This window comes from Indicator indicator, chromosome 24, assembly GCF_027791375.1.
Source record: "Indicator indicator isolate 239-I01 chromosome 24, UM_Iind_1.1, whole genome shotgun sequence".
Taxonomy (NCBI): Eukaryota; Metazoa; Chordata; class Aves; order Piciformes; family Indicatoridae; genus Indicator; species Indicator indicator.
In genome coordinates this window covers 13232228-13372489 of record NC_072033.1, presented here as the reverse complement: position 1 = coordinate 13372489, position 140262 = coordinate 13232228, and the positions used below count along the sequence as shown (strand labels likewise).

Sequence of the window (140262 nt, the reverse complement as noted above, 5' to 3'; positions counted from 1 at the left end):
AAACCAAACCAAACTAACAACAACCCCCCCAAAACCCTACAAATTTAAAGTCTGCTTCAGCTTATTTGCTAAAATCTCTAATCTTCACACAGAATCATGGAATCACAGAATCAATAAGGTTGGAAAAGACCTCAAGGATCATCAAGTCCAACCTGTAACCCAAGACCTCATGACTACTAAACCATGGCACCAAGTGCCACGTCCAGTCCCCTCTTGAACACCTCCAGGGATGGTGACTCCACTGGAGATGAGGAAGTAACTCTTTCCAGTGAGGGTAGACTGGAACAGGTTGCCCAGGCAAGTTGTGGATGCCCCCTTCCTGGAGGTGTTCAAGGCCAGGCTGCATAAGTCCTAGAGCAACCTGGGCTAGTGGAAGGCAATGGGGTTGGAACAGGGAACCTTTAAAGTCCCTGTGATCTCATGATTCATCAGCAGAAGTTCAGCCTGAGTTCTACTCTGTGGGGTGTTCTGGCTGTCTGCTAGCTTCATCTTCCCTTGATGACTGGAAATGTCTTTCCCTAGAGTGGCAAGTCCTCTACCATTTCCCAGCTCCTGCTGTTCTGCGCCTACCTGTAGAGAATGAAACGGAAACTCAGCGCCAGAAGCTTCCAGTTTGTTCCCTTAGTGCAGCCCTGTGGCTGCCACCTCAGTCATCTGCACACTGAACCCTTCAGTTAATTGGCAACAAATTGGGAGCTATGAGCTGATTGCAATAAATATTTTATTAATTTCAAAAAACAAAGGGTTGCATCCCTTCTAGCATGGTTTGATTGTGCACAGTCACACGTATTAATGTGTAATTGCCACATCAATTGGCAATCGTGGGCTCAGAAGGAGCTCATTATGAGCAACACTTACGCCTGTAGCCTCAGTGGGTGTCAATCAGCAGCGTGCCACTGAGATCAGTGGAGCTCAGCTTATTTATAGAGCTGCAGCTCCAATGATTCACCTGGAAAATAAACTATTTCCTCGTATTTAAGCTGGGCAGAGGAAGAAGAGATTGTCATCTGTGGTTTTTATTTACATAAAAATGTAATTTTATCTGCATCTCACCTACTCTTGGAAGCAAGATTTTTAATTTTTAATTTTTTTTTTTTTTTTTTTTTTTTAGCAAACCCCTCAGCTAAAGTACAAATATAAATATTCAAACCCAATAATGTTACAGTTCTCCACAAATCATGTTTGCCACCTTGGTTTTGGGAGATATGTTTGTCAAAGGTAAGGGCTGGGCCAGTCACTAGATGAGTGGCACAGGCCCTCTGTGAAGCCTCTGCCTTCCCAAAGGGAAGAGAAAGGGAAGAAGGGAGAAAGACTGGTGGGGTGGGAAAGAAGCTAAACCAGCTGGGATAGAAAGAAGAACGATCCAATGAAATAGAGACAAAGAGATACAAACTAATATGGAACCCAACCACTGGTGGCAATGAAATCACCATTGCCACCACTGATGCTGGGGGACAAACAGTGGAGGAATCCCAGACTGGACTTAGTAACAGATGGGAACCATATTCATGAGCTGGGCTCTGGAAATGGATTCAGGAACACATAGATCAGGATTGAAGGCAGAATGGACAGAGTCCACCTTGGCCACTGGCCACTGAAGAAGAAGCTTGACCCTGGGGATCCCTCAGCTTGATCTTGAAGATTCCATCCACAGGATGCAATCTCTTGTTGGTCACTTGAGGGTCACTTGTCCTGTCTGCTTCTCCCCACAGGTGCCACCTCTGACTGACTCCATCCCAAGGTGTGGCACAAGATGTGGCACCAACTGTGGCAGTGTCCTTGGTGTGCCCAGGAGCAAGTCTAAGCCAGAGCCCTTCTGCAGCCCAGCCCTTGGCAAGAACTCTCCCCATCAGCTTCTCCCTGCTAGAATCAGCCCCTGGCTGTGCAAACCTGCCCTAAACTTCAGAAAGTGCCTCCCTGAGCAGAGACTGAGCTGGGGAGTCAAATCCCTGAGCAGAATCAGTTCTGGTCCAGCTCATACCAGGACAATATTGCTGACATGAGCCAGGAGTTGCTGTCATGCTGTTGGTGGTACCTGGCTTATGCCCATCCTGTGCAGGGCTGCACCCCACACCCACAGAGTGTGGGGAATGTCTGGCTGGGGGGTTGGGAACCCACACTGCACTCTTTCCATCTCCGGTTTTAAGGTTTCGATGATAAAATCCAATGCAGCGTGTGACAGAAATGTGTGGCAAAGCAGTGACAAGAAGTGGTTGAATTACTCATGGGGAATGAATTAGTGATGAGCACAGCCCCTTCCCAGCTCAGGAAGGCTCTGAGGCGTCTCTGAGCTTAAGGAGCATTGTGTAGATCAAGAGTAAACTCAACACCCTGTTGCTGAGAGGAGGAAACTGGCATCGTGTTTGGGCCCAACATTTAGAAGCAGGCTCCAGAGCTGTCATTGTGTTTTGTTAGCAAATGTGGGGTTCATTTTTGTTAAATTGTTGCACAGGAAACTGCTGATTTCCACAGCATTTCTGATGGGGAAAAGTCAAAATAAAGTGCTTGTCTCATTCTGATGAGGAAGAAAACATCACATCCTCTCCTTAGCCGACTCAATTCAGTTCTTTGCTTCTCTGTGTGATTTTGATGTTCTTGCACTTTGGAAACAAAGAGCCACAATAATATCAAATATTATATTCTGGTTTAGGGAACATTCTTTAGAAAAGCTAAACAGTTACTTGGGGTGTTTCAGACTAGCACACAACTGCCAGAGGAAAAGCCAAGCTGGTGAAGAGTCTGGAGAACAGGTCTGGTGAGGAGCAGTTGAGGGAACTGGGCTTGTTTAGTCTGGAGGAGGATGAGAGGAGACCTTCTAGCTCTCTCTCCTCTCAGGTAAGGGTCAGTCTCTTCTCCCAGGACACAAGTGATAGGACAAGAGGAAATGGCCTCTTGAGGTTTAGATTGGACATTAGAAGAAACTCCTTCCCTGAAAGGTTTCTCAAACACTGGAACAGGCTGCCCAGGGAGGTGGTTGAATCCCCATCCCTGGAGGTGTTTCAAAGGCTTGGTAGGGTTAGAGAATGGTTGGTCTGGATAATCTTAAAATTCTTTTCTCACCAAAACAATTCTTTGATTCTATAATTTTTCTCCTCTCTGTCTTTTAATTTAAGGGTTTGTGTAGAACAGATATTCCTTTTTCTGACCATTCTGCTGTGTGGATAGGATGAATAATTCTTCAGGCTGTATTTTAATCAGAAGTTGTTTACTTTGACTACTACTTACTAGTCATTCTGTGTATTTGAGCTGTCACTGAAGTCATTGTGGCTTTCCTTCTGCTCCTGGAAGAGAGGACAACGTGTTTAAACAGAAAAAAAAAAATAACAAGTGATGAAGAGCAACTAAAGAAATGTAAATAATTCATAAATACTTGTTTCTGGCCATCCTGGCACTCGTGCATGGCACAGCCCTTCTCAAGCAGCTACACAAACAGATGCTGTGTGTGCAGCAATGCTCACAGCCTCTTTCTTGTCACTATTTGTCAACAGCAGCCTGGAAGAAGAGCAAATAGCTACAACCAGTTGTACTGGGCAAGATAAGACACAGTAAGAAATATTTGCCTGTCACAAATAAGCATGACTAGTCCCATCTCGTTTGTGTTTGATATGATATAGAGTTCAGCATGGTGCAAGGGCTCAGGATTTGCAACGTGGTGATCAGCCTGTTGGTCTCACAGCTTAAGGTAATGTCACAGAGCTAAATTCAATAGATTTGTTAAATGTTTGGAGGCTTTGCAGGAGGAGTGGAGCAGGTGGAGGCCACGGACACTTGTGGCTTCTAGGTGTATCAGGCAGGGGAGGAGCAAGCTGGACTCATTGCAAGGGTTCCTGTAAGACTGGGAGAAGTAGCCAGGTTGTGGAAAGGAAGGAGGAGTCAACCTAATCATCACACTGTCCAACACAAGATCTCTGGGAAATAACTCCATCAACAATGGTAAAGATTTCCCAGGGTTGCATGTCTCCATCTAAGTTTCCAGAAGCACTAAATCTGTCCAAGAAACAGAGCCAGACATTTCTCTTGGCAATTCCTCCACCTTTCCCACGGTGCTTTGGTGGTTCTGAAGCAGAGATAAGTCATTGCACAGCTGATCAGAACAACACTGGCTGCTCCAGGCTCCCAGCTGCTCAGACCCAGTCTCCAGGCACAAGGCAGAATCTTCTAATGGTGGTGGCCAAGGGCCACCCAAGAGATACTCCACACTAGCCCATGCCAGCAGTTGGCTCTGGGAGGTGTGTGCAGAGCACTCAACCTTTCATTTAAAGATATACCTGAGGAAATAAACAATGAAGAATGAAGTATTTTAGATTTTCCAGTCTGACATGGGCACCAAGGGCTTTCCCCATCTTATTGCAATCCTTATGTTGTCAACAGAAAAGAAATAATAGTAGTAGCTAGATTTGAGTGGATAGATTTGAATGACCCCTGGAGCCAGCTCTCCAAGTGAACCATTTACCTCCATGAAAGTACAAGTTTACTATTGGCTGCCTTCCAACTCTTTTCTCCCTTAATTTCTCTTTTCTTCACCAGCACAGTCAGTTACTGAACTTTTCTTCTCCACAGCAAAGAGTCATTATTTATACAAGGTGAAACAAGAAGGGGAAGAGAAATGGGTGGCAGGAGTGCCAGGACTCTCTCATACTGTGAGCCTAGCTCTCCACTGTGGTTTACAGTATGACAAAAAAAAAAAAAAAACAACCCAAACCAAACAAACAAATCATGAGCAAACATCCTTCCCCACCACTCTTCCAGCAGAGAGAACTTCCAGGGTTGGAGCAGAGTGGATGAAGTGGTCCCTGACGTCACCTTGCAGAGAGCTGCCAAGTCCCCTCAATCTTAAACCCCTCTTTGTGTTTTACCCAGCCTAATTAAGTTGCTTAATTCCACTTGGTGGATACATTGTGGGAGCAAAGCTCTGTTCCAACTATGTTAATGAGCCTGGGTTAGAAGTTAAAGCAGCCACTAATGTGTTTAAATGAGTTCTTACTTTAGCTTCACAATCCACTAGAAGAGGCCTGGCTGGTACTTTTGGTGACAGTGGGACTGGGCAGGGTCAGTCTCAGGTTAAGGTCTCTCTTCCCACACCTCAGCTCTCACTCTGAGCTCCTCAGATTAATCACAGCCTGCTGAAACCTCTTGAAAGAGTTGAGAAGTTCCCACGTACATCTTGAGCTTTGCCCTTTGGGATATCTTTGAACCTCAATGATTTGGGTTTTTCCCCAAACAGTTCCTCTTGGGACATGTCTCCATCCCAGGAGGAGAAGGGTTTTTATTGCATATCAGCTGCAATAAATTTCTGCCTCCTCCTGCCAAGAAACCCTCCCAGCGCCCAGCAGCTCCTTCACCCCCCCAGGATCAATTCTGCAGAGATAATTGATGGCTCCTTCATCAAGTCTTTCTTCTCTCAGTAAATGCACTTCCTCATAGCAGGCATTAGCATGGTCAACAGAACTCTTTGCAATCAATGGCTGAGGGTGAGGAAGTTTTGCTGAGCAAAAGATTCTCTTAGCAAACTCAGAGCCTTGCTGCTGGGGCAGAGCAGGAGGCCTGACAGGAGCAGCATTTGGCTGCTCTGGGGCTGGTTTAATCCTATACTTTTTTTGTGTACTTTGCATAATAATGCAATAGAGTTGACAAAAGATTTATTCCCAGTGCCTATAAAATGGCACAATACAATGAGTTTTAAATGGAGAGGAGAGGAGAGGCAAAAAAAAATCAAGAGAAAAGGTAATTATGCAGGCTCTTCTTAAAGCCTGTAAATGTTATGGACAGAAATTCAATTAGTGCAGAGGAAGCTGCAGAAGCATTCATTTTACCTTTCTGTTTGGCTGGAGGTTTTTTCTAAGCCTTTTAATGTCCAGGCAGCAGGGCATATTTAAAAGATGCCAGTTGTGATGTGCACCAGCATGCAGGCACATACAGGCATCATACATCTGCCTGTGTGCCATCATCGCTGTCCTCCTCAGGATCCAGGTGCAGCAGTTCTGTTCAGTGATGGAGCACCCCTTGCTTAAGTAGCAATATTTCTAAAGCTTATTTATAATCCTAAACTGGCAGTGCTCAGCCACGGGCTGGAGCCTGTGCATATAGTTTTTATAAATCAACAGCTCTCACAGAGCGTTTTTGGGGTTGAAGTACATGCTCAGACTGAAAAGGAGATGTTTATACAAGTGTGGGACACCCAAAGCTTTTACAGCATGCCTGGCTTTTTGAGGCCTTGTTGAATTGTCATCCTGAATTGTAACAGCCCCCAGAGAGGACTACACATGGGTCTTTATCGTCTTGGAAAGTATTTCTACATTGAAACACTGGCTCAGGTTGCCCAGAGAAGTGGTATACACCCCATCCCTGGAACCATTTCAGGTCAGGTTGTCTGGGGCTCTGAGCAACCTGCTCTAGTTGCAGATGTCCCCGCTACTGCAGGGGAGTTGGACTACACATTGAAAAGTCCCTTCCAGCCCAACCCAAATCCATGATTCTATGATTCTCCCTGCTGATACATCCTCTCAGGTACAAAGTGTCATCAGCTCCAACGCAGCCTCTCACGGAAGTGAAATCTAAATGTGGAAGCTGTAATTGCTATCATTTAAAATGTGTGGCTGGACAAAGCTGGCTGGTGCAGCAGCCAGAATAGATGGTCAAGCTCCATCTCTGCACCAGCTGCCAGGGCCAAGGCTGTGGTGAAGTAGTGGTGGATGTGTGTCCACCACCATGGCAGTCTTCCCCAGCTCCACACTTCCTACAAAGAGAACACCATGAACCAGAAATCTTGTTTCATCTCTCCTGTCAGAGGTAGGAACTGGGTGGAGCTGAGAAGGGTTTTGCATATCTGTGAACTCTGTGCCAGCTGACCAGAGGAGCTGGAGCTCCTGCAGACCATGCCTTTGCCTGCAGCAGGCTGCAACACTAACCCACAGACACAGTCAAGCCCTGGGAGTGCTTTCTTGAGCCTTCAGCTTCCTTCTGCAGAAGTATGTCTGTGGGAGATTGTTCTTGATAGAGTTGCAAGGAGCCATGGAAGAGCTGACTAGTTGCCTCCCCTTTACAGTGAGGGTGGTGAGACACTGGAATAGGTTGCCCAGGGAGGTTGTGGATGCCCCCTCCCTGGAGGTGTTCAAGACCAGGTTGGATGGTGCCTGGAGCAACCTGGGCTAGTGGGAGGTGTCCCTGCCCATGGTAGAGGGATTAGAACTAGGTGTTTTTTCATGTCCCTTCCAACCCAAACCACTCTGTGATTCTAACCTTGTCTCAAGTCCCACATTTTGAACTCTGAAGATGCTGGAACTGTGATCTGGCATCCCACTGCAGGGCCACAGCTGAACGCATAATGAGCCTCAGCACCTTCTTGAAGGACAGGTCAGTGCACTGTACACATCATGATTTGGAGACTGTTCCTATCAGAAGACTTAGCAAGGCTAATAAAAATGCTTGGGTATTCCCAGTTATGCTTTCTGAAGGACTGTTTCATGAAGGACAGGCTGAAGAATGGACAACCTCTTCCCAGTGTCTGCAGGCAGCTAATGCAAACCAAGAGCACCATCTACTGTCGTGTTCTGCAGCACTATCGACGTGTCTGGGGTTCAGTAAAGGAGCTCTTCTTCCAGCCAGGCTTCCTGCCTGTTGCACTGAAAGTTGCTCAATACCTTATTAGAGTTTACTAATAAGGAAACCTCGTGGAGGAATGGATTTTTCTATTCAGCACCTGGGCTGAAGGAACCTCTTACCCTGGGCTTTGTCAGCTCTGTAGAAGGGAACTTTTCTTAATGCAGTGTATGAGGTGCATGGCCCAGGGCTTGGGTCCATCATCACCAAGCTGTGCAATGGCCTGTCTGCACATCTGTGCTCTAGATGTTCCTCCCCAGGTGTCTTTCCATGATTAACCCAATTTCCTAGGGAAAAAATAAACCAAAACAAAAACCCACACCTTTCTCCAGAGCATGGCAACAGGATGAAGTAAAGGTTGTGAGGCATGGAAGCACAGGATAGCACTTAAGGAAGGCCCATAACAATGCTGGGGACAGACTTTGTAGCAGGGCCTGATGTGACAGGGCAAGGGGTAATGGTGTGAAGCTAAAAGAGAGTGATTCAGACTGGAGAGAAGGAAGGAATTTTTTACACTGAGGGTGGTGAAACCCTGGCCCAAGCTGCCCAGAGATGTGGTAGATGCCCCACCCCTGGAACCATTCCAGGTCAGGGTGTTTAGGGCTCTAGCAACCTGTTCTAGTTGCAGATGTCCCTGCTGGACTGGAGGAGCTTGAAAGGTCCCTTCCAACCCAAACAATTCCATGATTCTATGTCTCTGATAGTGGTCATGAGGATGGGGCAAGATTCTGCTCCCCTTTGCATCATTATTATTGACCTGAACCCCACCTTGACTGGGAGTCCCTGCTGTGGCTGCAAGAACAGAAGCAAACTGGACTTATCCCTTTCTTGGTCATCATGAGACCACATCTGCACCCCATTTGGGCCACCCACTAGAAGATAAACTTCAGTGTGAGCACCGGGGCAGGGCTGAGAGGCTCTCTGCAGCTGGCAGCAAGTGTTGCCATTTTACAGCAGCATTTTACACCCACTTTGATGTTGTGTAACAACCAACCAAGGCACAGATCAACTGCCCTCATTTTCACAGGGTGGCTTTGAAACCCTTCACTGCCAGATCAAGAAATGGATCATTTGCAGTCAGATTTATCCACAATGCATTTCACAGAACCACAGCTGGCAAGGGCTGGAAGGGACCTCTGGAAATCACTGAAGACAACCCCCTTGCCAAGCCACACAGGAACACACCCTGGTGGGTTTTGAATGTCTCGAGAGTCCACCACCTCTCTGGGCAGCCTCCTCCAGTGCTCAGTCACCCTTAAATTAAAGAAGTTGCTGCTCATGTTTAGATGGAATTTCTTATGTTTCTTGTCCTGTCACTGGGCACCACTAAACAAAGCCTGGTCCCATCCTCCTGACACCCACCCTATAAATATTTATAAGCATTTATGGGATCCATCTTAACCTTCTCCTTTCCAGACTGATTTGGTTTGATGCTTGCTGTCAAAATGAAGGTGGAGGTCAAATCCCAAATCTAAAGATGCTTCATTTTCTATTATTTTCCTTTTCTTTTCCACTTTGCACATGTCCTGAGTTCCAGCAGCTCAGAAGAGCTGCTGTAAGTGCTGAGGCCAGGCTGCAACTGCAGGAGTTTTCCTCTCAGTCCTATCAATCTCTCTCGATGGGATCTCATTTTTCTTGCCATTGTTCCCACGTCCCCTGTGGACATGGAGAGGTGGGGTTCATCAAGGAGTTGAACACTGCCAGGGACTGGGTTGGGCTTATCAGCTTGGTGTGATGTGTGACTAGCACCTGCAGCGCAATGAGGCACTCCAGAAAGCGATAGCTTTGCTTTTGATGTGTTCTCAGAAAACAATTAGCAGCAGGAGTGATGAATGCACTTCTAATTATATCCTCCCTGTCTCACCCCCTCCTAATCGTGAACTACTTTAACAGCAAAGGGCATTCAGTAAAACAACTGCCTCATTCAGTGATGATAAACTCAATGGAGGCTTTCCACACCTGCTCTAGTGTCCAGTCCTGGGCTCCCCAGTTCAAGAGAGACAGGGAACTACTGGTGAGAGTCCAGCAGAAGCTACAAAGATCCTGAGGGACCTGGAGGATCTCTGTGAAGAGGAAAGGCTGAGAGCCCTGAGGTTGTTTAGCCTGGAGAAGAGCAGCCTGAGAGGGGATCTGATCAATGCTCAGCAAGAGCTAAAACATGGGGGACAAGAGGATGGGGCCAGACTCATTTCAGTGGTGTCCAGTGACAGGACAAGGGGCAATGGGCACAAACTGGAACCCAGGAGGGTTCCACTCTATGTGTGGGTGGGGCTGGTCTTGGTGACCATCTCCATGATAAAAGAAACATGATAAAAGGAAGAGAGATCTGTCTCTAACTCAGGAAGAGTTAATCCATTAACATCCTTTTAATCCTTTTGTTTAGCCTGGAGAAGAGCAGCCTGAGAGGGGATCTTCTCAATGCTCAGCAACAGCTAAAGGGTGGGGGGGCAAGAGGATGTTCCAGTAAAAGAGTGATCGGCCATTGGAATAGGCTGCCTAGGGAGGTGGTAGAGTCACCATCCCTGGAAGTGTTTAAAATAAGACTGGATGAGGCATTTAGTGCCATGGTTTAGTTGATTAGACGGTGTTGGGTGATAGGTTGGACTAGATGATCTTGAAGCTCTTTTCCAACCTGTTAATTCTGTGATTCTGTGATTCACCACTCTCATTGTGAAGAACTTCCTTCTGATGTCCTACCTAAACCTACCCTGCTCCAGTTTCAAACTATTGTCCCTTATCCTATCACCACAGGGCCTTCCAAATAGTCCTTCCCCACCCTTCCTGCAGGTCCCCTTCAGATATTAAAATTATTATCCAATATCAGATATTACCATTCCATCTCTATTGTTTGCATGTGGCCCCAGTGCTGCACATCTGGGCCTTTGTCTCCAGGCACTGTTCTCCTTCCCTTTCTTAAAAGGCTTTGATAGGCCTATAACACCCTCTTTAAAATGTCTCATCATGCAGATATCGCCTGAGGATCTATTTCTAACTGAGGCTGGCACTGAAGAAGCATTATCCCTGATAGAATTTTTCATGCATGAGGCTGGAAGCAAACATTGATCAATGGGAGTTAACGTAACACTGGGCTACATAAACGTAGTGCTTTACTTTGTAATTATTTGTTATACTCGACTATAGGCTTGAAAATAACGTTTCTTATCTCACCAAGCATGACCTTCTCAGTGTGCTGGGGTTGTTTAACCTGGAGAAGAGCAGACTGAGAGGGGATCACCTGAGAAGCTGAAGGTTTCAGACTTCCCTGTGAGTGAGCAGCCCAGCCATTCTTGGGAGAGGGGCATGGTTTGAGCGCTGGAGAAGAGCCACCATTTCTAGCCTGGGAGTGCAAAGGAAAGGGTAGCTGCAATGATTTGACATGCTACTCTAACCTTGAAAAGATATGAGTCACAAACTACATTTAAAATGGGTTAACACCTAGATTGCCATATGCCAGCAAACAAACTGAGCTTATTCTGAGCTTTGGTAAAGGGCACAGAGCAAGGCAAGGTAGGATGTGATCAGACTGCTGCAGACCATGGCTCCTTGCAGCGTGCTCAGCGATCCCAGCAGTGAACGGGACAGGGATGCCATGATGCTTCCCAGCACTGGGGCAGACTGAGGTTGCCTCAGCAGCAGGCAGCTGTCAGAAAAGCCTCTTCACATCTCTTTCCTGAACTCCTCTGATGACAGCTCTGTGGCGGCTGAGGCTGGGACCACAGCTGGTTTGCCGTCACCGAGGCTGACTCTGTATAATTTTAAATCTATTATCCAAAATACATAGCACCCTGCATTTTACACCATAATTGAGACTTCTTTTTTCCTCTGTGGATTTATTCTTTTCATGAGTTGACTCATGGCAATCAGATAGATCTCTTCATCTACCCCAGGAACACTTCCAGTTCATTAAAACCCTTCTTTCTTTTTACTTCTTTTTGTTGTTTTTTTTTCCCCTCTTTTTTTTTTTTAATTAATGTGAGTCACAGAATATTTTCTATTTGGAATCCTGTTATTTGTAGACAGTAGTCGAACGTGTTTGGCTAGCAGCCAGATGCTAAGCATATGCAGGAGAGGAGAGAGATGAAAGGCTGTAGGTAAACGGGGAAGACACACGCTGATCACCAGACCCACCGACCTCCCCCTGCCAAGCTGCTGCTCCTGCTAAAGGAGATGCCAGTCTGCAAGGCAAAGGAAAGCCAAATTCTGATGGAAACCAGAAGTGATTTGGAGGATAAATTTCTAATTAAAAGAAGGGGAAAAAAAAAAAAAAAAAGCAGTGTGGGATAGCAAGTTTAGAAAGATTGCTCCTAAAAGCTTAAGGTTTTGTTTCTCTGCCCTCTATCTTTAGCCTTTTTTTTTTATTATTGATGAGGAATGAGGAAAGAGCTTTTTCTGGGCACATTGTAGGAAAGCACAATTCCTGCTATAAACATCTTTCTCATTTCCATCCAATATTATTGCTCTGCTCCTTAAAGGCTGCTAAAAAAAAAACCAACCAACCTCCAAGTAAAGAAGGAAGGGGCTATCTGCTTGCCAAATTATATATTTCAAGCAGGGAGCACGTAGGTCCAGAGCTGTAATAGCTTTTAATTATCTTGCAGGGGTAATTTAAATTAGTTCAACTCTTATTTAGAAGGGTGACATTTATTTCTTTGTATTGCAGCCACTCTTAACTGCCTTAACATGGGATCAATATCTCTTTGCACAAAGCCAGACCCGCATGACGTGCTGCTCCCCAGAAAGCATTTGTTTTGCCAGCCAGGGCTTTTGATTAACCACCTGGCAGTGAAGAAGTGAAGAAGAAGGTTCTGCAAGGTGATAGTTTCTTCCTGAGTGCTTGCTTGTGTGTGGTTCCTGGTGTCCAGCCAGGAATTTTGGTGGCAATGCCACTCACTCACCACAATACTTGTGGCCTTTTGCCTGGATAGAGATAAATTTCTCTGTGTGATGTGAGCATTGCCCTTTACTCCCTGCCCTGTCTCTGGGCACCACTGATCAAAGCCTGGTCCCATCCTCCTGACACCCACTCTTTGGTTTGATTCTTGATGTCACAATGAAGGTGGAGGTCAAATCCCAAATCTAAAGAACTTAATTTGCTTCATTTTCTGTTATTTTCCTGTTGATAACCAGACAGATGACATCAGATCTGAAAGCTTCATATTGGAGTAGAGATACAGTTCAGACCAGCCTCAATCCAATTCTGCAGAATTCAGAGACAGGAATGTCCTGACAGCATCCAACTAACCAACTGCATGATGTTCATCTATCAAACCAAAACTAGAGTCTCAAAACCTGGTCTTTGGAAGGTAATTCAGCCTGTACTTCAGGACCCAAAGTGGTGTCAAGGATGCTGTCTTGCTTAGAGTGTATTAGCATGGACAGACACAGATAGCTACCTGTTATCACCATCTCTTCTCCAAAGCAGACAGTTCAGAGGCAGCTCTATCCCAGATAATCCTAACAGTCATATTAGCATGGCACAGAGCCCAAGGTAATATGCCAAACTTCTCAGCTCATTCCTACATTGTTTGTATGTGTTTATAATCTTTGAATCACAGCTCTCTCCCATCTTAAAAGATCCCAAACAGATGCAACAACAAACTGCAATTCAAGACAAACAGATTGTGAGGCAGAGAGAGCAGAAAACAGGACTGGTGAATCATGAGCACTGAAACCAAATAAATGAATCAGTCCTAAATAGTGTAATTAATAAAGGTTAATTTATTTGTCATCCCAGCTAACCTGATATCTCTGAACTCATCTGAATTAATGCAAAATGAACAAAGCACAGAAAGGGCAGCAGTAATTGGAAAGCCTCAGTAGATTCATTTTCCAGAAGCTTCTTTTTCTGCAGTTTAAAAAGCACCACAGGTTCATTACCACATCAGCATGGTCAGGGGCCACAGATCTGCTCACTCACAGTCTGGTTCACAACAACCTAATTAAAAGGATGTTAATGGATTAACTCTTCCTGAGTTAGAGACAGATCTCTCTTCCTTTTGTCATGAAAGGCATTGGAGATGGTCACCAAGATCAGCCCCACTCACACATAAAGTGCAACCCTCCTGGGTTCCAGTTTGTGCCCATTTCCCCTTGTCCTGTCACTGGGCACCACTGAATATATTCTGGCCCCATCCTCTTGCTGCCCACCTTTTAGCTCGTGCTCAGCATTGATCCCCTCTCAGGCTGTTCTTCCCCAGGGCTCTCAGCCTTTCCTCTGCACAGAGATCCTCCAGGTCCCTCAGCATCTTTGTAGCCTCTACTGGACTCTCTCCAGTTGTTCCCTGCTTCTCTTGGATCCAGAGAATAGTGGATCCAGTACTCTGGATATGGCCTCACAAGGGCAGAGTGGGAGGAGAACCTCCTGCTGGTCACACTCTACTTAATGTACCCAAATCTGAGATTACACAGCAGAGTCCAGCTCACAAAGTTAACAATTTTCTTTTCTTTCTTTTCTTTTTTTTTTTTTTTTATAAGAGTCTTTCTGGATTTCTGTACACTGTAGGGGACTGTTTCATTTCTAAAGGCAAAAGTGGCTGTCACTTAACAAGTAGCTACCTGCAGGAGAGCATGTCAGAACCTTCACTTTCAGGTGGACATGTGTATTTTTCATTACTTTCCTTGACAATTCTGCAGATGTTAAGGAATCTTTTTTCCTCTTTCAGAAGTGAAAAAAGAAGACATTTATGACTGTATTTTTCTGGGGTTTAAGAGCTAAGTGGACTTTTTGGAAGTGCAGGTAACTTCCCACTCTCTCCGAGCAGACCTGGGAGAGCTCTGATGTGTCACTGGAGAAAACAGCAGAGCAATTCCGGGAGGTTTTATAAATCATGGCTTAACTGAACTGTAATTGACTTCTACACATTGATCTGTTACGATTACTGTTTGTTTAGAAATCAAAGATTGTTTGATTTGAAGTTATTTTACTGCTTCCAGAGGGCAGAAATCCACAGACTCCTCTAAATTTGTTTATTCTAATAAAACAGAAAAAGAAAAGTGATAAATTTGAATTCCAGCAAGGCCCTCTTCTTCCCTTCATTCCAGACTTAATTTTTTGACACCCAGCTGCCTCTGGAGACTTTGCTTAGCTCTATTTATGTTTGGCTTTGGCTTCTTTATTATTGTGAGTACTACCTTTTAATATCTTCAAGCTTCCAAATGGATATGGTCAGCAAGATTCTACAGAAGTGGCTGCAGAGTGAAAACATCTTCTTCAAACATGGTTACCAGAGGTAAAACAACTCTTTGGTGCTTTCTGCATTGTTACACTGACCCATGCAAGGCAGTTGTGGCTTGTAGCCACCAGAAGGTCCCAGGTTTCCATCAAAAGAGTAGAAACTCTTTCACCTTTCATTTCCACAGGTCCTGGTGGCTTTATTGCTGACATCATGAGAGAGCAGACACACCTCCACAGCCTGAGTGCCCAAGTGGTTTATCGAGAAATCATTTCCAACTGCTTATTCATTGGTTACTGAGGGGAAGAAAGCTGCAGATGTTTCATTTGATGAACATAATCTCATTTGTTTTGGGTTTTTTTCAATTACCAGGTAAATAAGAAAACAGACAGTTTAAAATTTGTGTATAACTCCTTTATGAATTACCAGACCTTGGAATGGAGTTGTGATTATTAATCCAAATTCTCATCTCAGCCCCTACTTGACAAAGTCAATGTCTTCTTAACTTTCACCTTACAAGATCAGTTTGCTGGATCCACTGAGGTTTGAGTCCCTAGAAAGTTAAGTTTCCATAATAAAAATTATGGTGATATAAGCTTCAATTTCCTTTAAAAGCAGTGATTTTCATAAAGGCACATGACGCCACTTGGGACTTAAAATGCTGAGATGATGCAGAGGAAAAGCTGAGCTGTGACGGCTAGAGAAAGTCTCTGAAGCTTCTGGGGTATGACTTCAAAATTACAGCCAGGTATTGAGCATAATTGGTACTAGCATGGATTAATCCCCAGTGCAGCAACTGGTTTTGTTTGGCTAGCAGCTAGCAGAAGAAGATCCTGGGCACAACAGTAGAATAAATAATATAAATAATTTGGGCAGTGACCATATGGGACCAAACCCGAAGCTACAGCAAGATGAACTGATCTCCTGTGGAGGATGGAACCATGCCAAACTATGCTGAGGAAACAGCCCAAGTTCATCATGTTTATGGGAAACAGATGGTGCCTTCTGATTTTTTATTTATTTTTTGATTTAAAATTCCTTAGATTGACAAGGGGGAAAGTGGGACAGGAGTTGTGTGTTGGAGCGGGTTGGTGGGTGATGATGTGGAGAGAGAAGGAAACAGTGGCATTCCCCTAGCTTTGTGGAGTATGACGAGGAATGAACCAGTGTTTGATACTTTTGGATGTATGCATCAGGTTGGAAGGGACCCTCAAAGGTTATCTTGTCCAACTGTCCCACGGTGAGCAGAGACATCTCCAAACAGACCAGGCTACTTGGCTTGCTCAAATCTTATTGGATAGAGGCTTTTCCATCTTCTGTTCCCCTGAAGCCAGTATGGGACCTGGCTGGTTTGCTCCAGCTGTGGGTTTAAGTCTAAGTCTCCTGCACGTTTATCCTCCTCATTGGAGGCTACAAGGAGACTGCTAACAAAAGTGAGCCCATCAGTTCTCCTGCAGGTTTCTCCACTCAAACCTCTACCCACATTTCTCCAATGGAAAGAGTGAGTAAACTGCCACACTACTTTACTCCCATCCTTCTTTTTAAAAAGGAGTTTTACTTAATCTGAAATGTTGAAGAGTGACAACTCCACAAAGCACAATGTGGAGGCCAAGAAGCTATTTAAGACCTTCCCAGTACCTTCACCTTTTGCAGAAAATTAATAATCTGCTAAGCAGGCAGTAGCACATAGTGACTTTTCAAAAGAGAAGAGCTCAGCAGCAGCTCTACCTCACTCTGCCAGGCAGAAGCTCCCCTGGAGAGCTCACCTGACGGATGAATGGCAGAAGCCTTGGTAAAATGGCTGTCAGGTCACTGACAGTCCCAGCATGAGTGCTCATTTGGGCTTCTGCTTTTCTGTCTCCACCTGTGGATGTGCAGCTACAGGTATGTGCCATACACACAGACAGAGCTATAGACCCTCAGTCAGGCTTGTAGAATGTGGGTCCTGAAACGTCATAGTTAACAATTCTGCAATGGCTTAGAAGAGTCATTTGGAGTCAACCCAGCTAAGAATTGTTGAGTGGTTGTCAGCTAAGTGGGTGCCAAGGAGGCACAGGGGTCCCCATGCAGACCCTGTTATTCCTGGCCAACCTTAAACTGGAAAGAGCAGTTCAAGGTGGGCAGAGCAGTCAGAAGTTACACCAAGACATCCCACAGTCAACCAATCAAAACACAGTGGTTGTGATCACCCCCTTGCTGAGAAGGACCAGCTGGGCCTCCAAATCACTTTGTGTTCACTGCTGGGTTGAGGGTATCTCCTGTCATCTCCCCTCCTCTGCAGGATGTAAGGACCAGATCCCATTTCCACATTAGCATCCCCCAGCACCTGCTTCCCACTGCGGAATGGCATCAATAACTCCAGACTGAGCCTATCTGCTCTAGGCGAACACTGCAGAGACAATGATGAAACCACTGATACTGCTTCTAATTGCAGACGTTACCCCTGGGAGCTGTGGTCTTAATTAATGCAATTATGATGTAGCCAAAGGCAGCGAGTGCTTCTGCTGACCTTGGGAGGGGAACAGAGGCATTTAGTCACCAAAGGAAATTGCTTCTTCCCCTGGCAAATAGCACACAACCCAGTATGCTCCCATTCCTGCAGGTGCACCAGCTTGTCATCTGACCAGCGTAAGTAAAATCCTGTTTGGTGCCACCTCCCTTGCTCTTGCAAATCAGCCAACAGTTTTCAAGTCAGTCTTTTGATAAAGGAAAATCAACAATATGTAAAACTTAAAATGGTACTAGAAGTGCACTCTCATGTCTTGATTTACAAAAAAAAAAAAAAGTAGCAATAACAACCCTTAAAGAGTACTAATTACAACTGTTCCGAGCTCTGATTTCATTGTAATTTGATGCTTCACTTCAAGTAGCCTGAAGGCATTCAGCATGGAAACCTGCTTTCAACATAAATGTTTCCAGCAACTGAGATTCTGTATCATGGCAAGAAGCTGCCATTAACAGTAACAATAGGGTGATTGGGAGAACATTCCTTCATCATTAAAGAAGGAGATCAGTGATCACATGCTACAGATTTGTAACCAAAGCAGGTTATAACCTCACAGTATCATCTACTCTTACTCAAAAGAGCATCTGAGAAAGTTTCATATATGCTTTCTAAACACAAATCTGAAAAAGGATTACCAGTTGTGCTTGGACTGTAAAGGATGAAAAAAACTCTTCTCCAGACATTAGTCCCAGAGCTGTATCTCCAGAAGCTCTAAGAGTCCACTAACTACCAACAAGGGTTGAGTTTCCCCATGTAATAGATCAATCACAGAAAGAACTAAAGGACAGGACTGGACACCTCAATTTGAGTACTCAAGGCAGGCAGTAAGTGGAAAAGTAAGAACTGTTACTTTAAATAAAAATATATTGAGACCTGGAGGAGTTGGATGGCTTGCTCAAGGTCACTCAAGAAGCTGCCAACACAATTACAGAATGTCCTGGTGGCATCGTCCCTACCTTTTCTGGTGCTGGCTGTGGTGTGCTGGTGGTGGTCCCAGGATAACCTGTGTGACAGCCACGAGGTCTTTGGTTGAGCTTCACTGCAGAAGGAAAGTAAAGTTGCTGCCTTCAGCACTTTTCACCCATGAAGACCTTGTTGGGGGTCATTTGGGTTTTGTAAGTCAAGGAGACCTGTGAGTACCAGCAAAAAGGACAAGACCTACAAGATCATTTTCTAAAGGAGAGGACTGAGAATGAAGAAAAGTAAATTAAGACATTCAGAGGCTTGAAGGGCAAGTTGGACAGCTTGCCTGCACCTACCCTGAGGACACACTTCTTTGGTGCAACTGGTAAATACAGTGATGAGGCCCTAGGGAACCATAAAGATCCAGAGAACAAAACACCTTCACATATTGTGAAGGAATAAGACATGGACAGATGCTTTTAGTCAGATGATTTATCTTCAAGAAGCCTAAGGGCCAGAGTTTTTAAAGACATTATAATACATTAGTCAACCTTCAAGTAAAGGCTTCTGTGGACCTCAGTATCTTAAAATAATTATGCCTTAGAGTCTTGGCCAGGTTGCACAGAAACTCTGACAGTTCCTTGCAGCCCTAGACCACCCAGCTGCTCCTCCTCAGAACAATCAAAAGCACTCATTAATGAGCAAAGAGGGATTTGCATGACTTTTACTGTGCTGCTCACAGCTCATGAGAGCTTTCCTTTTTGCATGATGCTGTACTTTAGTCTCCTACTGTTAAGCATGAAAAACTGCCATAAAGCAACAGCTGGTGCTAGCAGTATCTGCTCAGTCCCTAACACCACCCAGCATGTACTGGTGCTGAATATTGATGAAACTGAGATCTGATTACCATCTAGCACAATATGTTCCTTGCCTATAGATTCCTTCCAAAAAAATCCTGAGATGCAAAATGAGGATCCAGGTCAAGACGAGCGAGCTCTGGAGCTCGCCAGCTCCTGCCTAGCTTTCTTAACTGAATCATGCACAGAACGGGAGGTGCCAGCTGAGAAGGGGTGGGTGGGACAAGCAGCTGTGACAAACGCTGTCAGTGCCAGGGACACGGTCCCGCACCTGCACCTCCCGGTTGTGTCGGGAGACCCGAGGGCTGCCGGCGCCTGTTCCCGCTTCCAGCTGCAGCAACCGGGAGAAGTTCCACCCCCAACCCGCAGCTCCTGGGGGACGCAACGCCTCCCAGAGCCCGGGGCGGGGCCGGGCCGGGCCGCAGCTGGCGGAGGGCGGAGGGCCGAGGGCCAATCCCGCCCCGCCCCCGGCGCCGCCGCGGGAAGAAGCGGCCGGGGCCGGGGCAGGGGTCGGGAGCGGTGCTACGCAGAGAGGCAAGTCCGCCGAAGAGCTCGGCGTGAGTGCGGGGCCCGGATGCTGCTGCCCGGGCGGGGCCTGCTGAGGAGGGGACGGGCTAGGGCTCTGACCCGGTCCCGGTGTGCTGCTGGCTCTTGACTGTGCACAGCTCCTCCGGTGTGGCTGGGCGCAGGGGCTCTGCTGTGGGGTCTCACTGTCTGGGGCTGGAGCAGGACCGCATCGGTATCGGTGCCGCCGCACCTTGGCCCGGAGTTCTGCTTCCCCCGTTCTGCCCCGCACTCTGTCCCCGCCGGCCGCAGAGCCGGGGCTGCCCCGTCCCTGGATGTGCTTTGCGTGCGCAGTGGGGCTGTGTCACGGCGCTGGTGCGGGGCACCTCCTTGTCCTGCTCTCGGTGGTGGCTTGTCCGTGACTGAGCGTTCAAGGACAGGATGGACAGGGCTGTGAGCAGCCTGCTGTAGTGGGAGATGTCGTTGCCCATGGCAGGGGTTTTGGAACCTGATGATTATTAAGGCCTCTTCCAGCCCAAACCAGTCTGAATTGCTTAATGCACTTTTTGCTGTGTGTGTGATTCAGTGTGCATTTATTTTGGGAATCTACAGAGTATCTTAACAAATGCTTTAGGTCTTTCGAGCATTAAGGTAGGAACCCCAAGAAGGACTTACAAGCTTCTAGTGCAGAAGCTGCGTTTTTTTTTTTTTTCCCCAGGCACTACCTCAGGGATCCCGAGTGGTGATGATCACCTTCATGTACAACTTTTTATCCAGTTAAAAAGAGTGAGAGGCTGAACATCAATTTTCTGTTTTGGAGACCTTGTAAGCAAGCTGAGAAATGTGAAAAGGCTGAATAAAAACTTGTGATGGCCTTGTTAGAGATGGAGATGTTGGATGGGAGCAGTGTGGGCTGCAGGGCTGCTGATGGGAAGCTGCTGTCCTGGCACAGTGGTGCCTGCTGCAAAGCAAACCTGTGTTCCTCCTGTGCTCCTGGGCTTTGCTCCCTCTGGAGGGGAGCCATTAAGGAGGGATTAGAATGAAAGCGTCTGGGGGAGAAAGGCTCTTTCTATCTTCAGTGTCTGTGGTGTGTCCCTCTGTCTGCTCCCCAGGCATGTGCAGGTTGCCTCAGCTCAGCTTTTGCACCAACATTGAAATGTCCCTGAAAATTTTTGGAACTGCAGCATCATTGGAGCTTCCCAGGCTGCTTGCACTGCTGTGGTAGAGCCAGCCCCAGCGCATGGGTCTGTGGTTGCTACATGTGATCTGAAACCTGTACCCTGCAGCCTTGGGTCTGTCTTCCTCCACAGCTGAGCTTTGTGGTTGATAATGAATGCTAGCGGCCCTGGCTATCCGTTAGCCTCTCTTTATGTGGGAGACCTCCACCCAGATGTGACCGAAGCCATGCTCTACGAGAAGTTCTCGCCTGCTGGGCCCATCATGTCCATCCGAGTCTGCCGGGACGTTGCCACGCGCCGGTCACTGGGCTATGCCTACATAAACTTCCAGCAGCCTGTGGATGGTATGTGCCCAGTAACACAGCCCCAAGGAGCTGCCTTGCAGTACGGGCTTGGGATGTGCAGCAGAGGGAAGGGCAGTGGTGGGAAAAGGGAGAGCACTTGTGTGCATGGATGGATCAGCTGTTGGAGCTTGGGTAGAACTGTTAAGTGTTGGTTGTAACTAAACCCTGTCTGCTCTCAGGTGACGACCCATCCCACTCCCATCTCTTCTTAGGGACTGGGAGAGGATACAGCAGCTAGGCTTTGAGCTCGGAGGGGGGGAAGAAGCTTTTCCATAAGCTGATGGAGAAGGTCACCCAAACCCTTTCTGCTCTTCCCTGGGGCAGCCAGCTGCCCAGCGGATCACAGCATGAGGCAAGGCCCCTCTCCTGGCAGGCATTGCAGTGACACTCTGCTGTAACCTAAAGGTGCTTCATGCTGGAGCAAGGTGCATGATAGGAAGGTGTTAGGTTAGTTGACCTGGAGACCTATATCCTTACTGGGTAAATGAGTTTGGCATCTGCCATGCTGTGGGAGTCAGGCATGCTTTGGAGAGGGGAAATAATAAATCAAAAAGGAAGGAGTGGTGTGGCTGGAGGAGAAGAGAGCAGCTCCTGGCTGGCCCTCCTGCCCTGTAAGGCAGAACTGCCAGCCTCATTTAGGCTAATGAGCCCCTGTACCTGTCTCAGCTGCTGTAGGACAGGAAAGGGATCTGTCTTGGTTACCCTCCTTTCTCCTCCTGTCTTTGCTTCTTTGCCAGCTGAGCGAGCCCTGGACACCATGAACTTTGAAGTGATCAAGGGCCGTCCCATCCGCATCATGTGGTCCCAGCGGGACCCTGGGCTCCGAAAGTCGGGGGTTGGAAACATCTTCATCAAGAACCTGGATGACTCCATTGATAACAAAGCCCTGTATGACACGTTCTCTGCCTTTGGAAACATCTTGTCCTGCAAGGTACATGCTCTCCTGAGCCCTGCAGGACAGGGCTTGCTGCAGAGCTGCCCCAGCCAGCTGAAATTCAGTTTTTTATTTCCTTCCCATGAAGTTTCCTCTAAATTCCCACCTGCTTTGAAGCCAAAAGACCCTGCTATGTTTCCCTTGGGAATGTGGCCTTTCCCTTCTTCCCTGCACAGAATTGTTGTGTGTTGTTCTGTCTTAGCTCAGAGAACTGATGGTGCAAGAACTTGGGCATCATATAAAATACTGGGTGCTGGCAGGTAACCACCTTGGCCTTGGTAGGGCATCTGGCCCTGAGCAGGCACAGGGCATAGCTCTCACCTGGCTCCCTGACCTGCTGCCAACACCTCAGTGCAGCACAACTGCAGTGGGAGGAGTGGGATGTCATGGAGGGAAAACTCCCCTGGAAAATGAGGATGGGTTTTCCTGTGACTTGTTTGTGCAAGTGTGGAGAAAAACAGTGTCTGACTCTTCCCTCCTCCTGGCTCTGCATTTGTAGGTGGTTTGTGATGAGAACGGATCTCGTGGCTATGGCTTTGTTCACTTTGAGACTCATGAGGCAGCAGCTCGGGCCATTGAGACCATGAATGGGATGCTGCTCAATGACAGGAAGGTGTAAGTGCTGGAGAGCAGAATGTCTCCTAGCTCTGCCCTTACTTTGGTGCATGCTCAGGAGCAAACCCCTACCCTGCTCAGGCTGCCACCTCCTCCTGCTCTGTTTTCTCCTCTTTTCCAATCCTTTCCTGCTGGGCATGGCTCTGCTGTGCTGTGGAGCATTGAGTCACTCCTGGTTGATGCTGGCGGAAACATGATAGTGGTTTGGAGCCATTCCTGAGGGCAGAGAAGGAGTCCAGCTATGGGGTGTTGCTGAGGCAGTGTAATGAGTGCCTGCAAAGCAGGGCTGGTCCTTGATCCCAGCTGTCAGCATCAGATAGTCTGGGCAGGAAGAGTATTGTTCTTTAGCTCTCTGCTGACATTCTGTCACCTTACTCTCTTCATCCCTCTCTGGTGCAGAGGCAAGCAGCTGCCCAAAAAGGGCTTGGAGATACCTTGGAGTAAGACAGCTGGCACTTGGTGGCATCCTTTTGGTGTCTTTTGGGGTTTCCTGTGGTGACTTCCCCAGGATGTGGCTGTGCCAGTCTCCCCATTTCAGAAGTGCCAAGTAGGATCTTGGGAAGGGAATGGCAGAGTGGATCATGCTGCAGTTGGTGGGTGTGAAACATGGGGTGGGTTTATGGGTGAGCAAAGCATGGCCTGAGGGCTGAGGGAGCTGGGACTGTTTAGCCTGGAGAAGAGGAGGCTCAGGGGTGACCTCATTGCTGTCTACAACTGCCTGAAGGGAAGTTGTAGCCAGGAGGGGGTTTGGTCTCTTCTCCCAGGCAACCAGCACCAGAACAAGAGGACACAGTCTCAAGCTGCACCAGGGGAGGTTTAGGCTGGAGGTGAGGAGAAAGTTCTTCATGGAGAGAGTGGTTGGCCATTGGAATGGGCTGCCCAGGGAGGTGGTGGAGTCACCATCCCTGGAGGTGTTCAAGAGGGGATTGGACGTGGCACTTGGTGCCATGGTTTAGATAGTCATGAGGTTTAGGATGACAGGTTGGACTCAATGATCTTTGAGGTCTCTTCCAGCCTTCTTGATCTCTCTTGGCCTGTACTGATACAGATGTGCCTGTGTCCAGCTTCTCTCTGCAGGGGACACAGGGGTTCAGGTCCCTTTCCTTGCTGCCCACAGGTTTGTTGGCCATTTCAAATCCCGCAAGGAGCGCGAGGCCGAGTTTGGGGCTCGGGCAATGGAGTTCACCAATGTCTACATCAAAAACTTTGGGGATGACATGGATGACGAGAGGCTGCGGGCAATCTTCTCCCAGTTTGGTGAGTGCAGCTGCTGAAGGCAAACCTCCTCTTCTGAAAACAGGGGCTTGGGGCAATGGTAAGGAAAGTCATGGAGAGTGCTTGACTGAAATACTGAGCCCTTCCTCTTGGTGGGACTTGACTTGCTTAAACACCACCTCTCTCTGAAGGGCCTGAGTGGCTTAAATTATCAGGACATTGTGTGCTTTCCTGCCATGATGGAGGATGATTTGTTTTGGATGCTGTCCTGGGGGGAAAAAGTCTTTTATTTTCCTGTGCTACAAAAGTGGAGATTTTTGGTTTGAGTTTTTAGTTGTTTTGGGTTTGATTTTTTTTTTTTTTTTTTTTTCAGTTGTCTCAGACCCAGTGTGCTGTCTGGGTATAGGAGCCCTGGGAACAAGAGATATTAAGTCTGAACTGAAAGCACAAAGGGCTTTTTAGTTTAGTCCATAACTGGAGGATGCCTCTTTCGGCAGCGTTTAGGTGTGGTGTCAACCCATGGACCATACTGTCCATGCTTGGCCGGTGTTAGCTTGGGTGATTTGTGAGTACCCCTCCATACAAACCCAGTACCTGTGTTCATGTGTAATGGAGATGAAAACTTCCAACCACAGGAACTTGCTGTGCTGCCGGGAGAAGCCAAAAACGCTAAGAGCAGTCCAGGGTGGGAGGAGTTGCCTTGACCCTGCACACAGACTCCCAGTCCTGCCTCATGGTAGTGATTCCACTGTGTGTCCTCCTGTTTGGATCTTCCGTACTGCTGTGTCCATCCAATCTCCTCGTTGGACTGGAATTTGGTAGTGGCTCCTAAGCATGGTGCTGTATGCCAGCAGCACTCCCTTGGTGGGCAACTTTCTTTAGATGATACTTCCCTTTTGCAGGAAAGACTCTAAGTGTCAAAGTCATGATGGACAACACTGGCCGCTCGAAGGGCTTTGGGTTTGTCAACTTTGAGAAGCACGAAGAAGCCCAGAAGGCAAGAATTTCCTTGCTGCCCATCTGCTGTCTCAGCCCTGAGCTTGCACCCTCCTCATCTTCTCACCTCTCCTCTGGGGGAACTTCACCACCTTCATGATTGCCTGTGGTGTCTGGGTGGGCAGGACCTGGGAAAGGGGAGCAGAGCTGCTTCCCTGCCCCTGTGGTGGGGCTGGAATGGGGTGGTTGGTGAAGAGCAGGGCTGTGGCTGTCAGCTTCTCTCTGCTGAGAGCCCTTCCTTCCTCTGGCAGGCGGTGGCTGACATGAATGGGAAGGAGATCAATGGGCGTGTGGTGTATGTGGGCCGGGCCCAGAAGCGGCTGGAGCGCCAGAGTGAGCTGAAGAGGAAGTTTGAGCAGCTCAAGCAGGAACGAGTGAGCAAGTACCAGGTAAAGGGAGAGCAGGATGCCTCATCTGGGAGGTCTGCACTAGGGACATGCCCTGGGCATCCAGGGACATCTCAGCTTGGGGAGAGCACAGATCAGATCTGTGTGCCGGATCCCTTCTGCAATGGAAGACCTGCGCAGGGGTCTAGTCACTGCCTGGTAATGTCCTGGGAAGCAGTATGGGGGGAGAGGAGAGAAATCTAAACCTCGGGTGATGTTGGCAGGTGAGCAAGCAGATCTGCTCCTTTCCAAGAATTTAAATATTAGCCTGGAAATGAAGGGGCTTCCTGAGGTCTTGGAGCAGCTTCATAACAATGGTCTGGGTACCCTCTTCACTAAGTGTCTTGCCTATGAGTGGAGCTCATGTGTGGTCCTGGCTCTTCTCCATGTCCCTGGTCCTGTGGCAGCTCTGGAGAGGATGTCTGGAATGTCGCAACCTCCATCTGAGCTGCTGGTGAAGGACATGTCCAGCTTGAAAATCTGTTGTAAACTTTGGGAGCCCAGAAGCCAAACTGCTTTTTTGCCTGTTTGCAGGGGGTCAACCTGTATGTGAAGAACCTGGATGATGGGATAGATGATGAAAGGCTGAGGAAGGAGTTTTCTCCTTATGGCACCATCACTAGTGCCAAGGTGAGGGACCAGGCCTGTCACTGGGGCTCTAGGGTCAGCCAGCTGGTGTACTCAGTGCTAGGAAATGGATCAGGATTATCATGCTGTTGAGTCATGGTTCCCTGATGATGGCTTGTATCTCAAGCCAAGTCTGAAGGACATGCCTTGTTGTACCCAGTGCTGTCCTGAGGAGCTGAGCCCTGGTGAGGTGCAGGGTATGGGACCTTAAAGCCATATCATTGAGTATTGCACAGCTGCTCTGCAGTTATAGAACCAAAGTAACACTGATACAAGTGGAAATGACCCACCAGTCACCTTGCTCTGGGGAAAGCAGGATGACAAGCTGGCATTTGGCCTTTTGGAAAACCATAAACATGTCAGTCTTGCTACCCAGATGGTGTCAGCCTTCTCAAAGGCTGTGTGCCTGGGTGCAGAAGGATGGTTTGGCTTTAAAGTCAGCTGCCTGTAACCTGATAGATGTAGGGGACAGATACTCCCTGGCCCTCAGGCAGGGCATGGTGTCCTGCTGATCCCCAGTGGCATTAAGCACTGGAGCATTGCTGTCCCATGGGTCCTGTGGGCTGGGGCACAAGTTCCCTGGAAGGTCACAGGCTGCAGACCTTGGGCTGGCACAGACTCTGCCATTTCATTTCCCAAACCTACTGGTTTTATCTCAGCAAAACCTCCCTGAAGAAAACTCTCCATGGTGCCCCAGGGGTGCAGCCCCATCTGTCGCTCCCTGGAGGGGAGCTCAAGGGGGCTGCCATGGGCTGCTGGGTGCCACAGTGAGGTGCCTGAGGGTGGTGGGTCCCAGGTACCCTCCCCACTATGCCACACTTTGTGAGTACTGTGGTGATCTGTGGACTTAGCTGTCTTGTTCTAATCCAATTTTAGGTGATGACAGAGGGTGGCCACAGCAAAGGGTTTGGCTTTGTATGTTTTTCCTCTCCAGAAGAGGCCACCAAGGCTGTGACAGAAATGAACGGGCGGATCGTCAGCACTAAGCCTCTCTACGTTGCGCTCGCTCAAAGGAAAGAGGAGCGGAAAGCCATCCTCACCAACCAGTACATGCAGAGATTAGCCACCATGAGGGCCCTGCCTGGCCCTCTGCTGGGCTCCTTCCAGCCCCCCCCGGGGTACTTTCTGCCCCCAATCCCCCAGGTGAGTCTCTGCTCCCAAACTTCTTGCGCTGGGACCTCAGTTTATGGTGGCTGCTAGAGCAGGGTGGCAGTAGGGCTGGGAAGCACATCTTGAGTTGTGCAGACCACACGTGTGCTGGGGTGGGATCAGTGGGACTGGTGGGATCAGCTCTGGGCTTCTTTGTAAGCAGCAGGGCTTGCCAAAAGTGGTGGAGTGGGGACGTTCCAGCCAGTGGGCTGGGGATTTAGTAGCTGCTGACTGCTCCTCAGAGGGGGGAACTGAGGAGGAATTTGAGAGGGTGTGAGCATAGAGTACAAGTCTGATGAACCAGGGGAAGGAGAAGGGTGACAGAGGTGCAGAAGCTTGTGAGGAGGAGATAAGTGGAGCTGAAGGAGGATGCCCAGGCAGCAGGGCTGGAGGCTGATCTTTCTGGCATGCTGCAGGGGTTGGTTTTAGCTTGTCTGTCCATATGCAGCAACCATTGAGTTAGACTGGCTCTCTTCAGCTCCCGAGACACCTTTAGATAACGTGTTCTTTCCTAGCCACAAACCAGGGCGACCTTCTACAGCCCCAGCCCAGTGGTCCCGGTCCGTCCTGCCACTCGCTGGAGTGCGCAGCCCTCGCGGCCTCCCCGTGAGTCAGCCTGTCCCTCCCTGGGGCTGCAGGCTCGAGCTGGGCTTGGTGAGGGGCTGAGGATCTCTAAAAGCAGCACAAAGCATGTGGCCACAGGGGGCTGCTGTCTGGAGAAGTACGTGTGGGTTTGGTGCAAGGGTCATGGTGTTGGGCACCAGGGGGTGAGATGTTAAGGTTGACCCCAGAGGTGAGGTGTTTCTGGGCTTTCCCCAGTTGCTCCCCACCACATCTTCCCCAACTCTGCTACTGAGAAGCTTTACTGATCATGCTCCATCTCTACCACAGCATATTCTGCATCTACCCCCATCCTGAGGGCTACTGTACCACCCCGGCGCCTGCTGTCTAACATCAGCACCATGAGACAGGCCTCTACCCAGGTGCCCCATGTGCCCCACCAGGCCCAGAGAGTGGGTGAGTGGGGCAAGGACCCAGCTTTAGTGGCTGCACCTTGGCAAGGGTGCTTGCTGCGAGCTTGTGCCTGCCTCTGAAGATGGATCACTTGTGCAGGAGTCCAGATAGTGTCCTTACATGTGACGGGGCTGGTGCAATGTCTGCAGTAGATAAGTGTCACTTCTGGGGTAGTTTGTGGTCTTTCAGGTGATGGAACAGGTCTCTGATCTGCAGATTGGTCATGCTGGCAGCTGTTCTTGAGTATGTTCATTAAATATGATGATGCAGCCACAGCACCCTAAGCTTAGTGTTCAGATTGAGATGGAGATTGGGAAGGGACCTCTTGGGCAGAAGCAGAGGTTCTTGCTGCCCAAGGCCAAGCCTCCAGTAAAACACATTTGTGTTAGGTAAGTTTGGAGCTGTGACCTAAGAGCCAAACCTTGCTGGCACCTACAGTGCCTGGCTGTACCAGGATGTCCAACCTTGCTGGCTGTGCTCCTGATGGGGAGGTGACCAAGCTGCTATTCTGTCCCAAAGCACTCACCCCGAGAGTGCTTCAACCCCATTTCTGTCCCATCACCTCTCTGCCTTTCCTGTGAGTGAGGAAGAGGAGGATGTTTACCAAGGCTCACAGCACAGCCCCTGTTGGGGCTCCTCTGTGGACAGGCTTTGAAGGGGTGCTGAAGTAGCACAGGGTGGAAGTCTCCCACCTGGTGATGGGGTGAAAGTCTGATATCCCTCAAAACATAGGAACGTCTGGTGGGGCCATATCAACTTGCAACCATTCCAGCTTCATGTAATTTGTTCCAAGGCCATCTTTGGTGTTGAGTAGCTTATTGCTGGAGTGAGCAGAGGGACAGGAGGGAACCCAGGAGGTTCCACCTAAACATAAGGGAAAAATTCTTTGGTGCGAGGGTGCTGGAGCCCTGGAGCAGGCTGCTCAGAGGGGTTGTGGAGTCTTCTTTTCTGCCACTGGACGCTGATCCTGGACAAGCTGCTGTGGGTGACCCCTGCAGGCAGGATGACAGTCCCCTGCCAGTCCTGGGGAAGCTGCCTTTGACCTGGGGGCTGCTTTGAGCCCCTGGAGATCCCTCTGGTTGAGCACACCGTCCTTGTGGCTTCAGCCTCCTGGCACAGGTACCCGTTTGATGGACTCTTTCTTACAGACATTCCCATCCCTATTGCAGTCAACATTGGGACGCAAACGGTCAGGGCCCGAGTGCCCTCCTCGCCCACCCTGCCGCAGGGAGCCCCGCAGTACAAGTACTCCTCCACCGTCAGGAATGCCCAGCATATGGGACACATGCCACCCGTGGTGGCCTCACAGGTAACTGGCTCCAGCTTTGGCACAGGTACTGCACCATGTGTGAGTCCTGGTCCTGCTCTGGGCTAATGTGGCTGCTGACCCCAGGCATCCCTGGGGCTCTGGGTGGTGCTATAGGTGCCTTTTCTGGGGGCTGTTGGGGTAACTGGGCTATGGATCCAGTAGTCATGCAGCTGGGATGCCTGGCACCAGCATTTGGATGCAAACAGGCAATGCTGGAGTCTGCATCAGCCTCCCAGAAGGGTCAAATGCTCCCCTACATTTGGGGCCCACCACTGTTCCTGCAAGCCAGGGAACTCGTGCATTGCTTCCATCATTGACTGTAGCTCTCCTCTGGTTTATCTCCAGGTGGGAGAACCTGCTGTGCATGTCCAGGGGCAGGAGCCACTGACAGCATCCATGCTCGCAGCAGCCCCTCCTCAGGAGCAGAAGCAAATGCTAGGTGGGTGTCACACCTGCCCTGCTGGAGGAGGTCGGGCTGTGGGGATTTGCAAGTACCAGGGGAAACTTAGCTGCTGGGAGAAGCTATAAAGCCTTTGTGGGATTGCTATTGAATAAAAAATACCCAGGCTGGGTTGAAAGGGTTTGGAAGCAGCAAGACCACTCCCTGTCTGTATTAGCTGCCTGGCAGTGAGACAGTGTCTGGTGGAGCTCTGCAGGAGAGGCAGAACCCCATCCTGCCCATGCTGCCAGGCTGCTCCTGGGCATGCACAGTGCCCGAGAGCTCTGAGCTCTCCTGCACCACTGCTCTCAGGCTCTGATGAGCAGTTTGGTGACCACAGGGCTTGGGGTCAGCTCTGCTGTTGCAGTCCTTGGGCTTTGGGTGCTGTCTGATGTCCGCTGCCCTGCTCCCACAGCAGGTCACTGCCTCTGTCGGCTTTCACCCAGCCAGTCCCCTGCCTGCAGACACTGGTGCTGTGACCTGCTGGAGTAGGTTTGCTTGTGAGCAGTGTTTTTGCACCACCATCCCCACCCTTGTATCCCTTTTCAGTTGAAAGGATGGAGCTGGGAGGGCAGGAGGGCTGGTACTGGGTGTGAAAATGCTGGAGAGCTTGCACAGGGCTGATGTCCTTCCTGGTGTCTGGAGCAGGTGAGCGTCTCTACCCTCTCATCCACTCGATGCATCCCTCACTGGCTGGCAAGATCACTGGGATGCTGTTGGAGATAGACAACGCGGAGCTGCTGCTGCTCCTGGAGTCCCCTGACTCCCTGCGCTCCAAGGTAGGAGGCACTCAGTGCCCTAACAAGCCACATCCCAGAGGGCTAACGACCTGCTGCTGCAAGGGAGTTGATCCTGGCCCATAAGATGGCCAGGAACAGTGATAGCCACTAGAAGTGAAAGTTGAGCAGAAAGGGCCCCAGTGCTCAGCACACCTGCCTGCCTTCAGCAAAAGCAGCTCAGAGCAGCTTCCTGGAAGCACAGGCCAAGCTCTGAGAGTCATTTGGAGGTAGCTGGGAAGTTAGGAGAAAGGCAGGGTGGGTGTCACTCCCCAGAAGGAGATGGAGAAATGCTTTCCCTGAGACTATAAACCGGACAAAAGCTGCCTCTCTGCAGCTTTTCCTCAGTTTCCTCCTTAATCCTGGTGAACATTTGGCTTTGGTTCCCATCAGAGCAGTTGCAGCAAACTGATTACATCTCCTTGGAGACAGGATTAGCTTCCACCTTTTCACTGATGTTTTCTTGGTTCTGCTGGGTGCTTTCAGGCAACTCCACCTATGGAGAAGTCCAATTTCTCTGGCAAGCCCTGACTCCTACAGAAAAGGAGAAATGCCCTAGCATTTCCCAAGAGAAGAGACAGAAGAGGTCTTTGGGCTGATCAGTCTCCTGTGGAAGCAGCAGACTTGGATTTTATAATTATTATTGAAGTCCCTGACCTCTTGGAAGTGGCCTGGAATATTGCATTTTGTGTGCAGTGCTCTTATACTGGAGCAACTCAACCTCTCCTTGCCCTGTGCTCTGTTGCCAGATCGAGGAGGCAGTGGCTGTTCTCCAGGCACACCAGGTCACAGAGACATCACACAAGGGCAGTGCTGTGACATTCCTGCAGTGACCCTGGGTATGTGTGGGGAGCTGTCATAGGTCTTGGCATGTGTGTGGTGCGCTCAGGGTTTCTGGGTTCTGCCTCCAAACCTGGGAATTTGGTTTCTTGTCCAGACCAAGTTTGATGAGAAATTGAACTATCTTTGTCTGCAATATTCCATTTCTTAAACTGCATCCTCCATTTTCCAGACTTGATTGTGCTGCAGAGAGCTGGTTCTGTGTGGGTTTGTTGGGGTAGGGGATGGGGGTTATTTTATTTTTTGGTGCTTTTTTTTTTTTTTTCCTCTGTTCTTGTTGGTGAGGGCAATGACTGTACAACCAGAGAGGAAGGTAGGAAAGGACCTGGCTTCTCTGTAGGTCTAGTGGAAACCAGCACAATCTTTCCTGGGACTGCCCAGTGCTTTTTGCAGACCTCTGTCAGTATATACCCTATAAAATATTAGCAGCCCTGCATGATCCTGGGCTGGGCCAGGAGAGCTGCCCCTGCTGCTGAGGGTGGGACAGGCGCATTGGCAAACAAGCCAGACTCTCATGTAGCCCTCTGAAGACACTTTCTTGACTTGTGATCTCAAGGAAACCATGTTAAAACAAGTTTAGGTGAATTTCACTTTCTGTGGATAAAATTCTTTCTCTAGCAACTGAAAAAATGCACGTGTGGGTTCTCTATTTCTTGTAGATTTCAGGACTGAGAGTGAGCCCTGAGAGCAATGCCTGTGAAGAAGAGCAGCACCAATCCCACTGTGCCCTACAATGACCCTGGCTTGTCTTCAGTGCCCCATCCTAATTTTTGTGTGTATTCTAAATCTCCTGCACTTGCACAAAAAAAAAAAAATATCCCCACAGTGGGTTTTTTGTTTTGGTTTGTTTTTTTTCTCACTGCTGACAGCACAATGTAGTGTGGAACCCAGGCTCGTTCAGTTACCCAGGAAATGACAAGTGCTGATGAATCACCATTTTAGTGAGTTTACTGGATTCTGTAGTTTTATTTGTTCCTGACACTAATAAAGAACTGATGCTTCCACACCCAAAGCATGGGTTGGTTCCCTCTACAGAAAGACAGCAAATACTTTTTCTGTTTCATGGGAAAGGCTGGACTTGGGTCAGGCTGCTGTTTGAAGCTGGTGGGGGAGCAGTCCTGAAAGTTGACAGGAAGGGTTATGTAGGTTTAAATGAACAAATTGCCAACCAACAGGCTCTCCTGATCCTTGGTGGCTTTCTAGGAGGATGGCTTTAAACAAATTTCATACCATCTGCTTGGACTTTGTGCTCTCTGGATAGCTGTTCTTAACTTCCTTTTCAAAGGCACCATCTTCCCATGGTTCATTGGAACAGGCTGCCCAGGGAGGTGGTTGAGTTGCCATCCCTAGATGTGTTTAAAGGTCATTTAGATGTGGTGCTTGGGGATATGGCTTAGAGGTGAACTTTGTAGAGTAGGGTTAATGGTTGGACTTGATCATCCCAGGGATCTTTTCCAACTTGAATGGTTCTGATTCTCCCTGTGTATCAGCCTTGCATGCCTGCAGGAGTACTGGCACCAAGCATCTTCTGCTAGTCACCACGAGTGTCTGTGGTACACAAACACCATCTTTTGAGGTGGTGTGGAGTAGCTGTAAATCAAAAGCTGCTTTTGCAGTGTGTTGCTGACCAGTGGTGTCGAGGAGTTACTGATGGGCCTGGAAATGTTCATAACCACATCGTGTCCCACTGGGACTCTCCTGCTTTCAGTAGAATCTGGGACCTGTTATTACTGTTTTCTGCCTTCTGGGCCTTTCCCAGAGCATGTCACTGTCTTCATCCTTGCCTTAATGCTCTGCTTTTCCTAGTTAGGAATTTTGAGTCCATAGAAGCTCTTTGTAGTACTTGAGACTGGTGATGTATTGCCCTTACTTGATTGCCCTGTCGAGCTGACAGGAGCACACCTCCATCAGCACCCACCTACCTTCTTTCTGTCCAACTTGAGCACTGGTGTTGCTGTCTCAGTTTCCCTTCTGTGCTGTGTCATGCTCTCACTCCAGCTCACTGCTGAGTCATCCCTCCTACTTTGTTTTCCTTCCAGCATTTTAAGAGAATCACAGGGCTGCTCTGCCCAGCAGAGGCAGCAAGTCCCTCTTCCCTTATTTTAAAACCACTGCAACAGCGCCACAGCAAGGCCAAGGGCCGGCATTGCACTGGAGAACTCACCCTTCTGCACACCTCCATTTATGATTTGGAGGGAAAGTCCTTGCCAAAGGGTATAAAAGGGCTGCAGCGGCTGGGGTCCACATGTTGCATCTACCACACAAGACCCTGCTGGGATGTACAGCTGCCGATAAAGGATCCAAGGAGTGGTGCTACCCTTCTTTTTCTCTGACTTCTTAACTCTTTTTCCCCTTTCCTTTTTCTTGTCATTTTCCTTCTCCTCCAACCCATTACCCAGTTTCCCTTGGCTCTGACAATCCCACCTCAGCAGCCCTTTGCTGTCTGTTTGCTTTAATTTACTCCAAGGGCATTTTTAAATCTTAGCAGGACCTCCCCTGCTGCCGAGGGTTGGCTCAGGACGCTGGGTCGCAACAAGAGCTCTGCCCATGTAGGGTGCAAGGCTAAACAACGGTGAGAAATCTTGATGTGCTGTCATTGTTACAGAGGAAGGCACTGCACTGCAGTGCTTGAGGTCCTCTGACAAAAGGAGAGAGTAGGGAGTGGTTTAAAAAGTGTTTCAGTTTCCCTATACCCTCAGTCACAGAAACACACAGCTCTAAAGTGAAAATAAAAATGGCTTTAATGAGAAGAGGGTTTAACGGTTCATAGAATAACTCCAGCTATCTCCTTACCTCCCACTTAAGTCAGTGCCATCACTACCAGATACAAAGATCAAAAAGTATAACCATGCATGAAGTAGCAAGCCAGACCTCAACTGGGATGTTACTGCATATCCTCCTCCCTGTAACATCCCCTAACAACTGCTCCAAAAGGCACAGAGGAGCTTAAAGTGGTGTAGAAAACAAAATCCCCACAACACACCAACAAACCCAAACCAACGAAACAAAAAAAAAAAACACCAAAAAAACCCCACCCAAAACGCAATTGTAAAATTCCCAAGCACCCAGAATGTGAAAGTAATGCACAGTGTAACAAGGCAGGCTTAATTTGCTGTTGTTTTCTTAAATGTGCAGAGTAATCAAAATCGAAGTAAAGCTGCTGCTGTAAACATCTGCCCAGCCACACCAAGGAGCAGAAACTCAGCTGAGGGCCAGCAGGCATCAAGGGGGAAAGAGAACAAGCTCAGCCCTGCACAAGTAATTGTGCCTCCATTACAAGAATGGTACTATTAGTGCAAGGGCAACTGCAGCAGTTCCTGAAGCAACCCTAAGTAATAGCAGCACAAATGCACAGAACTGTCACCTGATTAAGGACAAAAAGCTCTGTAGCTCCTCAGAAAGAGAACAGCCACTTCACATGCATTTCAGCCAACCTAAAAAGTCCCTGAGGCCAGTGGTTACAGAAAAGGTGACTTCACCCAGGGAAGTTAAACTGTATGCCTCTCAGAGAGGGGCATTAACTTCGAGTGATCACAGAGCCAGGTAACAGACTTTGATACAGATTGTGTCTTAACATTCATTGTGCTAGCACAGAACCTGGTACATCTCAGCAGCAGTGAAAAAAGATTTCAACACCGATCCTGCATTAAGATTGGTCCCTCTAACATCAGAAGGGAAAAAGCTTTCTTCTGCAGTGGAAAACAAAGCTTTCCTTGTTGCTTGGTTACCCTAGGTTCTGTTCAGCTCTTGCAGCAATCTCAGTGCAGCTGTGTTCTTTGGTTCAGTTTTCAACAAGCTCTTGATATCAGCAATGCTTGATTTGTAATCCTAGAAAGACAATAGTTTTTAAGTGTCAGTGCATTAAAAATACTGTCCAAGGCTGCAGAATTACCACCCAGCAACAGAAAAAGGCAACACAACTAAAGCCTGTGACTCCCTAATTACTTAAGCACTGGCATCAGTGTGGCTGTTCTAAGACATGCTCAAACTAGTGCTGAGAAGATGACAATTTCAGCACTCTTGTGTGTTCTGAGTCCAACACCAAAGCAGTATGTCATCCAGCACTGCTTACAGAACCTCTCACCAGCCATGAAAAGATAAAGCTCAACACGGGTAGCTGCTTCCAGCACAATGGGAACAGGACCTAATGCTGAGAAACTCATGAGAGGCAAACAGTGATGTGAAAGAAAACCCCCACTCTGTCCATACAGTTCTCAGCTATCTGATGGCAGATGGTGGCTAGCACAGGAACAAGTTTTAAAGGGCATCTCTGGCCCTGATCCTGCATGCACAGGCTTCTAGTCCTAGCCTAAAACCATCCAAAAACTGACTTACCTTCAGTTCTTTCAGTGCTTGGGCACGTCTGTAGAGCGCCTTAACGTTTTTAGGATCTAACCTCAGAGCTTCGGTGCAGTCCTGTACTGCCTCCTTGTACTGCTTCAGAGTCAAGTAACACAGAGCTCTGCAACACAGGAACCTGGTTAGAGACCTCTAAAAGCATACCTACTGCTGCCACACAGAGCAGATCTCAGCCAGCCCCAGCACAACACAAAACCGGACTCCAATAACAGTGTTTATCTTTCCACACGATGTCATCTCACTCCTTGAGCTCAAGTTTGTTTCAGTTAAAAGAAGGGGAAAAAAAGAGAAATAATTTTTCTTCGGTCTGGAAAACAAAAGACGATTTGGAGAGCAACCTGCTCTAAAGCTGAGAAGCTGCTCTTCAAGGATGCAGGTCCCTATCTACACCAGTCCAGAACATGCTGTGGTGACTGCAGTTGTCTTACATGTACTCAGGAGTCTTTTAAGTACAACAGTTTGCAACCTGTGGTTCCTGGGGCACCATACACCACTCAAAATACCACAGCCCTGACAGACAAGCATTAAAGGGAGAAATCCCTTAACAGCCTTGACTAAGTGTCTCCAAAGGATTTTGCAGCACTTGATCAAAGAACATTACATAACTACAGGTTAGTCTGCACTCAGGGTGTCTGTGTGTGGGTGATTTTGATTTATTCACTTGTAGGAGCAAACATTAGGCAGCACCATCTACAGTACCCCAATAGGTTTTATACAGGGCCAAGGAGTACTTGGGCAAATTTCTGAGTAGTACCTGTTGGTGTAAGTGGCACATTCCTGGTTGAGCTTTAAACTCTCACTGTACTTCTCAACTGCTTTTTTATGGTTTCCTTTCTTTACAAGTTCATTTCCTTCTTCCTTCAGAGTTCGAGCTCTCTCTGTGCCAGCAGCATGCTGGTCTGAAAACAGGGTGAAAGACAACAGAACACCATAAACCTGACAAGAGCAGCACAGCCTCTCAGAAAGCAAACATCCCCATACCAGAGGTAAGACACAGAGACATCAAAGGATCCCGAGTCAACCGAAGAGGCTGTGCCAGAACCAGGCCCAGGTTTCTCCAGGCCTCAGCTACAGCTACAGACATGCCAAGCAGGCATGGCAGCTGTCTCGTTCATCATCCTTCTGAGCTACAGGGCTCTGTGCCCAGCTCAGGGGCATGCTCTTACCTGGTTCTCCACTCTGTGCAGTCACAGGAGAAGTGTTTGCCCCAGGGCCTCCAGCAGAAGGACCGCTCCACCTCGTCTGGGCAGAAACTGGGACTGTGGGGATTGGCGGGAGCTTCTGGCGCCAGTTCACACCATCCTTCTCCAGCAGGGCTTTAGTCATCCTGGGAGAGACAGGCACCCTGACTGCTGGGCCATGCTGTAGCCAGTAGGGTCACTTTTTAATCTGTCTCAGGTATTGAGGACACCATCTCTGCACTAACCCCTCCCCACACATCTAAACTGGGTTAATTCTACAGATAGGACATTAATGAAAGGACCTTCTTCATGTCAGCATGGCTAAAAATATCATGGCACAAGGACTGAAGCTGTCAGTACTCAGCTGGCAAGAGACATGCCTGTCACTCCTCAGTCAGCAATGAAGTAAAGCAGACAGCTCCAGGAGAAAAAAAAAAGTATAGCAGCCTGTAAACCCAGTCAGCATAGGGAAGCTTAGAAGACAGGGCACTGAAACTTGTACCTACGGTTTCCTTTAAACCAGGTGATCAGCAAAGCGCAAACAGTGCCAGGGAATTCATTCCCAGCCCTCAACCAGCATCTTGCAAAGAGTGAAGGGTGCTAACAGACAAAGGGAGCATGGCTGGGCCTTGTGTGAAGCGTCAGAGGCCTGCCTTGGCTACTTGATTTAGGGTGCAATTAGGACAAGAGAAAACCTTGGCCTCAGGTTCCTTCAGGGGGGGTTTAGGTTAGGTATTAGAAGAAACTTTCACTGAGTGGGTTTGCAAAGACTGGAGCAGGCTCCCCAGGGAGGTGGTTGAATTCCCATCCCCAGAAATGTTTTAAAAGATGCAGAGATGTGCTGCTGAGGAACATGGCTTAGCACCAGACTTGGCAGAGTCAGAGAATGCTTGGACTTGATATTAAAGGTTCCAACCCAAACGATTCTATGATTCTGTAATTTTATGATTTGTGTGCTTGGGAGCCCGCTTGCACCTGCCACGGTTGCAGGAGCAGCACCAGGCCGGCAGGAGCATCTAACAGAGCCGTGGTGCTTCCGGGCCCACTGGTACCGAGCAGCGTTACCTGTTGACGCCGTCGTGAGCTGCCTGGATGGTGCAGTCCACCTGCAGCACCGTCTTGTAGTCCACGTAAGCTAGCCGGTACCTCTCTAGGGCCTCGTAAGCCGCGGCCCGCCTCAGGAGGGGTTTGACCCCGAAAGGGACGAGCTGGAGGGCGCTGCGACAGAGAGGAGAGAACGGCCGGTCGGCGTGAGCCCGGCGGGGATGCGCGGCCAAGTCAGGCATGCGGTGCTCTGGAGCTGACACCGGCCCTGCCTCGCCTCCCGCCCTAACCTAACGGTGAGGATGCAGAGGAACGAGACCCCCATCCTCGCCACCCCCGGTCCCCAACGCCACTTACGTGCTGCAGTCGGCGACGCAGAGGCTGCAGGCTCCGTCCTTGAGGTAGCAGGCAGCACGGTTGGCGAGCAGCACGCTCCGCTCCTCAGCGGCGGCCTCCCCTACGCCGGGACACAAGCGGGATTGATGATCACTCGGGAACCAACCGCCCGCCCAGCCCAGCCCGGTCCGGTCCCAGTCCGGGAAGGACTGTACCTGCGGCTTCCAGCAGCTCCAACGCACGGGTGTAGAGCTCGGCAGCCGGCCCGTACTGCCCGCGGCGGAACTCCTCGTTCCCGGCGCGCCGCAGGGCGCTGGGCGATGCCGCCATCGCGCCGCCGCCGCTGTCCGCGCCGGGCCGGGAGGCCACGCCTCCTCTGCAGCGGCCGCAGGGCGAGGCCTGCTCACACGGCGCCTCCTGCCGGCGGGGCGGACGCCTACCGCTGGCTTCCGGCGGTGGACGGAAGTGGCGGCGCGGCGGGCTGCGATGGTGAGGGAGTGATCGGCTGTCCGCTTGTCTGCCTGCCTGACCGACTGACTGCTGCTGCGTAGCGCTGCGCCATGGAGACGGTGCAGCTGCGGAACCCGCGCCGGTCAGTAAGGGGGTGCATAGTTGCGGGGACCGGGGGTGCTTCGGTTCGGCTGGCTCCACGTGGGCCTTCCTGGTGCCGGCTCGTCCCGTTCCTCAGGGGCGTCGGCGCTGGTCCTAGCATCCGTGGGAGCCAGGTAGCTGGCCCCATTGAGCCTCTGCCCCTCCGCCTTCCCGGGGCACTGCCGGGAAACCTCACCCCGGGTTGGCGGGCAGCAGCTGAGGAGTACCGGGGCTGATGGCGTTGGACGTTTTCGCATCGGGACGAACCGGGCAGCGCCGGCAAGTCCGTGCTCTGATGGCACCGAGCTCGTGTTGAGAAAATGGCTTAAAGTGAAACACGCGAGTCTGGGAAGGCGCAGGCTTCGGCGGCTGTGGAAGCTTGCACCGGTTAATGTGATACACTGACCAGAGTCGGTGTACTGTCAGAGCTCTCGATACCTTGCTCGTTCCTCTCGCCTCTTTGGGTGGGTTTTTGGCAGGTTCGTTGCCTGCCTGGTCCCTGCCTAGTCGGTGCGTACCCCACTGCCCCCGTCGAGCGCAGCCCCATTGAGGGGCCAGCCCGGGTCCCGAGAGGTGCCGGAGCCGGTAGCCGCCTATCTCTGGCCGCCGGGCTGCGGCGGAGCGGATCTGGCAGGGAGCGGTTCGGAGATCTGCGCGGTTTGAATGGAGTGTCCGTCTGTCAGGATGCTGCTATCAACCCCCTGCAGCTGGGGTCGGGAACAAAGAAAGCCGCTGGCGCTGTCCTTAGTGGCCAGGGTCTGTTTAACGAAACAGCCATGTGTCTTCTGTTAAAAAATGAAAAGTCTGGCATTATTCTGTAATTGCTTAGGCCAGTGTTTAACTGGAAGGTGATTGAGATTAGATCAGCAGCTTGGGCAAGGTTGGGTTTGTGTTGCTGTTACATCGTGTCATATAAACAGCCAGGGAACAGAACAGGCAGAGTACGTCTGGCAGCAGCAGGGACAGGCTGGACCCTGCACAGTAACTGCACTCCTGAACTGTAGCAGAAATGAGGTGGTTTGATGCAAGCACAGTAGTTATTTGGTGATTGTGTGTTAATGTGTGAAAAACTTTTTTTTGTTTATTTTTTTGGTAGAATTTAGGCCTCAATTTCAGCAAGAAGGATCTGCCTCTTGCATCTGCACTTCTGGACTCCTTGGACACTTTTTGGGCTTGGAAATGGCAGCTTGTGTGGTCACTGATCCATAGAGTGTTTTTTCTCTTCTCTTCCCACGCCTTCCTCCCTCCCTGTTTTCACAAGGACAAGTAATGTTCTGTTGGTTGACACTTATCTTTGCAGGGAAGCAAGTGACTACTTTCAGTATTTCACCACTTCCTGCGTCTGCTTCTTTATAATGTTTCCTTTGCTTCAGGAAGCCATTGTATGTACTCCATGCGTGAGCTGCCCCTCCTGTATGGCCTTTGTACATAAACATAATAGCCAGGGATCTCTGAGTGGTTTCTCACTCAGTTTCTGAAGAAGTTAGGGGGGAAAATTACATCTTTAGTATCAAAATTAGCAGGCTTGTGGCTGGAATTGTGATCTTTGAGAGCAGCAGTAAGAGCTTTCAGCAGTAATTTGCAGTTGCAGGCAACCACACATTTCATTTTAAGCATTGTTCTTGGTGAGACCAATAAGTTCTGAAAAAATCTGCGATTAGTAAGTTTCTGTGTTTCAGAAACTTGTAAGAACTGGTTTGGGACGTTCGGAGTTTGGGGTTGGGTTTTTTATTTGTTTTCTTTGGGTGTTTTTTGTGGGTTTATTTTGTTGTTGTTTCAAATTTTTGTTTAGTTGGTATGGAAACGAAAGAGCACTTGTTTGTGGGCTGGTCGACACTTTCAGAACATTTTTGATGCAGTTCTTGGCTAATTCAGAAGGTTTGTTGGTGAGCTGCTGTCACCTGTGGTAGTGCAGGACTGAAACAAACGCAGCTCATCTTGGTGCTTTGTGTACACAATTTTCCTGAAAGGTGCACTGGAGTCAAAGTGGAGATATCACAGTGCACACAGGATGGTTTTTTCTCTCTAGCAATTATTTCAGCTGACTCTTCTTAGCAATGCATTTAAAAGGGATGGACCAAGCAGCGTTAAGATCCTAAGAGTCAGATACCAATTTCCTTTCATTCATTTTTCTTCCTGATAGACTTTTCCTAGTATATATCCAGGCCCACACAGTCAAGGCTTGATGTTTGGGTGTTAAAAATGTGCAAGTGAGATCAGTATTGCTTCTTTTCTCCCATCAAATGCGTTCCATGTGTACTCTAAGGCACTGGGGAAGATGATGTTCCCATTTGCATGGCCTTAGCACATGTCCTTACACAATGTATCCTTACATATTCATATGAGATATGCAATTTATCAGATACATTCAATAGCTGCAGGGCTCTGCAGTGCTGTGTTGGTATTTGACCACTGGCCTCTAGATGCTGAGGTGTGTTTCCATCCAGAGGAACTGTAGATTTGTGTTGCCTCATCAAATTCTGTCCTCTGTAATTCCTAATTATCTTTTATTATTGGATGCTAATAATATTCACTCCTCTGGTCAGGTGAAATAAACTTAGGGGAGACCTTATAGCTCTTCACAGCTATCTGAAAGGAGGTTGTAGAGAGGTGGGTCTTAATTTCTTCTCACAAGTCACAACTGATAGGACAAGAGGAATGTCATCAAGTTACACCAGGGGAAATTTAGGTTAGACATTAGTAAAAATTTCTATACTGAAAGGATTACCAAGGGCTGGAACAGGCTGCCCAGGGAAGTGGTTGAACTGCCATCCCAGGATGTATATAAAAGTTGTCTAGATAGGGTGCTCAAGGATATGGTATAGTAGTGGCCCTGGTAGAGTTAGATAATGGTTGGACTTGATGGTGGTAGAGGTCTTTTTCAAGCATGGTGATTCGGTGATCATCAGTTTCTTCATGCTAAGCCTTGTGTATGTTCAAGTGGTGCTCTTTCAACAAAGCCCAAACTGCTGTAAAATAAAACGTAATAATTTCCCTGTTCTTACACATACAGGCAGCTGAAGAAGTTAGATGAAGATAGTTTAACCAAACAGCCTGAAGAAGTGTTTGATGTACTGGAGAAGCTTGGAGAAGGGTATGTGTTCATGCTAATGTGTGCTTTCTGAGAACAAACCTGTGGATACACATTCAGTGATCTTTTATTTTTCACTTTTGTCGTGATCCTGTTGCTGCAGAGGTGTGTTCTACCATAGTGACTGATTAACAACAGAACGAAGGATTCTTTTCCCAAGAGTGTGATATCTTAATCCAGACAGCAGACTTCTGGATCAGCAGTAGGGAGTTAAAGCACTGCTCAAAAGGCCAGTTTGGAGGTGACAGAGTTCTGTAGGAGCTAGAGGGGTTTTGTAGCTCATCCCTGGTACCTCTTCCAGAAGATCCACATGGAAATGAACTTCTGTTGCTTTATGCTACTTGGTGAGGCAGAGCAGCATGGGAACGCTGGGAGAGTGACATGTCTGCCTTTATAAGCAGTCCCTGTGAAAAATGAGCTGTTTACCTGCATGCCTGATATAAGTCAAGAAGCTGGAAATCAGACAGATAATATCTGACAAAACCAAGCAAACCTCTGACCAAAGTGTAGTTTCTACTGGTGCTCACCTGGTACTGTGGGCTGGAAAAATAGAATTGTATTTGATTTGTGTAAAAAGCCCTTCCAGAGCTATGGGCAGTGTAATGATTGTTGGCTCCTCCCTGACTGTCTCAGTGTGCTGTGATTTATTTGTGTTATTGTCACAGAATCACAGAACATTAGGGGTTGGAAGGGACCTCAAAAGATCATCCAGTCCAACTCCTCTGCCAGAGCAGGATCACCTAGAGCAGGTCACACAGGAAGGTGTCCAGGAAGGTTTTGAATGTCTCCAGAGAAGGAGACTCCCCAACCTCTCTGGGTAGCCTGTTCCAATGTTTTGTTAGAAACTATAGGATGGTTATTTACATTAATGTGATGGGGACAGAGCACTGAAACAGACTGCCCAGAGAAGTTTGGAGTCTCCTTCTCTGAAGCTATTCAGACCCTGTCTGGATGTGATCCTGGGCAACCTCCTCTGCTTTAGCAAGGGAATTGGACTAGATGATCTCCAGAGGTCCCTTACAACCCTTGTTGTTCTATGAACTTGTGATTGAAATACAAAATATTTTTAGCAGGAGGATTGTTTTTTTTTATTCTGATGTCTGCACTCGTAAAAAGCAAACTCACAACACCTGCTTTTGTAAAATGTTGTTGTGCTTGGTGTTTATGTAATATTTTCTTTCGTAGTTCCTATGGCAGTGTGTTCAAAGCCATTCATAAAGAAACGGGTCAAGTTGTTGCAATTAAACAAGTTCCTGTGGAATCTGACCTGCAAGAGATTATAAAAGAAATATCCATAATGCAGCAGTGTGACAGGTAAGCGTGTCCTGCAAACCCCACTATGAGTGCACAAAGAAAAGTGTTGTCTGTGATGTGGCATTTAATCACACAAAAGCCATGATGTTGCCTTAAATGTTTTTTAAAAGGCTGGACTTGTAGGATCAAGTTGCCTCCTATCACCCGAGTCATGTTAGCTGACCCTTTGGGTAGTGGTAATCCAGGCAAAGGTAAGACAGCAGAAATGGAGCTTGGCAAGTGAGCATTGAGCTGAGTTAATAACCTTGCACTTGCTGCAGCACAGAGCCGAGCGTGTGAGTGGTGACCACGTTCTCCCCGTGCCATCACCTGCTGAACTGTAGTAACTCGATTGAGTGCTGAACAGCGGCTCCCATCCCCAATGGGGTAATGAAATCTGAACAAGTTTTGGTATGGAAGTAGAAAACTGTTAGAGGAGGGGGGTTTGTTTGGTTTTTAAGGGGCATGTGGCTGAGAGCCACTAACGCATGACTGCTCTTGCATGTGCGCAATCTACCTGCTGTCATCTGCTGGGGTGGCAGAACTGTCCTTCCTGGCTATTTTCTGCCTGTGCAGGTTCTAGTGCAGTACAAGCTGTTTGCTGACCTGAGCATGCCCAGAATAACTCGCTGGCACCTCTGTGGGCTGATGGTTGACTTATGGATGAGGAAGACCTCCTTCAAGCGTGTCCTGGGCTGAAAGTTTAAAATACACCAATCTCTTCTGAAACTATGGATTTAGCCTTGAGAAACACACTACTTTGATGGACTTCAGGCATGGAAAACCACTTAAAATAAATGACATTAGCAATATAAAACTATGGTCCCAGTCACTCATTCTGCTGCACTTCATTCTCTTTATATGGAAGTGACTGGTGGCAGACAACAAAGCGTAACTTGAAAAGAATTTGTTCATGACAAGTCTTAGTGTGTAACTTGGGAAGCATTGCCAAGTGTCTCTTTCTTAATAGAAATTAAATATTAATATTGTAAGGCCTAAAATGAGACCTTACACTTAGGAACAGCAGAGGGAGTACATTACATTTTCTGTGCAGGCATTGAGGGATGCTGGGTAGGTGACTGACTTAGTTTTGTTGGGTTTATGCTTTTCATTAGCAAATATTCAGCAGAGAATAGGCCAAGTGCACTTCTGTTTCTTAGCTCCATTGATATGAAGTTGGGAATAATCTTTCTTAGTTTTGTCTTTCCCTTTTGCAGAGAACAGATGGTCATTCTGACCAGGGTAGTTTATTGGGTTGTTTGCTTTTTTGTGCGACAGTCTGAGGTCATACTGGATTCTTAAAATACATGGTGGAGTAAACTGTAGGTGCATTTGGTGGAACATTCCTCTTAATTAATGTTACAGCTGTTTTCCACCAAACTTTGGACCTTACATTTCCATTGGGTTGCCACTGCTCTGCATCAGGTTTCAGGGACCACCACGGTCTGTTTCTAATTCCCCTGGTCTACCTTCTTGCTTGCTGCAGCACTGACCTTGTTGTAATCCTGTTCAGGGGGCTAAACCAGATGAAGACTAGTGGCTTCTTATTTTTACAGGATTTGTTTTCAGTTGGTTTAGCTCCCTGAACTGGCTTAGGGGCAGGTCAGGTGAGCACTGCTGTGGGGAGGAAGCTTGGCAGGACTGCAGTGGTCCTGTGCAAGTTCAGACTAGTTTTGGAGTGCTTGTGGTTGAGGTTACAGTGACGCTTCAATTTTTAAAACTTACTGAGGGGCTGTGCAGTGTGTTGTGCTTATTCAGTTATGCTGGTTACTGGTATTTGACCCTTCGTTTTCTTCTCCTTTTTTTTCATATCTCACAGTCCTCATGTGGTGAAATACTACGGCAGCTATTTTAAGAACACAGACCTGTGGATAGTCATGGAATACTGCGGCGCTGGCTCTGTGTCCGACATCATTCGGTTACGAAATAAAACCGTACGTCCTCTATCCTTTGCGTGTGTGAGCGGGAAATACAGGTGTCCAGCAGCTCAGGAAAACCAAGTAATTAGACAGTAGTTAGATTAGAAGTTCTTCCCCATGAGAGTTGTGAAGCACTGGAACAGATTACTCAGAGAAGCTGTGGAGGCTTCAACCCTGGAAGTGTTTAAGGCCTTGAACAACCTGGTCGAGAGGAAGATGTCCCTGCCCAGCAAGGGGTTGGATCTAGATGATCTTTGAGGTCCCCTCCAACCCAAACCCTTCTAGGATTCTATTAATTTTGGCATAATTCTCATGGTGTTCATTGTCTAACACTGGCCATAGCATGAGATGCAGGTCCTTTGTTCTTCTGAAGATGAGAAACCTGATTGCATTGATTGAGTTTTGGTTATCTGGGCAATGTAATTGGTGGAGGAGATTTGGGTTTGGCTTTCCTGAAAATGCAGACTCATTCTGAATAACAGACTCTACTCTGCCTTACTTTGGTTATTGCAGGATAAGAATTACTAGTGGAGAAAGGGGTTTAGTGTTTGTGTGTGCTGGTTGTGATATAATGCAACATAATGCTGTAAGTCACTAATTCCCCCATGCCTTTAATGAAGGCAATTAAATGGCAGTTAGAGAATCTCAGGAAGATAGGCTGATACAGAATCATGTAACGTCTAAGCAGCTGATAGTTTGGCTTTTTTTTTTTAGCTCACAGAAGAGGAAATTGCTACAATAGTGCAGTCCACACTGAAAGGACTAGAGTACCTGCATTTTATGAGGAAAATACACAGGGACATCAAAGCTGGCAATATATTGCTGAATACAGAAGGTCATGCCAAACTAGCAGATTTTGGAGTGGCGGGACAGCTTACAGTAAGTAAACCCATGATAGCTGTGTGCACTTCAGTTTGTTGTTTTAACCTGCCTGTGAGGGTGATGTGCTTGTTGAGACTTTGAGAAATTGTTCTGAACTGGTTTTTAGCACTTTACATCACATAATGAGATACTAGAATGGCAGCACTTTAGAGCAGATCTTCCTCTGTGGCAGCTGCTATACCTACATGATGGTTTGCAGTAGCATTTGCAGTTTGCTTCAGGGTATTTGTGACTTCTGTAAGCACATTTAATTTCCTCTTCGCAGCCCTCCATATCACAGTCTTGCTGAATTTAACAGTGTGTGTGTGTGTACATGCAAATGGCAGGTAATTTGGGTGATAATTCATTAATAAATGTGTATGGCTAATACGGTTGCCATTGTCTGGATCTTTATCTTGCTGTTCTTCTCAGGACACCATGGCAAAGCGGAACACAGTTATAGGGACTCCATTTTGGATGGCTCCAGAAGTGATTCAAGAAATTGGGTATAATTGTGTGGCAGACATCTGGTCTCTGGGGATCACTGCAATAGAAATGGCTGAAGGCAAACCACCATATGCAGATATTCATCCTATGAGGGTAAGGACTGTGGATAATCTACTGCTGTATGGAAAGGTTTTGCTGTTACAGCTGGCTGAAAAATGTGCCGATGTGCCACCTTGCTTTTAGTTTAAATGATTTGTTTTCTGACAGTTCTTTGTATTGTTGATTAAATGAAAACCAAGTCTTTGAGAAGGAGAATCTGCATGGGAAGGAAAATCAGGAACCTCTTCTGTTAAGACGTAGCTGCAGATCCTTGTGCTGGGTGTGAAGAAATGTATTTTCAGGTTTATTACCAAAGTGATTTTCTCATGTAAGCGCAAATTTTTAAGACTTGAAATTGGCACCTGTTGGACACATAATGGCTCAAATAGACATGTAAATACCTAGTAAGAAAAGTCTGATTTCTTCATCCCTCTGAGCAAATTCATAATATTGGCACAAACTCTCCAGACGCAGCAAAGGTGAAATGCCCGTTGTTTTTGGTACCAGTGTATGTGTGGATTTGTGTTGTATTGGTGGAAATCTTTTATACTTTGTTTTCAAATCTGGAATGTTCTTCTGTTTTCAGGCAATTTTCATGATTCCAACCAATCCACCTCCAACGTTTCGGAGGCCAGAGATCTGGTCAGACAACTTCACTGACTTTGTAAAGCAGTGTCTTGTTAAGAGCCCGGAGCAGCGTGCCACAGCAACACAGCTTCTGCAGGTCTGCCTTTTCTTAGTGGAATGTAAGCTCTAGAGAAGGCTTGCTGGGGTAGGCAGTGCTGCTTATCTGTTGAGATGTTTGGTTTGGTACTTGCTGCTCCTGCTCACTCCAGATTTTACTTCTTGCTGTCTTATTTTTAAAATCTTAATGTTTGACTTCAACTTTTCTTCTTTAAGAACCAGTCTAACATCAGCTTCCTGCCTTTTTCTTCTCTGGGTGGTTCTTCTGTTACTTTGCCTTTTGGAACAGCTTTTACTTTCAAATTCTCACCAGCACTTCCAAGAAACTGCTTCATAAAGCACTAAAAAGTGGAAACTAAGTGAAAGGGGTTGCTGAGAATGGTCTAGGCATGGTGATGAGCTGTGTGAATGATTCCTGACAGCTAAGCTGCTAAGGAAAGAAATAAGAGTTTAATACGAATTTAATGTGGGAGGGGAATGACCCTAAGTCTGTTGTAGGCTAAGGGTTAACTACTGGACCCTGAGGCCCCATGGGTTTTTGCCCTGGAGGCTTAAACAAGGACAAAGTCTCACAGCAGTAGTGCCCTTTGGAGAATGTTCTTGTTTGGAGGGTGGGAGGTCTCCCTCCTCTGCCAAACAGAAGCACTGGATTTTTATTTTAGTAATATATTGAGTTAAACCTTAATTTTGATTGGAAACAGACCACAGTAACAGTGGTTTATGTCTTGATTGGGATGCAGTGCTTATTTGTTTCTAAAATGCTTCTCAGCACCCGTTCGTTAAAAGTGCCAAAGGAGTCTCAATTCTGCGGGACTTGATTAACGAAGCCATGGATATCAAGTTGAAAAGGCAAGAGGCACAGCAGCGTGAACTAGACCAAGATGATGAAGAGAATTCAGTGAGTACTTAATGACAACAGCTTACAAAGTCCAAGCCTTTGCTCCTTTCACAAAATTTAGCTGCTTTAGTGTTTGATTTCGCAGTACTTTGTCCAATTGCTGGTGGATTTGATTCAGGCATTGAGGTTTCTATTTCAGAACTGCTTAAGCTGATGCTTGGTTCCTGCTCAATCTTTCTATTTGAAGGGAATAACCAGCATGTGTGGCTTACTGCTTAGCTCAGAGTGTAGCTCAAGACCTGTGATTGAATAGGACTACGAAGTAGTGTGTGCAAAAGACCTGATCTATTCTCCCAGTTGGCCTGTACTACATTATATATGTAGTAGTGGGAATTCTTCACTGCAGATTCAGGTTTTAGACTGCTTTCCTAGTAGAAAATAATAATCATCTGTGATGCATTATGATATACATATATTGTGTTGTTTTACTATTGTTGTGCTTTAGAACCCCCCTTATAGAAACTTTCTACTGCACAAGAGCAACCGACAGAAAGCCAAGGTGAGGGCATGACAAATGGTTCAGGGGATTGCTGTGAGTTTTAAGTTTGGGCTCCTTCTTCCAGTGGTTGCAGCATGTGAATATGGAATGCATGTTGGGTTTGAGCCTCTGCTTGCTTCAGCCTGAATAAAAGAACGACGAAAGGCTTTGTATGCCACTTCTTTCAGAGGTCAGACCTGAACAGCATGGTCCACAGTATCTGTGCTGAAGACATTGTTCACCTAGTTTCCCAGTTCAGGGCTGCCTATTTATTCAGTGTGGAAGTCACTTTAATGGTCACGTTGCCTTAATGTTGGCTCTGAGTGTTGTCCCTACCCTCCCTTCTTCATTTCTGACCAGTCTGGAGTCACATTGCTGGGAGATGGAGTCTGTGTAGTAGAGTTAAATCGTCTCTGTCAGTGTGTGTGTTTTCCCAAACTCTGTCTACTGGCAGAAAAGTCTTCCCAAGCACTTCCCAAGTGCTGTGGAAGTTTCTGCTGCAGTCCTTTGTTAAACGATGTGTAGCTAACAAATTTATTACTTCCTCTCGCCCACTCATCTCCATATAAAGTTACTTCTCCTCCATTAACCTTTTGTGAAGTTTTCTTCTCTTGCTATTGATTCTGGGGTTGAGAAGTAAACTATATAGACACCTTGGCAGAACAGATAAAATGCTTGGAACACCAGAATGTGGAGGAGTCTAGCTTCTCTCAGTGACATTGAGATGTAGTGTTGCAGCTTGATGTGTGAGGTCTATGTTTTTTTCCTCTAACAGTGATAAAGATCAGTAAGCCCATGTCACACAGGACAGTGAACTTTGTCCTTATAACCAAACATGAACATTCCATCCGAGGTGTGATGCCTAGAAACTCTACAGTAAATCTAGGAAGTGACTTCTGTTCTAGTAATTAGATATTTAGTCCACATTTCCAAGAAACTAACTAGGTGTAGAAGTTTTGATCTTGTTCTTGATTAAATCCTGATCAGAATATATCCTTAGTGAAGCACACACCACCTAATGAAGCTCCTTCCTCTGGCTAATTTAACTGTCTGACGTAAATTGTCCTATCAGAATTCATTTCAGGAGCTTGTATTTTCCTGCAGAGTCAGTCTCTTGAGCCTCGACAGCAATAATTCAACTTCTGTAATATTAATACCTATTAACAAATAGACAAATACTTTTAATTAAACAAAAAAAATTGCTAGACCTTGGTAATTTATTTAATTCCTTTTAAAAGATTTGCAAGTTCAGTGAACTTTGCTTCAGTGTTTCTGAATTTTGTAGCAAGTAAAAGTGTCTAAATGCTAAAGAGAGACTCCTTAAAAATAGGGTGATTGTTTTTCTTCAGTGTGCCACAAGCACTCCAGACTTAAACTTGTTGCTGTCTAACACCTAACAGCTCCTCAGTGAATCACTTGAGATAAGGGGTTTTGGTCTACTGCTTAAAGAAGTAGCATGAATAGAAACACTGAATGAGTATTGTAACCTACTCTTATGGACAGGTCACCAGGTCAGAAATGAGCTACAGCTTGCACTGAGAAGTTTCTGCTGATTATCTGTTCTCTAATTTTTTCATGCTGGCAGAAAAGTAAGAAGACTTTTCCTTACCTGTTTGGAGATGACAGGGAGAGAACTAAGTGCATATAACAAGATGTTGCTTTTATGTGTATAATTAATCTCTGAATTAGGAAGGCTTGCCAGTGTCCTTGGCTACAGACATTCTTCACAGGACTTCACCACCATCAGTAAAAAAACATTTCTGGCATCCTTGTCCAGGAAGAAGATGAAACTGATTCCGGGACCATGGTAAGGGCAAGTGGAGATGAAACTGGTACCATAAGAGCTGTCAACACACTGAGTGATGGAGCCAACACCATGATAGAACATGATGGCACCTTGGAATCCCAGCTGGGTACAATGGTCATAAACACAGAAGACGAGGAGGAAGAGGGCACCATGAAAAGTAAGGAAACATCTTTATTTTCTAGAATATTACTTAGAACCTAATGTGGGCTGTGATGTGTGTTTCCAGCCTGTTTCAGTATTTTGGTGGCTTATTGTGATGTCTTTTGGTTGTAGAGAGAGAAAAGTCTTAGGTCCATGCCCTCTGGCAGTAGAGAAAACAGACTCTTTCTAGGTACAAATTTCAAGCCATTCCTTTTAGTCTTGTACTTGGTATAGCTAATGAATTGTGCACAAGTTTCCACAAGTTTCTGTGCTGAGCAAACAAGGTCTGATTTTAGCTAATAGGAAGGGGTTTTGTTGGTTATTTTTTGTCTGTTTTGTGAGACTCTAGCATAAGGGTAATCAAAACATTTTGTGTCACCTTAGAAAGCGATCTGGCTGTAACCTGGCATCTGTAAACAGCAAGCTTGTTTCAGAAGTGATGCATCAAATTAAGGGCTACATGTGTGAAATGACAAATACCTTACAGGGCTCAAGAACAGCAAGGCACATGGTGGGAGAAGCAGGCATCTCTATAGGCCTTTGTGCTTCTGTAGTGCTACTTTAATCACTAAGAACAACTAAATAAACTGTTGTTGTTCTGAGACACTCAAGGTGAAATCTGTTATGCCCTGAAATAGAGAAGCTTGCTTAATACTACAATCCTTGTGATAGGAGGGTAAGGTTTAGATCCCTGATAGTCTGTGGCAGACCTCACAGCTTGAGCTGCAGAAGGGTTAAAACTGTTTCTTTGATTAAAGAAATGGCACAGAGACCCTCCATGGAAAGGTACAACTAGAACAGAAAGAATCTTTTCTCAGTTCTGGAATCTCATAGAAATCTGTTCCCACTGACTAGGTAGTGGGAACACAGCCTCAGCAGCGTTGAGGGCAGAGGTAGTCATGGATGACTCAGCTGGCCAGCATGGGTGCTCCTCCAAGGGCACAAGAAAGTGCTGAGTGGGGGCTCAGCAGTAGTAAAATATGATCATCATAGGCAAGGCTTGTTGTGGCTCTTGCACTGCTTCCAAAGACTTCCTGATTTTTGGACCGTTAGCTATTGTGGGAGAGGACTGATGGTGAGAGTAGCTAAAAAGTCATCCCAAGAGTGGGATGACTTACCAGCCCTAACTAAACCTGGTGAAAACTGTGGTTTTCTTTACAAACAGACAGCAGTTCATTTCTCATCCTCAGTGTGTGTGGTTCCATTTGGTGGTTCACAGTGACAGGTTTTCCTGTTTGTGGTGCTCCTGCACTGATTACCAAGGGTGTGCAAGTGCCTCTTCCCATCTTCAACACAAACTTATCTTCTCACCATCCTTTCAAGGTTGCAGAGTTTGTAACTCAAGATCATCCAATACTCTCTGTAAAGCAGTGTGCAGAGGTTTGAGGAGATATTAAAAGCATCTCCTTTACAAGGACATACTCCAGTTTTGAGGAGCATCAGTTGTGAGGGTGTAGCAGTGTCTTTAATACAGTGCACTGTCTAAACTCAAGAGGGAGCTCCAGAACAAGCTCTGAGAGCTCCCGATCTCTGGGTACTAGAAAGTCAAGGTTTTATTTTAACCTCCCCTTTCAGACTTCTTAAACCCCTCTGTTCTCCAGCTGCTGCTCTGTAACAGTATTGAAAGCTAAGTGTGTGGCAGTGCTTGAGCAGTTTTGCATTCTGGAGGAAGCATCTTGAGAGCCTGGGTGCAAGTGATGGTTGGCTGGTGCCACTTTGGTATCAATGGGCTTCACATAGCAGTATCTAGTGAGATCCAGCCGCAGTCAGCACTCTGCTGCAGGTTGCATTTTAATACCTTCTGCTTGATTCCAAGAAATCTGACGTTAATGAAATGATTGCACCAGACTAAAATTTAACTTCTCCTTTACACCTTTATTCTCCTCCTTACCCAGCAGCCTAATTCTGAAGTCCTGGCTGCCACACAGACCTAGTCTATGCTTGTTCTCTGGATGCTGTGCACAGCAGCGTCTCTGAGCAGCGTGCCCTTAATGAGAATTGCCTATAGCTCCATTTTTCAGCTCACCATTTCCATATTCATGTTCTCATAATGTTCGGTTCAATTGATTTAACTGCAAAGCTCGTCAGCTTGCTGCAGAACTCTCTGGAGCAAGGTCTTTTTGTGATCTTAAATATAAATGTGATAAAGCTGTTTGGAAACCACAGAGTTTGAAGAAGCATAGTTGATTCATATTTTTATAGAAGTCTATATTTCATTTGGCAGCTTGTGTTATGAATCACAATAAAACCTAGTTGAAGTCAATAAAAGAGTTCTTGCATGGCATTAGTAGGAGAATTTAGCTTCACTAGGTGTCTTGGGCTCTTTAACTTCAGGCTTCTGCACTTGTGTTTCAGCCCTTCCTTTTAAAAAAAAAACAACTCTGAAACTTTACCAGTTTTGAGGTTGTTTTCATTTCTTTTTAATGTAAAAAGTGCTTTAGATAGGATTGTTTTTAAAATCTCTAGCACCTTCCAGTAGGCTTGAACGTGTTTCTTGCATAAATTAATTCCTGGCTCTTCAGGAGGGAAAGCATTCCTAAATTCCAGCATTTTGCATTGGAGGGAAAGTTTTGGGTTGTAGTCAAATGAGCTGTAATTCCATTTGCTTAAATTCTTTCATTTGCTTGGCTTTCTCTTTTTTCTTCTGGGCACTCAACATAAATACTGGGGCAGCATTAAAAATGTCTCTGTGACATTCTGTGACACGTTCTGAAGGCACTCAGGCGATTGCCTGAAACCGCAGCTACTAAATCGTGCGGCAGCACGTTGTCCTGGGAAATCGATCGCTGACAGATTGCTTATGGATGGCAGAGGAGCTATTCCAGGAAAACTCGGGAAGTGGCTGAAGGACTGTAGATGAGCAGTGCTTTGTCATAACTGGCCTTTCATAGATTCACAGAATGGGTTGGGTTGGAAGGGACCTTAAAGATCATCCAGTTCCAATACCCCTGCCGTGGGCAGGGATACCTCCACTAGCCAAGGTTGCTCAAGGTCTCATCCAACCTGGCCTTGAACACCTTCAGGAAGGGGGCATCCACAGCCTTTCTGGGCAACCTGTTCCAGTGTCTCACCATCCTTACTGGAAAAAGTTTCTTGCTAATATCTAGTCTAAATCTCCCCTCTTCAAGCTTCAATCCCTTCCCTTTCTTCCTATCACGACAAGCCAAACCCAGGCTGTATTTCATAAAAGTTCTGTTTTCATGCAGAAATGAAACAGCCAAAGAAGGAAGCACATGAAGGGGCAATGGTAGTTTATAATCCTGAAGAGTGCCATAGGATTTCTCCCTTCTTACTGCAGGAAGTGTTGGATTAGATGACCTCTAGAGGTCTCTTCCAACCCAATTCATTCCATGATTCTGTGATTTTCAGCCCCACCAGTACAAGCGACTGAAAAGCAGGTGGGCTGCAGCACAGAGCTGTGGGGACACCAAAGTGGTCTCCACCATACAGAGAGGGTGGGAAGAAAGTTTTTTTTCAGCCTGGGGTGGGCAGGAGTGGCTCTTGCTGCAGTCTCCTACCCCCACAGGCCATCAGAGCTCTGGTCTCCTCAGTGAAAGAATGAGAGTAGGGTTTGAACCACAGCAAGGATGAACACTCAGCTGAACATAAGGAAGGAAGTTTTCACAACACGGATGGTTGTGCAGTAGAGCAGGGCTGGAGAGACTGTGCAAGGCCCTGGGCAGCCAGATCCCAGCCCAGTCCCAGCCATCACACAGTTCCTCCCAAGCCCAGCTCCTCTGACTCATGCTCATCACACTCTGTCAGACCCCTCCAACCCTGCAGTCACTTCAGGCCTTTCCATCACATGCCACATTTCATCACCAATTTTAGTGCATGTCTACACATGGACACGTAACACTGCATCTTTGTTTAGTGTTGGCTGGGGTTTTGTTTAAACTAATTAAAGTAGAGATTGCTTGCTGGCACACAAAGCATGGGAGAAAATATATTATCAAATGAAAACCAGCCAGAAGACGTCAGAAACGTTCACCGCTGCTGTGATCTCGGTTGGGATGCGCATGCAGCAAGACCGACAGAAACTGGAGACTGAAAGACACCAAATCAATCATCACCCCAGCACAACTGGATTTCTTTTCCTCAATCTGGGCACTTAACAGCAGTGGTATCTTTCCAAAGATGATCTGCTATTAATTCACTTCTATATCTTCAAGAGTTTGATAACAGGCAGCCAAAGACAGAAATCGATCACTGCTATTTGCAGAAGCAGCTTCTGCTGAAAGATGACACAGCACTAAATGAGTCTGTGCCAAAAGCATTTAACTTCCTGGGTTTATAGGGTTAGACTGAAATATGAACATCTGACAGAAAGTGAGATCACAGCTGTGGCAAAGAAGAGCCTTTCATGAGAAGGTCACCCTGCAGGGATGAGAAAGGCTTCACCATGCATTGATCCTGGAACCGGGAGGGCTGCTTATAAGGATGAGCCATGAGAGCTCCCTGGAGCCATGAGCAGGCTCCCATTTCCATATGCAGTCATCTTTGAGGAGCTGTATTAATTACACAAATGGAACACCACAGCTCTGTTGGAGCTGGTGCAGCTGACTGCAGAAGTGCAGGTCTGTGTTAGCTGCACAGAACCACAGGCACTGTGAGGACCAGACCTGCTCGTTGTTCTGCCTGCTGTGTGGTGAAGAGCAAAGTCCTCCATGGAACACTTACAAGCACTGCTGGCCATAAAGCCATGGTTAGAAGAGTGTAAGAACATCAGTATTGTGTGTGAGAACAGAAAAAAATGTGGAATTGGTGGTCTCAAAGGTAGAGAATGCTGTAAATTGTGAGCAACAAACATCCTCCTAGATTCTAATTTTACAGGAGCACCACAGTAAGCTCACTGCTGATTTCAGTACCAGCGTTACTCTCAGCACTGGAAAGCAAAGTCCAACTGGGCGTGGTACCATGCCAGCTGCAGCAGTCCCTGCCCAAAGCATAAACAGCCCAGACAAGCCTAAAGACAACTGACACAGACAAGGAGGGCACTGCAAGAAGCCAGCGAGGCCACACCAGCAACAGGCAGTGGCCTCAGCATCCTGGATCCTCTCCTCTGCCTGGCCACAGCAAGGGCAGGGTTTTAAGGAAAAACCTAAACAGCTGTATGCTTCCTCCATAGAAATGTGACCTGAGGGAATGGAAGAGGTCAGCATGGCTGACTGCAGCATACAGACCTCCTTACATCGAGCAAAAGCTGACAGAGAAAATGAGGATAATCTTCAATCTGTTTGCATTTCCGTGTGATGCTGCAGAGAAAGTAGAGTGATAAAGAAACAGTCAGTTAAACCAGAAAGAGCTTTACTTTTCTTTCCAGCAGCGAAGAATATCCGTGAAAGCAGATCACCCAGAGTCATCTAGTCCTGGGAATAAAAGGACTCATTTTGTTGTTTTTTGTCAAATTAGTTCTCACAACTGAAAAATCTCAGAAGCCTGTCACCTTTAAGGAAGCCTTCAAAAGGAAAGGGAGAGTTACACAGAGCTCTTCTGTCTGAGCAAGCTTGCCAAGTAATGAAACCAAAATTTCTTCTTTTCTCAAAAATTATTCTTCCCTACTCAAACTCGAGATCAGAAGAATCCTTGTTTAATTATTCTTTCCTATCATAAGATAACCTGAGGAACAGTGCACATTCTCTCCAGATCAGTTTATACTTAAAACATCTACTCCTGAAGCCATGGTGAGAATCTTCCTGCCTTATATCACAAAAATTGGAGCTAGAGTCATGGCTGGGAACAGTCAGGGGATGATGCTATAAACTCATCTACAAAGGGTAACACAGATCAACAAGGGAGAGATCAGTTGCTAACTAGCAACATCAAACTAAACCATGATAGGTGGTACTTATGCTTGTCAGCAGTGCAGGAAGCTGCAGTCTGCAGAAAGACAACTGGCCTCAGCTCTGGAGAATGCTTGTGTTAGGAGATTGAGGTGTCAGAAGCAAAAAGGCCAAGAATTAGTAAGTTGGCTTGTGCTAGGGAAGTTTCACAGACACCATACACAGAGCCCATAAAGACACAGCCCAGAGAGCAGGAGCTCCAGACAGCCCTGCAGGAGTGCATTGAAGAGCACTGATGGTAGCTTTAAAGGAGGTAGAGCTATCCTGATCCTTTGGTCAGATGGAACACCAGCAAGGATCCCCTGGGACAAGCAGCAGTCTTCTGCTCTCGGATACAAGGACTAAATAGTCCCTTTCACAGCAGGATCAAGGCCTGTCATGAGGCAAGTGACTTGCTTTGTCCTTGCAGGTGTCAGACTTGTTCTGGAGTTACAAACTCTCTCATCTCCAGCCTGAAGTTTTTGGGCAGCAAGTGCCTATGTGCTTGCTCTTGAGCATGCCTCAGCACCTTAGTATTCAAACCATCCTCCTCCACAGTGTGCACGCATTTTTAATTGCAATTGTTCAGGAGGTCTCATATCCAACCTCATTTTTCATTTCAGTGGTCTGAGGAAGCATATATCTTCCACTGACTTCCCAGGTAAAAGGCTTAGCCCCCAATAGTCTCAGGAAAATTCTGTCTGCTTTAGACTAAGTTATGGAACTTTAAGGCTTACAATGCACACACGTTTAGGATGCACAGAACAGTGCCTGATGGTTATGTGCAGGCAACACTTCATTAATATTAAATTCCAAATGGAATTGCAGTTTTGTTTGCTTCAGGCTATTTCTTGAAGATCGCAGATAAACTTTAGCAGCTGGACAGCATAATTTGTACAGAACTGAGTCATTTTAAGCAGCAAAGAAGAGAGATTCCAGTTTATTCAACCAGAGCAAAAAGTGCTCCATCATTAATGAACTCACTCCTTGGCAACACAGGCTGAGATTTCCTCACATTGAAAGTCAGCCTCATATCACTTCATGTCTATTGAAGCTTATGAGGACAAGTCTTCCCATAATAATGGCCTATCTCAAACTAAATCAAAGCAGAACATTATCTGACAGGTCTTGCTGTTAAGAAGGTGATCCTAAATGACCATAAAAATCAGCATTAGGTATCCTACCTAATCTCTTTTAATTAATATAAGACATCTAAGGAAAAGAGTACCGACAGTCGCCCAGTGCCATGGTGCAGAAAGAGAGGAAAGTCCTGAAGGAGAAAGAGGAGAAAGTCTCCTGAAAGAGGAGAACGTTCTCACAGTAATTAAAGTTATTTAAGACCAGGTTACCTCCTTTTGGATCTTTTCTACATAAAAACTCAGAAAATATTATACATAGTAGATTTCTTCTGCCATCACAGATTTCCAGTGGACACCTCACATCTTCCACCTTGTTAGCTTTCATTGCTAATTTAGTCCAGCAACCACACTACATCACACAGGCAGCAAGATGAGAAAGTGCATCAATAACATTTCTTATCTTACATCATCTGGCTCAGGTTCTGATGAACCTTAATGAGGAACAATCTCATCAACAGGGATGAAGCCTTCAGATCTAGCACATGGTGGGCAGCAGCTCAGGCTCCCTCCCCAAATGATTTATAACCAAGGAAGCATTTGCTACCACCTTTTCTATTCAAAACCCAAAACCTCATTTGCTTATCTAGGGTGAACAGAAAACAGCATAGTAATGAACACTTTTTTTTTCCCCTGAAGCTTGAAAATCTGCTGGTAAAAAGTTAGTTTGGTTATAAACTTCTGCAATTAAGGAATTCAAAGTTTATAGGTTTTTCCTTATTCCTGAAATATAATAATCCTGAAAGCTTCCTCCAGGGTTTGTTTTGATCCAGTCAGAAGTGAGTTTATTCTTAGAAGAGACAGGTTTGCAAATATATGCATGTGTATGGGACAGGGACGTACTTAACTCTGTGGTTTACTGCAGCTCTGCCTCTTGGTTGAGTCTCCTGAACCATACTGCTTCCTGTATGCTGTTCAGGGCTTGGGCAGTCACACTTCTCACCTTCCTCAAGGCAACACTTCTGTCAAAAAAAACCCCATGCCCCTGCTTTCTGTCCCTCACCGTCACGAATGCAGGAGCTTATGATAAGGTGTTGGGAACAGCAAAAACAGCTGTGGTAAACACAGACATCTTTCTCCAGTGTCAGTGTTTCTGCAAATATTAATATTAATATACAATTAATTTTGGCTTGGTTAAAGCTTTGTCAAATGCTCGGAACAATCAGAGGCAGTCAAGCATCCAACTAGGATCCCAGATTTAACTCTTCATGCATCATGTGCATAGCCACTACTCCCAACTCCTAGCATACTGCAGAGAGGTCCAGTGTTCAAACAAAGCCCTCAGCAAAAAACTCACAATGAAGTAAAGAAGGCTCTGAGGTGACCTTCTTGTAGCCTTCCAGTATCTGAAGGGGGCCTACAAGAAAGCTGGGGAGGGGTTTTTTGGGATATCAGGTAGTGACAGGACTGGGGGAATGGGATAAAGCTGGAAGTGGGGAGATTCAGACTGGATGTAAGGAAGAAGTTCTTCCCCATGAGAGTGGTGAGAGCCTGGAATGGGTTGTCCAGGGAGGTGGTTGAGGCCCCATCCCTGGAGGTGTTTGCAGCCAGGCTGGATGAGGCTCTGGCCAGCCTGATCTAGTGTGAGGTGTCCCTGCCCATGGCAGGGAGGTTGGAACTGGCTGATCCTTGTGGTCCCTTCCAACCCTGACTGATTCTATGATTCTAAGTGACAGTGTGTACAACTCCTCCCATGGCTCAAAAATCCTGTCTGCCAGGCTGCACAGCTTGATTTCCTTAAACTGTGCTGGCTGATCTTTGTCAAGTTTGTCAAGAAGTCTGCTAGGAAGAGAAAAGTCAAAAGTAATGCAGCTGGAAGGCTAGGAAGAAAAAAGCCAAAAGTAATGCAGCTGGAAGTTATCTGTGAAGATTTGGCTGTACAATTCTGCTACAGTTCACGAAGAATTTCATCACTGTAGGTGTTTCTATAAACAGTGTGGTGTTTAAATGCATAAAGCCAAGAGTGTTTTATGGTCCAGTTATGCCTAAATGGATCAATTTATTTTAAACACAGAACTGTACCACTGGACATTAATAACACTAAGTAGTGGGAAGCTGCTATGAAAAGCTCTTGTCTGCAGAGCAAAGCAGAAGCAAAACACAGCCAATATTTTTGACATAGCTGTGACATAAATCCTGACAAGATGTGGAGCTGTTCTCTACAGTACCTGCATCAGCTATTTGGACAATGGGCGTCTGATACCACACCAGTCACAGCTACCTCATTTTGTACCAGTAATACTTTATTCAGTTATAAACCTCTTGCCATCCATATTCGTTCTTCTGGTCACATTACAGCTTTTATGGTCATTGCATTAGATGACAAATCACAGGTTAATTAGCAGGGAAGAAAAGTTTCCTGAGTCTTGGCAGTAGCACTTCTCTGATTTAGGTTTAAGCGTTGCCCACTGGCTGTCTCACAAAGCCACCAAGACTAACGAGCTTACTCTGAATCATTTTTCTAATAGGAAATTGCCAAGTTTGCATCTTAGCTCATTTAATTTGCTGATGAAACCCAATCTGCCCTCAAAAGGGGAAATAGCTTTTGAAAAAGGGCACAGCCATGCTTAGCAGTGTAGGCATGGGAAAAGTGTAATGAAACCCAAGCCATCCCTAACTGCATTATAAGAAAAAAAGCCTAGAATTTCTTATTTTAAACATTCATAAACTATTAATACAATGTGCAGGTAAGACTTCTTATCCAGGCAAAGGCAACAGGAAGAAAGGCAACAAGAAAAAATGCAGGGCAACAGATGTATCTTTTATTTCTAGTATGGGTGAACTGACTGATGTACTCCAGTTTATACCTTCCATTTTTGTATAATTAGTTTTAGGCTTTAGATCAAAAACGCATATTTTAACCTCAAAATATTTCAAAACACTTTCCTAAAATTGTAATTATTTACCAATAGTGCAGACTAGAATCTTGCCTAATGTAGGAAGTAGGAAGTGCTGTGCAATAATGCAATATTCTGACAATTTCCTGTCAATTCCCTCTGAAAGATGCAGGGCAGAAGGGAGGTGGGTGAGGTGGCAATGGGCAGGGCTGCACATGGGGGACACATCACCCTGATGGCACAATGCCATCACCTGGCAACAGCAGCACAGCAGTGACAGTGCCCCGGGGCACTATAAAAGGGAGCATCCTCTTGTGTCTGGTGCCAGACCCTGGCCTGGGAGCAGCCCAGAGACATCCCAGAGGAGGCCCTTGAGGAGCCAGTGGAATTAGTTGGTGAGGGCTGAGGGAGGAAGACCAGAAGCTAGACTTAAGCTGCAGAATACGAGAAGAACCACCAATTTCTGGAGGTGCCTGAGGGAATCAGGATTTTTCAGCTTTGAGGAGCACTGCAGAGCATCCCTTCTGGAGCCAGTAGTTGTAAGAAATGAGATACAGAGATGTTGCCAGGGTATCCAGTGCTTTGGAACACCTATTGGTGTCCTGCCAGGCACAGGAAAAGATGCCTGCCTGCAAGGATGATCAGGCCAGGGGCATTTGACCACTCTCAGAATGCCCTGAGATGGCTCCAGGGTGAGGGAGAATAGGGCTTGAGCATCTCTTGGGAGGTGTGCCCAGCCTATGGGAGGAGGAAGCAGGTCTTGCTCACATGCTCAGGGAGTAGCCGATCGCCAGTGCTGGGGTCAGGAAGGAATTTTTTCCCCCGGGGCGGATTGGCACTGGTCCCCGGGGGTTTTTTGCCTTCCTCTGCAGCATTGAGCATGACCACTTGTCAAGGCTCCTCTGGTCCCTTTTGGCTGGGTTACTGCCTGCTGCTCATGCACCACGAAGATGGCCTCTCATGCCCTGCAGCTGGGGGGAGGAAGGCTTTTTTTCCCCTGAGTGGGCTAGGAAATGCCTATGGGTTTTTTTGCCTTCCTCTGCAGCACTGAGCGCGGCTCCTTGCCAGGTCTCCTTTGAGCCATTCTGGCCAGGTGCCTGCTGCTTGTGCTTCCATGAAGGTGGCCTCTCGTGCCCCGCATCCGGGGGGAGGAAAATTTCTATACTCCCAGGACGGGGAAGCTTCTTGGGTTCCCCGGGAGCTGCTTCCTTTCCTCTGTAGCATCGAGCACATCCCCTTCTCAGGCCTCCTCTGGTCCCTTTTTGGCTAGGTTCATGCTGCTGCTCATGCACCACAGAGATGACCTCTCGGGCCCCGCATCCGGGGAGAGGAAACTTTCTAGACTCCTAGGACGGGGAAGCTTCTTGGGTTCCCCTGGAGCTGCTTCTTTTCCTCTGTAGCATTGGGCACAGCCCCTTGTCAGCGCTCCCTCGGGCCCTTTTGGCTCGGTTCTTTGCTGCTGCTGCTGCTCATGCACCATGGAGATGGCCTCTCGTGCCCCGCATCCGGGAGGAGGAAGCTTTCTATGCTCCTAGGATGGGGAAGCTCCTTGGGTTCCCCTGGAGTTGCTTTCTTTCCTCTGTAGCATTGAGCACAGGTCTTTGTCAGGGCTTCTCGGGGCCCTTTTGGCTCGGTTCTTCCTGCTCCATGCACCACAGAGATGACCTCTCGGGCCCCGCATCCGGGGAGAGGAAACTTTCTAGACTCCTAGGACGGGGAAGCTTCTTGGGTTCCCCTGGAGCTGCTTCTTTTCCTCTGTAGCACTGAGCACAGCCCCTTGTCAGCGCTCCCTCGGGCCCTTTTGGTTCGGTTCTTTGCTGCTGCTGCTGCTCATGCACCATGGAGATGGCCTCTCGTGCCCCGCATCCGGGGGGAGGAAGCTTTCTATGCTCCTAGGATGGGGAAGCTCCTTGGGTTCCCCTGGAGTTGCTTCCTTTCCTCTGTAGCATCGAGCACAAGTCTTTGTCAGGGCCTTTCTCTGCCCTTTTGGCTCAGTTGCTGCTCCTGCTCTTGCACCTCCAAGCCCAGGCAACCTCGAGCCCAGGCATGAAATATGAAACAGGTTGAGGAAAACAAAAATAAAATCCTCTTTCCACTTGTAACTTTTGTGTTGTGTGTCCTTGAAAGATTTTGGAGCTGAACACCCTGACATTTCAGGCAAATGGCAATCTTACTGTTGCCTGATTCATGGTGAGTGCAGGGAGTGGAATGGAGTGATGAACTCTGACACAGGTTCCAGGGGCTCCATCCAGGAGAGCAGCCCTCTGCACTTAGGAACATTTCTAAGAGACTCCCCAGTCTGGGGGAGCCATCAGACTACTACCCGCTGCTGGAATCAGCAGTTCCCTGGACGCCCAGCCTCATGAACTAGGAGTCAGGGAGGGGAATCAGAATGAGGTCATCACAATAAATGAGGGAGTGGTGAGTTATCTGCTACACCACTTAGACACACACAAGTCTGTGGGGCTGGATGGGCTACACCTGAGGGAGTTGGCAGATGTGCTCGCCAAGCCACTTTCCATTATTTACCTGAAGTCCTGGCTAACTGGGGAGGTGGCAATGGGCTGGAGGGTAGCAAATGTAACACCTGTCTCCAAGAAAGGAAGAAAGGAGGATCTGGGCATCTCTAGACCTGTCAAACTGCCTGGCAGAAAGGGACTTGGGGGTTCTAATGCACAAGCAGCTGAATATGATCAAGTAGTGTGCTCAGGCAGCCAAGAAAGCCAATGGCATCCTGGCTTGGATTAGAAATGCTCTGCCCAGCAGGAGTAGGGAGGTGATTGTCCCCTTGTACTCCATGCTGGTGAGGCCACACCTCAAGTATTGTATTCAGTTTGGGGCACCTCAGTACCAGAGAGATGTGGAGGTACTGGAGCCAGTGCAGAGGAGGGCAAGGGAGCTGTGGAAGGGCCTGGAGAATAAATGTTATGTAGAGCAACTGAAGGAGCTGGAGCTGCTTAGTTTGAAAAAGAAGAGGCTGAGGGGAGACCTCATTGCTCTCTACAACTACCTGAAAGGACATTGTGGAGAGACTGTTCCTCATCTCTTCTCACAGGTAATTAGTGATAGAACAAGAGTGAATGGCCTCAAGCTGCAACTGGGTAGGTTTAAACTGGACATTAGGAAGAACTTTTTTCACAGAAAGAGTGGTCAGGCATTGGAATGTGCTGTCCAGGGAGGTGGTTGGGTCACCAACCCTGGATGTGTTTAAAAGCCATTTGAATGTGGTGCTTGAGGATATGTTTTAGGGGTGAACCTTGTAGAGTAGGGTTATCGGTTGGACTTGGTGATCCCAAGGGTCTTTTCCAACCTAAATGTTTCTGTGATTCTGTGAGTAGTTTCTGGTCTGCCTCTGCACCAGACACTCTCCTGAAACGTGTGCTGCATTGACAAGAACCACACATCCACACCCACAATTCTTTTATTATCTCCAGATCCCTCATTCATCTTGACCCAAAATCCAGACAGCCCACCTCAGGCCACTGTTGGCAGCTCTACGTTCTCCCAATGCCCTTTTTTTTGGTACTTGAACAAGCCAGAGACACTTCAACATAGAAAATACGACAGATTACAATATTAGACAAACTAGATCCTGTTTCACTTGGATCTGATCATATTGCAGTGTCCCAAGGAAAGCAATATATTTATCTGCTTTATTATAAAATTATGTTCCACTCTTTAAATCAAAGAGACAAACTCATGCCAAGTTCCCACTACCTAAAAGCCTGCAGCAAATAAAGCATAAAAAGGAAAAGAAAGAGTAAAAATGCTGCACTGCTTACTAGCACTATATATTCTCACCAAAAAGAACTATTTCAGACATAGTAACAGTTCAAAAAATTATTCTAGCTCTCAAGCACAATGGAAATTGTGGCTAAGCAGGCTCAAGGAAAAGGACTTGTGGCTGTCAGTTCATGATAAACTCAGCATGAACTGACAGTGGATGCTGGCAACCCAGAAGGCAACCACATGCTAGGCTCCATCAAAATAAGTGTGACCAGCAGGACAGGGAAGGGACTCTGTCCTGTGCTCTGGTGAGACCCCACTGGGAGCATTATGCCCAGTTCTGATGCCCCAAGCATAAGAGGGACATGAAACTGCTGGAAATGGTCCAGAGGCAGCCAGAAAGATGATCAGGGTACTGGAGAATCTCCCCTATGGGGACAGGCTGAGAGAGTTGGGGCTGTTCAGCCTGAAGAAGAGAAGGCTCCAGGGAGACCTTAGAGCAGCTTTCCAGTACCTTAAGGGGGCCTACAAGAAAGCTGGGAAGGGACTTTTTACAAGGGCTTGTCATGACAAGACAAGAGGGAATGGATTGAAGCTTGAGGAGGGGAGATTAGGAAGAAATTCTCTGCAGTGAGGGTGGTGAGACACTGGAACAGGTTGCAGGGAGGTTGTGGATGACCCTCCCTGGAGGTGTTCAGGGCCAGCTTGGATGAGGCCTTGAGCAACCTGGGCTAGTTGGAGATGTCCCTGCCCATGGCAGGGCTGTTGGAACTGGATGATCTTTAAGGTCCCTTCCAACCAAAACCATTCTGTGAATCTATGAAATGCCTTTTGATAATTCAGTGATGCTACAGCAGGCTGTTGTTCAGTAGTTGTAGTTAGTAATTTCCAGATAGTCTGTTTTACCCCAAACTGCAAGATGTAGGAAAATGAGCATGATTATTTTAAGGGACGCTCTGAATTCAGCTCTAGTGTGAGCAAACAAACTTTTAACAAAACAAACAAACCAAAAAAAACCCAACAAAAAACCCCTGACTAAGCCAGCGCTGTTTTAGTCTCCTGCACTGCAAACAATTGTTGTCAAGACATAGAGTAGAAGCTTGATTTAAATTTTCTTCTTTTCCTTGGGAAGCCTGAATTACTGAGCCCTGGGCTGGCTGTCAGTAAGCTGTGTGTAGATCAGTCCTGGTTGTTACAAATTCCTCTGTTTCTCCAAAATGTGCTGGCGTTAAGCACTGCCTTGATTTGCCACTACAGCTCACGTCCTGCTTCAGACAGGCTGGGCTGCAGCAGAGTATGAAGGGGGTGTTTGCTTCCTCCTAGATAAATGTTTTATCACTTAGCAGTAATTGGATTGCTGTTGTATTGCAGTGATTATTCCCAGCAGCACATCTCTTCTGTGCTTCATGGATGTGTTCCCTGCCTGACCTTCACACAGCCTGTCTGAAGGTGTCTTTCTTGATCCGATTCTGTACAGTGAGGTTTTTTTGGGTGTGGTTTGGGTTTGTTGTGGGTTTTTTGTTTTGTTTTTTTAAAAAAGGGGAACTACTGCCAGGGGTAGAATAAATTGTCTTTGCTCCAGTGGTTGTGGTGCAAAAATGTAAGCATTCAGTTCATGCTTGAGCTTTTAGCTGACCCTGGAGAGGCAGTGCCGTGCAGGGCTTTGCAAAATGTGTGGTGACATTTCGAGCTGTGTGGAGACACAGGTCTCTTGCTATCAGAACCCAACCACCCTGCCAGCAGTTCTCATATTTTGCAGAAATTTCTTCTGTATTTAACATGTCTGCAGACAAATAGCTTCCTAAAGTACCTCATAGCTGACCAAGGAATTGATATACTTGTCTGAGGATGAGACATTATCTGCCAAGGGAGTTCTGGATATCTGGATGGCAATTTCATGGAACTTTGTGTATTTTGCAGTGCATGTAACCTGGCTGGGGTGACAAAACCCCCACCTTTCTAGTTGGTAGCAGTTTAGTTCTTCAGTGCCTTAAGCTTGGTTCCCTGGTGTCGTTCCTTGATGGGTGGGTTGCAAGCCCTCCAGCATTGTAATCCACTTGTATGGTGGACTTAAAGCTTCTCTTCTGCAGTTTTCTCACTGTACAGTCAGTTTTATGATCAAAAAGCTGCAGAAAAGTAGTACTTTAGCAGTGCTACATGGTTTAGTCTGTGCTAAGTAAAAAAAAGGAAATCCCTCTGGGGTGTAATGTAAGGCTGTGTAACTGAAAGGATATTTTTCAAAATAACTGGTTTTTGGGGTTTTTTGTTTTTTATTTCCAGGGAGGGATGAAACGATGCAGCCAGCCAGACCATCGTTCCTTGAATATTTTGAGCAGAAAGAGAAGGAGAATCAAATCAGTACCTTTGGGAAGAATGTGTCTGGCCAGACAAAAAATTCATCTGATTGGAAAGTACCACAGGATGGAGACTACGAATTTGTAAGTCTATACTTTGAAATTCAATCAGTGTGACAATCTTTAAGAGTTTTAGACAAAGCTGCTATAAGATTACTCTGTTTTGACAGACTAATGGAAATTTGAGAAGATTCTAATTGCTAATGCATTTGGAATGGGGCATTTTGGAAAACTCACTTTCTGTAGTTGTAACCAGCCATCATCTGCATACTTCTGTTTAAAAGTAAAAGAATGAACAAAAAAAAAAGCCTGAGGATGGGAAGGTACAAGCTGCCTGTGTATCACAGGGTCTGGGCCAAAGACATAATCTCAGTCAAGTCAGATACTTCATTTATCTCATTCACCTTACATGCTGCAACTTAATTTAATGATAAACAATTAATTTTCAATGTGTGGTGTTTCCCAGGGGAGATGGGTTGGTTTGGACTATCTTAGAAGTCTTTTGTAGTCTGCAGAAGATGGCCCAAGGGGAAACTTGCTGTAATTATTTTACTTTCTAAATTGGTTGATAACAAGTTTAGCAATTACCCTTATTTCCCCTGCATAAAATGAATTCCACCCTGCACACTGGGAGCTGTGGGAGCTTTAGGTGCAGGCTACACCCCTGGAGCTGCACAGGCAGCAGAAGGCATGAGGAAAGGTCAGTGCCATGCCAGCAAACAGGACCTGCCAGTATTTTTAGAGTGTGCAGTGCAAGGGTTTGCCACACATGTGACCCTGTTTACTGATTTCCATCAGGTTTGCCATGTGCATGGATTAGCAGTGTGCTGGAAGCAATAAAGGCAAGCAGTAAAAGCTAGCAATAACTTGGGCTTTGGGTCACCTTCATATAGTAATTTGTAGAAATTTTGTTTCCCAGCTCTACGTATTTCTTTGGTTCAGCTGTGGATGAATCTAGCAACCTACCTTGCATGCAGATTTTCTAGCAGAACTACTCTCTTTTCTGTAGAATTAAAAAAAAAGCAACTTGAAAGCAACCTTAATAAATACACCTGGGTACTTTTATAGTCCTTCTTTGAGGGTTAGGAGCAGTAACCTCACATTGTGTGACATATTCCAAGACTTAAAACTAGGTATTTGTCCCATTGGGCTAAATAGTGGATCCATTTGATGGCTGGCTGTGGTTAAAAGTCATGTTTATTAATGGTTTATTAATTGACATCATCAGTCCATTCAGTCCATTCATGGAGTTGGTGATATTGGAGTTTTTTCCCAACCTTAGTGATTCCACGATTCTATGCAATAAGCACTTTGGAATAAGAAAAAAATATGTTCCTTAAGTGTATCAAATACATCTGTCCTCAACCTGCCTGCAGCTAGGGCTTATTTCTGCAGTAGCAGAGTAGACAGCTTGGAGCAGACTTTGTGTATAGAATTTGCAGGATTTCAAGAAGAGATGAGATCAGGGAGATGCTGGGTGAGTTCTAGTTCCTCCTGGGCATTAAGGAATGATTGAAATATTATTGCTTTGTGCTACTGCAGGCTAGATAAATATGCCTTGTCTTGTCTTCTCTTCTGTAGTCCTCTCCCTGCTATGTGATTAGCACCTGGAGTCTCCCGTTTAAAAAAAAAAAAACAAAACAAAAAAGGCAATATTAAATTCCAGATGATATTTGCTCTTTTCCCTCATGGCAAAAGCATTGGACCTTTTCTTGAGTAACATTGTTCCTCTGAAGCAGGCAAATAAGACACTATTTATATCACAAAGGCAATGTCATGCTGGATAAGGGTTAGACTGAGTCAGCCCTATCCACTGCAGAGCTGGAGACTCCAGTCCTCCCAAGCATGATGCTCTGGCTGTGTCCTGGTTGTGGTCAGAGATGGCACAAACCCAGCACTGTATTTCAGCCTTGAAGTTCTCAGTTACTATTAACTGATTAGTCAATGCCTGCTGTTGTTCATAGAATAGAATAGAATAGAATAGAATAGAATAGAATAGAATAGAATAGAATAGAATAGAATAGAATAGAATAGAATAGAATAGAATAGAATAGAATAGAATAGAATAGAATAGAATCAAGAAGGTTGGAAGAGACCTCAAAGATCATTGAGTCCAACCTGTCACCCTAAACCTCATGCCTATCTAAACCATGGCACCAAGTGCCACGTCCAATCCCCTCTTGAACACCTCCAGGGATGGTGACTCCACCACCTCCCTGGGCAGCACATTCCAATGGCCAACCACTCTCTCTGTGAAGAACTTTCTCCTCACCTCCAGCCTAAACCTCCCCTGGCGCAGCTTGAGACTGTGTCCTCTTGTTCTGGTGCTGGTTCATGTTTATCCCCACTCATGTTTGAGCAAAGGATCTCCAAAGATTTCAGGCCAGTTTGATTACAAAGAATGTTTCCAAGAACATTATGAATTATATAACGTGGGGAGAAAATAATAACAATTATAGAGAAAAATTCTTGCTTTTAAGAAACCTGTAACAAACCATAACAGGAAAATGCTGCAGTGGTAGGCCAGTAATGGGCAGGCTGCATTGGATGCAGAATTCATAATTGCTGCAGTCAGAGCTCAAAATTTTTGTAGTTGAATTTAATTTTGCCAGTGAACATTAGTCACAGACTTGAATTAATAATGCTAGAAGATTTGTTTAGACAATGTCATACTTCTTTTTTTTTTCACTTTCATCTTTCAGTAGTACTGTAACATACAGCACAATTAATTGGGCAATGTTTCCTGCCCTTAGACACAACAAACTGCTTGCTTGTTCCTGTTTTAAAAGCCTTTTAACTGGTCTGAGCAGGTGAGTGTTCTACTACTACTTGTGACTAAACTGGAATCACTGAGGTGGTTTAGTTCTGGCCCTGTTTGAAGGGCCTCCAGTCTTGCCAAAGCTATTGTAGCACGTGTTGGTGGATCATCCAGTCATGAGTGTTGTGTGTTCTATCACTAATCCTTTTACTGACAGCCTATTTTGGTAGCAAATTAGCAGGTGCCAGACATTCATGGCTTATGGTAACTATGCCAATATTGAAACCTTTCCAATTTTATTTCATGAGTGTGGTTTCACTGGTGAGGGCCAGTGGCAGTGGAGTCCCTGTCAGTCTTGAATTTTACCATCGTGATCAGCTGCTGTTTTATTAATAACTTTAGAGTTAAGCTTACATTTTGCTGTAACTAATTCATATTTTTTTATATATCAGTGAATCTATGCAAATCAAGTACCCTCTGAGCTGGTTTTAGATGTGGAGTCAAACTGGACCTGAACTTCTAACAGATGCTAGAGCAAGAGGGCTGCAGGACATCAAATCTTGCCACAGGCTTTACACAAGGCGCTGAAGCCATTTGCTCCAAGGACTTTTTGATTCCAGCAGTTGTGTAGCTGCTGACAATTCCTGCCCTGTGTAAGGCAGTCCTACAAGAGCTTATATGGTGCAGACACTTTTAGATTGTCTTCAGCTGCTCCTGCTGTGTGTGCTTGGCTGGAAGCACATGAATTGATAGCTGAGCTTTTGAAGGAAAGCATTGTAATTCACCCCTAGGACCTCAATGGAGATCTGCAGCCATCAGCAGCAGTCATTTTCTGCTCTAGCAATCTGGGAAGGAAGCTGACATTCAGAAACAAGGTTTATATCTCTTTCCTAAGAAGTACCTTGCTTCCTTTGGGAAGACCTTGATTTGTTGCTCCTGAAGTTTTTGCAGGGTGAAAGAAGGAAGGATGAGCAGGAGGTATCAGTTGTCTCAGACTGGGGGGAAGAATGCAGGTGCTGATCAGCTGCTGCTTTTTTTCAGGGCTGCAGAGTTGGAGCCCTCAAGTGCAAACAGCTCTTGTCTTCACCTCATCTGCTAGACAGAGAGGGGCAGGGAAGGACAGGAGTTGGAGGAAGGACTGGGTTTGATCTCACTGCTACAGCTCTCTTTCCATTTACCAGCTGTCTAGCCTGATGCTTCCAAAGTTGTTGGGCACAGCTTGAAATGAGGCATCTTTATTTCAAAAGTGTCTGTGCACTGTTTACTGTGTTCTTTGGTTTTGTATAGAATCTCTTGCTCCACTGTTTCTCTTCTTTACCCTGACTCCTGCCAGGGAGCTGAATGTTCACCAAGCCAGTGGGACAAAGGAGTGAGCCATGGAAACATTTTTCCTGACTGTGATTGCAGTTCAGATAATAGAGAAAGCAATAGTCTGGCAAACTCTTGAAGCAGAACATCGAGAAAATACTTAAATTTTAATGAAGCCCAGTTTCTCCAAGTCTGTTCACATCTTTTGGAGTTCTTGAGTTTCTGCACTGCAAGGGCTGGTATCACTGCTGCAGCCTCCTTTGAGTAATTTTGAATAACTTTGAGTAATTTTGGTTTCCTATCCTATACTTGATAGGAAACCATGATAATTCTTGTGTCTTCTAGCCAGAACTTTTAACAGCTGCTACTTAGATCTTTTCATTTACATTATAGCTGTAAGAAAAAAAGCAAGCCTTGCTCTTACCTGAGCACAGAAATAATTATTTTTCTTGAAGCAGTAAAGAAAAATACCATTTTCTGAGCACTGGTAATGGTTTCTTGTGCTGCTCTCATCTGAGATATACTGGATTTTATGAACATCCTCATTTCTAAGCCTTTACTTAGTAGTTTGAAGCATTATATTGGAAACAGAGATTTAAAAATAAATAAGTAAAGCCACTTTACCAACAGAGAAGGGCAGTGTGTTAGTCTAACAGTGTCTCCATCTTGTTCAGTTGGACAAATGGCTGTTGGTTTGCAGGAAAATCACAAATGTGAATCCTTTTCCTTTTAGTTAGACAAATGAGGGATTGGCGTAATAGGAAGAGACTGAAGTTCTTACTGAAGAGTTTTTAGAAAGTTTCATCCCTTCAAAGCAAGTCAGATCACATTAGGATCATACTGGTGACAGACACCAGCCTGATGGTTCCTGCAGATCAGTCTGCTTACACATACCAGGTGTGGTCTGAGTGGTGAGAATGCCAGCCACGATGGATTGCTGCATGCTGGAGTCCAAACCAGGGACATGCCATGGCTGATACACACTGCAGCTCTGCATGCAGCTCGGCCCTGCCAGGATCCTGCAGAAGCTGCATCTGATATCTCACTGTGCACAGTGCTATGGCTCTTGCATTGCCATCCTGCTTCCCCTACACCGCTGCAGAACAACTACAGTTAAAAATGAGCATGGCTCAGCACAGTGTATTTCTACTCCCAGCTCAGGGCTGTGGTGAAGAATGGCTGCATGCTGGAACCATCTGTTTCTTTCATTGGAAGTGATTTATAAGGAGGAACTGTTGGCGGGCAGGTGATTTATTGCTTATCAATAACAGTAAACACACACTGTTTTACAATGACCAAAGCCTCTAATTTATAGTATTCTGTCTGTGAAGGTGTCATTTGTCTTGTGAACAGCTTGTTGTCTACAGTACCTGGAACATTCAATGTCTTCTGGTTTCTCTTGAACATTCATTTGGCTAGCATTTATTAGCAGTCTAACAGCGACACTTTAAAAGCTTTGCTGCCTTTTTGTCCTTCTAAAAGTTTGATCGATTCAAAACTTTGGAGCATTTTCTGTACAGTTGCAGGCTTGAAAATGATGACAGGCAAAATAATTACCCCTTGTTTTGTTGGCAGTGGTTTTGGGGTCTTTTCTAGCAGTAGGAAGAAAGCATGATGAGGAGACCTGGGTAAGGCAGGTGATAGAGTAAAAGAGCCTGCATTACGTGGGTAAGCTGCTGTTGGGTGACTTTTTTCAGCCAATCATTTTGCAGTGTTTCCTGACTCTGCTGTGATCTTCCCAGCTTTATCTTCTTTTTACTTCTGTCTTCTTAAGCAGCTTGGTAAAGGTGTCAGATGCAGGGCTCTACAGTAATCTTTCTGTTCTTCCTTTTTCCCACCCAAATTACTCGAGTGAATAATCTGAGCTGGTTGCTAAGACTCCAGAAAGTCTATCCACTCAGATAGGAGCAAAAAAACCTTCACTGGAGTCTGCACATTTGCAGGTCATTTAAAGGGATTATTCCAGAATCAAACGATACTGAGACTTGTATTGAGTTACTGTGAAAGCTGCAATACATCCTTTCTTTTCCAAGAGAGAAAGTTATTCTGACCTTAGTGTGATGAAGATGGATTGTTCCAGAAATGCATTTGGATGCATGTAGTTTTGCCTAGAAGAAAAAAGAAATGTTTGGTTAAAGTGGAGCTCGTTTCAATCACATATTTTTCTGAGACTAAAATGAACACTTAGACTGAATCTTCAGGGATTTCTCTGTCCAAAAGTTTCTTCCCTTCATCTGTCATGAACTTCTGTTTTCCCAGAAGTAGCTGGAATAAAAAATACTTCTCAGGCACTGATTTCTTCCAATAATCTTACTTAGATTGTGAAGTGAACTTCTTAGCCAAGTCTCAGTTTGAGAGGTAAATCCAGCTCTGGGATGGCTGATAGATATCCCTGCCTAGGCCCTACAGCACTAGGGCAGGTTCCTAGTTGGGAAAGAAGTGAACTGCTTTGTGCTGTGCTGAACCAGCAGTAAAGCTTGCCTGCACTGGGGGAGCATTAGTCCCACAATTGCAGGGGATAGGGGGAACAAAACTCAAATAAAAGGACTGTTTTTAACTGGCAACAGCAAGCAGTCCAGAACAGACAACAGGCTGGGTGCAGAGTGGGTTGAGAGCAGCTCTGAAGAGACTTGGGTGTACTGATTGATGAGAAGCTCAGCAAGAGCTGGCAGTGTGCTCATGCAGCCCAGAAGGCAAGAGAGGAGATTCTGCCCCTGGACTCTGCTCTGGTGAGACTGCAGCCTGAATCCTGCATCCAGTTCTGGTGTCCCCAGCATATGAAGGACATATCTGTTGGAATGAGATCAGAGGAGGCCACAAAGATGATCTGAGGGCTGGAGCACCTCTTCTGTGAGGATAGGCTGAGGGAGCTGGGGTCATTCAGATTAGAGACTCTGAGGGGACCTTAGAGGTGCCTTCCAATACCTGAAGGGATCCTACAGGAAGGCTGCAGAGGGACTTTTCAGGAGGGTGTCTGGAGACAGGACAAGGGGGAATGGTTTGAAGCTGTGGGAGAGCAGGGTTAGACTGGATCTTAGAAAGAAGTACAAGAATGGTGAGACTGGAACAGGCTGCCCAGAGAGGTTGTAGATGGGGGTGTTCAAGGTCAGGTCGGAGGAGGCATTGAGCAGCTGAGTCTAGTGGAGAGTAGATGATCTCTGAGGTCCCTTTCAACCTAACTCATTCTATTATTCTAATGTCCACACCTGAAATCATGCTGCTATGGTACCTCTTGCTAATTGAGGAAGAAGTAAAATATGGTACCTAGATGTAATTTCACTGTGAAGTATGATTTATAAAAAGAGACAGGTTTTTGTGATGTTTTATTCATTTGTTTTAAATGTCACCTGTCTTGATTCATAACATTGATGTCCCCTGCGTGGATTTCCTTTTCCTTCAGCCATCTGCCAAGAACTGTTAATGTTCTGTTAATTGTGTTTCTTTCAAGCATTACCTTTCCAGCATATTTATTATGTTCTTCCCAGGAAATACTTTCCTACTTGTGACATCTTTATTAAGGGAAAATGGTTCATTTTGTCACTTTGTAATCAAACATACAGTCATTTTAAAAGTAAGCCCAGGAGCAGCTTGCTTATCTTTTTGATTGTTTGTTAAGTGATCTTGAATCTTCTGTACCATTTGCATGAGGAAGACAATCAGAAGCTTACTGCAAACCTCCCTGAGTTCATGGCTGTTTCAAACCACCATTGTGATTTGCAGCAAGCCCTGTGTGTGTAGATTTTAGAAACCTTTCCAACTTCCCTGTATAACAACCAGGGGAAAGCCCCAACAAAACAGAAGATTTTAAAGTTTGTTTGCAGTGTTTGAAATTGGAAATGGTAGTTCAGTGGCTTGACTCTTTGATCTGCTGCAGAAGAGAATAGATTTCTGCTGTCTTCCCCTTGGTAACAGGGTCATTGTTCACCACCTGCTTTCACTTTGGTGCACATTGACATTGATTGCAAAGCACTTACTGCCACAACTTGCTGTCAAAATCTCATCTTTGCTGTATTTTTGTATACAGCAGGCTTTCTGTGACATAAGGCTTTTAAATGCAACTTGTGGTGAGTGGGAAGTAGAATGAGTTGCTGTTGTTTATGTTGAATTGCTTAGGTCATAGCCCTTAATGGAGACTGAAGTAATGTAACCTGAAATCCACTTTTCCATGAGAGCGTTCAGACTTGTAAATTCAACATCCTGGTCTGTCTTGGAGGCCCCTTTCCTACCATAGCACTTAGTCAACTGAGGCATTGCTTGAAAGTTTTGTGGATGAACTAAGTAACTAACAGAACTTCATCCAGGCTCTTTGACTGTGGGATTTGTTCTACTGCTGCTGTATGTTTAAGGTCAGGCTGCAATGTGCATTTCTGCTTGGGAGGAAGGGAAGAGGAATTAATAATTGAAGGTGTGATGCTGGAAAAATGTCTGAGCATACTGAATTCTTCAGAAAACCTGTTTGAGCCTCGTTATGCCTTGAGATCTATTTCCAAGGCTGGGTGTGTTCCTGGCACAGCATCTCCCTTAAAGAGAGAACACTGTGGCTTAAATGACATTTGAAATGCTTCTAAAATCTCCTTGCAGCTCCTCTGTCAATATAAATGTTTGTAACAGGTAATGTAGCTTAAAAAGTCGAAGTGCATCCAGGCTTTTCTCATCTGTAGTAAAAAGGGCTCCTTCTGGGGACTCTGCATCAGGAACCTCTTGGAGGATGGAGAGTAAGGATAATAAGGGAAATGCCTCGGAAATCTCTGTAGCTCAGTATTTCTTCAGAAAGCTTTAAATTTTCTCTCCCATCTTCTTTGCTGTTGCTTCCTTTCCCTCAGAGAGCAGCATTGGACTGTGGGTTTGTGACACCAAGCCTCACTTTTGGATATAGCAGGTAGGGAACTGGTGTGGACTGCTGGGAAATAGACCAGACCTTCTGCAGCTCTCCTGGACCTGGAAATAAGTGGAGAGACTAAGACTTTTTGTTGAATAAAGGTTAATACTCTTAAGTGTTAAGATAGTTTAAAACATCTCTAGCCTAATACCGTCGATGATGTAGTCTAAAGCCTTTGAAAATGAAGCTGTCTTAAGCCTTCATTTTGCATTCAGATGTAAGTGTGAAGGCTTCAGATACTTTAATGATGCCAATATACCAGTAAGCAAATCTCTCAGTCTCTAGTAACAGAAGACTGTTCCCATACTGATCTAGTGTTAGCTAGCTGGTCTCCATGGAACATGCCAGTTCCATTTGTGTTCCATGACTTTAGTACACTGAGTGATGCTGTACCAAGATCCCTTCGCTTCAGGATACCCTTGCTCCAGGTATTCTCAATTTTACTTCTTCAGGACTTCTGCTTTGCTCAGGCTAAGTGATCCTGAATAAATCAATTAGTTGTTAATCCTCAGGTGAATGGAGTCCTTAGGAGCAAGGGAGAGAGGAGGAAAGGATATGTCAGACTGGAGGGAAATTCTGTTACAGACCCACACACCCTTCATGGTGGAACCTCAGATTTCTAGCAAAAAGGATTTGGTATAAAAGGATCAATGTTTTCTGACAAATTACTTTTCTTAAAAAAGGAGTTGAAAAAAAACCACAGTGTCCAACTGTGTACTTTATAGCTGATTTGTGCAGCTAGCCAGTGCTTCAAAGCTCAGTGACATGATTTATTTTACCATGTCCAGAGGTATTTTGGTATTCTTACTTAACAAAATTAAAGCAAAATCACTTAAAGAAGGGGAAAAAAAAAAGCCCCTCTGCTGTGTTTTCCCTTAATCAAGTCTCTGGCAAGCAAGTGTTTTCTGTAACTAAGTGATGCTTCTTTTTTGCTTTTTTTTCTTCTTTTTAAATTTCCCTTGTCCAGATGGACTGTCCTTTTAGCTTGGTTTCTAATTTTGTTGCTGAAGAAAAGCAGCAAGGTAACTTGTCTTTGTGGTTGCTGGACTGGTCAGCTGCTTTCCAAGTCCCAAAAGCATTTTCAAGTTTGGACTTCCTGAAGTTGAGTGCTGCAGAGTGACACAGACACAATTGTCACTTTCTTTGTTTAGGTTAAGTGTTTATGGTACTGAGGATGATTTTGGTAGTGAATAAGGTTATTCATACTTAAAATTGATACTGGGGCTAAACCAGGAAATGTAATCATGGAGCTCAGAAGATTAACATGCATTGCTCTGTTTAAAACCCCTTTTAATGACCACTTATAACAAAGAGCACAGCTTTGCATGGATTTTTTTTCCTTGGTATGACTTCCCTACAGAGCTGAGGGCAATGACAGCATGCAGAGGTTATATGGTTGTGCTGGCTGTAACACCAAGGTTTTCTTGAGCCTTTTAAGGATTACAGTAAGGATTGATAAAGTGCAGTTCTTGGTTAAGAGCAGACCAGGGATGCCAATGTTATTGATGTTCCTGCAGCTGTAAAATCTTTGCTCTGTTGGTAGCAGCTCTGCACAATTGCTGTGTGGTTATGTCTGGGAAGCCAGAGTAGCCAGGGAGATCTGGATGTTTGCTTTAATTCTTCGAAATTGGTTTCTGTTTGGGGGATTTTTGTCATGTTGGCAACAGCAAAGCTTCCCCCTGAGTCTTACAGGCTCTTGAGAAGTGGAGAAGGGGAGGAATTTCTGAACTGTGGGGAGAGTGAGAAACCAAAGCAAAGATGCCTCTTAGCTGCTGAAGGAGCAGTTGTGTGTCTGAAGCTGTGGGTATGTCTTTTCCATAGTGGTCACAGGAATTAGCTGCTGGAAGTGCTAATGCTTGAGGATGGTCCTTGCTGAAGCAGCAGGATCCAACACTGCATGTGTAACCACAGCCTGACAGAAGAGGTAGTTGAGTAATAAAACTGTGGCAGTTCTTGCTAGAGATGAGCAGCAACCTCAGCAGCCACTGGGGGGTGAAACTCCCATCAGTCAGTGCTACAGGTGGAGGAGCAGCTTCCCAAGAAGCCCATCAAACTGTGATCCTGTGGCAGCTTGATAAAAGCCTTGCTAAGCTGGGAGGAGAAGTCTTGGCAGTTGTCCTTTCTGCAGATGCAGGACAGAGGGAAATTTCCAGGTCAGACATGGCCTTCCTGGTGTGTCTGACAGGGAGCAGGGCAGGAAGGAGACTGGCACACATTGCCTGCCAGTAGTCCTGCAGGCATAGGACGGATGCACTGCTCTGGTGTCATGACCTTTATTTTAAACAAACAAGCAGAGCTCCCTAGAAAAATAACTCAGATCCTCACAGGCATTGTAGCAGGAAGATGTTTCACTTTCAGTAGCCATAAAACTCCACATTTGTGAAAGTAAGGTCAAGCCTTGCCCAACATGTCATCTGAGGAGGCCTGGGTCTTCTCTGAGAGAATTTTATGGCAATACTTCTTTCCAGTTCCCGTCACAAAAGGTGATGATGTGATTGTACTCATTTAACCTTTTTAACTGCTTGGCTTGCACTGTGCCTTAAGTTGATTTGGCCTCTGAAGCATTTGATGATCTAGTGAAAGTTGAGTGTTAATTCTTTGTGGGAAATAATCGACTGTCCAAATGAGGTGGCCTGAAACAGATGTCTCCAGATGTGCCCTGATCATGGATCCTCTACACTTGGCTTTGGGAGGTTCTAGCTGCTGTGCTGTTTTGACATGTGCTGGAAGCTGCAGCCCATGATGTGTTTTGCTAGCACATTGCCTAAATAATTAAGATGCATTAAAAGCAGAGGCTTGTGCAGCTGAGACTTATTCTTCAAATCCTTTGAAAGATTAATATCTGTGTCTTTAATCTTGCATGAAATCCCACAGTCAGTGAATTTCATCCATTGCTTTCGCAGCAGTGAAGAACTTTCTTGACATACTCATGTTAAAAGGAGGGAGGGGAAATCAAGACAGTTGATGCTTGTGTAGGCACTGAGGTTGTTCTGATTTACTGTAGCCCCTCTGTAGCATGCCTTCTTGACAGACTTGTGAAGTTGTAGGGACCTGCCAGTTGCGTTGAACAGTAGGTGGTAACTGCCTGTAGATTCTTGGATTTTTGTGTCCCTTGTGCCAGACAGCTTACAGTGAGCAAATAGTTAATGCCTGCTCATACATTACAGTGAGGCCTCCTTCTGCTGGAAAGATAAATGAGAACAAGGCACTTAATTTTTAGATCAGTGATTGAAAGTCTGCCAAATGGTATGGAGCCAGCATTTCAGGAAAAATGCTAAGGAGAAGAAGTGGCACACTGTTCCAGCACCAATTTGTGTCACCGTTTTCAGGACCTGAAGTCTGGAGCGCTGCTTAGCATGAGAAATCACCCTCTGCATTTAATTTTGGCCAGAGAAGTGGAATGCTTTTTTTGCTGGTATAAAAAAAAAAGTGTATAGTACTATTCAGTAATCTGTTCCCTCAGAGTATATTTGATACGAGCAAATTAATTGATGGCCTGTTTAATCAGTGCTTGAAGTTACCGAAGGCTAATTCCAGAATGATCCCAGTTGGTAACTCATCAGAGCTCACATTTGTAAACCAGTGAGATCTGACACCTCTCCCTAGCTTGTGCTCTTCTCTAGCACCCATGCACTCTCGCCTGCTGCAGGCTGAATTACACTCCAAGGTGGTTGCCTCAAATAGTTGCAGCAAGTGGTATCCAATGGATGATTGCCTCCCAAAAATAAATCCCTGCTTGAGGAGATGACAGAAGAGAAGTTCAGGAGTTGAGGTGGGTGCATGTTGAACTGGTCTGCAGGATCCTGGAAAGGAAATATGAGTGTGCCCTTGGGTTTATCAGAAGGGAAGCATCTTGATAGCATTGCTGACAGCTAAAGTCAAGTGAAGCAAGACTTTAATTAGTCACTTCCATGAAGAGCTCCCTTCCCAAAGAACATCTGAACACTTAATAGTTTAAATGCAGGAATTCTTTTCTGGTATATAGCCTCTTCTGATGTTGAGTGTGACCATCAATAGCCTGCTGTGAAGGACTCTGACATGCTTCCATGTAATTGTAGTCCCAGTTGGACATTTTGGTTTTGGTTTGTTTGTTTCACAGTAGCCTGTTGCTACTGTATTATAGTGGTAATATTTTTTCATTACCTCCAACAGCAAATTCCTACTTGTCATTTAATGTTTAGCGTAGCTTGGATAAAGTGGTTTGGATAAAACCCTTCTTGAGCCATGTTGAGATTTTGCCTGTCCAGATACTCACAAGTGAAGACTCCTGCTCCCTACTGATGTGATTCAAGCTGTCTTGAGGTGTCTCTAGGGGGCTTTCATAACTGGGCATGAAGTCAAGAACTGTTAGATTGCAGCATAAAACTAGGCAGAAAGGGAAGATGTAACAATAAAAGCTATGCTAAATAGACAATTAATTTGTGTTTTCTTTAGTTCCCATCTACCTCGTATCTTTTCCACTAAGAATTTATTTTCCTGTGTAGCGTGGGAAGCTGCAATTTTATTACTTCTGTATTTTAGTCTTCAAACTCCCACTGCCCCTTATGAAGTGCTAATTGCTGAAGCCAAGTTTTTCTAAGGCTATTTAAAACTTAAAAGTTTGACATTAGGTTGTGTTGAGCAGTAAATGCCACCTGGAATATTTGGGTGAAAGGCAGCTGAGTGTTTCCTTTTAAACAAGCTCCAGGCTGTTGGTGGTAAAGTTGGGAGGATGTTTAGAGGATACTCTGAGTGTGTGGAAGTGTTCAGACTCACAGAAATGGTGGCAGAAGGGTATGCCTGGGGGCTAAGGAAGGGAGAACAATGCCCTGATTTATTTGTAGACTTTGCTCTAGCTTCAAGACTTGAAAATCTTCTCCTTCTGCAAACTGTTCAAATACTTAGACTGTGAGGAAAAAAGCTCCATCTTACCAAAGTCATTTGTCTTCCTCTCTTGTTTGAGAAGACAGGGTACTTCTGAGCATGATGGTAGAACAACTGCATCCTCCCTGGAGATGGAGGGTTCGTGTTTGACACAAACTTCAAGACTTCGAAGGCAGCATTTACAAGCAAAGCCCAGCTAGCTTGAAGTGTTGCAAAGAAAAGGCTTTGTGCAAAATCTGGGGATCAAATTCAGTGTCAGCAACTACAAAGCAAGTTTCAAGTGGAACATGTTTTTCACTTGTCCCAAGATAATGTTTTTTGATTCCTGTGCAGCCAGTGAGTTAGTGCTCTGTGGAAAGTTTGTGTTGGAGGAGAAACGTGTGAAAGCTGCTGGAGAAACAGCTCATTTCTGTTTGATGCTCATAATTCATGCAGCAAGGAGATTTTGCTGGTAGTGGTTTTGGCAGAGGAGCAAATAAGAATGATAGTGGAAGTGACTCAGGGATTATTGGACATTGTATTCATGTCAGTAGTGCAGACTGGTCTGAGTCAGTGGTGACCTTGTGCTGCTGAAGGGCCGTTGAGGGACCAGAAGAGCCTGCTGGGTCCCAAACTGATCAAGGCACAGACCCTGCTGTAGGGAAGCCAGACATGGGTGTTCTTCAGTGTCAGGACTATGGGTACCAAGGGAAATGTGATAAGTCATTTGCTTCAGCTTCTAATTCAGGAAGTTTTCACTGTCTGGATTTTTTATTCTTTTTTTCTTGGGAAAGGGAAGGGGCTGAGCTAATTCTGTGGGCTTTTTGTTTTACAGTATATCTTGTGTGAAATATAAATGTGGCTTGATCTGCTTAAAAATACTATGGCAGGGTTTTACACTGCCTCTTGCTCAGGACAGAACTGAGGAGGTACAGATTTCAGACCATGGTGCCCTTGAATATTCAGCTTGTGGCAATGTCTAGCATGACTGCAGAGGGCCTTTTTTTCCCTTTTGCTGCTCAGATTCATTTGCATTCAGTAGAATATCATCTTGCAGTGACACCTCACCTTTCTGTAACAGATGCAAGAGGTATTTTTTCCCCCTATTTAAAATAAGCTGATCTGAAAGGACAGCAACTCAGAAGCAGTTTGAGGTGAACATTATTCAGCAGAGCAGTTATAGATTCACAAGCTGCATCGGGTTGGAAGGGACCCTCAAAGATCATCTTGTTCAACCCCTGCAGTCAGCAGGGACACCTCCAACTAGATCAAGCTGCCCAGGGCCACATCGAGTCTGACTTTGAATGTCTTCAGGGACAGGGCCTCAACCACATCTCTGGGAAACCTGTTCCAGTCTTTCACCGCCCTCATTGTTCAGAATTTCCTCCTGATGTCCAACCTAAATCTCCCCTGCTCCAGTTTCAAACCATTGTCCTCATCCTATCACTACAAGCCTTTCTAAACAGTCCCTCCCCAGCCTTCCTGTAGGTCCCCTTCAGATACTGAAATGCTGCTCTAAAGTCTCTCCAGAGCCTTCTCCTCTCCAGGTTGAACAGCCCCAACGACCTGCAAATCTCTGTGAAGTGCTGGCAAAAGGGATGCCGTGAACTGTTTACAAATCTTCTCAGGGAAGGACTTGTCTGCCAGATGATCTGTTCCTGATTTACCCATTGTAGCTGTGTGTGCATGGAAAGGCTGTAGGTTATGTCCTTCTGAGGGGTGCAATTATCTATGTCCTTCTCAACTGTATAGTAGAAATCATGAGCACATTAAATGAGATGTTGCTGTCAGCGGTGTCTGCAGCCTGAAGAGCAGCAATTGGGTGCATGGCCATGGGTAGGAGGCTTTCAGGTGAACACTCCTCACCTGTCTTCAGCTGGACATTTTCACAGAGTTAAGATAATTTCTCAAAACCTTGACTAAAAATACAGCTGTGAATCAAATGGTTAAAAATCAGCTTTCTGCACATAGAACCTTGCTTGAAGAGTTTCACTGCACAGCCACCTCTCACTGTTGATAGGTGTGTTTGACCAACCTTAAAACAAGTATTTTACATCAGCCTTTACATCTGAAATGAGATTCTTTCCTTCAAATGTTTGTCTTGGCTATTTGACCGCTGGGGACAAAAATAGATGGCTTTTACAAAGACATTCAGACTCCAAACAACAGAGGGATTGCTGAGGAGAAGTGAGAAGAGCAATGGGACTGAGCCCGTGGCTAAAACCAGCTCTAATTGCAGCTCTTCAGTGCTGAGACTTTACCCTGAGTAACAGTCTGTCATGAGATGCTCTGTCCTTGTCCTTTTCTTATTTTGCTTCTGGCATTTCTCTAAGAGAGTCATGTCAGAATCCCAGGAGTCTGCCACTGCAGAGACAGATACAGTGGAGTTTAAAAACTTCATTTCTGGGAGCAGGTCTGTCTGTGGCTTTGGCTTACAGTGAAATTCCACACAGCAAAGTGAAATGGAGGCCACCATATTCTAAGTTCTTTTTGTTCCTTTTCGAAGATGCGTGTGCAAGGGGAAGGACAAGCTGGGTGACAGCTCAACCCAGGTCACAGGGCTCATGCTGTTAGTGGGAGCAGAGGGCTGGGCGCGGGCACTTGGCTCTCATTAGCAATTGGGAGCTGTCAGCCTTGCTTTGGCTCATCTGGGGTGAGCAGTCACATTCTAGACCTTTTACTAGCATTGCTGTTTGACTTTTCTGCCTCTTTTAGGAGTGTGGTGGCATTCACAGCCATGCTGCTGCTGTTCCAGGTGAAGACTCTGTAATTAGTTCATCCTCATCAACACACAGCATTGTGCACAGGATGCATTTCTGTGCTCTCAGCCTTTTGCACTGCTTCAGCATGCCTTGCTTCCTTCTGCCACCAGCCCTTTCCCATCTAATCTGTAAGCAGGCTCCTTCAGTATCTGCTTTGTTCCACACCACACATCTGTGCAGGTAGCCCACTTCCCAATTAGCTCATGTTAATATGGATCTATGGGCTTTTGCCCACTCTAGGTATAGCTGCACTGTGTCTTCCATCCTGTTAGCCATCTGTCATGGCAGACACACAGTCCCTGCAGTTGTCAGAGCCACTGCATCCCTTGCTTACTGTTAGCAGAAAGACTTTGTATGTTGGTATCCACAGAGGGTGTCCCATGATGCTAGATCACGTTCAAGGACATTAATAGGGCAATTTTTTCTTCTTTCTACCACATTCTTGGGGTCTGGAGAGACCATCGCTGTAAATCTGCTCTGCCTCCAGGTCCACCAACGCTGGCACTTTGTGTCTGGCTGTAAGCAGCTCCCAGCACTTTGGGAGGATGGTGAAGAAGGCTGCAAGGACATCCATTGAGGGTTTCAGCCCTGGGGCCATTTCTGGCATCCAATAGTTGGCTTAAGCCATGAGCAAAGTGTTCTAGATTTGTTCCTAAACTCTCTTTGAACAGTCTGGCATTGGTCACCCTGGGAGAGCTGACAGGCATTTGCTCTGATGTAACTGCTTAATCTTTGTGCTCAGTACTTGAATTAATATTTCCTTCCCTTTTTTTTTTTTCCTATTTTTTTCTTTGCATTTTTATTTGACTGTTCAATTCCCTGGACTGTGAGGAAGGGGAATGTTAAATGATTACCTAATCCATAATAAATTAGTGTGAAAAGGCAACTGGTGCCATGCATCAAGTTAAACTGCTGTCTGGTGCAGTTGCATTAATGCATATAAATAATGTATATCTCTGTGCAGGAAGTGCTTTGTCTTGCTAATGAACAGTTGCCTGATTGGAGAGGCCGAAAGCCTGTGTACCCTTGCAAGAAAGGTTTTGTTTCATGTGTGCCTGGATTATTAAAGTGGATTCATCATCCTGTAGCTGCAACTAGGAAACATCTTATGTAGCTGAATGTGCTAAAAGATTTTAAAAGAGCATGTGAGGAATCAGCTAGCAGATGACAATGTGATTTGGGGACTGGTGTCTCTTCCAGCTCAGGAGGAAGGATCAGGATTTCCCTGCTTTAGCATTTACGTATGTTTTAAGGACTGATGCAAGCAGGTAATGATTCTATTGTTGATAATAGGCAGCAAGTGTCTCACTCTGTGTTTTGGTTCATAAATGGCTTGAAGAGCAACCACAGTAGCTGGCTGATGAGCAGCTAAATCAGGACAGCAGCATCACTTTCAGTGTTTCAGTGATGTGAAGCTAAGTCGCTCAGTTACGACATTTGCTGAGTGTCTGAAAACTGATGCTTCACTGTTCACAAATGTTCACAAAAGCCCAAATTATTTTGCATGTTCTTAGCATCCACAGCAGTTGGTCACTGAAAACAGCTGCTGCAAATAGTCATCCCCATTCTGCTTGCTGTCTTGCTGGCAGTATCTTGGTCTTGGTTGGGAAAAGGACTGGTATTTAAGTGAAGATTTGAAGTTCTTTCAGTGTCCATATTTTTTAATGCTATCCTAAAATCTTGTCTGTTCCACAGGTTATGATTGTAGAATATTACACAAAGCTATGTCCATATAGCTATGGACAGACTAGACCGTCCCAGGCCACACTTGGCATCTCTAACCATGGAATGAAACTTTTCTGTGCCCGTTCTCAACAAGCTGGCACACCCAAGAGAACCAGTTAAACAAAGGGCAGGCAGAGAGGGACTTCAGGGAAGGAGAGCTTGTCCTGACTCACCTGACATCCTCACGTGTACACTGAGATACAAATTGTACTTGCAAATGATAGCAGCACGAGGCTGAGCCAAAGTGACCTGAGGTGTGTGTTCTGGGGTCTCTGGCTCAGCAGAGTCTGAATTCCTCACCATGATTCAAGTGCAACCTGATTGTACCTCAATACTCACTTTTCAAATGCTGCTATTAGCAATGATTTTTTTTCCTCTCTGTTCTGTCTCCTTTTGTCACTTAAGAAGTTGCAAGCAAAGGGAAGGGAGAGAGAACTTTGCTTCTGTTCCATCTCAGTGCAGGATTTCTGCTCTAAGCCTGCAAAACGAAGCATTAGAAAGTCAACAGGAGAAACATTTCACTGGTTGTTTTGTGTGTTCATGCTGCCACTAAACAGCACTCAAGTAACTGTAAAACCAGCAAAGCAGCCCTGTGCCTTCAGGCTGGTGCCAGTCTCCTTGACAGCAGCAGTCTGGAGCAGAACTCTTCTACCTTCTCCTAGTCGAAGACTGAAGGGCAGCAAAGTTCCTGTAGATGGTAGCTGTACTGATGCCAATGCCTGTTCTTCTTTTGTCACCCTGATAGCTAAAGACTTGGAGTGTCGAGGAGCTTCAGAGGAGGCTTTCAGCCCTGGACCCCATGATGGAGCAGGAGATTGAAGAGATCCGCCAGAAGTACCAGTCAAAGCGGCAGCCGATCCTCGATGCCATTGAGGCCAAGAAGCGGCGGCAGCAGAACTTCTGAGCCATGGGTAGAACCTTCTTCCATCCTCAAACGATCAGCTCCTGGCTTCTATGACTACTATAAACAGATTGATTTCTATTGAAATACGCTAGCAAAATAGAGGGCAATACTTCTGCTCATTTATTTTTCCATAGCACCTTTGTGAACTCAGGAATGCCAGCAAGTGGAAAGTCCTGATGGTATCTTCTAAGGCTAGAGGTGTATTTAAAGGAGTTTTGTTACTGGGTTTAAGGGAATTGTTTTTCAATCAAAGGAACAGGCAGGAGTAGGGTAATGAAACCTGGCTTGCTCTCTTTTCAGCTGCACTTGCAGCAGTCCATTTTGGGTGGAGTCCATACGCAGAGTGGTATTTAACATCTGCATCTCCTGTGGGATTTGCTTTTGGCTTTTTTTGGTGAATGCACAGACTTAGTTTCAAGCTGTTAACTGTTAAGGTACTGCTAAGAGAGCAGGTGAAAACGTGTACAAACTGTTCCAGCCTTTCAAAAGAAACTTAAATCTCATTTTTCACAAAGCCTGTAATAAGCCCCATGCCTTACACTGTGTGCTTTAAGCAAGTGTGGTTTCTCGAAGACCTCAGTTTTGTCCCCTTTCTGCATACTTTCTGAATCACTATGAGTAGATAAAACATGTTGTGCCTCCATCAGAAATTACATTCTGTAATTTAAAATCCACGCTGACTTAAAACCTAAATCCAGTTGGTGATCTGTTGGAAGTGATCTGTTGGTTGTCTGTTTGGAAATGTCCTTCAGGGAGACCCTGTTGACAGTGGAGTGCTGGGAAAAGGAAACAGTATTCGAATGGATGGAACATGTGTGAACCTCTCTCAGGAATTAGGTACTTCTACTGTGTCTGAGAGGTCTTAATCTCCACATTTTGTGAAATGTTTTGTAGGTTTCATTTCAGTTTTAGGTCTGTAGATGCTTGAATGAGGACTTAATTTCACAATCCTTCAGAGTGCCGCAAGGTTTAAGCACGTCTGAAAAGTTGGACTGAAAGTAAAGACTTGGATGAATTAACAAAGACATGCATTTATGGCAGGGGGGGTGGCAAAGGCAGAGCTGATTTGGTTGAGAAGACAATTGCTGATGTCTGGAGAGATTCAGTCTCCTCAATTCCAGTTCCTCTGGATCCTCTTGTGTTCTTCCTTTACATTTCCTGTCCACGACAGCTCAATCAGCGGAAAAGCCCCAGCGTGTACAATCGCCGTAAGGATGGTGCAATTCACTCACACCTGTAGAGTGGAGGATAAAACAGAAGCAGCAGAGAGCCTAGTGCAGGGCAGAGAGCGATGCCTCTGCCCACTGGGCTGTAACAGCAGAGGTGTGTAGTCTGGGAGTATCTGGCACATGATGAAGGGTTTGGATACAGCAAGTATTTCTACCAATTTATTTCTGCTTCGCTCTGGTGGAGGGACCAGTTTCATCTCATTCTTCTGAAACAGGCCTTGGTACACCACCCGGATAATTAAACTAAATAGCAGTGTCTCCTGAATCCAGTGCTGCTAGAGAGGTGTTCATTTCACGCCTCCATAGGCTTTCATTTCTCCTTGGAGCAGGCTCTTGGCTGCTGCTAGCAGATGTGCTCCATTGCTGTGAAAGGAACCAAGCCATTTTTACCCCTCGGCAGATCTGGTTGCGTCACTTCATCTCAGTTTGATGCACAATGTGAGTACCACTGTTGGGAGATCGAACACACCAGCTGTCCCTAGGGAAAGGGAGATGGTGAGCACTGTCCCTGGGGTGCTGAAGTAAGAGTTTGACCTGAGATAAGCAGCTGTTAAGGTAGTCTCAAGTATTGGGAAAGTTTTAAATTGGGAAAACTGAGTAATTAAAGGCTTTACCACTGTCCTTGAATTAAAATCCCTTAGTTTGGACTCTCTAATGAGGTCTAGTGAAGTGCTGAGTGAACACCAGGGTTCATGCAGTGCCCATCTGCAATCTGTGCAATACGTTTTGCACTAAATGTGTTTATTATGAGCAATATTCACGAGCATCCTTTGCATCAAAGAAACTCCCCCTACTTAGGAATGAGTTCTCCGGTCAAATGTTGGATCTGGGATGGATCTGGCCTAGCTCCTCTGGTGTGACAGAGATGTGGATATGTGCCATGGTAAATCGTGCACTGCTTGTGTGTGGTGTGGACTGAGCAAATTTCGCCTCTGCACTGTGTAGTTAATTTTCTAGTGATTGGAGGGCATTAGAAACCCAAGTTTTAGGTGAAACACCACAGAGTGGTGTCTATTACAGAATATGCAACCTGTGACTGCTGTAACTGAATGTAAGCACTCTTGAAATCCTCTTCTTTGCTAATCTGATTGTCTTAAAGTACAGCAAATGAACCAAAAGGTAAAACTGGTCCAATGGCTTAGCTGTCTTTGAACCTTTCTTAAATGCTTGCAGTGGCAGAGACTTGAGGATGTTTCTCACACTTGGAGCTCTAATGCAGAGGAATTATTTTCTCCTTCACTGAGTTTTTCAATCTATTAGAGAAAATAATTCCCTTTTTGGTCCCTTTGTAGAATGTCTGGGAGCACAATAACCTCCTCACTTCTGGGAGTCCCTCCAGAGTGAAACCAAGGCTAAAACCATAAGGGAAAGCTGTTCTGACACAGTTTTAAGGGAAAAGTTTGTTTAATTGTGAAGCTGCATTTGTGGGCTCCTTGGGTCTATCTGCATTGCTGAAGGTGTTCTGGACAAACCATCATCTTTGCTTCTAAAACCCAGACATACTGATGTTATGTCAGTCACGTGTGACTTAAAAATGTGAAGTTTGTAGCTTTAACTTTTTTTGGTAACAAAGAAATTAGCAACACTGGCATAAAGTGCTGACTTGAAATGCTATTTTGTAAGATCTGGCTGTTTGTATATAATAGTGTTGGGTCCTTAGTTTGTATATGTATGAAATAGTAACTTGTATTGCGTTCCTCTGAGTTTGATACAGGAGATTTTGGTTGATCTTTCTCAAATACCTTGCCTTATTCGTTCAAAGGGACAAATAAACTGTCCTTCCCTGAAAGTGTCAGTGTTGTGACTCATATTTCTGCATTAGAACACCCTGGTGTGTGTTAGTGCTTATCAGGACAAGTTGTAACCTGACCTGCCTCCAGCCAGCCGATGTTGTGCAGGATTTTGCGCCGCACACAAGCTTGAGTAAACACCAGCAGTAGAGGTGGCAGAGGCATGTTTGTAAACAGGCAGTTCTTTAGCCTTCAAACACAGCTTGTTCTGCACATCAAGGAGCAAGGTCTGTGTGCTGCTAGCTCCGTGCAGCTCAGAAGGATGCATGGAAGATGCTCTGGTGTTTCCTCACAGCAGGAGCATGGACAGCCTGGAGCTGCGGTGCAGAGGAGGTTCCTTCGCCCCAAGGGGTGCTGTGGCAGACGGGAAGGGCGAGCTCTGCTGTAGGTACTTGCTGCCTCTGCTCTTCACACTGCAGCCACGTTTGGGCCTGGGTAGCCATCAATGTATTCACCTCCCTGCACTCCAGGTGAGGCTGGAGGCTGGCTGGCCCCGTTCTGGCTGGCTTGCTGCACTTTCAGCTTTCTAGCTCTGAAAAAGATGAGGCTGACAGTGAGTGGGTGCTGCCTTCCATGGTGAACTGTTGGCTTCTCTGTGGGTTCCCTGAGCAGTTACTAAATCTGTCCTGAAGGGATGACTAACTGGAGCAGAGACAGAATTCATTCAGCAGTCAGCTTTGGTTAGCAGTCCCGGAAGAAACAAAATAGATCTGAGCTTTTAAATGTTAGGAAGGAGCGTGAGAATCAAAGGGAGACAGACTGCAGGCATTTCTAGTAATGGGGGAAGCCTGGAGCTCTTGCCTGTTCTCAGAGACAATACGAGGATCTTGTGGAGCCCCAGCATGAGGGCAGGGCTGCACCCCCAGTGCAGCACTCCCAGTTCAGCTGAGCTGTACTGTTCACATGCAGTGCCTGCATGCTGGGGGCATGGCATACCAGTATTCAGCATCAAATCATAGAATCATTAAGGTTGGAAAAGCCTTCTAAGATTGTCAAGTCCAACTGTCAACCTAACACCACCATGGCCACTAAACCCATATCCCAAAGTGCTATTTCCACACATTTTTTAAACACCTGCAGGGATGGTGACTCTACCACCTCCCTGGGCAGCCTGTTCGTCTCATCCTGTTGCTGGTTGCTTGGCAGAACAAGAGACCAACCCTCGCCTCACTACAACCTACTTTCAGGTATTCGTAGAGAGAGTTGTAGTTAATTGCATGTAACTATCAAAATCAACACTGGCAGGAGCTGGGGCTGATGTTTAGCCAGGATTTTCTCCCCTGTGGGGGAAAAATGAGCTTTCCACAAAGCCCATAGCACCAGCAGTTTTTCTTGTCCTGTAACAATTGTCAGCATTAAGGTAGAGGTATTGCTCTGCCAGCATCCTTGATGCCCAGCTACTCTTTCCTACACCCTCATTTTGTCCCATTTGCTCCAGTCCACAGGCCTGAGCATGTGCTTTAGATAAATGCTTTGAGTGTTGGCTGACAGCCCTGCCTTGAGAGATGACAATTTTTCATTGCATTAATCACTGGCAAAATTTTAAACAGTCAAATCAGGAAACACTCATCAGCTCTTTCCAGTCTGAAAGTGACTTAATTGTCCTTTAATTTAAGAGTCCAGGAAGATGGCCAATTTGATTAAAGACTTTAAAACAATTCAGTTCCACCTATGAGGCACAGTCTTTTCTGCTCCCCTCTAGGATGTTGCTGTTAAAATGAATGCAGAGCTGGAAGTGGAGGGAGCCCGGAGTCCCTGAATCCCATCCAAAGTGATCGCAGCAGCACAGCAGGTATTTGCAGACCTGCTTCTGCACCATCAGTGGACAGCTGAGCTGTAGGGTAGTCTTCCCCCAGACCCAAGAGGCTCCCAAGCTCTGGACCATCACTCACTGACCATAATGGGGGTGGTCTGGAAAATGAGGTGCAGGGCAGTTTTTCCTCTCTGCTCGTCTCACCAGATTCAGTGTCTGACTGTGAACATCCACCACTGGTACTGTGATTCTCTGCACCCCTGGCCTGTGGTTTTCTTGTAGTTCTGTGACCTCTCTGGGTGTTTTTGGTTACCTTAATTCCACACCTTTGAGGCTATTTGTTTAGCTATCTTAAGTGGTTAGAACTAAAGCCTTGAGTTCACACTTCCTTCAACAGAGTTAATAGCTGTGGTTCAGGTAAAGGCTGGAGTAAACCCATGAGCATATGCAGCCCTTGAGGCTTTCTTAGTACCAGGAGAAAGTGTTCTAGCATAGCTATTTGAAAAGAAGTGAGTTACAGCACTGTTTGCTAGTCCCCATGCACAGCTCAGCAAATAAGGAACTACAAGTGACATTGATTTAACACATACATGCTCAAGCAGTCAGCTCTGCTGTCTGATCCCTGAACTCTGCTGAGATCAGCAGGGCTGTAGGAGCCCATGAGCCAGGAGACATCCCAGAAACACTGCCAGCAAGGAGTCTTCCCTTCCTACAGTGCAAGCCCTTTGAAATCTACCAGTTTTCCAGTCACCATCCGAGTGCACAAGCTCAGGGTAGTCATGCATCTGAAAGGTGGCAAAGGAAAAACAAGTTTTAAACAGAATGAAATTTAAACATAATGAAATTTACTTTGTCTCTTTGAGCAGAGTTGCCTAATTCTCAGCTGCATGAAATAGCTTAATAAGGTCACTCCTGAATCACCATTTTCTGGAGGCAAACGAGTTGCTCTTTCATCGATCATTATGCGAGCGTGGAGAGCAGCTTGTTGTAGAAATAGAACCTGATAAAGTATTCAATTGATTTCCACACCCTACCAAATGGAAATGCAGTCACCCTCAGGAAAACTGAGTAGGGATTAGCAGAAGAGCAGGAATTTCCTCCTTGCCTTAGCAATAGTCAGCCCAGTCCTGGCAGCCTGTTGTGTGCAGCAGTGCCTTGCTAACGTGCATGTGGGCTGTCCTCACCCACTCCTCTGGTGCTGGGCACCTTCCTGCACCCATCTCTTCCCTGCTCTGCAGAACACAAGCTCTGCTAGCTCTGCCTGCACAGCAGTGGGAGGATTTGCCTGGTGCAGTTACTCATGGCCACGCAAATCCTGATGTCTTCACAGAGAGCAGGAGGCTAAAAAGAGAAAGTGTCTTTTGTGGCTTTCCCAAACCCAAGCCTGGAGCTCTGTAAGAGCAGCCCCTCCACAGGGGGTCTGCCTTGCTTTTCACCCCAAGTTAGGGGAGCTTTTGGAGAAGATTAGCAGCAGGTGGATTTCGTTTTTTGAAATGGAAAAACTCTTCAATAAGAGGAATAAAGACTGAACTCTATTTTTAACCCTACCCTCCTGTCACATTTAGAAGAATGCACTTGACACAGGCAGAGCAGCAGGAAGGCTTCTCCTCCCAAGCCAGCCCTGCAGACCAGCAGCCCAGAGATGCCTCCTCATTCCACAGCATCAGGCCATTTCCAGCATGAGGAGCTAGTTCAGCCTTTCAAGACAAAGCCTAAGCAGAATCAGAGCACAAAGCTCTCCTTGAAACACAGCGAAGTCAACTCCCGAAGAGCATCCCCTGCTTCTTGAAGTAGCTGGACACTGGTGGGATACCTCCTCCCTGGGAGGAATATTCATGCTGGGCTTCCCAGCTCGGCCAAGGGTGCTGCTCTTTGTGTGCTCAGCTGCTGCCTGGGGGCTTACAACCCTCTGCAGCTGCAAAGGCATTTCCTTAGGCAGCCCACTGCTGTGCAGTGCTATCCTTAGGGCTCTTCTAGACCTCCCAAGGAGCTACTGAACTCAAAGTCTACAAGCAGTGCTGGCCAGTGGCAGCCTGTGGTAATGTAGCTTCATTAATGATAGCTGTCATCTGCTGCTGCTAAGATAGAAGAAAGAATTTTTTTGCAATAGGGATGGTGAGACCCTGGCCCAGGTTGCCCAGAGAGCTGGTAGATGCCCCAGCCTGGAACCATTCCAGGTCAAGTTGTTTGGGGCACTGAGCAACCTGTTCTAGTTGCAGATGTCCCTGCTGACTACATGAGAGTTGGACTGGATGAACTTTGCAAGGAAAGCAGCAGATGCTGGGTGTGATTAGGACCACTAAAGCCAAGGGGACATTCTCCATGCTGAAGGTGGGATTTAAGCACAGCTGTGGTATTCAAGCAGCTGTTAGCTTGCACAAGCTGGCCTGAATTTGTTTGGGTGGGCTTCAGCCCTCCTGGATTTAATACTTGGAACTAATGGAAGCAGCAGGGATGAAGGCAGCTGTCAGGCAGATGGACCAGCTCCTTTTGGGGCTCCAGAGCTGCAGTGGGTTCTATCCCCTCCTCATCCCAGACACTGATCCTCTGCCCAATCTAACAGCACAACTGAGAGTAAGATGGCTGGGAAGCTATCAAGGGAACATGCATACATGATGTAGAATCATAGAATGCACTGGGTTGGAAGGAACCTCCAAAGGTCCAACCCCCCTGCAGTGAGCAGGGATCCGAAATGCTCCAGCTTGGATGATGCTGGAAAACTGTCTGGCAGAAAAGGACCTGGGAGTGTTAGTTGACAGCAAACTGACAATGAGACAACATGTGCCCAGGTGGCCAAGAAGGACAACACCATCCTGGCCTGGACCAGCAATAGTTTGTGGCCAGCAGGACCAAGGCACTGATTGTCCCCTTGTACTCAGCACTGGTGAGGCCACACCTTGAATCCTGGGTTCAGTTTTGGGCCCCTCACTCCACGAAGGACATTGAGGGGCTGGAGCAGGTCCAGAGAAGGGCAACAAAGGTGGGGAAGGGTCTGGAGAACAGGGCTGGGGAGGAGCAGCTGAGGGACCTGGGGTTGTTTAGCCTGGAGAAAAGGAGGCTGAGGGGGGAGACCTTCTGGCTCTCCACAACTCCCTGAAAGGAGCCTGGAGCCAGGTGAGGGTTGGTCTCTTCTCCCAAGTAACAAGGAATAGGATGAAATGGCTTTAAGTTCCACTGGAGAGGTTTAGGAGATATTTCTTCCCCAAAATGGTTGTCAAGCCCTGGTAGAGGCTGCCCATGGCAGTGGTGGAGTCCTCATCCCTGGAGGGATTTAAAGCCATGTAGTTGTGGTGCTGAGGGACATGGTTTAGTGGTGACCTGGAAGTGCTGAGTTAATGGTTGGACTCGATGATCTTACTGGCCTTTTCCAACCCAAACAATTCAATTCTATGACCTGCAGTTACTCCAGGAGTTACTCCTGTTCCCTGGGGGCTGCTTATACCCCCCTGACCCCACCCCAGCTCAGCTGAAGCACTGCAGGAGCACAAGAACACAAGAGCAGCCTCCAGAGCAGGTCCACTTCAGTCTTTAATAAAATATACAGTATGCATCCCATGCATAGATAGAAAACTAATTTACATGCTCTTTTAATTATTTGCATAATGCCTTTTCCTTAGTACATGTAATTCAGGCTTCACATTTTAATACATCTTGCTACTGGAATATTTATGGACAGAAGGGGGAACTCCTCCCTTTCATTCAAGTAACAGTGCAGCGGGCGCTGGTCGGAGCAGGGGATGGAGCTCACTGCTCCCAGCTCACAGTGAGCCTGAGCACGGAGCAAAGCACAAACTATCAGTACTGGAAGACTTGATCATGCCAGGAGCATGAGCACCCCCTCCCCCCCCCCCCCATCCCACAGCACTATTCCTTGGGGACCTCTCCCCAAGTCCCACTGGGCTTCAGAAAGGCTGGACCTGTCTTTTCTTCCCCAGGATCACCACAGGCAGAGCCAGCACTGGCAGCTGCAGCTGTGCTGAAAGCCATCCAGGACAACTGGTGGCAAACATCAAGATCCAGGTGCCTGAAGCCATCCTGCAGCCATCAACAGATTTTTGAGCTGATTCAGTGATTGCAGGGGGCACATTTCTGCTGCTTGGATTGTGCATTGCAGGGTGTATTCCTCTGCATGAAGGAGCTGCACAACTGCCATAGAGAATGGAGGAGGACAAGGTAAGACTCTGCAGGGGGTTAATGCTGTGCTGGAAGCAGTCCTGAACATGCTCAGCTGGGTGGGGGATCCAGGCAGGAAAGGGGCTGGAAGCTCTGGTCACACCTCCCTGGCCACAGCTCTGAGGCACTCAGAGGTGGCAGAGATGAGTAGTGTAAGATCCTCTTGTCCCAGCTGTGCTGAGGACATGGGGCTGCTTCCTCCCTGCAAGGGAAGAGGGGTGTGTTGGTACCCAGGAGCTCAGCTCCCTGCAGGCACAGAGGGGATGCCTGGGGCAGTGTCAGTCCCTCCCTACAGCCTGGCCCCAAGGCAAGGAGGGATGAGGCAGCAGTTGTGGAAGTTGTGATGGGGACCAGCTCAAACCCAGCTGGTTTTGGTCAACTGTACCCCACTGAGAGCTGCCACAGCCCCTGCCTGGCAGCTGTTCCTACAGTGAGAATCACAGGCATACAGTAATGGCAGAGACAGCTTCTCCATGCCCAGAATCGTCCCCCCACGTCTGCTCCCTGGTGGCCTTTTGCAGGGACTCTCTTCCCTCTCTGCCCAGGACTCTTGGTACCAGCAGAAACAGAGAGCAGCTGCTCTCAAATGCCCCACGGAGCAAAGGGCTTTGGGGAAGAGCCCCCCGGGGGTGGACCCTGAGTCCTCCCCAAGCCTCATCCCCCCCTTGCTGCTCCTTCCTCAGAGGACAGCATCCCTTAGCCTGATCATCCCAGCCTGATGTCCCCACTTCATAGATAGTGTTCCCAGCTGTGCCAAGCTCCCAGCACAGCTCCAGATCCCTGGGGGCTCTAGGTAATGCCAGTGCAGGACAACAGTTAAAATCCATCTGCAGCGAAAGGTGAGTTCCAGTTGATCCCACTGCAGGGGCTGGGGACAGTGGGACTCACCCTGCACTGGATACCACCTCCCATACAGAATCATTTCCAACCTCCTTTCCCCCCACAACTGGTGGGGCAGCTGAGCCTTTGGAGGCTGTTTCCAGCTGTGGGTAGGATAAGGTTGGAGCTGGAGTTGATACCAACCTGGCACAGAACCTGCAAGGGCAGCCAGCCTGATCAGGGGCTGCCTCACCCTCAAGCTATTCAATCTCATCCTGGACAACACAGAACCTCAGAGCAGAGGAAAGTCCCCTCCACACAGCCAGGGCAGGGCCTGGCCAGGGGTCACCTGCATTTCTTTTTGTTTCACTGCCTTTCTGCAGGGGTACACCCAGTGCCACAGCCTCTGTTCACAGCCACAGAGGGGCAGGGCCACCATGGCTGGGTGAAGGCTGAGACACATCCAAGAAGACCCAGACGCTGCTTCCTGGGGGCTGGAAGCAGCTGGCACCCACCGGGCATCTCCTCCAAACCCTTCTGTCCTTCACTGGGGGATTGATGCCAGGTGCTGTGTGAGACAGGGAGAGCCTGGCTCCTCCACCGTGTCCTGTTGCCCTCAGTGAGAACGTGAGTCCCACGTGTGCAATGGGGTCATGGTGTGAGGTGAGCACTGGGGGTCAGACCGCGGCGGTCAGGGCTGCCTCTGCCCAGGGAGGTCTCGCTCAGAGCCTCTGAGTCTCGGTCCTGGCTGCAGGTGCTCTCCACATCCTCAGGGGTTCTCTTCCCACTGTTCCTCACAGCTGCCTCCAGCGCCTTCTGCTTGCGGTAGAAGTGGGAGAACTTGTTGAAGATGATGGTGATGGGCAGTGCCACGACCAGGATGCCCCCCAGGATGCAGCCTGAGGCTGCCAACTTGCCTGCCACGGTGACAGGCACCACATCACCATAGCCCACTGTGGTCATGCTGACCGTGCCCCACCACCAGCACGCCGGGATGGTGTCAAAGCCAACATCTTCCTCCTTCTCAGCAGTGTAGGCCACACCAGAGAAGACAGAGACCCCCACGGCCAGGTAGAGCAGCAGGATCCCCACTTCCCGGTAGCTGTGCTGGAAGGCAAAGCAGAGCAGAGGTCAGCAGGGACACTCCACCCATCCCCCTGGGATTGCCACAGTGTGAGTGCAGCCCTGCACACAGGGTCCCCACACACCTCCATCAGGATCTCACTGCTTCTCTCCACCTCTGCTGGGGGATGTCCTGCTGCAGGGCTGGGCTGAGACTGGTTGCAGGGTGCATGAGTGACCCACCCCGGGAAATCAGCCTTAGTACCCACAGCCACCCCACTGCCCTCCACCAGCCCATGAGGAGAAGGCAGTGCCAGGCAGAAAGGAGGACACTGTGTTTCTAGCCAGGATTCCCGGGCAGAGGTTCATTCTCTGCCTCCAGCCCTCGCTCTGATCCCAGCTAATAATGTTCCAAACATTTTCCTTTTATCTTGGCAAGTCCTCAGAAACCACCTAATAGCCTCTAAGTGAAGAGATTTGTATCTTCCCTTGACTCTGGTGTTGTGTTGGCAGGAGGACACGTGTCTCTGCTGTAGACTCAGCTCTGAGTCCAAAACCAGAGCCCCAGGGATCTGATCCCTCCTATACCCCATCACCATTTACAGTCTCAGCATTCATTGAGCCCTTTGTCCACATGTAGCAGAGAGTTTTCTTGCAGAAACAACTGTTTCTGAAAGAAAAACATTTCCTTTCAGGTTTTTCTGCTCCTCCATGGGAGACTTGAAGCAAACCTCACAGCTGCCATGAAAGCAAGCAGCCCTGGTCATCAGGATAGGCCAGGGATCCATCCAGTGTGAGCTGGTCTTAGCACCATCCCCACAGGGTGCTGCACACCCTGACTCCATGAGCCCAAGCCTGAAGGGTCCAAGCGGGGTCCACAGGACACCCAACCTCCCGTGTGGACATGCAGGGCTTGGGGAGACAGACTGATGGCAGATATGTACAACACTCTGCAAAGAAGCCATCATTCCTCTGGTCTCAAACTAAGACATGACAAGTTGTCCAGAGAGGTTGTGGATGTCCACTCCCTGGAAGTGTTCAAAGCCAGGTTGGATGGAGCTTTGCACAAGCTGCTTTAGTGGAAGGTGTCCCTGCCCATGGCAGGGAGCTCAGAATGAGGTGATCTTTTGGGTCCTTTCCAACCCAAACCATTCTGTGATTCCATGATTTCTGTTGCAATCTTTCTTTGGATACTCATAATTTTTGAGCAAAGGGTAAACCTGTGCCAAGAGCCTGGGGGATGGAAAATGCAGTGGGCAGCAGGGGGACAAGGCTGACACCAGGAAGGTGACTGCCAGAGGTCAAGCTGGGACCAAGCTGCCATGGGCCAGAACTGGGTCAGTGCTGGTCTTGCTGGCAGCCAGCTCCCACCCTGCAGCTGGCAAGGTTTGAGCGAAGAGTCCTGCAGGGAGTGGGGACAGGGACCCCCACCACAGCCAGCCCCTAAAGCCTCGCAGACTGGGAGGGGACCACAGACCCCCTTGTCCCTGCAGGGCCAAACAAACCACAACCAGTGCCAAAGCCACTGCCACCCACATAGCATGGTTAATCCCCTTGCTTTTGGATTGTTACAAGTGAATCTCTTGGATGTTTCTGCCACTGATCTGCAGCTTGCAGAAAGCTCTGATGGTGACTTTTCCCCCCAGTCTCCTAGCAGGCAGAGAACGTGTTATTGAAGACATCATAATGACTACACAAAACATCTGAGCAAAGCAAACAGCAGAAGATGTGGGAAAAGAGATTCCATGGTCAACATGAAACATAAAAGAGGTGAGTTCATGGCAGGGAGCAAGAAGATTTTGCTTAGACTGCTGGCAGAAGCTGCTCAGATAATGCCAGTAATACTGAGGGGAAATAACCTCCTCCTCCACCATGGCCTGTGGCTGCAAACGCCTTATAGCATCTCCAAGGGAGCTCCTCCAGAAGGACAAACAGCTCACAGCCAGAAAGTTTCACGGATGTATCACTTGGCCTCCAAGGACTTGTTCCTGCCTGGATCTTAACAGCACATTTGTGTGTCCCAGGTGGGAAGCAGCAGAGCCCCAAACCCCTATCCATTTTTAAAGAGTATTGATTATGGCCCTGGGATGTGTTGGAGGGGGAAGGTGAAGGGGGACATCAGGCAACTTGATGTCTCTTTAATTCACCATCAGGGTCAGGACTTGTGGCACCGGGAAGGCTCCAGAAATCTATCAGCTGATTCTCAGGCACTGGCTTTCGCCTCTTTGCAGCTATTTATCCTCAAAAGTTGTAGGCTGATCATTGATCCAGGGGCAGGCAGCTGCAGCTGGGGTTTGCATGGGATGCAGCTTAGCTGGGGTTCAGTTGGAGATGCAGTTTGAGCCATGGTTCAGGTGGAGATGCAATTTTAGCAAGCAGACCACCTTGAGAGAGGTGATGCTGGATAATAAAAGGCTCTAGGGAAACAACGAGCCCAGCAGCAGCCTTCATGAGCTCCTGATCTGGCAGAAGGGCTGCCTGCCCTTGGGACAGCCATGGACCATGTGTGGGCTCCTTTTCACACTGGGTGTACACCTTTCCTCCAGTACAGTAGAAGACAAATGTAGTGGAAGAGCCTGGTTTGAGCCTGGCCAGAGCTACCAGTGTGGGGGCCCAGTATGGAGACAGCCCACAGTGGCAACAGGAGGATGATGCATCTGCTCTCTGGGGACCTGCAGCTCAGGCTCTTCCAACTGTTGTGTGTTAGGCCCCTTAGGGGCAGCTCCTGAAGAACCCTGCAGATGCCTAAATTACTCAGTGCCTAGCAGCTCTTGACTGCCAGTGGGAGCCCAGCCCCAATCCCACACCCAGGAAACTGCACCAGCAGTCAGGTCAATGGCACACAGGGCAGGGAGGAGGAGCAGGGGTGTGTAGGAAGCCTGTCCTCAACTAGACCCTGGGTCAGGCCCCAAGCCACCTGAGAACTGGACAGAATTTATGATGCACAAATGGCAGAAACCCTTCTGCTGGCACTTTGGTGGCAGAGAGCAGTTCCTCACTCCAGCTTCCCAGACATCCACAGCTTCTACTCCTCTGCCACTGCCTTGTGCTCCTGCAACAGGAAGTAAATTGTGATTAACAAGGAGTTGTAGTTTCTGTGCCCAGTAAATCACAAGGTAAGGCTGCTGTGTCAGGTCTGTGTCTGCTCATCCCCATTTCCAGCCAGCTCTGGAGTCCCCAGGGAGCAGCACCTTCCAGTACCTCCCTGGGTGAATCAGTGGCTCGGAGGGGCTGGAGCTGGGCTGCTGCTGGCTCCCTGGACCCTGTCTGCTGCTGGCTCCCTGGACCTTGTCTGCTGCTTCATGAGATGCAGATGAGCCTGTCAGTCACTGCTCTCCTGCAATGTGTTGTTCAGGCTCAAAGGGAGCCCAGGCAAGGCCCAGGGAGCCTTCTCACATGGACAGTTGCATTTCAGTTTCACAAGCAGTGTTACACAGGTCTGTCACTTACTAATTGCTCTCTCAAGGTGAGAATTCTGAATGCAGGTGGGACTTCAGGTGTCTTCATTTTAAACAATGCTCCCTGGAAGCTATTTTCAGCAGGCTTTGAGGGTGCCAGGAGGGTTTTTTCCCCATTATGCTCTGTGGGCTTTGCAGGAATAGTGTTGGACTGGTCCTGCTTCACAGCAGAAGCTGGCAGAAAACCTTTCCTTCTGCCCATCCTCATCCCCAGCCACTCCCTCAAGGGTTGTTTTTCTCTATGGCTCATGGGAATAGGTCCAACCCTGGCAATCAAGTCCTGCTGACACCAGGACTTCCTTTGCTGGCTCTGTCATGACTAATGGGATGTCCTCAGCAGCATCTGAGCCTGCTTCATCCTTGTCATGGTCCTTTGGTGGGAGCAGCACCAAGAGCTGCAGCCCTGGCTCTGAATGGGAGTGGAGTGTCCCTGGAGTGGAATTCCAAGCTCTGAGATGAAGATTGCTTTCCTTTGGCTGTTTCTTTGGCACACATTTGTTTGAAGGGGAGAAAAGCACAAGGATATCTGTGTGAGTTAAAACCAGTCTGCTGGTTTCAATGTGGGGACCAGAGACAGTTCCATGAGGAGAGGTTTGCCATGGTGACCATCCCCTCATGCCCAGCATGAGGTCCGTGTATGATGGGGCATTGACAGCACATGTCACTCTGTGTCCTGGCAGGCTTTAGGTTTGACTTTTCAGATTTCTCTTGATATGGTCACGAAAAATCAGAGACAAAGGCTGAGTTTAACTGGCCTCCACATCAGGCTGGATTTTCTCTGTGAACAAAGGAGGTGAGGGGACAATTTCACCCTCCCCAGATTTGGGCACATGGCACTCAGCACGAGGGAGACAGAGGAGGGAGGAACAGTATGGGAGAACAGAGAGCCATGCAGGGTACCATGGCAGGTCCATAATGCACAGCTGAAGTGCAGCAATGGAGGTTTGGGCTGCAGCATCAGCTTGGTGAGGATTCATGACAGCTTTGTGCTTTGACTCGTGTCACAACAGCTCTTGGTCTGTCCACAGAGGCTGGGGGTGCTGCAGAGTCTGGAGCAACACAGCCTTAGGGCACACTATGGGGGATGAGGACATCCTCTCACCAAAGCTGCAGGATTATCGCCCCTCAGCACCTCCTGGTCCTTCACTGTCTCAGCATATTTTCATCCATCTCTTCCTCCTGAGGACCTCATGGTCCTGGGGAGAGCTCTCCCCAGCCCTGCAGCTGGTGGCCACTCAGTCTCTTCTAGGGGCATGGACCCTGCCTTGGGCTGGTTGTCCCAGGTCCTTTGCTTTTCTGTTGCTGCTCTGCTCCACCCATTGCTAGCCATGTGCCAGTCCAAACCTCATCCTGTCCTGGAGCATCCAAGTGTCCGCTCAGCTCGACCAGGATCTCTACATCTCCCTAGATGGGAAATCACCCAGGTTTGGACACTGGCCTCTGGGCAGCTGGCAGCATGCCCTCAGGAGGTTCCCCCTTCTCCCAGACTGGGGACAGGAGCAGCTCCAAGCCACACACTCTGGTGCTGGCACACCCAGCAGCTGCTGACTGGCCCAGTCCCTGCTCAGCAGGGTGCTTTCAACCCAGCTAGGCTCTGATACACTTCTGATGGGACATCACCATCCATCTATGCATGGCTGAGTCTGTTCCAACACCCCTTGCACACCATGCTGGTGAAGGGGTGGAAGCACCTAGAAGCACCAGTTCTGCACGAAGCAAAGCCTGCAAGAAACAAGGTGGATTGCTCTTTCCTCTGAGTGTGTGTGCAAAGAGGACTCATGCAAGTGCTCCTCACACTCGGTTGTTTTAGCAGACATACAAACTCACAGCCCAGCCCACCACCCAAAGCAAGCCTGCCAGACGTCATTCACAGCTGGCAACTCACTGAGAATGGGAATGTCCACATTCCCCAGCTGTGCTGAAGGTCTTCCCTCCCAGAGACTAAGAGGAGATAAGGAGACAGAGAGCCGGGTTACCTTCAAGGTGGCCCCCAGAGACCTCAGTCCAGTGGAGTGCCGAGCCAGCTTCAGCACCCGGAATATCCTCATGAGCCGAAACACCTGCACAACCTTGCCCAGGTTGCCCAGCTCTGAGTCACTACCCATGGTCAAGTCCACCACAAGGGTGAAGTAGAAGGGCAACACCGAGACAATGTCAATCAGGTTCAGCGGGTGCTTGAAGAACTTCCTGGGGTTGGGGGAAAGCAGGAGACGGGAAGACACTTCGAAGGTGAACCAGGAGATGCAGAAATACTCCAGCTTGTGCAGGATGGGTTCATCGAGCACGTTGCCCTTCTCATCCACCTGCTGGTACTCAGGCATGCTGTGGATGCACATGGTGGCAATGGAGACCAGCACCACGCTGATGGACACGAAGCTGAAGAGCTTGCTGGGGATGGAGTAGCCTGGGTTCTCCATGGTGAGCCAGAGGCGCTTGCGCACATTGCCGCAGCGCAGCGTGCTGTAGCGCAGCAGGTCGTGGTTGATGTCGGAGATCTCATCAGGGGACGTGTCCACGCTGCTGACCTCGCTCTCCTCATCCCAGTTGTGATGCCAGCTCTCCAGTTTGCGCTCGTGGTAGCGGTAGCTGCAGCAGGAGTCCAGGAAGAACTCATTGATGCCCCAGTACTCGATCTCCTGGCAGAAGGAGAAGACACAGAGCTCCTCCATGACATGCAGCTTCCCTGTCTGGTAGAAGTGAAGCACGTAGAGGAAGAAGCCAGGGTTCCGGTCGAAGTAGAACTCCCTGGCGCTCACGTCGTAGTCATCACAGAGCTGCAGGATGGACTCCTCGGAGTCGCAGGAGAGCAGGCGGCCCAGGCGCGTGTCGGGGAACTTGGAGAGGGCGCTGGAGCTGAGCCGCCTTCTCAGACCCCCCACGTTGATGTTGATCACATCCTCCTCAAAGCTGGGACCCCAGTAAGTTAAGGTCTTGTTGACCATGATCAGCAGAGCAGGAGCTGGTTCCACCTGTGGATGAGACACAACAGAGCTGGAGGGGACACATGGCTCCCCCAGTCTGGGTGCTCCTGGGTGAGAGGGCACAAGAAGCACCCTGGGGTGAGAGAGGAGAGATGTTTGCATTTTGAACATGTTTCGAACATGTTTGCATTTTGAAAAAGGAGAGGGGAGGGGAGAGAAGCAGCTTTGGGCAGCTGTTCTTCAGTGGTATGGAAGGAACAACAAAAAAAAGCTGATGATTTTTCCAGGTGAAACTTTTCCTTGCTTTTTTTCACCTCTCAAAGTACCTCCCTTTGCTAATAACCTATGAAAGGCAGTTTACTGCACCTCCAGCCCCTCATCCACAGGGCTTTCCTTGTTCAGATAGGTAATTAGTCACTGAAGAGTGGTTTTACCCCCCAAAGAGCCTATCCCATGGGGAAAAAAAAAATAATCTCATTGAATCACCACCACAGTGATTCTGCAAAAGGCTTTGTAGCCCCACTCTCTACACTGCTAGTTAGACCTGGTCAAAAAGTGTTTAGCTGGTGCAGTGTTCCCAGCAGCAAAGGCAGTTTTGCCAAAATCAAAGTGTTTTCACAGAAGGTGTCTGGTTTAGGGTGCATTTTGGTAGGAGAAGTGTCAAAACAATTCATCTGCCTGCTTTGTTTCCTCTTGTTTGCTCTGCTGTGTAAGAGATTAAGGTTACTTTTATAGCATTAAAACATAAAAAACCCATGGTGCAGAATCATCAATGACTGAATTAAAAATCTCTCTCTTGGTAGGGAAATAGAAGCCAAAGTTTCTATTTCTATTGCCTTTTGGGAATTTCAATCTCAGGGAGCTGGGCTTTTGCATCCAGTAGGAATTCCATTTTTACTGAGCAGCAGTTCCATCAGGGAACAAAGAACAGCATTCCCACACCTTCCAATGTCTTGAACAGAAGCTGAGAATAACAAGCTAGAAGGGCTGGGGGTCTTCCTAAGTCACCTTAAAATCAGACTTCCCCACCTACCTTATTCATCATACCATGTGGGGACATGTGGAGCAGCCCTGCATCCATGCAATCACCCCAGCTCCTGCCATGGGGGTGTTGGGTGTCCTCAGGAGGGACGCTGCATTTGCTCTCCTGGTGGAGGATTTACCTTTTCCCCTACGCATTAGCTGCTTGGGAAAATTCCCTCTGTCAGGGATGACTTGCTCCTGAGTTCTGCTTACACCTTCTGGGTTCCAACATGATTTCTGCAGCCACTGATGCTTTTGCTGCAGTGATCGCTGAGGCATTTGTGACCTCCAGACTGGCCTATCCCCCATCCTAAGGGCTTCCTTCCCCAGTTTTAATCAGCCAGCAGCTTATTAGAAAAATCCCTCACGTTCTGTGTCTTGTGCCACCCACTGAGGTTTTCAAACTTTTAGGTGATCAGGGACAGAGGCTGCAGCCAGGCAGCAGAAGCTGAGGGAAAAGACAACCGCAGTCCCCATGGTGATGCTGAGGTGCCACCAGACCAGGACAGTCTGGTCCAACAGCAGCCACTGAGGGCCAAGCCAGGTCATTGACGTGAGGCAGGTCCCCACCCTGCCCAGGAGAATCCCAGCCCCCATTGCACCCCAGCCCTGTGTCGCTCATCTCTTCAGCTTTATGGGGCAAACACCGAAGCCCAGGAAGGGCTTAGTGTGTTTGCCAGTGTCTGAGAAATATGATGTAAAAGGTTTGTCTGACTGGCAGGACCTGGGGGACATTTTCACATCTAAATGTGAATTGGTCAGAGCAGAGCCCGAGAGGAACAGGTACCAAAGTGATGGTTAAAAGCAAGAGGTCTGTTTCTGTGCTGAGCAGGCCTGTGGGTGCAGCAAATGCTAGATTCCTGTGAAATAGCCTGGCAAAGGCATCTGCTAACTCCACTGCATCTCCCAGCCAGGGCTCCTTAAAGACACAGGCTTTGCACTACAAAGCCAGCACTTCCCCTTACACCATGTCTGGAGGAGGCAACAGCCTTGTGATAAACCTCAGAGCTTGATGGAATCATTGTCTTGCCTTTCAAATGGGAGGGGGGAAAAAAAAGGAAGAGTCAGGTTTTTCAGTGTTTAAGACAAAAGCAAGGGAGGGAGAGGGGCGTAAGCACTCCTTTTCAGGGATAAAACGGAATTTCTGTGACAGATTAGCTTTTCCAGGGAAGACATCACACAGCCCATCTGTGGGGTGGGTATGACTAATCCAGGTTCCTTCCAGAAGGATGTTCATGCATTCAGGCTACCAACACACACAGGGGCTGTGGGGGTGGGTTTGTGGGATCCAGCTTATTCCACGCCAATCCTCAGCCTCTCTCCACTCCAGAAGACCAGGCCAAATGTCACAGAAACCAAAGACAAGATGATTTGGGGGCTGGGATGGGGCACAGGGCCAGGAGGGAAATGGCTTCCACCTCTCTTCCAGTTCAGACAGAAGAGGGGGGTCAGGTCCTTGCAAATCTTTGTACCCCAGAGAAATCCCTCCTTCCCTCCCCAAAAGGGTCACAAACTGTCTGAGATGCTCTGTTCTGATGTTGGCTTCTGAACAGAGCAAATGGTTTCTGCCCATAAACAGCTTCCATCCAAGAATCTAAAGCAACAATTAATAGTTTTGTAACTCTTTTGCCTCCTGGTTTTATGACTAGCTGAGCTCAGCTTCAGAATGAAACTGGGGTTTGAAGTGAGATCTGTTGTGGTCTTCCCACTGGACCCATCAAAGCATGCACCCATCTGGCATTTGCAGAGGGATCTGGTGGGAAACAGGAGCTTGCTTTGGGATGGTTGGGTGGGGTTTTTATTTCAAAACACAATAGAGAACACCAATGTGTCTGTCTGAGATGCATTTGCCAAATTTACCTTTAGTCAACTCAAAATTTCCATTAGTTGTTGGGAAAATGGAAGAGATAAAGCCAGTCTCTTTTCTGACAAATTGTGAAATACACTGTAACCTATTTTAAGGAGACATCCATCAGAATTACACAAGCCCAGTGTGAGCTGGGTGTTGGGCATCCAAATGAATATGTATGTTGTGGTGAAAGAAAGAAATCTCCTATATATGCATTCCTGACAGTAAAAAATGTAAAAGCAGATCAAACATATCTGTAAGAAATGCTGAAAGAGTTTGACTTGACAACGTTGGGGTTTCTTAACAAAGGCTTTCAGATGGAAGTTATGTATGTTTATTCTAACAGGCAGAGGGGACTCAAGGGAGTGGGAAGGAAGATGCTAACAGACATTCAAGTGAGGATGCAGCAAGTGTAGGGAATACTGCACACAGGTTTTTCCAGCCAGGTACAATGGATTTAAATTAACAGTCCCAATAAAAAAGCCCTGTACTTACAGCTCACCGAGGCTTCCCAGCAGGGGGTCGTGTGGCTTGTCTCAAAGGAGCCATTAGAAACACGCAGAGGAGGAAACCCTTATTCTTTTCCTGTAGCTTAGTCCCGAATGCCCTGTCATCCCGGGAGGATTGCCGCTCTGCACGTCCCAGGGGTGCAGGGCTCGTGGCTGCAAACCTCTGGAGAAGTCCTGTATTGGATACCCATGGGGATGGGGAAGGGCTTGGGTACCTGGGTGGGGCAGTGGGGCTGGCTGACCTGCAGGATGGTGTCCTGGGGCAGCACTGGGGAGACACCTGCTTTCTAATCATCCAAAAGTGCCCCTGAACAGTCTTGTCCCCATTGTTGAGCGTCCCTGTCCCCATCGACCTGAAGATGCTCAGGACCAAGCTCTTCCTTTGGCGGGGGAAAGGGAGACGGGCAGGGGGGAGCATAGAGGGAGGATTACCACTGCTGGCTGCTCCCACAGGCAGAGCACAAGCTGCAGCCGTACGCCGAGGCCACCCAAATGCCCAGGGCTAGGGATGTGGATGACGGGGGGAACTCCCAGCTCGCTCCGGAAGGTAGGAGTGGGGATTACCAGCAGCTCGGCTTTCTGCTGCCGGCGGGTAGCCCAGTGCCTGCTGCAGATGCCTTGTGCCAGTCCCTGCTCCCAGACCCCAGGCAGTGTGTGCGCGGCTCTCCTGAGGGACCCCCGCACTCTCCCCATTCCCTGGGGAGGAGGAGATGCAGTCCCCAGGAGAGGAAGGCTTCAGGGAGCGGGACCGACCTACACCCACCTGCGGAGGAATGCACAGGGGCATCCCCGTGGCCCGAGTCCCAGCAGCATCCCGGGATGTGGGTGCTGGCACGGCGGCTCCCCTCTCATCCCAGGATGTTGGTGTCTTGCTTCCCGCTCATCCCGATGTGCCGCTGCCCGCATCCATCCTCACCCCCGCATGCCGCTGCTGTTCTTGCCCTCTCACCCCGGAATGCCGGTGCCCCCAGTGCCTGCCGCGGCCCAGGGTGCTGACCCCTGAAATGCCCGGCGACGCTGGTACCCCAGCTTCCCGGGATGCCTACTTTTCCCCTGGCTGCTGATCTCACGGTCCTCGCCGCGACCCGAGATGCCGGTGCCTCGAGTGCCCACGATGCCGGTGCCTGCAGCACCCGGGGATGCCGGCTCCGCACCCCTCCCTGGGGTACCGGTGCTCCGGCTCCCCTCGGTGCCGGTGCCTGCCGCACTCGGGGTACCGGAGCCCGGCCCCGCGCCAGCGCTCACCTGCGTCGGCGCCGCCCCCGCCGCAGCTTGCGCGCCCGGCGCGGAGCCGAGGAGCCCTACGAGGCTGGCGGCGGCAGAAGCTCCGCGGGGCCAGAGGCGAAGGGGGTTCCGCCCGCTGCCCCCCCTCCGGGGGTGCCGCCCTCCGGCCCACCCAGAGCCGCAGGGCGGGAGCGGGGAGGCAAGGCCGGTCCCTGCTTCCCAATTCCAGATTCCCGGTTCCCGGCCACCTCTGCCACTGGCGCCTCGGCGGCACGATAGGGCTGGAGCAGCACGATCCCCCAGCGAATCCCTCCGGGGCGTTCCCCGAGGGCTGTGTTAGGGTCTGGGGATGCTCGGGGATGCCGAGTGGGGGATGCCCAGCGGAGGATGCCCAGCGGGGAGTTCACCCTGAGCTCCGGGGAAGCCCACCCCGAGCCCCGGGAAAAGCCCACTAGGACCGCAAGACAAGGGATCCGATTTTGGCAGAATTGGCTGGCGGGTCGGTACAGCTCCAGTGCCAGGCAGGTGGTTCGCCCTGTGAAGGCAGAGCCGGGGCTGGCAGCGGGATGGGAAACGGGAGCAGGCGTGGGAGCGCCTGCCCGGACAGCCTTACCTGCTGGGTATATCCTCCGTAGCCGGGACAGCCCCGGGGACAGCACGGTTAGCGGAGCTGCGATGAGGGTATGGGTCTCAACCCTGCCCTAGCCCAGCCCTTCCAAAAGCTGCCCAAGTGGAAGCACTGCCCTCTGTGGGGTGCAGCATGTCCCGTGGGGTGCAGTGTGCTGTCCTGTGCTGTAGTGTTCAGGACCAGCAAGGTCCCAGCAGTGGAGCTGCCCTGCCCTGGACAGACGATGCTCCTCTGCCCTTGCAGTTACCCTCCATGTGATCCAGCTCCATCTTCTGCTGTGAAAAAAGGGATGTGTAGGACATCAGGGGAGTGCCCCTGGCTCGTTGAGCTCCCTGTTGTCTCTTTAAAGGCTCATGGGGAGGTGGGTGAAGGCAGCAAGTCCTGGGCATGACACATACAGGTCAGCACGATGCCACTGCCACCATCCCCACACAGCTCGGGTCCTGCTGCAAGCACACCAACTCCCTCAGAAGTCAGCTGCTGGAGCAGCAATGGGAAAGAGAGGATGGTAGACCTTCCTGGGGTGCTGGCCAAGGCTGCATGTCCATGCAGCGATGGTTCATGACTCCAGCAGCTGGCATGGAGCTGCTGTGTCAGACAGGCAGCTCGCACAGGGCAAGACCTTGCACCATCCTCCACATCGGATCCCTCAGCTTGCTGATTCCAGCCCAAGGAGCTTGAGCCCAATGGTGCTCACTCTTCTCTGGGCTTGCTGGCGGGTGGCTGAAAGCTCTTTTAGCTGGTGAGCATCCTTCCCCCTGCCTGCATGCCAGCCTCCCAGTGCCGCCTGTGCTGCCAGCTGCCTGCTCACTGCTGCAGGGTCATCAGTGTGGCTCCATGTGTGTGATGTGTGAGACTGCCTGTGTGCCGGGTGCTTGTTTACATGGGAAGGAGGCAATGGAGGGAGGGGGAAGGGATGACTTTGAAAAGAAAAAAAGGAGGAGCAAAACCAACCAACAACTGGGGGAAATTCCTCTGCTCTGTGAAATGAAGCAAAAAGCATTTATTTTTACGGCAGTTAGGGGTGGCTGAGCATGCCTGGGAGCTGCAAGGCAAACATGCCCAGCTTCATCTGCTCTGGGCATGAACAAGCCCAGCTCATGGTGGCCGCCGGGCCCCAATGGGGTGCAGCACACACTGTGGAGGAGGGCTGGCTCCTACATGGGGTTTTCTCTGCCTATCACTGACATATAGTGATCAGGGTAAATTTTCATTTCTCTTTTGAATATATTTCTCAGTCAGCCCCATGCTGTGAGGGCATTCCATCCATCTGGCACTGTCTCTGCACCAGAGCTTCATTTCTGCACTGCTACAGCATAGAGCTGAGCTTTGTTTCCCCAAAAAGCAGCTCTCAGCACTGGGTGGTTTGCTCAGTGTCCCCTGGGCTGTGAGGGGAAGCTGAGGTGTGAGTGGGAAGAGAGGCAGGGAGCTTCCAGGGCTCTCCCTGTAACACCCCACACTGAAGGAGCATGCTGGGAAGGGGCTGGGAGGGCACAAAGTGTAGACACCTCCATATATGCTATTGCAGCACAAAGCCCTGGCTGGAAGCAGCTGCAGGAAAGTGAAGTTCACTTTCTGGGCTTCACAGGCCGTGCACAGGCTTGTGCTGGCAGCACAGCATCCTTCAGAGGGGACTTGGCTGCAGTATCAGTGGTAGCCGAGGTGAATTTTCCATTGGCTGCACAAATTCAGATGTGAGAGGCCTGTCTCTCCTGTTAGCTGACCAGAGCATCTAGGCCTGACTTCTCACTGACACTGGCAAGCCATGGCAGGAAAGAGAGACTCCCATTTTAAGGCTCTTTCCCAAAAAATTGAGGTGCAAGTCAGGTTTGCAGCCACACTTAGAGGTCACAGCTCCCCTTAGCAGAGGCCAGCACTGCCACCATTCCTGAGCTAGCCAGCAGCGATGTGGAGATAGGGAAATCAGAAATCAGGTCAGCTGGAAAAGCCTCTCCATCCCTTCCTTTCATGTCACCCTCATCTCCCTCTCTTGAGGAAGGCTGCCCCCACCAAAGCCCGAGGGGAATTATGTCAATAACCACACAGCAAATCCTCCACGTGGGGATGGAGGGGGGTGTGTGTGAAGCCTCTTGCTGTGGTCTCTTCTGCAGTCTGGAAGCAGCTCTCAGAAGCAGGGTGAGTCTGAAGCCAGCAGCCATTTCAGTACTGCAGTGAGTCATCCCAAAAGGCGCTCAGCTTGTGGCAGCTCCCTCCCTTGCTTCTTTCTGCCCTTTTTTTTTTTTTTAACAGCTGATGTAGCAATACATTTTAAAAATAGGGGGAAATATGTACAAATATAACATGTCTGCAGAGCTCCTGTAATTAAAAATAAAACCTTCATGCACTTTTGCATCCCCTTGGACATCCGTTGCAAAAGGTGGGAGACTCCAGGTACCTGCTGTGCAGGAGGGTGGGATGGAGCAGGACAACGCTCATGCAGCTGCAAGCAGAGAGGATCCATGGAGCTGGCTGTCAACAGGGAGACAGGCACAAAGAATTTCCCAGATAGTCCTTTACAGAGGGAAAGAGCTAAATTAGGTCATGAAAGCCTGCTGTTGCATTTCACAGTGGCAAAGATGTTTGGGCTTTCCTTAACACTCTTTTTTTCCTGACAGTTTCTGTGCCCATTGGTGTGCTTGTCACCTCTGGGCTCCTGCAGTCTCTAGGAGGGGATTGCTTCAGCTGGAGGGGTTTGGGCCTCTTTTTCCTTTGATATTAGCTGTCCCTTTTGAAGCCTTTCCTCTCCCTGGAGCTAGCCCATGGGGTGACAAGGAAAGGAAAGCCAAGCAGCAATGGCAGCATTCCATTCTCCGAGCAGGAAGAGGGGAATGGGGAACCAGGAAATCTGGGGGTCCCTGTCCCCACAACCCTCATCTTCCCAGAGCCATAGAGTGTTTCTAGGTGTTGCTGATGGAGGATTATGAGCCTGCTCCATGCTGGAAATTATTTAACCAACCTCTTTCAGACTCTGGAGCCCTCAGATGCACCCACAGCATCCAGCCCCTGCAGAAAAGCAACTGTGGTGGGCGCAGGACAAGCTCTTGGCGCATCGCCTGCCTGCAGCCCACGGCTCTGACAGCCTGCAACTTTGCTGGCTGGGAGTTTTACTGAGCCCACGGGGAGCCCAAGCCAGGAAAGATTAATGAACATTCACTGAACTTGCTGGAGAGCTTGGCTTGTCATTGGGCTCTGAAGCTGTGACCAGAAGCTTGAGAGGAGTTGGAGCTGTAATGCAGCGGTGCCTATTTTTTATATAGATGGAAAACCTCTGGAGAGGGATCAGGGAGATGCTGCAGTGTAAGGTCAGGCACTTTAGAGCAATGATTTATATCTGGAGAGTTTCCACATGCCCTGGTGATATGCACTGACTGCATCTTACAGCATCTTGCAATCTTCTTAGTGCTACATCCCCACCTTCCACTCTGTCTCTGCCCTGGGTGTTTGCCCTCCCACACCCAGGACATATCCCCAGAATCAAATTCAGCATTCACTGGCCATTCCCATGCTCAATGTTATGCTGCTGGAGCATCTCAGGCCAGGAAGCCTGCTCCAGACCATTCCCATCCGGGCTGGGAGCCATTCTGAGCAGGGATTACTACATAAGGGATGGCAGCATGGTGTTAGAGAACTTAACAGTGAGGTCTTGGGCTGTTCCCTGTCATTTGGCTTTGGTGCCATCATCAGCCCAGGCACTTTTCATTTTCTAGTACAGGCAAAGCCACAACAGCTGATCATCACACCCAAGCTCGCAGAGGCAGTTGCAGGCTCACTTCTTGCTTTCTCTGCCAGGTGAGAAACAGGTGGAGCTGGGAGCACAAATTTCCTTGTAATTAAATCTTACAATATGGTTTTATCATAGAGCAACCCTGAGTGCATCCAAGCTTTTGACTCTCTGTGGGCTCATGCAGTGCAGACACTTGCCCTGCACTTTGCTTTTGATAGCTTAGGTCATGGCCATAGCCACAGAGGGAGCATGTGGCCCTTGGCCTGTGCTGGGCATGACCAGGTAGGATGGAGCAAGGAAGCCTGTCCCCTGCCCCTGTGCTGCCCTGGACATGGCACTGCCTTATAAATCAGTATTTAGTGAGGGTACAAAGAGACATGGAGAAAATCAGTGCCTCCATGCAACAAAGGGGTTAGGCTAAAGGGAGATGCCATTTCCCTGAGATCCTGCAGATGATTTCATTCCACAGCAACACAGGTGAAGGGGTGGCACTGATAGGAGCAGGGGCAGACAACCTCTCCTGGGGCTCTGCCTCTGCCCAGTGCCAGGGATGGAGGGTGGCTGCTGGGTTTGGTCCCCTTCACTCCCTGCCTGGCTGTGATGACACAGCTATGCATTTCAAGCCACAACTATAAATAGCTGATGAATTGTCACTCTCATTATTTTGTGCCACAGCAGCTTCACTCTTGGTGAGCACCCAGCTCCCATGGCAGTTTTACTGCTGTGCTAGAAGAGGATGAGTGCAGGAGCAATTGCAGCAGGAGATTAATGAGGTGTGGGATGAGGGGAAGAGGCTCATCTGACCATGCAAGGGTGATGTCTTTTCGACTCCCTGCAGGAAGTTTTGGCAGTGCTGAGAGTGATCTGAGAGACTCCCTGCAGGAAGTTTTGGCAGTGCTGAGAGGGGCTCTGGCAGCAGAAAGTCTTCAGGCCTCAGTGCTCTGAAGAATGCTGGGGAGCTTGATGGCTTTCTCCATCTCATTTCTGTCTCTCTCTCCTGCAGATATCATCCCTGCATGGGCAGGGCACACCAGTCCAAGGAGGTGGATTGGGAGATGATGGAGCTACAGCATCAAAAAGATGCTGGAGTGTTTGGGATCAGGATGGTGTGTCACCCCAGAGCTTCAAGATGACTCTGGGGGCCCAGGCTGGGTTCACCTCCATGCCCTCAGTGGCAGGTCAGCCCTGCCATGATTCAGGGCTGGTGACTCACCACCAGTCCCAGGAAGGCTGCAGAGACACAGTGAGGGGAGCGGGGATGTCTGACAGCTACTTGGCCTCCTGGCAGGTGTTCCTCCACTGCTGCATGGAGGATCACCACTGTCTTCATGTCAGAGCCCAGATTTTGCCACACCAGCTATGGCTTTTCCTGGCCATACAGCTGTCATGGCTGCTTGTCAATGCATTTTTGCAGTTTTAAGGTTTTTTTTAACCAGACTTTTTTGAGAAAGTGGCAGAGAAGCAGCCAGAGATGCAGGGACAGCCCCAAGGATGGAGCTCAGTGGCTGAGCCTGCCTGGCTGGCAGAGGCACAGACACTAATTCCTGCAAAATACACAGAGAATCCCATGCTTCATCACCCCTTCCACTGACAGGGGTGCTGAGGGCACCCCACAGTCTTTTACTGATATGCAGTTCAGAGCTTGCCCTTGTAGGTAGATTCAGGTACCAAGAGAGGACACATCTACCTTTTCTCCAAATCCTTGGAGCAGTGGAAAGGAGCATTTGCATCCCAAGAAAATACATGTTAGTGGGCAGACTGTGCTGGGATGCAGACTGGCATCCAGATAGGAGCTCTGTGTGGCTGGGTCCTGAATGGAGCTTCCTGATGACATTTCAGGAAAAAAAAAAAAATCTGTTTTTACTGAGCACCGTGAACAGAGGCAGGGAGCCAGCACATGAGCTCTGAGTGCTGGCTCAGCCCCGTGCTGGAGACTGGAGCTGATGTGAGGAGCAGTCGTGCATCTCACAGCAGCCAGCCCCGGGCTCCTTAACCTGATCAACTCACAGCAACTTTTGAAGCAGAAAGGTATTTGGGCAAGGGACTGTTGTCTGCTTTTGCTCTCTCTCAGTCAGGCTCCACCAGGGTGTTTTCTCTGATTTGCACCATACCCCTGATTCGTGCCTTGAAGTTCCAACCTCTCCTTTTGCCTGTGCAAGACCCCATGGCACAGCAGTGCTGTACTGCTTTTGCCCATCTCTGCCTGATTAATGTGAAACCCAGCCCCATGAATCATTCATGAAGCTTTATTTAGTATAATGATTTCTGACATCCAGTGCCTGGGAACAGCATTTTGGGACAGACCATTTGTGACCAGCGAACTCCAGCAATAATGACCTGGTGTTTAGCCCATCTGAACTGGGAATGTGCAGAAGGGGAGGGAGAGGAGCTGGGCCCCCTTTGGAGGGTATCACAGGTTGCTCTCTAATTAGCCAAACGTGTAAAAGCTAAATATTGACATAGCTTTGTGGTTCCCCGTGTCTTGCAGTCACGTTGCATGTTATTAACCTACATAGCTGGAAGGGAAAGGAGCATCTGTGTGTGTGCCTTGGCACAGGCAGGGCGGAAGGAATTCCCCTGCACCATGCTGCTGGCGTTAATGGGGAGCTGGTGCCAGTACCCAAAGGAGCTGGGAAGTGGTTTCCCCTCCAAAGCTGGAGCAAGGGGGTGGCAAAAGCTTGTCTGGGCTGCCCTATAACATAAATAGTGCACCCTCCTCTTCCATGGCACTTTGCTGTGGGAGAGTCTCTCTGCAGGGGACTGGCCCCATTGGGAGCAGGTGTGCAGGTACCCTGGTGTCTGTGCTGGTGGATTTGGGGGTGCAGGTGGATTTATGACCCTGACCTTGCCCAGAGCATGGGTGTGAGCTGTGAGCCAGGATCTGAGCTGCTGTTTGGTGTGTGAGCAGGGGCTGGTTTAGGGCAGGTGCCTATGGGGAGTGCTTTGCTCACTGCTGGTGCTTCCTTCTCTGTAAATTGCTTCGTGTAAGTTTTCAAGTGCCTGACCAGCCTTTGCCAGAGCTGTGGTCCTGTAACGTCTCAGCTGCCTGTCTGAGGCACTCTGGGAATGGGAGAGGGAGCCACAGCCCTGCCTGCACCTGCTGCACAGCCTCCTGCTGAGCTCTCTCTCACACATGTGGTGTGGCTTACTGCAGAAGAAAGAGTTTTCTGTCTCCTCTGCTCTCTTTTTTTATGGGGACAATGGATTGCTGGCATGCAAGGATTTCCCCCAGCTACAAGGTGCTGCCAGTGTCTTGGGTTTTTGCCTTCCTTTCCTTTTGGCTCTATAGCTCAGGGTATTCCTGCCATCATGTGACAAGCTTCCTGGGTGTGCAACCTGGTGTGGCTGCAGTGGAGAGCAGCCTGGTGAGGATTTCTGGTGGGATGAAGGGAAGATGGAGCCAAGAAGCTTGGTGCAGCTCTGCTGTCTCTTGGCCATCACAGAGCATGCAGAGCTGTTCCTGTACCAAATGAAAGGGCTTCATCACAAGCAGCTTGCAAGGCTTGGCAGCAATTTAGGTAAGAGAGAAATCATAATGGGTTGCTCTGGGACTGCAGTCCCATCCCCTGCCAGGCCTCCCTGCTCTGGGGGTGCCCACCATGCTGGGGGGCTGGGTGCAGTGCACAGCTGGGGTGATGCGCTGGAGCCAGACAGAAGGAACAGCTTCTACCTCAGCTGTCTCAAAGGCTTCCTTATGACAGCAGGAAGCCTCTGCCGTGACAGCCTGGGACCTGACTGTACTAGTTCCCATCCCCTGGGATGTCAGGGAGTGTTGAATGTTTCCTTTGGGATTGGTCTAAGATTAGCCCCAGCCCCCCTGTTTTGAAGGACTATGCAGTAAGTCAGACCTGCTGCATGCAAAAGGAGCTGAGCATTTCCCTGCCCTGCTGCTGCTGTGACATGCCATGAGGAAGGTTTCAAACCCAAACACCCTTGAGTGAAGATTTTGGCCAAATTCCCAGCACCAGACCTGGTGGGCTCAACCCAGGAGAAGGTGCCGCAGCAGTGAGTCCTGAGGTGTGGTAAGGCCACAGGCAGAGAAAACAAACCCTTCCTTCTCCAGGCTGCTCTAGCCCTGGGGAAAGCAGACAACACAGCAAGAACAAGCATAGAAACATCTCTCTGGCAGAGGCCTTGCTGCTTTTCCTGCTGTCCCTCCAACCTGTACCTAGGACACAGAGGAATTCTCTTCCCTGCCTGAGACGTGGATCCACAGGATCTTAGGTCGAAGCACACTGCCAGGAGCTCACTACAGTCAGTGATGCTGCCCTGTGCATATTTTGTGCACTGCCCAGCTCCTCCTGGGTGGGTCTGGCTGCAGGGATGGGTCCAAGGGAGTCTAATTTACTGTGATGAGAGCTCCCCAATACAGCTGTGGTAGTGAGCTGGGTGCTGCTGGGAGTAATGTGGTAGACGCTGTGCCTGGGGAGAGGAGGGCAGAGGATTTGTTGATGAAACTGCAGGTGGATGGATGCAGTTGAGGCATTGCCTCAGGGGTTCCTCACTTGCAGTGCTCCCAGACTGCAAGCAGCAGGATGGATGCAGATCAGGTGTGTCCCAAAGCCATCTCTTCCTACCTGCATGAGCCAGGAGCTGGGTGACAGGGGTGACACAGGCAAAGCTAGTTCTGCCTCAGGGCAGGCAGAGGGACCTCTCCAGGCCATCACAAGCAGATGTGGAGGCCCTAGGCAGCAGATTTTAGGGGATGAACCCTTCCTGGGCTGCTGCCTCACCTTTGTCCCTACAGAGGGGCTGCTGCAGTGGGCACAGCAGCCAGTGGGCACAGCAGCCACTGGGCTGCAGAGGGCCATGCCTGGAGCTCTGTGTTTAATCAAACCAATTAGCAATTTAATCTTGTTAACAAGCCAAGATAATTGCAGTGTTATCAAATTATGGGGCTGTATGCAAATGCCTGCTTAATGCCTGGTAATGGCTGGTCCTGCTGCAGCAGGGGGGTTATGATCTCTGACTAATTTGGCTTCTCTGCCCTAGGCCATTGCACCAGCCTGGGCTGCCTCCAGGCAGGGACGGCTGGGGGCAATGCTGGGGCTCTGTCCCTGTCCCCATGGTGTGTGTGGCACAGGGTTTCCCTCTCAGAAGGGTGGGTTTGCATAAAGGTGGCACAGATATTTCCTGCCCCAGCAGGGCACTGCACTGGTCAGAAGCAAGGTTTGATCTTACTCTGAATTTGGCTGATGAGCCCCCAGCCCTTGTTCTGCCCAGCCCTGCCAGCACTTAGCTGTACCAAAATTACAGGGACCCCTTTAGTGCTGTGGGTTTGTGCCCTGGCTTGAAGCTTTCCCAGGCAATTTTCTTCAACTGATTTTTCCTCACCAGCTCAGTAACATTTGGAGTTTGGGTCTGTGTACAGCCCACCTCCTCTGCCCTCTAGAGGAGGGAACCCACAGGGAGGCTCTGCCTCCTGCATTCCCCTGCCCCCATACAGGCAGTGCCAGTCCTCTTCCACAGCCCTGTCAGGCTTGGGATGTGTCTGGGGGAACATGCTGCTCTCCAGGCCCCCTTTTATCCTTCCAGGAGAGTCTCCTATAGTGTCCCATCATGTTTTGCCCCTGCCCCTTCCCATCACTTCTTCTGGGGTTTTGTATGCCTCTGGATGGTGGCCAGCCCCTGACCACACTCCAGGTTTGCAGCTAGACTGTTTTCATCCTGTTCCCCAGGCAGAAATTCTGTGGTGAAAGCAGTCATAGGAGCATGTTCCAGGACAGGCCTGGAGAAGGGCAGAGGGAGGTGGGGAAAGGAGTCACACATCAGGAAGATCCGTGGGACAAGCTCTTTTATTTGTCAGAGCAGCAGTGGGGAAGAGGAAGAAGAGGGTGGGCAGGGGTCACACATCACGGCATGGCAGCTGTCAGGGAGTGGTCCTGCAGCATGAGCTGGCCCCTGAGCATGGGCTGCTGGCTGTTCCCATCCTTCCAGGTGCTGGCATCAGGCAGGACAAGCCTTAGCAGAGGCATGGGCAGCTGGCTGGTGCCAGGGTGGCACGGGCAGGGCGAGAAGGCTCTTGGTCTGTTCTGGGAACAGCAGCTCACGCTGGGGAAAGGCAGAGATAACAAGTTGAGTCTGGTGCCCATAGCAACCCCAGCCCAGGTCCGGCCATCAGTTGCCCTACACCAGCCTGGCAGCAGAGGGCTCTGGCAGCTGGACACAGCTCCCTGCCCAGAGCCACCGTCACCGTATCCCGGCTCTGCTGGCCAAGGTGGGTGCTCTCCAGCCCCTACCGTAGGAGAAGGGCGATGGGCGCGAGATGCATCTCCTGCCACAGAAGGTCTGGCAGCACTTCTTGTACCGCGGGCACCCCCGGTCCGTCAGGCACTTGTTGGGAGGGTTGAGCATGGCACAGGTGATGCGGACGGGCGGGCAGGACCAGGCACTGCCTGAAACAGGAGGGAGATGTTTGCTCCAGACTGCTGGAAGCTGAGGAGCCCTGGGGAGTTTACCCCCAGCAAATGCCCCATCCCAGAGGATCCCAGCAAACACAGCTCCTTCCCAGCCCCTGTGCTTTTCTCCCCCTGAACCTCACCCTAGGTCATCTCGTACCTGTTGGCAGCTCAGTGCCGAGGATGAGCATCGCCACCAAGAGGATAGCGACCACTGACTTCATGCTGCTGCGTTTCCAAGAGGTGTGAGTGGGGAGGGCTGGGGGACACCGGCATTTAAAGCCCTGGGGAGGATGGGGGTGGGGAATGGGGCTGATGTTTGTACCTTTCTCCTCTGCCATTGCGTGGGGTTTCCGGGAGCCTTTTGCACAAGATACAAACAGGATCCTTCGATTGCTCAAAAAGCAGTTCTCTTGCACAACTCTCCCCTGCAGCCACACCTGGGGCTGAGGGACAAGCCAAGGGGAGACTGTCCCTCAGGCAGGGTGGAGGCAGTGGAGCTGCTCTCCTGGGCAGGGGCATTTCTCCTGGAGATACTATGATGATGACCATGCTGTGTTTCTTTCTGGCAGTTCATCATGCGGGTTTCCCTCTGTACCTTGCTTCCACATGGAACAGCAAAACAAACCTTACAGCTTGGTCCAGGTCAGCATGGGACTGCCTATGCCTTCCTAGGGATGAGGCTTAAAGGTTTTCCCAGAGGAAAACTGCCCCAGCCCCAAAGTTGGTGTGGGGAAAGCAGCTTTGGCTTAGCCAAGGGTGAGTCTTTCCCAAGCTCTGTGGGGGTCATCTGAACCCCAGTTCTTCTCTGGGTGGCCACTGCTGTGTAGGAAGCAGGTTGGCTCTGGAAGAAGGTGGCTGCCCTCAGCAGTGTAGGAGCATGAGCTCCTCACAGCACAGTCATCAGCCAAACATCCCTGGTGTCACTGAGCCCTAACTCTTGATGCCAGCTGTCCTTACACAGAAGGCAAAGACTTCACTACCCTTCAGGCTTCTGTCTTCTCCTTCCCAAGGAGACTTACACTGTCTGGGCAAAGTTGTTTTCTTTGGGTGCTCTTGGGCAATGGGCAATTACTCCATTTCCCATCAATGGGTCAATGTTCCCCTCATGTTGTGTAACAGGTCCCTGGAGCTTTTTCTTAGGATTTCTGGTGCTTGCAGGAACCCAAGATGTGCTGAAAACTGGTGCTGGGAATGCCCCAGGGGAAGGCATCTTGCAGCTGAATATCCCATGCTCCTGCAATGGTCAGGCTGGGACAGTCCCTGATTTCACAACTGGGCAGGGCAAGGGGCTCCTTGCACAAGTCCAAGCATCACCCCTATGTGCTGCAGGCAGCTCCTGAGCCTGCTGTCATTGTTCTGCCCCAGCCCCTGGAGCCCCTGGGCCTTGTCTTACTGGAGAACTGTTAATTATTGTCCACTTTCCCTAATGATTCCGTGACTGTGTTTATCTCTTTGTAAAGTCATTTATGAAATAACCAGGAGAGTATTTGGCCAACCCAAACAGACTTTCTGGGCCACGCACCAACAATTTAGCACTTTTGATGAGAAACACAAGCATTGGATTAATTTTTAAGCAATTCTTTGGCATTCAGTTGCTGCCCGGGCTGGAGAGCACAGTGTTGTGCTCCCAGCTGGTGCCAGGGTCTGGTTGAGGCATTCATTTGGGCTGTACCTCCAAGAGAGAATACCAAGGAGCAAGGCTTGGATTCAGCTGCAGAGAAGCTGTGGCAGGGGGTGAGGGAAGACATCCATCTGAAGGACTTTTGATGGTGCTTTATCCATAGCAAGTCTAGAGGAGAGAAATCTAAAATCTGATTCTGTTGCAGACTCCCACAGAATAACCTAGACCAGGGCATTTCTGTGCACAGGACCATCTGGACTCTGTTGCACTGTGCTATGTAGGCAGTGCCCATTGTCCCAGAGTCCTGCAGATCTGTCCCTGTCCCACACTGCTCATGGAAAGCTCTTTGTGAGCCTCCTTCCTTGGCAGCAAGGACTGAGCTGTGCAATGCCAGGGATGCTGCTACTGACACTGCAATTTCCCAGCCAGGCCAGGGCTCGCCAGTGTGTTTTTTCCAGGGATGGCAAAAAGGGAAGCCAGCAGCCCTTGGTCCCATGACTCCAGGTCTGAGCATAGCCAAGCCCCAGGCTTAGGCAGGGTGCAAAAAGCTCCTGAGTGACACCTTGTGTCCCACCAAACAGCATCTGCTCCCTGCGGAAAACTTCTTTACTTTTATTGGAGCAGGCTGCCCAGAGAGGTGGTGGAGTCTCCTCTAGAGGCTTTCAAAACCAGCATGGACATTGTGCTGTGTGTGACCCTGCTCTATCGGGGGGGTTGGACTAGGTGATCTCCAGAGGCGCATTCTGACCCCTATCATGCTGGGAGGCCATTGTTCCGTACCAGGTGATTTCATGTTTTAAGCCTGACACCAAGCATGCATGAATGCATCCACCCATCCACCCACCCATCCACCCACCCATCCACCCATCCACCCACGCATCCACCCATCCACCCACGCATCCACCCATCCACCCACCCATCCACCCATCCATCCATCCATCCACCCATCCACCCACCCATCCACCCATCCACCCACCCATCCATCCATCCATCCATCCATCCACCCATCCACCCACCCACCCACCCATCCACCCACCCACCCATCCACCCACCCACCCATCCACCCACCCATCCACCCATCCACCCACGCATCCACCCATCCACCCACGCATCCACCCATCCACCCACCCATCCACCCATCCACCCACCCATCCATCCACCATCCACCCATCCCACCCCAACCCACCCCCATCCCACCCACCCATCCCACCCATCCACCCCCATCCACCCATCCCACCCATCCACCCACCATCCCACCCACCCCACCCATCCACCCATCCACCCCATCCATCCACCACCCATCCACCCACCCATCCCACCCATCCACCCACCCACCCATCCACCACCCACCCATCCACCCACCCACCCCATCCACCCATCCACCCATCCCATCCATCCATCCACCCATCCACCCATCCATCCAACCCATCCCACCCACCCATCCCACCCAATCCACCCATCCACCCACCCATCCACCCATCCATCCCATCCACCCATCCACCCACCCATCCACCCATCCACCCATCCCATCCCATCCATCCACCCATCCATCCATCCATCCACCCATCCACCCACCCATCCACCCATCCCCACCCATCCACCCATCCATCCATCCCATCCATCCATCCCATCCCCATCCATCCACCCATCCACCCACCCATCCCACCCATCCATCCCATCCATCCATCCACCCATCCACCCATCCATCCACCCATCCACCACCCATCCACCCACCCATCCACCCATCCACCCATCCATCCATCCACCCATCCCCATCCATCCATCCATCCATCCATCCATCCATCCATCCATCCATCCACCCATCCACCCATCCATCCATCCATCCATCCATCCATCCATCCATCCATCCACCCACCCACCCTTCTCTCCCTCCCTAGCTCATAGCTGTGGATGCTCCGTCGCCCCGGGGCTGGCTCCCCCGCCGCGGGGTAGCTGGGCGAAGGGGGTGCCCCAGCCCAGCACGTCCTCACTAGCACTGGTGTCTGGTGCCATCTAGTGAAAGCCGACAATAAGGCACAGCTCCCAGAGTCGATCCCACAGCTTGTCCTGGGGATGCGATCCTGAAAATCCTACTTCAGCTGCTGTCCAGCTCTTCCCCGTGTTGCCCCCGCCCCACCACGTCCCCACCGACACTTCGCTATCCCAAAGGCCACCCCATGCTGGCAGCCCCCATCAGGCCTCTCCATCCCACTGCCAGCCCAGCTCCCCTTTGTCTGCTGCTTCACTTCACATGTGCCAAAACGAGACAGGGCCAGCTGCGGTTTAATCATGCCCTCAGGGCATGCTGGTATCTGCTCTAATCAAGCCTGCGATTAAATCCCAAACTCAGCTCATTGCTTCTATGGTTTCCCCTCCCTTTTTCCCCCACAATCACAATGTGTTTTAGGGAGCTGCATACAAAGCAGGGAAGTCCCAGACCCCAGTTTATTAGGGACTTAGGGCTGACAGGAGGGCTGTGGGGCTGCTGGCTGGGATATACACAGAGCTGATCAACACTGCTTTGCTGGCCCAGCAAACACAGCTAATAACGCTACTAGTTGATGCCAGCTGGGACAAGAACCCTGCCCACAAGCCACGGAATTCCCACATTTAACTTGGAATCCACTGCTATCCATTACTTGTGGGAAAAAAAGAATACTCCTGTCCTTATAAAGTGACCACCTGAGCAATTCCCAGCTCCTCTCCCCAGAGCAGTCCCAGCAACTGTACACCACAGCCCAGGACCTGCTTTCAGTCTCCTCCTTGGCCCCAAATTTCAGTCTTAAGCACACAAAACCTTGCCATATTCCAGCTCTGACCCACTTGGAAACAAGTAATAGCATCATAGAATGCATTGAGTTGGAAGGGACCCTTGAAGGTCATCTTGTCCAACCCCTCTGCAGTCAGCAGGGACATCTCCAACAAGATCAGGTTGCTCCGGGTCCCCTCATGTTTGACCTTGAATGTCTCCAGGGATGGGGCCTCCATCACATCCCCGGGCATCCTGCTCTAGTGTTTCCCCCCTCTCATTGTGAAGAAATTCCTCCCTTCTCTAACTCTACCCTACTCTAATTTAAAACCACTGTCCCCCGTCCTAGTGCTGTAAGCCCCGTCAGTGCTCAGTGCTGCCACCGTGTGTTCAATTGTCAGCACTGCAGTTACGCAGCAGCGTGTGCCGCCCCGTCAGTGCTCAGTGCTGCCACGGTGTGTTCAATTGTCGGTACTGCAGCTACGCAGCGGCGTGCGCCGCCCGTTATTCCTCAGCGCTGCTGCCTCGTCTCTAAACGCCCTGAATGCCTGAAAAATTCTCGGGGAGTCGGTAAGAGGAGTGGGGGAAGAATTAAAAACTGTTTAAACTTGTAGATATTAGTGTGAGGAGTTAAACAGACAGAAACCTCTTGTTTTTATATAACTATTAAAAGTATGTATTCATTTAAAGCTAAAAAAGGCTTTTAAAATAAAACCCCTGTATCAATTATACTCTGAAAAGTATCTTAGAAGGTCAAAACCCGTGGTGCAATGGGCCCGGCGAGGTTCTTAGTGAGTTGGCCATGGCAGCCCTCGTTGCTATGGGGACAGGAGCGGCGCGTTGCTATGGACTCCGCGCACGCCTTGTATAGCGGCGCGTTGCCACGGATTCGGCGCATGGGTCTTAGCTTTGTTACGCTTAAACTACGGAGGCGGAATGGGATGGACACGAGTGGAGCCGGAAGGAGCCGAACTGATCCGAGCCGGACGGAGCAGAGCAGAGCTGGAAGTAGCGGAGTTTGATGGAGCCGAGGTGCATGGAGCTGATTCAAAAAGGGTCTGGCAGCCTCTAAAGGGGGTCTGGGTGTATCAAAAGATGTTTGGGGGGGCATCAAAAGGGGTCTGGAGGCCTCTGGATATTCCCTTCAGGGGACCCAGGTGGTTCTCTGGAGGGTCCCGAAGGAGTTTTGAGGAGGCGTCTTGGTGAGGCTTAGGGGTCTCTGGGGGGTCCACAGAGTATCTGGATTCTTCTGTGAGGTTGTGGGGTACCTGTGGAGTTCCAGGTTTTGGGGTCCTACAGGATTTACGGGTGCAATCCCTCTGGTTTTCGAGGTCCCCGCATGCCCGGGAACCCCCACCATGCCCCACTCCCGGCAGGTGAAGGGAGTCTGGGGGGTTGAGCGTATCAAAGGAGTTCTGGGGGCATCTAAAGGAGGTCTGTGAGCATCTAGAGGGGGTCTGGCTGCCCCTAAAGTGGATCTGGGCGGGGAGGGCCTCTTGTTTTCGGTGGTGCGGCGGAGAGACGGGGGAGATGAGGGCAGGGAGGGACTCCCCTCTCTCCTTACCTCTCTCCCTTTCTTTCCCTCTGCCCCACTTCCTCTGCAGCTACTCGCACGCCGCTGACACAATTCGGCTCCGGGCGGCGAGGGAAGCGCTGAGCCGTTTCGAGACGGGGGGCGGCCGGTGACCAGGACTGGCTGCTGGGAGGCTGCGCTGCAGGCGACTAGTGCCGGCGGAGGGGGGAAGGAGGCGGTAAGGAGGAGGCGGTAAGGAGGAGGTTTCTGCAGCCACTTAGGGTTGGCAACCCGGCGCACCGAGCCAAACCTGCTGATGCAGACTCTTAACCTAACTTGATCGGGCTTCTTCCATCCTGTTAGCTTAAGGCAAGTGGCAGAACACAATAAAGCAGTTACGAAACAAAGTCTTGCATTGGGAAGTATTATTTTTTTCTTTTTTGGGACTATTTCTCCTTTTGACCTTACAGTGCAGTTTGAGAGGTTGAGTGTGGAAAAACCACACAAATATGTTGGTTTGATTGATTTCATTCATTTAAGAGGGTTAGAGGTTGTCACGTTAACAGCAGCCAGCAACTAAGCACCAAAGAGCTGCTCACTTACTCTTTTTTTCTCTGTGGTGGGATGGGGAGAAGAATCAAAAGTAAAACTCATGGATTAAGATAACAATAAACAAAAATGTTATAATAGAGAATAAAAATGAAGCAAAAGGAGTTTAGGGGGCATCTAAAAGGGTCTGTGTGCATCTGAAATGGGTCTGGGTATAGCAGAAGGTCTTCTGGGAACATCTAAGGGGTTCTAGGGGGCATCTAAAGTGGTCAGGGAGGATTTAAAGTGGGTCTGGGGACTCTGGGTTTTCCCTGGAGGCAGGAGTGGAAGAACTCCATTGGAATTAGTTCCCCCCACCTCCTCCCCTCCCAACTTTAGTGGCCAGGATACATCACAGGAAACTTCTACTTAAAAATAACAAAAATAAATCCCGTTTTTATCTCCTCAAAGCAAGCACAGCACAAAATACTTCTGCTTTTCTTCCTAGGTAGACTTTTTCCCCAAACAATTTGCTGAATATCAACATCATGAATTTGCAAAGTGTTTTGATCAAACAGAAGCTGGATGTTTAAGAGGTGATGTTTCAGCTGGCTGCAGAAGTAGATCTGCCTTTACTGCTGCATCTACACACAAAGCTGCAGTTTCAGGAAGCTGCTTTATTCTATTAGAGATGACCCCTAGGCTTTTAAAATTCCTGAGTTTTATGTAGCTCCAGATGCTGAGGACACATAGATCTAACATCTGAGGATACTACCCTCCCCCAGTCAGGAATTTTACTAGTCAGCTACTCATACCTCTAAGAGAAACAAAATGTTTTATTCAGTGAAAAAGAACACTTAATATATAAAAAACATTTTTCCCCTTGCAGTTCACAAGCTGTAGTACTGACAAAACTTTTATTGCTACGTTACAGAATGTTCCATTTTAAATAAGAATCATCAGTTTAAGTCAGCAAACAGAAGTCCTAAAAGGTAAGTTTCCATGGTTATCTTCTAGTAGGGTAGTATGCAACATCCAGGAAAAAGGCTCTGTAGGAAGCTTCCATGAGATCATCTAATAACCCTAACCAAAAGCCTTTCACCTTGCCTAGGCAGGTCAGCTGAGAGTAGAGGTTGGAGAGTCCACAACAGGCCAGGTCTTTTACTTACATGGATCTGAGTATTACTAAAGCATTCCATCAGTTTTGAAAATTCAAAACGAGAGGGGGAAGCCAAGAGCTCAGAAGAAAAAGCTAGATTCTCCTTCCCCCCACTGCATTGCTGCTGAGTTAATTCTACAGGAGTCTTGGTATAAGAAAACTCCCATCTTGACTCAGACTCAGTGAAGGAAGCCATCAACCCCAGCAGAATCATCTTGGAAAAACTGATAAATGAGAGAGACACTGCACTGAAAACAGCCCTTGATTTCAGCACAGGGCAGGGATTCTTTTGAGAACAAGAATTTAGAGAAGGAGAATCTGTCAAGAAAAGTGTCTTCTTAGAGGACAAAAACTAGCAGAATTTTCTGGAGCACTCCTACAGCAAGGGTACAGCATAACAGCAACTCTTACTAGAAATACTATGCATAGGAGGCACATTTAATAAAGTTTTACACTTGGGCTTGTTCCAGCATCAAACTGTTTCCTTATTTTCTTCTTCTGATGTGTTATGAGTTGTAGAGAGTATCTTTCCCTTTAGGGACTTCGTTGTTCAGGACACGATGGTTTAAGACATGAAAGTCCTCACACTTCCCTGGATGACAGCTCTGCAGATGGGACACAATCTCAAATTGAGGGCACATTCTCCACAAGCTACCAGGTGGCCACAAGGAATAAACACAACAGACACATCTCTGTCCATGCACACTTTGCACATCCTTTCCTCTTGCAGGCGTCGGAGCTGTTCCTCTGTGCTCATCTGATACTCATCTTTACCAAAAAGAGGGGAAAAAAAAAAAAAAAAGCCCAAACTTAGTGTTGTAACAGCTCCAGAGTGCCAGTCCTGTCGTTTTAGGAAGTTGCAATGCAACTCACTCAACATTTTGTTCAGAGGGTGAATGAAAATGGCAAAAGTACCTCACAGGCAAATTTCATTTAAGCTGAGAAACTACAGCTGTTCTAGACTCTAGCTGATCTCCAAGATTCAGCATATCTACACATGCTGGACTCAGCAGGGATAGAGATCAGCATCTTTTTACTTTAATATGTCAATTATCCTGATAAATCAGCTTGCTTTATGTACAACAAATCTGCTTCACAGTGAAGTTACACAAAATCCTGAATCAGGAAAAAACCTCTGGTTACCATTCAAGTCAGCACACATTCCCCTTCACAATAAAAAGATGAATGACTACAGTGCCACTGCTATCATCACTATAAAAATCATCCCAGTTTCCCAACCAGGGTAAATCTACTGTACCTGATTCCTTTAGTTGCACAGGTGGCAATTCTTCTCTTGTAACTGATGTTTCAGCCTCCCTCTGACCAGCACCTGTATAACCTGGAAAGAAGATGGCATTAAATCCTACCCCATCCCTCCCTCTCCAGACACTGCTGTTTTAAAAGATTAAATATCCTGGATTTCAGTAGCCTTAAACATCTCTACCCTGCTATTAACTTCACACACTCAGCTTGGTAAAGTTGATGTTCTCTGTGGTGCTTTAGTCATTATGTATTTTAACCTCCCCCACCAAGACATGTCCACATCACATTGTCTCCTCTGCAAAGCTGGCTTATCTGTCAGGCAGCAGAAGCTATCAGCTGCTGCTGCTGTCATTCCTGTTCCTGTGCTACTACTTAATCACACTTTCAGCTTGTGGAATTCTACCCCCCTTCCCTTAGCTAAGCTAAAGATGGCAGACTGATGTGTAGAGAGGAACTTTGGAAAGCAGGGTTGCTACTAAAAAAGCCTGTGTGGAGCTGCATCTTCCAGTAAACTTCACAAAATAGGTAACATAAGACAGGTACAGATAGGGAGAATATCCAAGCAGACAGGAAATATGGCTATTTCTGATCAAGCCATTGATTTGGTTTTGGCTAACTCCTCCATCCTAGAAGCTTTGCTTCAGACAATTGCCTCTGTCTGCATCAGATGTGAATGTGTGCACAAGCCTCCACACCACACAGCTGTCTGTCTGTTACTGCAGGTCTGAAGGCAGTAGAAAATATGGAGGATCTACACCACAGCCTCCTGGAGGCAGATACAGTTACTGACACCCCAGTAATCACAGCTCCTTCAGGTTTCTTTAAAGCAGAAATTCATTCTTCAGCCTCTCAAAGAAAGGAAGGCTTGGGTATATCATTAATTGCCACTTAGGAAAAGAGAAGGCAGGCCCACAAGACTCAATGGTGCTCAAGATGAAATAAGAGGTTAACCATTCACCAAGAACATGGGTGTGTGAGTCTGGCCTACCTCTGCTTTCCTCTGCATTGCTGACTTCTTCCTCTAGTCGAAGCAGATCAGAAATCAGCTCAGACTCAGAGAGGTATGAAGTCCCAGTCAGCAAGTATTTGTTAGCTATCATCTTATACACCAAGATGGGCTGAAAGCCCATCTCCAGCACATTCTGCACTATGTTAAACTCATCCTGAGGAAGCTCTTGCAATTCCCAGTTCCTTGGAGGATCTGTAAAGCAGTGAGCAGATACTTTATCAAAAAGGTGGAACTTTGAGCCAAAAAGTACATCACCCCCTGAAGCTGTTACATAAATAAAATGGCATTAATATATTCTAGAACATTCCTCAAGCTATCAACATAACTAGATCAACATCTGGATGTACAGTTTTTACTTTCCACAAGTCAAAAGCAATTTCATAACAACCAAGAGTGATTTTGAACTGTTTATTCTATTGTATCAGTGAATTAAGTCTCCCAAGCTTGGCCTCAGTCCAGAATCCTTATCTATTTTTCTACATCCCAGGACAGAAGTCTCAAAACCCCTTTAATGAAGATCAAGTGGAACATCCCAATTGAAGTCTCTCCTACCTCAATCCAGCCCAACCATTTATCAGTAAAGACAGAAGAGGGAAATTCAGCTGGCAGCCTGTTCAAAGGCTTCAGGCTTTTTTGAACTCATCCTGTTGGATAGGCTCTTCAAGAGAGTGGGAAGAATCAGTTTTCCACAGTTATGGGAGCCAATTTCAACTGCTCAAGTTTCCAGGAATGAATGGGAATAGATCACCAGGATCCCCACTTTGGTGAACAAGTAGGGCCTGTAGCTGAAGTTTAAAATGCTGTAGTGTTAAAGACTCCAGACAGACAATCAAGAGCACAGACAAGTCAAAGGAAGGTTAGACAAGCACCCAAAAGTCACACAGTTATCCAGGCTGGCTAAACATCTCTGATCTTAGAGGTCTCACAAGAGCAAGCAATTTTGCTTCTTGTGCTAGAGACCATTTTCTAGAAATAAAGTGCAAGAGCTTCTACAATGTCAAAGCATCACACACACATCTACAGGAGATGAGCTGGAGAAGGGCACCAGAAGTAAGACTACACCACTTAGAACAGAAGACAAAACAGCAGTTACAGCACTGACCTCGGGAAGCAGAGGAGTCATGTTCAGGCTGATCCCAGGGATCTCTCTAAAAACATCCCAAGAGAGTTAGAAAAAAGAAGCACTTGTTCAGAACTCCCTGTATCTGCCAAACCCCCACCCACTTCACACAAAGTAGTGACTCACTGGAGATAGCAGGGTACTGGAAAAGGAATCCTGAACACTGTTCACATATTCACTTCCTCTTGCCTGCAACAAGAACTCACACCTGTAAACAGAAAGATTTATAGATAGGTTAGTACAGGATCTTGCAGGTGAAAGCAGCAGCAGCAGTCTGAGCTTCAGAAGCAAGTGGTGCTATTGGGTTAGGAGAAATTCATTACAGAGGGAGTATCATGGTCTCTTCCCCCCTCATTTGCATGAAGGGTAACAATCATGATCCTCCACCACCTGAATTCAATCTCCATGTTTGGCCCAAGATGAGCTCAGTTGCAACATCCTTAGCAAGAGATCACAGAAGATGTGATATCAGGATAGCTTGGGTTGGGAGAAAGACCTTTAAGATGGAGTTCAACCACAACCTAACTCCACCAAGTGTGGTACTAAGCCATGAAGACTAGTTCACAGAAAAACACACTAGAACTGCTATAGAAAAAAAAAATCAAGGTCTGCAATCTTTCTTTTTGTACCTGAGAGTAGTAGAAACCAAAGCTGCTCTCTGACAGCAAAAAAAGTGATTAATTGAACTTTTAGACAGTGAACTCTAAGTCTAGTTAGAAGATCCCAGGTTTGACCTGTGCCATTCTGGGCTTGGACATTTGATTTGGTTTTAAAGTGAGAGTCTAACTATTTAGGCTTAGTAACTCATATTTGTATAGTTCTTAAATAATTACAGCTTAGACCACCAGCAGGTTTCAACATTAACACAAACACTCCAGAGAAATCAGCCTTTAAAAGACAAGATGTGGTGATGCCTAATGGGACTGTCTGGAGTCAGTAGACTACTGTAAGGGTTAGCACAGGCAGAGAGACACCAGAGGCACATCAACTACCTCTTTGAGGAGGATGTAAAAAGAGAAACAGGGGAAGAGGGACAATTGAAAATATGATGGTTAGCTTTTCAAGCTAATATTGGATTCCTCTACCTGTGAGGGGAGTGGGAAGGTACTTTGGAAGGCACTACAGACTAAGTGGGAGACCTAGAAATAAATTCTCCACCTTTACTCACTACTGAGATCTGAAAGCAGTCCCTTGCTGTAAAACTTTGACCTTGAAGATTCAGAACATTTGAGATTTGGGGGATTTCCAGAGTTGCACACTGTTGGAACAGTTTATGCAGTTAAAGATAATTGAACACACCTGACTAACTTTTCACCTATTCTAATTAGGCAGAAAAATCCAGAACTAAGCTAAAAGAGTCTGGAAGCAGCACTTATTATCAACACATCTTCTCTCAACCAGGGGTAATTCTATCTTGATAGACTAGATCAATGTGGAATGCATGGGATATTTTTTGGTCTTGTTACAAGAGACATCTGTCAACCAAGACTGACTTACTCTGGATACCATTTGGCATGTTCCCTCCAAGGATCATCTCCAAAAGACCAGCTCCTCACACCTCCATCACAGTGAAAACACCTCACTACATCATCTTGCCCTGAAAGAGACATCAAAAGATTATTTGATAACTGAAACACTTCCAACTATGCTCTGCTAGCCCCAGAGGAGAACCTGGGGAGAGATTCAGCACAAACCAGAGGCAACTGGATGAGCACATGACAATTGACCAATGCTGTGCAAGTTGTATAGGGGCAGGAAATCTAATGAGAGTTTGAACTCCCAGAGCTGCAGCTGGTTGAGATGATTCCAGAGCTGGGTCACAAGCTAACAAGCAGCACATGTGAGCACCATAGCTCCCATGTAAACACACCTAGCCCTTCTTGCCTGCATTTAGAGTAATTAATTATACCCACAAACACTGTTTTCTGCCATAATCAGCAGCAGTAAGATGACATACTCAGCTTCTGTCTCCCAGGTATAAGAATTTTCCACAACATGGTCCCACACCACTCATCTGCTACTCTACTACTCTTGACAAATCACAGAGAAAAAAAAGCCAAACATTTAAGATCTGCCTACAAGCACCCTGCCTCAGGGGCAAACAAATCATGTCAGTAAGGCTGCCAGTGAGTTTGGGTCACAGACAAGATCTTCCAACTCCTGTTGTGTTAGAGAAGTGTTGGATTAACTCAGTTCCAGAGCTGTTCTGCTCAAGGGACCACAGGAAAACACGACATCAGACTGCTGCTGCCTAATGAGTCCCCAAAGTCTCTGTGCTGGGCTCTCAAACAGCTGCTCTGCAAGTGATCAATCAAATCCAACACAAACCACAAAGGTTTTCAGCTGCAGACACAGAGCAGCAGTATTTTAAGGGGGCTACAAGAGAGGGACTTGCTATAGAGGCATGTAGTGACAGGACAAGGGGTAATGGCTTCAAACTAGAAGATGGATTTAGATAACACAGGAAGATATTCTTCCCTGTGAGGGAAGGTTGCCCATTGAGGTTGTGAAGGCTCCAAGACTGGAAATGTTCACAGCCAGGTTAGATGGGTCCTTGAGCAACCTGCTCTAGTAAGTGTCCCAACCCCACTGCCACTGGTAGGAACTAGATGATCTTTAAGGTCCTTTCCAACCCAAACTAATCTATTACTCTATGATCCTATGCTGATGCATACATGGATATCAAAGGCTGCCTCAAAAAGCATCTTTTTTATTTCTGCATTACAAATCTAAGGTCCTTGCAGCAACAAGGCCCAGTGACAGCCAAATGAGTTATTTTTTGAGAAGGCTTGAGTGCAAGACAGAGCTTAGACAAACCAGAGCATGCCAAGCAAGTGCCTCAAATCCTTTAGAAGCACAAGCAATAAATAGCCTCACTAGACCTTGAAGTACACACTTCCCTGCTAGTAAAACCCATGTTTAAGACATGTCAGTTTCCCACTCCTGCTGCTAAAGGGACAGACTCACCAGTGGACTCCCCAGTAACCAAGCTGGGGTTCACATCAAAATTAATTCAGCACAAACAGCAAGTGAAACAGCAGAGGCTGAAGGAAGGATGTGGTTTCCAACTACTCTACTCATACTTGCAAGTATTTCTGCAAGCAATAAAAAACAGAGATACCTTCAAAGTTTAAGTAACAGTTCAACATCTGCCTGGAGTACCTACCTGTGTAATAGAAGCCTGCTCTAGCCAGTTGCTCAGGAGGCATGTCAGTATATTGTGGCCAGTTCTGAAATGTTGATAGTCTCATCTCCTCTGTTGCCATCTCTGGGTATTCTGGTTCATTAGGCAGAGCTGTCTCTTCACTCTCTATGCCCTGTGAAAGACTGAGGAACTGCCCATCCACGGTGTCAGAGATTTCCTGAAGTGGAAGCATCTCTTGGTTTCCAACATCCTCACCACGAATGAATTTACAGGAAGGGAAGAATTTCAGGTGCTCTGCTATTGGGCAGTTACCAGGTGCCCAGTCCTTCAGGACACCACCACAGCAGAAACACTGTACATCATCTCCTGGACCCACAAAGAAAAAGCCAGCCTTGACCAAATCTCGTGGAGACATAGGTGAGGTGTCTGGCCATTGCTGGAATGTCCTCAGTCTTCTTGCTTCACTCCTCATGCTGCATTCAAAGAGCTGGCAGTAAGCAGCCCCAAGCTCAGACTCCTCTGCTGGTCTCATGTCCCCCATGTTCTTGTTCTGAAAGAGGGTGAGATAACCCAGAGCAGTCAGCTGGATCCCTGTTGTCAGGCAGCACTCACCCTGTGGTATTTGTTCCTCATCCCCATGCACATTCCAGAAAGCTCCTGGTCTTGACAAAGCTGAGCTCATTTCAGGATTGCAGCCCAATCAGGGATCTGGTGCTTCTGTACTTTGCTGTTGAACTTTTGCTGAGTCCTCACTGGCATCTGAAGGGAAGAGGCCAGCACTTTCCAAGCCCCTCTCACAAACTACAGGAAGGATGCCTGCAGGAACAGACAGTGCAGGGGGGAGGACAGATCCTGTGCAGCCTCCCTTACTGAGCCAAACAAGCTTCCAGCATCTGTGGGATAAACCCTCAGCCATTTTGCTTGGTTTTTAAGCTAGTATTAAAAAAACTTGCTTTCCCTCCCCCCCCCCCCTTCTTTCTCCTAAAGCCAGATTTAAGAAGATATGCCATAAAGCAGAGGACAGCCACATCCAAACAAGTAACTTCTCAGTGTTCATTTCACAGTCAGGCACCACACAGAACTAGATTTTCCACAACTTTATTCTAATAAACAGTTAATATATAGAAATAGCTCTAGGAAAGAAAGCTTCTCCACGACAGCCAAAGATAATTAGATTCAGTTTCTACTGGGAGGTGTCCTTAAATCAAGGACAAGACACTTCCTGTGCCAGTTCTGAGAATGTGTGAAATTAAAGAAATTAAGTCCCCAATTATCCAAGCCCTCATCCTACTTGAGATAAGAGCCCTTCCTTGTGCAAGTAAGCTGAATTGCAACCCAGCTGCTGCTTCTAATACTTTCTATATGGCTGGCACAGACTTTCAAAAGGTCATGCAGTTACACAGCTGGGAATCAGGATCAATTTAACTAACCACTCTGAGAGAACTCTTTTGGAGTGAAGTCAGTAGACCAAATGCTGGGTGCAATCAAATCCATTCTAAGTGCCCTGAAAATCCATTCCTCACCTAATCCAACAGGTCAGTACATGCCAAAGAAGATCAAACTATATACTAGTTACCAGAGCTAAGCATTCTAAGCACACAGACCCAAAACATCAGATAGGAAAATAGTGACTTAGGAAAAAAAAAAGGATATATATATACATACAGAACCCTACAAAGAGATGATTGTACAGCTGGTACACCACGTTAGTAAGACCAGAGACAACTACTGCAGTGCACTCTTGAATAGGCACACTGTAAAAAACAATCAAGTGGAGACCACCAGACCAGCAGCTACTCTACAGTAAACACATTTAAGAGGCACTCAGGCCAGGAGCATCTCTGAAGTACTCTGAGTTAAGTGCTGCAGTACGTTTAGAGGGGGAGAAAAAAAATACTTACAGGGTATTTTAGTTGCAAGACCTGTAGCCAGAGGTAACACACCCCATTCTTCATGGGCACTACACATTCATGGAGATTTTAAAAGCAAAACTAAGCTTGCTCAAGCACATGCCTCTCATGGTTAAAGATACCAAGACAGACAGACAGACAGACAGACAGACAGAAAGACAGAAAGACAGACAGACAGAAAGACAGACAGACAGACAGACAGAAAGACAGACAGACAGAAAGACAGACAGACAGACAGAAAGACAGACAGACAGAAAGACAGACAGACAGACAGACAGAAAGAAAACAAAAAGTAGCTCCTGCCACCCAGCAGAATGCAAGCAAAGCAAACTTGGGAGCATACTTTTCAGCCTGAAGAGCAGATTTTGCTCTCAGGACACTGAAGAGCAACAACAAAACTTGCTTGCTGGCCACAGCACCACCACAGCAGTATTACTCTCACCTTGGGCCTTACCAAAACTGAAGTTAGTAGTTTTAAGCTGTGAAAAACAGTGTTTTCAACCCATAAGGTGACCACATTATCACAGCCTATTTGCACTTAGGGAGTATACAACAAAGCAAGCTTCACAGCAAAAGACAAAGAGGGGAAAAAAGTTTCTACCCAAAAGCTTAACAAGAAATCAATCTGGTTTTAAATAAGATATGCAGGTATATATATATATATACATTTATCCTACTTATGAGGAATCCCAGTTTGGTTTACCTGCATTAAAGGCATGTATGCACTCTGCAGAAGATGCACCAACCTGGCTAACACAGCTCTCTAAATCAAACTGATGTTTGAAATGGTTACACCACCACAAGCCCATATTTAAGACCTACACAGTAACACACTTCCAAAGTGACATCAACCATTTGCTAGAATTAATAGACTAAGACATAAACTTACCTGCTTAAAAATAATGTATCTATAGAAACCTACAAAACCCTCCAAGAATAAAACTCCCAAGCCTCCAAGTTTCAAACTGTCTTGTGCACTTGCAGGCACCTTAGAGCTCCCTCTCAACAAAGCCAAAATCCTTTCAAGGTGAAAGTAGCCTCAGCTGCCACAGGAGCCATTTATACAGTTTCATTTTCTCCAGCTGGCTGGGTTTGTGCTGAAATTCTCTACTGGCCACACACCACATTTCACCTTGATAAGTAGGTGTTAGCAGGGAAGGGACTGCTCAACCTTCTTGCTGTGGCTCAGTGTTAAGAGCATTTGTGTTTTACAACTTGCTTTCATGCATGTTTTGTACCTTACAATATTTAAGAGAATGTACTAGAAAATCAACAGATAAAGAGCCACAAGTGTTTACTCAGGGCAGCTGGAATAGGCTGCATTACCTTTTAGAATCATAACATTGTTAGGGTTGGATGGGACCTTAAAGATCATCCAGTTCCAACCCCCCTGACATGGGCAGGGACACCTCACACTAGATCAGGTGCCCAGAGCCATATCCAGCCTGGCCTTAAAAACCTCCAGGGATGAGGCTTCTACCACCTCCCTGGGAAACCTGTTCCACTGTCTCACTACCCTCATAGTGGAAAATTGCTTCCTAACATCCAATCTGAATCTACCCATTTCTATTTTTGTTCCATCCCCCCTAGTCCTGTCATTACCTGACACCCTAAAAAGTCCTTCACCAGCTTTCTTGCAGGCCCCCTTAAGATACTGGAAGGCCACAATAAGGTCTCCTCAGAGCTTTCTCTTCTCCAGACTGAACACCCCCAGCTCGTTCAGTCTCTCCTTATAGGAGAGATGCTCCAGCCCTCTGATTATCCTTGTGGCACTTCTCCCTTTTCTTTGGGAGTAAACGCTCTTTTACACCATCACATCTTCACAATCTGAATTCTTTCAATTCCTTTGCCACCCTGTGGTCACAATTTAGAATGAAGGATTTTAAAGCTACTCTTGAAAGTTGCAGCTGCTTGAAAATGAAGATGTGTGCATCTCATTCTAAGCCACATGCTTGATAAATCCCAGGTCTCCATGCTAACATAAGAACTTGGGTGGTTTGTGTTATGAAACATGACAAATTGGGATTTTTCTTTTAAGAAAAACCTAGAGCCCTTTTCATATAGCCCAGCCATTTCAATTAAAAGAACAGTGTTGCAATGTTTTAATTAAATAGGTGTTAATGAAAATCCCTGAGCAGCAGAGGGCAGTGCCTATATACAAAATTTACAGACTCCTGCACCAAGCCAATGTGGTTCTTGGGGTTTTGTCCATAATGAATTTCTCTGCAATTGCACATTATTTTCTGTTTCATAGGTCCTCTCCTTTAGAAGTCTCTACTGGTTTTTAAGGAATGTATCCTAAAAATATGATACAGAGTTAAGAAAATCCCTCCTACAGCAGGTGTTTGGGGACTTTGCTAATGGGTTGTAGTGAATCACCTGGTAACAGATGATTGATGGGACAGGCTGAGAGAGTTGGGGGTGTCTAGCCTGGAGAAGGCTTCAGGGAAACCTTCCTGTGACCTTCCAATATGTAAAGGGGCTGATAAGAAAGTTGGGGACAAATCTTCAGCAGGGCCTGTTGTGGCAGGACAAGGGGTGCTGGTTTTACACTAAAAGAGGGGAGATATAGTCTAGATAGAAGTAAGAAATTCTTTACAATGAGGGTGGTGAGACACTGGAACAGGTTGCCTGGAAAAGTTGTGGAGGCTCCAAGCATTTAAGTGTTCAAAGCCAGGTTGGATGGGGCCTTGAGCAACCTGGAATAGTAGGAGGTGTCCCTGTTCTCCAGCCATACTCTTTGATTATGATTTCCCTTCTCATGTTTTCACAAACAAGGTGTCAATGACATGAAGAACAGATACTATTTCTGCGTGCCTGCTTTTATTTTTCACCCTAAAATAATGGAAATTCATGTTGGATCCTTGACTTGGTTGCACTCCACAAGGGTGTGGGGTGCAGGGGGGGAAATGATTCCAGGCTGGGAATGTTTAATTTTATCCCCATGGACATAGCAGAAAGGGTTACAGAAAAGGCTTGTAAAATCTAAATGAAAAAGGTATTCTGTAGTTTACACATGAACTATTCTGAGATTTCAGAGAGTGTTATCAAAGAGAGAAAAAGATCTTTTTCTTGTACTAGAAGCACATGCCACCATATTTCCCTTAACAAAGCCAACACCAAACACAAACCTGTGTTACCCCCTAGGTTACAGAGCTACACTCCAAGAATATCCTGAGTTGATGTCATTCTGAATGTTACCTCATCTGTGTGGATCACAGGATCACAGGATGTTAGGGTTGGAAGGAATCTCCGGAGAGCATCAAGTCCAAACCCCCTGCCAAAGCAGGACCATAGAATCCAGCACAGGTCACACAGGAATGCATCCAGGTGGGTCTTGAAAGTCTCCAAGGAAGGAGACTCCCCAACCTCTCTGGGGAGCCTGTTCCAGTGCTCTGTGACCCTCACAGTGAAGAAGTTCCTCATGTTGAGGAGGAACTTCCTGTGCTGGAGTTTCTATCCATTGCCCCTTATCCTATCCCAGGGTGCAAGTGAGCAGAGCCTGTCCCCTCCTTCTTGACCCCCAGTCCTCAGATATTTATAAACATTTATTAAATCCCCTCTCAGTCTTCTCTTCTCCAGACTAAAAAGCCCCAGGTCTCTCAGCTTCTCCTCATATGGCAGTGTTCCAGACCTTTAATTATCCTTGTAGCCCTCTGTTGGACTCTCTTGAGTAGATCCCTGTCTCTCTTGAACTGGGGAGCCCAAAACTGGACGTAAGACTCCAGGTGAGGTCTCACCAGGGCAGAATAGAAAGGGAGGAGAATCTCCCTTCATCTGCTGGACACCTCTTAGTGCACCCCAGGGTACTATTGACCCTCTTGGCCACAAGGACACACTGCTGACCCATTCTACTGATTCTACTGAGAATTCTCTCTTACTGGATTTATTTCCAGAAGACTGTACTTCTCAATAGATAGAGGAGATCATCATTAGTTACCAGGAAGAAGCAATAACTCATATTTTCCTAATGCAAAATAATAATAAAAAATAAAAATATTATGAACTGAGGCATATGCATATAGATATATAGAGATATATCCCAGAATCCCAGCATGGTGGGGGATGGAGGGGACCTCCAGAAATCATCCCCAGCCCCCTTACTAAAGCTGGTGCACCCACAGCAGTTTGCCCAGGATCACACTGGCCAGGTGGGTTTGGAATCTCTCCAGAGGAGACTCCACAACTTTTCTGGGCAGCCTGCTCCAGGGCTCCAGCAGCCTCACACCAAAGAAGTTTTTCCTTCTGTTCAGAGGGAAACTCCTGGGTTCCAGTTTGTGCCCATTGCCCCTTGTCCTGCAGCTGGGCACCAGTGAGAGCAGTCTGGCCCCATCCTCTTTCCCTCTACCCTTTAGTTCTTGCTGAGCATTGAGAAGATCCCCTGTCAGGCTGCTCTCCAGAGCCCCACATCTCTCAGCCTTCCCTCTTCACAGAGATGTTCCAGCCGCCTCAGGACCTTTGTAGCTACTGCTGGACTGTCCAGTAGTTCCTTGTCACTCTTGAACTGGGGAGCCTATATGCCTGACATGCCCTGTCTTTGACAAAGTAACAGGTATAGCCTAATAGCTGTAGCCCCCTGTACTTTGAGATGCTGGAGCAAATACATTTCTAACATCCTGCCCACATACGCTCATGGCGAGGATGATTCACAGTCACACAGTTTCTATATCAAGATTTAGTGAACATACATAATCACATGGACTTCGGAGCAGTACCCATCACCCAGGCATCCAGGACAAGCCTTTTTCTCTTCCTTCCAGACAGATGTTCCACTCTCTAGCCATGCTGCTCACTTTGTTTTTGAAGCACTGCTCTTTAGGCAGACTTTCCAGCTCACTCAGGGACTCTCAAGAGCACAGATTTACTTTGTCCACAGCTATACGGCAAGGCAATCAGAACCAAGATAAAACATCCCAATCTTTACTTGCTAAGCCAAACAAAGAACTTAAAGCCTCTCCAGGTGCTGAGGATGAATGCACTGCTTTCTTCCTTACCTCTGGATGACTGAACAGAAAAAGGACAAAAGAAAATAGACCGTTTCTTTTAAATATTTCACTAGAATAGTAAATTCAGACTCAAAGTACTAATTTGCAAATAGGGAGGACTGATTTTAACTCAGATGGTACTAGGCCCAGTTTGGGTCTCAAGTTATTTACGTCAGGCAATATCACAATATATTATACACATGTTGAAAGCCTGATTTTAACTTTTTCTCAATATAGTCTTATTCATAGATTCACAGAATGGTTTGGGTTGGAGCAGACCTTAAAGATCATCCAGTTTTGACTCCCTGCCATGGGCAGGAACATCTCCCACTAGCCCAGGTTGCTCGAGGCCTCATCCAGCTTGTCCTTGAACACCTCCACAGAGGGGTCATCCACAACCTCCCTGGGCAACCTGTTCCATTGTCTCACCACCCTCACTGGGAAGAATTTCTTCCTAATCTCCAGTCTCAATCTCTCCTCTTCCAGCTCAAAGCCATTGCTCCTTTTCCTTTCACTGCAAACCCTTGTCAAAAGTTCCTCAGCTCTCCAGGTAGGGTCTTACATTGCTCTTATCTAGAAACTATAAGTGATAGATGTTTGTGCCATGAAACCTACACAAGATGTTGAATGCCAGAAGAAATTTACCAAACTAAATCTTTGCAACAAAAATTCTCATTTCTGGCTAGTTTAAGGACCATGACTTCCATTCTCCAAACAGATGCCAGACACCTATGTAACACGTTAAAGGATTAGCTCAGTGACACATTGCTAATCAATGAAAATTCTTTGTTACAAATCCTTTTACTGCACCTGTTTCCAAAGGAAATTGTATTCTACAAATCTCATTTAGTTGCTGTCGTCTGGTAGCAGTGCTGTTTAGAAGCACTGTAATGATATTTTCTTTTGTTGTGTCTTGAAAGTCTCCCAGCCTTCCACACTCTAACCAGGGACTGAGTGAAGTCTCATTTACTATGCTTGTAAGTCGGAAGGACGGTAAGGCCCCTGAGTGTTATCATAATACAATAACAAAGAAAAACAATGCTGATTTCTGT

The 140262-nt window shown here is 47.7% G+C and overlaps 6 protein-coding genes across 7 annotated transcripts; 2 read left to right on the top strand and 4 right to left on the bottom strand.

The window, feature by feature from the left end:
• The first annotated feature begins 20870 nt into the window (after positions 1-20870).
• Positions 20871-31356, top strand: LOC128975035 (embryonic polyadenylate-binding protein-like). 2 transcript variants are annotated; one of them, XM_054391827.1, is made up of 15 exons: positions 20871-21063; positions 21801-21994; positions 22497-22612; positions 23730-23869; positions 24730-24824; positions 25075-25212; positions 25744-25839; positions 26713-26979; positions 27501-27591; positions 27877-28002; positions 29169-29308; positions 29654-29747; positions 30396-30526; positions 31010-31029; positions 31236-31356. In XM_054391827.1, exons 1-15 carry the CDS (start codon positions 20871-20873, stop codon positions 31354-31356), a joined length of 1962 nt encoding a protein of 653 aa, XP_054247802.1. The 2 variants fall into 2 exon arrangements, with proteins under 2 accessions (XP_054247802.1, XP_054247803.1); XM_054391828.1 differs by lacking the exon at positions 31010-31029 and having other exon boundaries at positions 31273-31356.
• A 3421-nt stretch (positions 31357-34777) lies between these two features.
• Positions 34778-38613, bottom strand: TOMM34 (translocase of outer mitochondrial membrane 34). Its single transcript, XM_054391964.1, has 7 exons — positions 38499-38613; positions 38305-38404; positions 37969-38121; positions 36889-37049; positions 36477-36621; positions 35699-35825; positions 34778-35191 (listed from the first exon to the last, which is right to left on the bottom strand). The coding sequence occupies exons 1-7, from the start codon at positions 38611-38613 to the stop codon at positions 35093-35095; spliced, it is 900 nt and encodes a 299-aa protein (XP_054247939.1). The 3' UTR covers positions 34778-35092.
• A 230-nt stretch (positions 38614-38843) lies between these two features.
• STK4 (serine/threonine kinase 4) lies at positions 38844-85703 on the top strand. Its single transcript, XM_054391795.1, has 11 exons — positions 38844-38875; positions 41888-41968; positions 43151-43279; positions 45078-45192; positions 45892-46056; positions 46471-46638; positions 47171-47308; positions 48038-48166; positions 50422-50608; positions 66394-66551; positions 85487-85703. Exons 1-11 carry the CDS (start codon positions 38844-38846, stop codon positions 85643-85645), a joined length of 1461 nt encoding a protein of 486 aa, XP_054247770.1. The 3' UTR covers positions 85646-85703.
• A 10357-nt stretch (positions 85704-96060) lies between these two features.
• Positions 96061-102871, bottom strand: LOC128975144 (potassium voltage-gated channel subfamily S member 1-like). Its single transcript, XM_054391945.1, has 2 exons — positions 101906-102871; positions 96061-96516 (listed from the first exon to the last, which is right to left on the bottom strand). The coding sequence occupies exons 1-2, from the start codon at positions 102869-102871 to the stop codon at positions 96061-96063; spliced, it is 1422 nt and encodes a 473-aa protein (XP_054247920.1).
• A 14768-nt stretch (positions 102872-117639) lies between these two features.
• LOC128974964 (elafin-like) lies at positions 117640-118432 on the bottom strand. The gene is made up of 3 exons (XM_054391743.1): positions 118366-118432; positions 118047-118202; positions 117640-117858 (listed from the first exon to the last, which is right to left on the bottom strand). Exons 1-3 carry the CDS (start codon positions 118427-118429, stop codon positions 117854-117856), a joined length of 225 nt encoding a protein of 74 aa, XP_054247718.1. The 5' UTR covers positions 118430-118432; the 3' UTR covers positions 117640-117853.
• Positions 118433-126343: 7911 nt separating this feature from the next.
• Positions 126344-132856, bottom strand: BIRC7 (baculoviral IAP repeat containing 7). The gene is made up of 7 exons (XM_054392033.1): positions 132337-132856; positions 130668-130767; positions 129297-129378; positions 129153-129198; positions 128030-128242; positions 127037-127108; positions 126344-126546 (listed from the first exon to the last, which is right to left on the bottom strand). Exons 1-7 carry the CDS (start codon positions 132854-132856, stop codon positions 126344-126346), a joined length of 1236 nt encoding a protein of 411 aa, XP_054248008.1.
• Positions 132857-140262: the final 7406 nt, after the last annotated feature.

Excerpts from the sequence above, each read along its gene's own strand:
- LOC128975035 (XM_054391827.1), top strand. The coding sequence starts at position 20,871 with ATGAATGCTAGCGGCCCTGGCTATCCGTTAGCCTCTCTTTATGTGGGA. Across the intron at positions 23,870-24,729 it reads GGCAATCTTCTCCCAGTTTG|GAAAGACTCTAAGTGTCAAA; the intron begins GTGAGTGCAGCT and ends TCCCTTTTGCAG. Across the intron at positions 28,003-29,168 it reads CCACCAGGCCCAGAGAGTGG|TCAACATTGGGACGCAAACG; the intron begins GTGAGTGGGGCA and ends TCCCTATTGCAG.
- TOMM34 (XM_054391964.1), bottom strand. The coding sequence starts at position 38,613 with ATGGCGGCATCGCCCAGCGCCCTGCGGCGCGCCGGGAACGAGGAGTTC. Across the intron at positions 38,122-38,304 it reads TGCGTCGCCGACTGCAGCAC|CGCCCTCCAGCTCGTCCCTT; the intron begins GTAAGTGGCGTT and ends TCTCTGTCGCAG. Across the intron at positions 35,192-35,698 it reads AAGCACTGAAAGAACTGAAG|GATTACAAATCAAGCATTGC; the intron begins GTAAGTCAGTTT and ends TTGTCTTTCTAG.
- STK4 (XM_054391795.1), top strand. The coding sequence starts at position 38,844 with ATGGAGACGGTGCAGCTGCGGAACCCGCGCCG. Across the intron at positions 43,280-45,077 it reads ATAATGCAGCAGTGTGACAG|TCCTCATGTGGTGAAATACT; the intron begins GTAAGCGTGTCC and ends CATATCTCACAG. Across the intron at positions 46,057-46,470 it reads GAGTGGCGGGACAGCTTACA|GACACCATGGCAAAGCGGAA; the intron begins GTAAGTAAACCC and ends TGTTCTTCTCAG.
- LOC128975144 (XM_054391945.1), bottom strand. The coding sequence starts at position 102,871 with ATGGTCAACAAGACCTTAACTTACTGGGGTCCCAGCTTTGAGGAGGAT. Across the intron at positions 96,517-101,905 it reads CTCTGGGGGCCACCTTGAAG|CACAGCTACCGGGAAGTGGG; the intron begins GTAACCCGGCTC and ends TTTGCCTTCCAG.
- LOC128974964 (XM_054391743.1), bottom strand. The coding sequence starts at position 118,429 with ATGAAGTCAGTGGTCGCTATCCTCTTGGTGGCGATGCTCATCCTCGGC. Across the intron at positions 118,203-118,365 it reads CGGCACTGAGCTGCCAACAG|GCAGTGCCTGGTCCTGCCCG; the intron begins GTACGAGATGAC and ends CTCCTGTTTCAG.
- BIRC7 (XM_054392033.1), bottom strand. The coding sequence starts at position 132,856 with ATGGGGGACATGAGACCAGCAGAGGAGTCTGAGCTTGGGGCTGCTTAC. Across the intron at positions 128,243-129,152 it reads TGACTCCTCTGCTTCCCGAG|ATCCTCCAAGGAACTGGGAA; the intron begins GTCAGTGCTGTA and ends ACTGCTTTACAG. Across the intron at positions 126,547-127,036 it reads TGTGCAACTAAAGGAATCAG|ATGAGTATCAGATGAGCACA; the intron begins GTACAGTAGATT and ends TTTTTGGTAAAG.